This window comes from Crinia signifera, chromosome 3 (genome assembly GCF_055691185.1).
Source record: "Crinia signifera chromosome 3, ASM5569118v1, whole genome shotgun sequence".
NCBI classification, from domain to species: domain Eukaryota; kingdom Metazoa; phylum Chordata; class Amphibia; order Anura; family Myobatrachidae; genus Crinia; species Crinia signifera.
The window spans coordinates 153,798,147-153,942,325 of NC_139219.1; the positions used below are offsets into that span (position 1 = coordinate 153,798,147).

Genomic DNA, 144,179 nt, shown 5'->3' on the forward strand with positions numbered 1-144,179 from the left:
ATAAAGCTTAAAATTATTTATATTTTACAAGTGTCGTTTGATAACCATGGCACCTGGATTCCCAACATATAATGCAGTAGGCAGAGTTGGTTGAGACACGGTGCATGGAAAAACTGTTCTTTGTTTGACCACCTCTGCAATCATGTGACTAGCTCTGAATCAGAATTCAGTTTAAGCCCCATAAACAATAGAGGATATTGTAAAAGCTATCGCTCAAAAAGGGCCTACCTAGTGTTCTACTGCACATCGTTAATGACCATTGATGTCTGCTGAACAAGCAGATCAATTTGGCTACATATCCAAATGACCTGCATATTCTGAAGGTCCCGTAACGTCATTGTACAACATCATTTACGGATATCATTTAGTGCAGGCATGTCCAATTGGCCGGGGGCCAATTGCGGCCCGTGCTGTCATTTCAAGCGGCCTGCAGCCTCCAGCTGAAAGCGGGCAGAGCATCAGATGTGGGAAGCACAAGACACTAAAGGTGGGGCCCCGGCAAGCACGCCTTTACCTTGCTGTCTGCTGCAGTGAGGAGGTGCCGGCCGCCACAGCCAGATGTGTTTGGCGTTCTACCCCTGCTGCCGCAATCGTATATCACCCTACTCCACAATCACAGTGACAACAGTGTTTGGGGAGGGGGACAGCAAGGGGGAAGCTTGCTCCCGTAACATGCAGAGCAGTGGAGGGCAGCAGTGGGAGCCCAAGAATCTTCTGTCCTTGCAGTGTCTGCTTTGCCTCTCCTTCCTCTGGCTCACACAAGGGGCTGGGAAACATACAGAGAAGGGAGGGGGCAGAGTGGGGGACATACAGTGAAGGAGGGTCAGGCTGGGGGACATACAGTGAATGGAGGCAGTGATGGCCATTCAGAGAAGGGGGCAGGGGCAGGCTGGGGGACATACAGTGAATGGGGTAAATCGTGAATGGGGATCATACAGTGAAGGAGGGTCAGGCTTGGAGACATACAATGAATGGAGGCACTGATGGACATTAAGAGAAGGGGGCAGGCTGGGGGACAGAGTGAATGGGTGCAGAGTGGGGAACATACAGTGAATGGGGGACATACAGTGAATGGGGGCAGGCTAGGGGAAATACAGGGAAGGTGCAGGCTGGGGGACATAGAGTAAATGGGGGCAGAGTGGGAGTCCATTTTGATGTGATTAATGATTCAAAGAATGTCAGGCTGAATGGTCGGCCCCCACACATTTACACTTCACCAAATCTGGACCTCGTCGCAAAAAGTTTGGACACCCCTGATTTAGTGTGTACACTCAATATCAGCCACCGACGGCCAATTTCAACCATATTGGCTGCAGCCACCTTTTCCAAGTGTGCATGGGGCTTTACACTCTAGTCATGAATGAACTTAAATAAAAAAAATTAAATGTACTCCTAGTAGACCAATTTTTACTTAAATTATCATCCATGTCGCTCTCCAGCACAGATGGAATTATAGATGGAAAGCCTTAAAGGTATATAAAGGTTTATACCTTTTCCCTTCCACTAAATCAGTTTTAGGGGGGTATGCAATCCCGGATCACGGCTATTGATCCCTCCTGACAGCCATGATCCTGGCCCGTTTGCGGTTTGTCCGACAGCAAATCTGCAGGTTCGGAACAATACACGGCCATTATCGGCAGAACGGGCTCGACATTTCTAAAGATGGGCTCATTCTGCCGTCACCCCTCTTCAATGCTGTCGGTAAAGACAGCATTGAAAAGGGCCCGACCACTATTTCCCCAGTCGAGAATAGCGGCAAAGGATTGCATACCCCCATTTATCTTTTCTTTCAAAAAGTATACCCATATAATTAGTGTTAAGTGGTTACAAAATTGACCTTACTGGACTGACACGGTATATACTACAAAGTATATAAATACAAATTAACGACACAGTATAATATAAAAAGGTTTATTAATGGTTACCCTGCCCATCTGTTTATTCAAATTACAAGTCACTTTATCTGTATGTTTAGCATTTACTAAAAGGTTACATTAATCTTGTGACAAGGAGGCATGTTAATCTTCACCTACCGCTAACATGTATCATGCCTATTCAAACTTCTATATCAAACAGAGAAACTGGAACCTTCTGGGCACTGCCATACATAACTAACAGGAAAACAAGTGATTCAAGAAATAAGGCACTAAAGTATATTTAAACAAGTATGCAATAATTGTGTATATGCATATATATCAATATATACTGTACACACACCTATCCATAAACATACGCTGATAAAGCACCAAATGGAAGCCTATGGAACCAATGTTTATCTTCATCTAGAAGCCATGTTTAAGTTATGTGCAATTAAAAATTATTTTTTAAAGTGCAGCTTGTACATTATCATTAAATAAGTTACATTAAAATGATGGTAAGTGTAATGCCAAACATAAATAGAATAAAATTACAGTACAAGAGACAAAGCCACCCATTTCCCACAAAATGTTGAAATAGAAATGAGTATTACAGTTTGGGTTAGACAGAAACTTGAAATTAACCAAATTAAACACAATGTATTTGTTGGTACCAGAGCTAAAGTGATGAAACCAAACACGTCTGAAAAGTTCTATAAAAGAAGGAAATACATCCACAGAAATGGGCTAAAACAGTAGCGCTACACATTTTAAATCTTGCAAAACAGAAATAACTATCATTGAATTCTATGGGAATGAAAATTACATTTCAAGAGTTTACAGCATAAAATAAAGAAATAAAAGATATTTCCATGTAATAAGGAAATCAAAGCACACACACACATCAAATCAGTTCATGTGATAATAAAAAATATGATACCTTTATTCAACAATTGTTTTTGTGTTTTCTTTATGTCGGGAACATATTTTAAATTACCTGAACTGAAAGGGCTCGTTCACATCAATGTGTTTTAAAACACATGATATATGGATTGAACATGCACTTACAGTATATGTGATTTTACTACTAAATGTGCACTATAGGGATCCTCTCAACATGGGAGTCTCTGCCCACCTTATAACATGTATAGAATGCCAAGTCCACTCTTTTCATGCTGCTGCCTATAATATTGTCTAGATTTTAGTGTTACCACTCCAAGACTTGTGTGTGCATTATTAGAATACACACACACACACCTAAATGCACATATACATGCATACCTAAATGCACATGTATATATATGTATATATATATATATATATATATATATATATACATACATACACATATATACACACACACATACATACATATACATATATATATCTATACACACATACACACACATACATACACACACACACTTGCAGCGGTGCGGGTCCTTGGACATAATACAGTCATGACCTAAATGCACGCGCACGCACGCACACACACACACACATATATTTATAAAAGTGTGTGATGTGTGTTAATCAAACCATTGGTATGAACGAGCTATTGAAATAGAAATGTAATGAAACATTTAAAATGTGTTTGTGTGATAAATTATTATTTGGCGCTATGTCAAATCCATCAACAAATTCAAATTCATTAAATTTTCCTTCTTGACAAAAAAAAAAAATTGTGGCAGGACATAAAAATTATAATCAGCAGTCAACTAGATCAGTGCAGTGCATTGTAATGTAATGTACTGAGAGTATTACCTCCTAATACAACTGTTCATATACATGTGAACACTAAACTTCACAAGGCTGTAGAAAAGCAAAAAGGCAATATATACATTATGGCCCCAAATTGAATTAATATTTAATAAACTTTTAAAAATTTCCATCAAGGTATTTTATTTCAGCATAGCACGATCATTTCATTAGTACTCAGTGTTTATGGCTTCCAATTCTGAGACAACAAATAGGGCACTAAGCCAACCTGAACATCCTTAAAGGCAAACGTTAGTAAAACAACAATACATTGACCACTTATTTTTGGCAAAATAACATTGACATGGCATCTTCAACACAAGAAACTCTTTAGGGATAGCCATATTTTCATTGGGAGTTTTATTGCATGTTTTTTCTTTTCCTAAACAGCTTTATTTTGCACTGATGAAAATAAATATTAGGAAAAAATAAAAAGGTAAAAAGATTATGGCATTTTAGCTCTGTTCATTTGGAGAAGCCGGATTGGTTATACCTAGCTAGAGAACGTTAAAACACATGAAAATTTTGTGCATCTCTTACGGCAACAAATAGTCAGTAGGAGCCAAGCGGCATGGTCATATTTCATGTAAGATATGTAGGAGTGTGACAGGGGCCTGACACCACCACTGTTCTACTGACTACCCAGCTCTTAAGCTGCATAATGCTCCAAATGCGGCTTCGAGTTTACTTCCTTACCCCTTTCACACAATGCCATTGCTGTCCAATATGCCACTGGCCTCATTATCATAAGTTATTAATGGCTTATTATGGCATATTAATATACACTGACATACAAATATAAAATTATAATCTTGTTATCATTCTGTTGAAAAGGTTTTCTTTTTGGGGCCACTCAGTCATCCAATATCACAGTGTCTTTTATACAAAGCCATTAAAAATTAAGATTTAATATGTTTGTTATATGAAAATACAATTTTTGGCTATCTTGTCTCCTTTTATGCCTACACTCTCTTTGTTGGTTCTTTACATTATGCATTATTTATGTTTGGGAGTTATAGGAGATCACAATCACTTAAATTACCCAACCCCAACTTGGATTAGATTGTGAGATTCCATATTGAGGTGATCTCCATGTATTCTGTGTGAGGGGCAATGACCCAGGTCACAGAGGAGGTGTGAAAGGGTATGTCTTAATCCCTGGCTCCGACCAATGTTTAGTATCCTGGGTTGGACCCAAGATTTCAATGTAAAAGGGGTAATATATAAAAACAAGGAGACTCTCTAGACAGTATTCATTGCTCTAAATAGAACTATACTAAAGATGATGAAAGACTTGCCTGTTTGAACACTGCTGTATAGCATAAAAAAAAGCAATAGGTGTTCATCATATCATACAATACATAAGAACCAATAGAGTGCGGTGTGTGGCTAGTTGCAGTGGCAACCACTCAACAAAAAAAAAAAGCAAAGTATTTCCGCATAATTGTGGAACAGCACGGCACATTGTTCCAACATGTATAACACATTAGAATGTATAGTGACAATTCCATACATCTAGGAACTGGAAGCATAGGATTGTCTTGGGTTTAGTAAATCGCTGTAATGCTCAATTACTAGAAATTAAGTAAAAGCAAAGCCATACTGTATCTATAGCTATACTGTATACTATAAACTGTATGTAGAACTTCATTAATTAGGATATAATCACATGGAAAATTCAGAATACATAAATAAAAATTAAAAATGATGGCCTATGTAAAATGAGGTTGTCAAATAGAAAACTATTGGCTGAAAAAGTAATGTTAAATATGTATATATGACGTGGTACTGGCCCTTTATATTAATAAGATATTCTAAATTGAGAATACAAGGGATGCAATGTTAGCATGTCAGATACATCATGGTTCTGTACATGTCTGTTTTGTGGGGTACTCAACCAGATAGAACACATCCTATAATCAGTGCAGAGTAACCGGGGTGCAGCTGAAGTGGGGTTGGGGGGTTGCTCAAGGCAAATTTTATTTATTTAAATAAAATGTATTTATTGACCAGAGATTTCTTTTCAGGATGTTAAAGATATGCACATACAGTAATAAGTAGGTGTTAAACAAGTGGAATTGGCAAAAAAAAAAAAATCTACAGCTACAACTAGCTCATTTTGGCATTACCATTATTGGCAACCTATATAGCTTTGCTCTAAACTATACATGGCACAAAACATTTGTAAGCAATGTCTGCTAGTCATGACCCAGTTTTCTGAGGAATTGGTTGTTTTAATAGTAATTTAGTATGTCAGTTCTACGTTCAAAGCCATCGTGTACGCTAAACTAATAGGAAGAAGTTTGCAGTATATCAATTCATATAAATCATACCCCAAAAAGTTCACCCTGTTCCTAATGGCTTCCTAGGCTAAATATCACACAATGTTTACTGCAGCATCACTCATTTACTCCCACCACCATAGGGGTACGCAACAAATGGAGTGATGTCAAGAAATGTAAAATACTGACGATATGCACAACCACTCATAACCCTATTCTGCTCCCAACTGAATAGGCTGCTTACAGCAGCTACACAGCATACAGACAAGGCCCTGTGCTCATAGACAACACAATGTACATTTGTTTTTTTACTTACAATGAAATGCACATGCAAGGTGGCTTCTTGTAAAGACCTATTTGTTGCTGAGGAGGGTGTGAAGCTTCACATTGTTTTAGTAGTAGACTGATTTTTATGAACATATACCAGCACACAAATCAGAGTGCATGCCATTTTATGCCACCTCAATTCTTTATAAAAGTGTTGGGTTGTGATAAGAGAAGGCATTTGCCAGATCCAGAAGTAAAAAAAAAAACAGCACAGCACTGTCTGCAAAGGTCTGTTCTGTTTTCCCCAATAAATAGCTAATAGGAAAAAAAATGCTGTCCTAACCTGAGTTGGGTGATTCACCAATGAAGTTAGGAGCCATACTAGGAAAAAAAGTGGTGCTATGGGTTTCATCACGTAATAATTAAATAACTTGCTTACTCATGGACCTCAAATGCAGTCATATGACACAAAATCAAGCTGCTACACAACCAATTACCATTTTATAGTGAAGGTCTGAAATTACTGTTAAGTAACTATTTAGCTGTGTTCATACAGTGTGTAAAATTAGAGTTACCAATCGATGTGCACTTAATTGCAGAGTCTGTTAACCAAATTTGTTCTGTATTGACTTAATAAAAAACAAAACAAAAAAAAAAAAAAACATATTTTCAATAACTAGCATTAGTTTTCCTTAAATAGGCCAGTTCTGTGACGAAGGCTTTAAGAGGAGGCACAGACTAGTCAAGCCTTTAAGCTCCAAGCGGAGTAATTTTGATTGTCTAACAAATGGGTATCTATTCTACAGGAAATGGCAATTCAAATAATGTTCCAAAATAAAAAATACAAATATCACAAATAAAAAATAAGCAGCAATTCTGGGCATATCCAGCTGGGAGTGCACCGCAAACAGGTGGCATTGTGGTCTGCCTTTGGGGGCTGTTCGAAAAGCAGAGCATTGAAGATATTGTATTCTACTGTCCTTGTTCCAAAGTCACGTGAATAAAAGATAATAATGCTCTCGGTACACATCGTATTGCCCCCGCAGGACTTTTTCAAGCTTCAGGAGGTCCCCCATTTTACCATGGCATACCTGTCCGTGTCCTTTTCCGTTGCTTTTTGCAAAGGCAATAGACAGGCAGTCCAAATAACCCTTAAACAAAAATATTCATATTAGAATACAAATCAATCAAATAAATACACATTATAATTGTAGGTGGTTGATCAATGCTGCACAGAACCAATTTAATTGCATTACAATACAGGAAAGAATATAGAGAGTGTATTTCTCTATATGTTAAGGGCCCCATAAATCAGCAAATAATTGTGACAATCCTGAGATCTGGAAATGATTGCCACAATTAATTTTAAATGTGTGGGCTCCCCCTTTTGGCAATCCCAATCAAAAATTAATAGCTATCGCCAATCGATTGCTTAATCAGATTTTTAAACATGCTTAATAATCTGGTATTATCTGCGGATCTTTTTTACATGTGTGGGCATTCCCAATTCGTCTTCTTCATCTATTTACATTATGAACAGCTGAAATGACAATCGATTGGGCAGTTTCCAGATATGAAGATGCAATCTTTAGATAAAATCTGCCGATCACTGAAATAAATCTGTATAAATAGATTGTAGAATCCATTTATCTGGCCAAAAAATCCCTGGATCTGGAAATCCATTCATTGTGGTTGCTGATGTATGGGGCCCATTAGTTAACATATGGATGTGTACTGTGTAAGTGTCCTTGTTCACCTATCCTTTTTTGACTCTGTTCACTTTTTCTTCTTTACATAGTATCACAGATTCTGTGTATTAACAGAACATGCAATGGGCATAAAAATGTGCTGTAATAGAATAGCTTAAAGCAAAAAGTGTGAAAAGCTGGAGGCCACCCCATTAACTGAATTCCCCCACAGCACTGCAGGGTCACTTAGAATAATCATTTTCCTTATTACCGTGTATAGTGTGTACATTTGTGTATTACTTATCATTATAGTCTCTTACAGTATACTAGTTCTTTACGATTAGTGTTTTGGTGCGGTTAAGTTGCAAAGACCGCAGCCTGTTAAACGGGGCTATTTGGAGTGATGTGAGAATAGGCGTATGTGGATACATCTGCCGGTTATACTGCACAGAACATCTTATTACTATAATTCAGAGATTTAACAATATTTTCTTCTCTACACGACACAATCGTAACCGGGTATTTTTGGAGTCGACTTGAACGAAGTTTGTTGGTACTTGTTTAGTTTCTTCCGGGTTCGGCGCACGGCAAACTTTCTAAAATAAAGTCCATGCCAACGTGAATAGTTCATAACCCCACTATCCACGTTGGCATGGAGTTTATTTTAGATAGCGTGGTGAGCGTAGCGAGCCACTGAGCCCGTGGCGTGGACGAGCGAAGCGAGCCCCGCAAGGGGACACAGACGCTGCTGCGACTAAGACGCTGCCGCCGTGAAACTAAACAAGTACCAGTTTGTCTCATAAGGGAGGGATTTCTATTTTGTTCTGGTTTCATTTTAAAAGTATCCATGAAAAGCCTGACTCCCAATACATGCCAAGCTTTTTTGAGCTGGTCCTCAGAGTTCACTTTTTCGGGACACAGAAAGAAGCTCATCCGGTATTGGTAGTATATGTTAACACACTTACCTGGAACTTGTATCAACAGACTAGTCCATTCCTGATACTGAATGGATCAGATGAAGATACTAATCTAGCCCAATGACCTTTAGCTGATAAGGTGAATTATGAATTTATTATAAAATATCTATCTAGATTATATATATAAAGAAACCGGCACTCCCCGCTTGTACTTGCCAAACTTACTCCGGTGCCTTCTTAGGGTGTAAACATCCAAAAAATGTCCTGGAGCTCAAAGCAAAGGCGTCACTCTGAGATTTTTCAAACTCAAATGAAGGCTTTATTCACCAACAGGCAATCCGACAATTGTTTTGAGCGTTACTGCTCGTCCCTCAGGGAGATATATATATATATATATATATATTATATATATATTATATATATACATATATACACATATATACACACACACACACCTATGTGTAGTCCTAGATGTGATCGATGGACAGATAAGCTCTCCATTCTAAACTGAAATGTAGGTTTTGATTTGCATGCATGAAATGTAGGTTTTGATTTGCATGCATGAAATGTAGGTTTTGATTTGCAGCAATTTCCTGCTATCTGTCTCACATTAAATGGTTCCAAGTCATTGTGATTCTAGACTACAAGTATTAGGATCTGCTGTGATCTCCTACCAAAAGTTTTTTTGGGCTAAGGCACAAGTTTTCAAAGTCGGTCCTCATGACCCCACACATTGTATATTTTCCAGGTCTCCTCACAGAATCAAGTGAAATAATTAGCACCACCTGTCAATCTTTTAAAATGTGTCAGTCAGTAATGAGTGCACCTGTCCGGTGACCTGGAAAACATGAACTGTGTGGGGACAGAGTTTGATAACCACTGCTCTAAGGGGTAATACGTTTTGCCTCAACATATGGTACGTGTGAATCCTACTAAGCTTAGGGTGAAAACGGCTTTCATATTGCTCTACATTTTTAGTTTCAGATTACGGTGACATTTACTAAGATGTGAAATACACTTCACAGGTCATATTGCTATGGGCAACCAATCACATCCTGTCTACTATCTTCTAGAGGGCGATAAATAAATAAGTAGCTTCTGATTGGCTGCCTATAGCCACATGACCTGTGAAGTGTATTTCACAGCTTAGTAAATTTCACCCTACATTTCTAGGGAAACCTATCGGATTTGACTACTGAGCAGCCAATAATTATCAGGGCGTGCACTTTATTATTATATATGTATTTATGTTTTATTTTTGTATATAGAAAGCTGCATGTGTTTAGTAGAGAAATAAATTAGAAACAATGATTAATAAGCAAACATTTTACACAACAGAATAGGAATATAATTACTCATTGCATTGCTAACTTGGAGAAATGATTGGGTAGAAATATTTGCATCACCTATTCAAATAAAATTGAACTCTGATCAAATTAACTTATATACAGTATATGCTCACCAACTGGTTTACAACTTAAGTTTATTAATAAATGTACATAATGGATGGAAAGCACAGCATACATAATTCATTCTTACCTACTACAACTGCAATGGCTCCCAATGCCAAACCTATGACTAGGAGCAAGGGTGTAATAAGTAGCTTCCCAGCTGAAAAACAAAAAGTATAATCATTATATTTAACCCATCCAGAACTGCTTAGAAAAGTCAGACCTGGATAATAATAATTTTTAAGAAGGTTGCATCTTAAAAGTATTCCTTTAGCTAATCACTACTAATATGTAATAACCATGGATAACTTGACTGCCATCCAAGTTTAAAATGTTGAGCATCAAATATATCTTTATTTACTATATGAGCCTAGTGCAGCACAGAAAAGGGTATGGAATTGGGATTTTGACTGCCGGTGCTCCGACAGGGGTGCGAATGCAAAGAAGCCCCTTGCGAGCCCGGTGGCTCACTTCACTTGCCACAGGTTCTATTCTCCCCGTATGGGGGTTGTGGACCCACAAAAGGGAGAATAGCCAGTGAGTCAGGATCCCCACTGTCGGAGCGTCATCCGGCACCCCACAGAAATATGACTGGATGAAAGAATGTATTCAGAAAACATGTGCTGCAAATCGCATGCAAGTATTTAAAAATACCTTGAAATTGCTAGTAGCATTGAATATACAGAAAGGGGGATGTAATGCACTGTTAGGTGGATGATATAGTTGATTGGCATCAGAGCTAAATCAGGGTAATTCTTAAATGGTTGCAGAGCAGAACACTTTGAAAACTGGACTTGCAAAGTTTGGAAGCAGTACATTACAACATAAAAAATGGATGCACTGGCTCTGGGTGCGGATGTTTGCATACTGACTGTTAAAAGCCCGGCAGTCTAAGTCCCTACTTACAGAAGCTATTCTCCCTCGTGGGGGTGTCCAAGACTCCCATAGAGGGAGAATATAACCTGTGGCGAGCACAGCGAGACACCAAGCTTGCAAGCGGCTTCTTTGTGCTTGCCCCTCTGTCGGAGTACCAGCAGCCGAGATTCCGACGTCTAATGCGTGCCACCCCCGCATACCACACCCCTCCATCTAGTTCTAGTTAAGGTCACCTGTTGAAATCGAATAAATAGTTTCCATCCCAGAAAAACGTAATATTAATTTAACATTAAAAGACGTTATACATTGTCAAACTTAAGCAATGAGCTGCCATGCAAATAAAATGCCCAGCTGTACATGCACTCACCACAAACAGAGCCTCGCACTAATCTCCTTACATGCGGTCTCTCTGGGAGGTAGCGATATTTGCATCCAAATATACTGAGGTTTGATGTGTGATCACCAAAGAAGCGCAGCTGACGATATCTCTCCCCACAGCGGTAGCAGAAATTAGTGTTACATTGAGAACAGGTCATATGATCGCAACCTTCTGTTCTTTGAATGTGGACCTGTGAAAGATTACAAAATTAGTGAGTATTACTCCAAAGAAGCAAGTTTATTGTATTAAAGAAAAAACAAATATTATAAATGCTTCCTAGCACTCGAGGTGACCACCAGCCCTGTTTCCAGTGGTGGGAGAGATGACTGGGAGCCCAGGAGATTCCCATCCAGGTGAGCATTATTATGATTTACTTGTCAATAGATGAAAACTCTGTGGCCATTTAAAAGAAAAAAAAGATACAGTGGGTATTCGAAGTATGCATAAACCAACGCTGATCCAAAATTGAGCACTAGGCACACAATGTTTTTTATCCTTGCTAAACTTCGCTCCAAAGTGAACCTGCCCCTTCAATTTAAGAAAATTTGTCAAGTATTAGATGTATCCAAATGTAAATTTTTGGTCTCAATCTAATGTCAGTTATAAGCATCACTAAATGAATATGGAAGAATACTATGCATACATGATAAAAGTGGCAGGAACACTGGGACAGATGTATTAAGCCTGGTAAAGTGATAAAGTGGAAGGTAATAACGCACCAGCCAATCAGCTGCATTTGAAAAATGACAGATAGGAGTTGATTGGCTGGTGCGTGATCACATTCTACTTCATCAGGCTTAACCCTTTGAGTGCCTCGTGAATTTGTAAAATTATGTGTGAAATTGTTGAACAAACTTTTATTCATCATAATGACCTGTAAGGTCTAGGTTATCATTTTTTACAAATCATCTTTTATTTGAATTTATATAACAAATGTGAGCTCTGCTGGTATTTCTAGCAGATATTTTCCACTTCTTTTACAGAGATGTTGGCACTCAAAGTGTTAATACACCTGCCCCACTGTTTTCAACTGAAAAGGTCAAAATTAATATAACAATATTTTCAATTATGCATTTAAGGAGCAGATTCAATTACCTGTGATGTTTAATTCCCAGTCCTATTCAATTTGTTGTCAATTTCCGCATGCTGTAAACTCACAAATGCACTTTTGGGTCTATGTACTAAGACTCCACTTACTGCAGAGAGAAATGCTCCTGCTTAGACTACTACCCTTGAAAAGAAGGATCTGGTTACCACAAATGTTACTAAAAGTGGACAAGCTGAGGGGAGTGAACTTTAAGTTACTGTCAGTGGTAACAGCTAAGACACCCATGGGTCCTGACAGCCCTGTCCGCTCCTCCTGTGTGTGTACCACTCACTCATACTCCCGATATTCAGCTGCAACAGTTACCGCCACCCCCAACAAACAGGTGATGAATCTGCTGCTGGAGAGTGACCTCTCCAGTCAGTAACACATTGGATACTTACTGTGGCCTTAGGCACCGAAAGCTGCATAAGTGACCCAGGTGCAGGGAGATTCTAGCCTGCACTTTGCGCTAGCTGGCAGAGAAAGTCTCTTTAGTACATTTTAAGAAGTGGTATTATAAAGGGATTGTATCTGCATTTATCATTTTGTCCTATTGTCTCCTTTTAATAATTAGCTCTCTTCAACGCACAGATTTCGAATTAAGTGCAGGAATCTATGGGTTACCCCATGGGTGAGGTCTCACAGAGTGCACTTAGAAGATTTTTCCTAGCAGCCTGTCGAGGAAAAATCTGCACTGATTGCAATTCTGGAGCTTAATGTACTGGGCAGTGACCCTTAACTGAGAAAAAGGGGATATACAGCGCTGGGTTTGACTGAATAAAGAAGTATACCATTAAATCAGAAAAGTACATTTATTATACAATAGAAAAAGACATGAATAATATTAGCAATCGAGAATTCTCATGGTGGCCCAAAAATAGAGTAAAATAGGGAATGTCTAAAAAACTATCTGGATGGGTAATGCTCCAGTGAATATAGGCAAAGTGGCAGTTCAATGCACCAATGTGATTGGATAGTTACCAGATGGAGGTTGAATGCTCCGTCTCCTATATCAAGGGAGAATTTATAGTGGTCCTGGAAGATTGCCCAGCATTATGGATCCGGATTAACTCAGTGAATAAATAGGGTATTTCAAGTTGATGGTGTCAATGTAACCAAATGCATCTTTCTGTCCAGAACTGAGACTGTGGAATCCTTGTAGAATTTTCAAGCCGGTCCGGGTGGTCTGGTAGTTGGTGCAATAGGGCTGCAAAACGATGACTGTACTTGTGGTTCTATAGTCTCTATTTAGTGACCCTTAACTGACAATGTTCTGCAGGGATTTTAATCTTCCCCTAAAAGTTAATGCTAGCCTGGTACCCAAGGTGAGCACAAGTAGATGTAATCAAACCAGTGAAATGTATTAATATGCCTGGGGCACCACAACTCAGAGGGGTGCAGTGGGCAGGGGATCTACTCCATACGGCCATTTACACAGGTAGCTGCACTACTTTGTAACTGCTAAAGGCCCTACATCGCTGTGTGTGTAGGGGCACTAGTGATAGCGATGCGCAGCCCCACATGCTGGATATTAATCGGTCAGGGCCAGTGTTCTCAAGGGAGCACACTGGCCCTGACTGATCGCTAAGCACACAATTCTGACCCATTGCTGTGTGCTGAGCGATCTTGCTGAGCGGTCTGAGCAATCTGTGTGATCTAGCATAGCTCAGAACGCTCAGCAAATATCTACGTGCTTGTAGCTCACCAAATCCTGCAGGTGCAGCTCACACTTGCAGCAGCCAATCACACAAAGGCAGAGTAGTGGGCTCCTCCTCTCTTGCAGTAACCACCATTAGATCTACAGGAACTTGATTGATGGCGAATGTAAGGATGTCTGAGAATGGAGCATATAAAAGTACATAGGGGGTGGGTGGACTGTTGGATATATAAATATAATGTGGGGAGTCCTAAGCATGTAAGGAGATCTAAAGACGTGTTGGAATTATAGGGAATAGATTGGCATGTGGGAAGTTGAGGATTTTAGGATATATCTGATGGGCACAGGAAATGCATGTGAGGAGGCCTGAGGGCACAGTTGAGTTTAGGGACCTATTCAATCGTACATATTTTCCACTCTTCATGCCTTTCTTTCCTCCTCTATTGCTTCATGTGATCATCAAATCCAGTACTAATGGCTGCCCATCAGACACAACGTGTCCACCACTACCTAAATAAACCTAAGGACAGCAGATTCTCACAAATTTATTATCTATGTTTTGGGCTAGGGGTGACATGAAAAAATTGCCAAGATTCCAGGATGCAGTGATCCGAGAAAGTATGGAAACCATTGTATTCATGTTGGCATGCATAGAGATCCTTTCTAGAAATTACAAAAGCCAATAGCCAAAAAACTTCAGGGGATTATAACTCCAAAATAAGTTCCTATAATGCAATTATTGTTTATCCCAGCTGAAGAATACTATATAGTGGGGGATATTGAACACTCTCCAATAAATATCATCAGAAGACTTATGTAGGTAGTAATCCAACTCAAGTGCTTTATTCCTTAGATATATAGGTCTCCATTTTACGCTCCGACGTTTCGGTCCAACATACGGACCTTTATCAAGGAGCTATGGTCATCAATAAAGTATTTAATGAGCGTAGTATGCGCCCAGCAGTGGGGTAGATCTATTAAAAACAATTAAAATATAAGCCTTATGGGAAAAAAGCAGTATAATGTTGTCCAGCTGATCTCAGTATCAGTTCCATGTTTGTCACAGTAATCTCATACAAGTAGTTCTAGAATATCTTTCTTCCACTGCTTCTTGAAGGCTAGAGCAGAGCTCTTGAAAAGTTTCTGATTGCTGTAGAAACTAAACGCAACTACGTCACTTCCACCACACGTTTGCACTTCTGGATTCTATCCATCAGCTGGTTGCCGCCTGGTCTCCTTCCCACATGAGCTGCCCCACTCGGCAGAGATCTGCACGCTCACTACTGCAAACAGTTAGAGGTAGCCACCTGGCTGCCGCTTATCCATCACTGGCGCTACTCCCGGGACCATGACTACTGCTTCTTGAGCTGCAATCCTTGAGATGCAATCCTTGCAACAGATGCATCTGTTGCAAGTACGTGATCCTGATGACGATGGTAATAAACATCGAAAACGTTTGATCACACTTCTCTGCAGTATCACTCGTATGTATGAGACTCCGGGTGCCGCCTACAAACCGTACTATCTTGTGGGACCACAAATCCCTCTTTGGAAGGACACCTTATTCCAAACTAGTGGGAGTGCTGCTCACTAACCCCCTTGTATATATTATATATATATATATATATAGAATTATTTTTATTTATTTATTAACTTTGGCTTCCGATCACTAATTTTTATTAATACTATAGTATCTCACTGGCTTCCTAGCTTATGATAGTTTTTGGGGTGCCACACCCTGCACCTAGATATAGCGCTAGGGACCCCCAATATACAGAGAAGCCTTGACGTGGCTTGGGGGCATATCATACACCTGCGCAAGTATATGTAACCAATACCTCTGAATTATATTATCATGTAGCGTTCAAGATTGGTTACTTATACCATTCAGTGTGCTGAGGGAACCAATGTCTTGCTTTACTTGTTTACACCCATGTCAACATAAGCCTGGTACTTTCCAAAGTAGATTGTGACAAAACATTTGCATGGCACAAAAAAAATCTAATGCTGGGTACACACCAGGACGACAAGGGTCCGATCCCATCAATTTAGATCCAATTCAGACCGATTGGATGTAGATTGTGTGGTGATTGGGCCCTTTTCTGTCCTGGTGTGGTCTGATACCGATCCGATGCGCGGTCCCAGCAGGTAGGATCTGGAAACGACCATACTCCCGGGTGCGGGTAGCCATCGGATCAGACCCGCTCACAGTGCACATAGTGAGCGGGTCGGAAGAAACAGTGACGACCCGCTCACGATGCACACCTTATAAGACTTAAAATATAGAAAATCTTATACATTATAAGTTCATTTAAATGTCCTGCTTGCAGGAAAACTATTCTGTAGTAGAACCCTAGCCACTGCAAAAAATATATAACTTTGTAGTTGATTAACTTAATTGTACACTGAACAAACCATTCCGTAAAAATATGTAAAATAGACTATTCAGCTGTTGTATAGAACAAAGACTAATATACACAAGAAAGCCAGCAGAGGGTGCCTATGTTCCAATTATGCCAATAACTGGTTTGTCTACAACATTGAGATCTATACACACTACATAAACACACTAATCTAGAGCTCAGACCTTTTTAATCATTTTATTAGGTGTCAGTTTATTGGGGTTCAGGTGCAAAACAGCTCTTAAACAGCCCATACACGCTGCGATGCGGGCTGTGCTTTGAGGTGCGCGCTCCCGCGGCACATCATCGCACAGTACAAAAAGTATGTGCTTGCACATACTTTTTGTACTTTGTTTTCATCGCATTGCATGCACAAGGCATGCACAGGCAATGCAATGCGATCCGTGCTTGTTAAGCACGGAACGCACGCCCGTATAGGGGCGTGTATGGGCAGCATTAGAATTTATAGTTTAGTATGGAATAAAATAATGAATTTGAACTACTTTACAGTTGGCTAAACATCATTATTATAACTTTTAGATCACAAAACACATTATGTAGTGTATTACATTAGACCATAATGTCCCAGTGGACCTTAAGGTCTCTAGCACACTGACAGACATTTGGCTTTATTTTTGGTGCAAGGTAAAATGAGCAATGTCGTGGTTGCCATGTGCTGCCACTACAGGTTGTGCGATGACACATTGCTTGTAACTGAATTATTACCTATAATTAAAGTAGAAGAGCAAAGACCTGTATAGGCGAAGTAAAGAATAATCTCTAGATTCAGAATTAAAGAAAGAAAAAATAGGGAGAGCAACAAACCATCGGGATTCATTTCTTAGGGAAGAGAAGCCAAGTTACTAGCAGTGTGGCAACCTACATCAGGTAGGTAAAGTCGGTTCTTCATTTTACTTCAGGAATGATCAGTTGTGTTTTAGTCCTGACACCATGCACTTAATAGCTAAAGTGTGTGAACGCTTAAATCGTTTTTTCACCCTCATATTTATAAACCTGTATAGAAAGGTTATTAGAAATTCTTCAAACTGTTCAAACTCACTTAATGTAGCACAATATTCATACTCAGTAAATAAAAAACTATTACAGGCGGTGATCAATTTATGTTCCTGGTGCTAGTGGTATCGATAAACTGCTGTAAACTGATGACCATCACTGTCTCCACAGTGATAGAAGCTGCTGGCACCAAACTTAGGGAACAAATGTTGAAAAACAGTTTTCACAGCTACTCTAAAATGTTACTTTAGAGCAAAATACCAATGTAGAAGGGGAGTCCAGCTGGTAATGGACACAGATATGGTTGCCAGGAGGAGTTATAAGATTTAAGCAATAACTAGTTTATGACCAGTTCATGTCAACAAACTTGCTCTCTCCTTACTGGTGGCTGTGCAAATACACACTTACATCTTTTACATAGGAAATTAATATCTGCAGGGCATTACCAAATATTTCAGGTAAATGCATGTTATTTTTCTGTAGTTACATCACGTCAGCGTATCACAAATAAAATAAAAAATAAGATTATTGAATTTTGCCAAAAACGTAGAAGTTTTCGGTACTTATATTTTAGTTGGGTGCCCACTAAGCTACTTACTTAGTTTTACGCGTCCCCTTGTGGGGCTCGCCACGCTTCGGGCTCAGTGGCTCACTACACTATGTAAAATCAACTCCATGCCGACATGGATAGAGGGGGTACTTACTATATTGGGCACCCTACTAACATATAAGTACCACGTTTTCTAATACAAGCTTTGAGTTGAATAAGATAGTTAGTGATTTCAGGGGAGATGTGTTAAACTTGATGAAATGATAAAGTGTCATATGATAACACACCAGCCAGTCACCAGTCAGCACCTAACTGTCATTTTCCAGTCCCCGTCTGTAACTGGAGAGTCTGGAGACTGGTGTGCTATCCCCTTGCACTTTTGTCACTTCACTAGGCTTAATAAATCTGCCCCCTATCTCTAAATCATTTTGTAATCTTGTTAATTTGGGATTCCCAGGATTGGAATATTTATCTGCATTCTATAACCCCTCCTGTCCTTCATGCTACTCCTCACCCATATATTGTTCTTGGAGGGAACAAAGCAACAAGAACAGAAGCAGCAACACACTGCCCCCTAATCCAGGCCAAAGTGTGTATTTGGGATCCTGTAAAAAACTTCTAGTGATCTGTGGATTAGAATCCTTCATATTAGATCCTTGATGACAAACCAATTATCAATGCAACTTCAGAAACAGCTTTATTGGCAAGGTATACTTGCGTATACTAGGAATTAGATTTGGATTGCTGTGCAACAGCAAGGGTGGGAACAAGTAAACAGTACAGATATATATCACACATACAGATATGCACGAGACATATACTGATGAGAGACAAAGACATTGGGAACATATTTACTGAGCTGTACAGCACCCAGGCACCAATTGGTCATTGCAACAGCCAGATAGGTAGCAAGTAAAAATCCAGTACAGATATAGAACACTACAGGGGTGACAGGGGATACATATTACATATCTGGGCTGTGTTCCACACCGCTGCCCCTGCTAATGTAGCCATACCCCCTCTCTTGAGGGGCCGCCGCTGTGTTTCACCTGGGGTTGGAGTATCAGGTGGGGGCAGACGGGCTCCTGCAGTCTGCTGTAGGACAGTGGCTGGGGCCTGTGGGCCAGAAATCCCACACTGTCACAGCTGGGTGACACAACTGAGTGTCGATGGAGGTCGCCACCTCTGGTGGTAATGCCGGGGTCTGCCAGTCCCGGCCAGGGGTTCTGTGCTGGGTCCTCCTCTGCACTCCCGTCCGCCTCCTCAGTCACGCTTCTCCATCTCCGGAGGCTGAGGATGGGAGCTCGGAGATTGTTGCGGAGCACCACATGCATGTGACATGGAAGTATGCCACTGGAACCTCTGCTAATACACACTACATTAACACCATGTTAGGTCACATGTAACATGTCTACTGTGTTTTGGATTTTAAGAACTATTTCATGCAAGAGACGAAAAATGCTGTATGTATCTCATGATTTATAAAATATATAAAGATTTCATTATTATTATTCATTAATTTTATATAAAAAAATAAAATGTACTCAGATATGACACAATGTTTAATCATCCACTACAGATGATATTTGATCTGATCGGTCTCCAACTGTTCCGCAACAAAGGGTATTCCATTATCAAACTTCTTATACCACCACCCGCTGCTGTAATCCTTTTACTAATCTGGATTACACTCGTGAAGGTGACAGAGAAAACTGACTGGCACAATATGAAGTGGCCCTCCCATAATGAACATACTGGTTTCAGTGTCCCCATTTACAAAAGGAAGAATCCTTATCAGAACAGATTTAAAAAAGGAAAGAATCTGTAAAAAGCGACAAGCAGATTTAGGAGTTATTTGTTCCTATTTGAACATGAAGGACATCCAAAAACGATAGTGTGTCTGAAGAATCAGTGACATAGCTGAATTACACTGACTGCTATTCAGGAAACCTTATTAATTGTCATGACACATTGACTTCTATTGAATTTAATGGATGGGCTTTCAGAATTGCTGATACAGGCTTCAAAATGGACTTTTCACTCAACAAATGAATGTGACAAAGAAATAAAACATATTTACTAACTGCCATAATTAGCAGGTCAGGACCAACTGCTACAGTAGTTACACACTTCTATTTCTCTCCAAGGCTGTACATCCTGTATATTCTCCCCATGTTGTGTGGGTTTCCTCCTAGTACTTCGATTTTCTCCCAGAATCCAAAAATATATTAATAGCTTAATTTATCTTCAGACAAAATGAATCCTAGTGTGAATATGTGTGTATACATGTGGAAAATATAGATTATAAGATCCCCTGGGGTAGGAACTGATGTGAATGGGCAAAAAAGATCTGGAATGCACTGTGGAACACGTGTGCACTATATACATAACTGGTAATAAAATGATTAACAAACTCCACACCTACTCAATCATCTTCCCTCGATCAGACTGGTTTTGCAAACGCATACATCACATATTAATTCTGTCTTCTATTTACACAACACTTATGTTGTGTACACAGTTGTGTAACACTAATATAATGGCTTCTGTCAAACTAAAATGGTTTGGTTTTTAGTTGACCGACATCAAAACTCCAGATTATACAATTTGTTAAGTGGAAACAGATATTTCTAGAAACTTCACAACCAATGGGATAAGGAATAAATATTGATCTAAAGTAGTGTACACACAATGTGATTCATGTTCTATTAAATCCTGATTTCATCCAGATCGAATCACACGGCACAGTGTACACATTCGATTTAGTCTAATATACAGTACAGATCTGTACTATATAGTCTATTTTTCTATTTTATTTGGGGTCATGCATGGAGTCGCATGCGGCTAAAGACCTAATCGGACCATGTGTACGCCATATAACATTTATCACTTGATGGTTCAATAAAAACAAAGTGATTATCCTCTCCTTGCCAATTTTAAAAAGAAAAACAGGTCCAATCACACAAACAACAAAGCATGATTAGGCTAATGCTTATCTACAGTCTGTTAAGGATTGTGTGAGACTCCCCAGCTGCTCTGATCACATGCCCATCAGGCACTTTTTACCTTTGGAAATGTGATCCTGTAAACATATTTTACTTCTGTAAATGAAAAGGTGTTGCTTTAACAAAAGCTTTGACCCTACAATCCTAGGTTGGTGTTTGTCCTGCCCTTCCAAAACAAACAGACCACATATGGAAAGCACAGGGCTGTAAGACAAAACCACAGCAGACAGCGCTGTATAAATTGCAATTACAATAGACAGGCAAACTACATTATCTCACTTTTGTGACCAGGTGGGAAGTGTTTTCCAATAATAATGGACTATAGAAAAAGGAGAAGTTGTCGATTCAGTATAAGATCGTTCCAGTTAAATAAACTCTGGTTACAAAGCAGGCCTTTGCTGCAACGGATGTAAATTATTAATGTCTTAAGGTGCCCATACACGTTACAATTGTTGGGTGCGATGAGATGTGCGCTCCCGCACACATCTCATCACACAGCTCAAAAAGTATGTGCTGCACATACTTTTAGTACTAGATTGCATCTCATTGCATTATGAAATGTGATCTAGTCTAAATTGCATACAATAATTGTGCATTTATTTTAATACATTACATTAACACTGAAGGGAAATAGCGAAAAATAATTATATTTAAACAACTAGTTTATTCACAGCAAACCGGTTGTGGGCTATTTGTGGTTCTAATGCTGGGTACACACCAGCACGCTGCAGCTCGTGAGCGGGTCATTACAGGAACATATGACCCGCTCACGAGTTGACAGAGCAGACGACCCACTCTGAAAATGCACCTGATGTGATCGTGATCCAATTGCGACCCGCACCCACTTCAATGGTCATTTCTCAGATCCTACCTGCTGCAGGTAGGATCTCAGAAAAGACCTAAAGACCCGAGGGGCCGCACACCGGATCGGGATCGCATTAGAACGGTAGTTAAATGTCCCAAAACATGGCCAATTTACCTACAATCGGTCGAGATTGTATCTAAATTGGCTCATTTTGGGCAAAATCGTCCTGGTGTGTACCCCATATTAGCCTAGATACATGAAATCTAATCTTAAGAAATACTGAAGTCACTTCCTAGTATAAGGTTCTTGTAGACATGACTTTTGCAAGTGAAGAAAATTTGTATTTTCTCCATATCTGGAAGCGTTGAATGTGCCTACTTAATGTCTGCCTAGGCATGATTCAGCCCCAAACACAGTCCAGCTGCGGCTGCAACTGACCAATGTTTCCAGGACTGCGCATGCCACAGATGTGCAGGCATTTTGGGGCATTGATAGGAATCATTCCAGAAAAAGGGTCAGGTCGAGTTTTCTAGGCATGTCCAAGCCAGTGGCTGCGTACTCTGATGCAGTTCCACTGGCCACAGCAGAAGGTGTTGCCTGATTTTCTGCGGCTTTTGCATAATTTTGCAACGTGTCCTCCTCTGAAACATGCCCTAAGAACAAAGCTATAGCCCTCCCAAATAGTGCAGGCAATGTCAAAATTGACTGAGCATAAACAAAGTGCTCACCAGTTAGTGTGTATGTACAGGTAAATTTACTTGCATATGCTTTTGTACCATCAATGCTGAAAAATGCTAAGCATTTTAATGTCTATGTACACAAGCCCTGCAAAATCATTGGACAATGGTTTTACTTCTATAGTTGTGTTGACAGATTACATATGAGATCACCACAAAACAAAGTTTCTACATAGACAAATTATCAATTTGAAAGATTTTTATATAGTTATTTAGGTTCCATCAAAGTCTGTAACTCAGCTCCCATAACCACCAGGTTGAATAAGAAAGTTTATCAGCATAAATGTGTGCACCCAGAATTAGCAGGAGACACAGATACCTTCATGTGGGGAACCCATATCTACTTTCCTGATACTCCAGTTCTAGTAGTAATAACTGTACTTACAATACTTTCTGCTATACTTCTTGTCATGCAAGCCGGGCCAATAGGGATTTGCTAGTTCATCATGAGTAATAGCAAGTAAACATTCACTTTCAGTAGGCCCACGGTGCAGGTGGTTTGGCATTTTGTTAATGCTGAATAAAGTATGCGTGTAGCATTCATACCTTTTGAGTAATGCTGTCAAATGGATTTGACTTTCCATTGAAATATAAGGCTATACTGGAATTTTTAGTTTTGCATTCAACATAATAGGTTATATCCTGTATATTGGAAGTCCTTTTTTATGTGTTTGTTCTGTGGGCTATGCTGGTGCTATATACATAAAATGTTAATGCACTATATATTAAAATTAAAATGTAGTGGTTCAAACACATCAAGCTTCAGAAAGTGCTTGGAGTGGAGAGAGAAACTACCAATCAGCTCCCAACTATTTTTTTTTTTAAACCCAGCCTGTAATATGACAGGAGATGACTGGCTGATACGTTATCAATCTCCACTTTATCACTTTATGAAGCTTGGTGTATCTGGCCCAGTGTCATCAACATGAGAAAGGTACAACTTTTCCGTAATGTAAACAGAACTCACCTTGCATCTTGGACATTTCTGGGCATTTCTTTGTCCATGTTCAATCTCATTGGCCCAGTGACGTAGAAGCTTGTCTCCTCTTTTGTACTCTCTACAGTTAACTCCTTCATGCCAGGGAGAATGGCACTTAAAACACCAAACAAATTGGCAAGATGGGCACTGAATCTACCAGCAGCAAAAACAGAAAAAAACAAATAAAACAAATTTTGGTGTCATTTTAATTTGAGTGCAAATGAGCACCAGATAGAATAGGTTAAGGAAATAAAAATAGTTATCTTGCAAATACTGATCATTTATTTATTTATAGATTCTTATATAGCGCAGCATATTCCGTTGTGCTTTAAAATTGGAAACAGTGATTAAACAAACTGGGTAAATAATAGCATGGTTTGACAATAACGAACCCTTTGCCTCTCTGCAGGGCTTCAGTAGAATATAGTTAAGATACAGTAGCTGACCACATGTGTATAATTGGGCAGACACTTTATATTAAAAATGGGTGCAAGGTGGTGGTAAGCAGCACAAATAGATTAAGATGAAGTTGATAACCTCTACAAAGGCAGTCAGGCCAATGTTGATTTTCCTTTCTAACGTCAACTGGAACTGAGCAATCTTTTGGGCCAGCAACTCATCTTAGTTGCCCGCCATATGGTCAAATGCTTAAAGAATATAATAAACTGTTCTAAGACTACTTGTTCAAGCACAACTTTCCCCTAAATGGGCAGGTATACGGACATTAGGTTGACAAGCATTGGGTTGAAACCATTAGGTCGACATGGGTTTAGGTCCCATTGGGTCTAGGTCAACACAAGCATTATGTTAACAGTCAAAAGGTCGACATGGGGTTTCCCACAATTTTTTTGAACAGACATGTGCAGACAGGCGGGATGGTGGGAGATTAAATAGTGTGCCAAGCATAGCGAGGCACCGTGCCCGAAGCATGGTGAGTGCAGCCAGCCATGCGAGGAGACGCGGTGCTACATTTCGGTGTCCATGTCGACATTGGGGTAAAAAAAACTGTAAAAAACCCTGTCGACCTTTTGACTGTCGAACTTGCCCGTGTGGACCAAGACCCATGTCGACCTAATGTGTCAACCCAATGATTGTCGACCATCTTCTTGTAGACTTAATGATCCATATCAAGTGCAGTGGGCGTTAGAAACATCAATATTTTAATAACTGGAAAAAAGTATGTATCGATGGCCATGTTGCTGCCAATGTCTTTCACAGAGACTTGTTCCTTTCTTGCCCAAGAAGTAGAAACCCCTGGTAGAGTGCGCCTTTAACTTCTACGGAACTTCACGCCCATTTTTCTCATAGACAAAATACATTAATTCCTTAATACATCGGAGATGGTAACTTTAGATGGTTGTGCAACTTGCTTGCTCCTGAATGCAGAATTAAACAGATGTTTAGTCTTGTGTATATCCTTTAATCTTTCCAGATGGATAGAAATTGCTCTACGAACATCTAGTTTATAACGCGTGTTCAGGATCAAATTTAGATTCCATGGTGCCAGAGGTGTTCTGATCCTTGGATGCGCTCTCTTAATTGGATGACAGAACATTCTTATCAGGCTGTCCTCTGACAATCTTCCATCAAGCAAGACACACAGGGCCTTAATCTAGTTCACTCTGTCTGACAAAATCCTTCTTAGCTGGACAAAACCATGTGCACTGCAGGTGGGGCAGATGTTACTTGTGCAGAGAGAATTAGATTTGGGTGGGGTTTTACTACAAAAGTGAGATCTATATTGCAGTGTAAAAATAAAGCAGCCAGTATATACCCTGCACAGAAACAAAATAACTCACCCAAATCAAATTTTCTCTGCACATGTTATATCTGCCCCCCCTGGAGTGCACATTGTTTTGTCCATCTAAGAAGGATTTTGTCAGAAAGAGTGAACTAGAATAAGGCCCTTAGTGCTGATATTTAAACTTTTAAGGGATGAAACTGGCAGTTCTAACCCTCCATACAGGAATTGCAGGATACAGGGGTATCCACTACCTCCAATGATGCTTCACACACATATACTATTGCTTTAATCATTATACTGAGATTTTTTTTCATTGAAATCGTTCGCCATGGTAGATCCCCACAGCCTTAGTGCTCTAGATGTGTATGCCATCGCCACTCCTGCGATCGATTCTTTTGAAATTCGTAAACCTCTTATCCATTCTCTGCCACTGTGTTATCAAACCTTTACAAGGACTTTATGCACTGGGAAAGATCTATTTTCTTTGATCTATCTTCCAATAAAGGGTCTTGACTATCAAACTGACTCAACCTCTTTATATTATCCACAATATCCAGGTTAAATGACCTCTCACTTTCTAGAATGTCACCAGATTCTGAACTTGAATCATCCTGCACGTCAACAACCAACAACACTGGAGAATCTGAACTATACTTCACATCAAAACTGGTCTGAGACCTGGATCTTTTTGATCCCTGTACATCTCTCAGCTCTTCCTTGGTGGCAAAGGATTTTTTTTTCATCCACTCCATTGATTTGACCACATTTCACAATTTTTTGACAAGTGGCTTTGGGGAAGAATGACCTCCATCCGGATTTATCTTAGCAGCCCTGTTTTCATGTTGCAAACTCTCCTCTCCTCAAGGCTATCAGCGGTGTGCAGCACCATTTTTTAAGTTTGGCCCCAGAGGGGGCTGATGCATGTGCAGACTGCCTAGCAGGATGCAGTCGCGTCACTTCCACAACCTGGTCCGCACTTCCGGCCTGTCTCAGGAGCTGCAAACGGCTGTACAATAGCTGATGGCCAGATAGGCTGTCTGACACAGCATGCCACCCTGCCGCTACTTCATCCTCCAGCAGCCAGGCATGATCCTCTCCCCCAGAAACCACACCTTCCAGTGGCGGCTACACAGAGGCACATAAGCTGGGCAATAATGAGGTATACCTTTACTGACAAAATAACAAAACTATATTACATAGTCTAACTGGAGACAGGAAAAATACTGAGGAGGTGAAGGGAAGGGAGGTATATGTACCCAAGATGGGCAGAGTTAAGGAAAAAACTGTCTAAAGTTGGGGGATGGCATAAATATCCCAGAGTAATGGCTGCCATGGAGTGTGTAGAAGAAATTAGTTTAGGAAGCTTCTTTTGTAGGACATTCTTGAATGAACTTTATTTGGACAGTCTCTTTGTAATGGGACAAGAAGTTTTAGTCTAGCACGGTTGCTAATGGTTTCAATCAAGTAAAAAATCAAGTAAAAAATATTAAAAGCAGAGTGAGAGCTGCAGTAAGTTGTAGCAGTGTGAGAAGCAGTGAATTGTAGCAGCATATGAGTGGCAATGAGTTGTTGCAATAAAGTTTTGCTACTTACAGCTTCACTTTTCTCCCCTTCAGTAACAAAATTTGATTTGCCACAAAACATGTATTATATATCTAGTGTGTGTAAACTACTGCAGGGGAGGAGGGATGTTAGGGTTAGGCTGCTGGAAGGGAGGGTTAGGTACTTACCTGACCCCTGTTGAGATTCCCTCCTTCAGTGTGGCGATAGGATTTTGACCACTGGCATCCTGACTGCTGGTCATTCATGTGTTTTACCAAATTAATTAGCAAAGTCTCCTTGTGCATCCTAGTCTCATTGTGTTGCAACGAAGATGCACTTTTAGCAAAGAAAAGGCCTGGCACTTGAAGATTTTCACGTTCCGTGGCTGTATGGTGTTACTGCACCAAAAATGTATGAGGATAGATCTGTACATCACTTACTGGTCACAAAATAGTTCCCAAATGAATCTCTCCACTCCTCTCATCCACTCATTACCTGTTCCAATTTCAAGACCCTTAGGATACTGCTGCAGGCTGCCCGACACACCCCGCTTTGTATTGAAAGCAATCCATGCCGCTGACTACTGCACATGAGATTTCTCTTATGTGCAGCTCGTCCAACTTCAGACTCCGATGCGTACGGAACCGTGCACCGGATGTCATACACTTGTGTTTTGGGATGATTCCACTCGATTTTTCAGCCCAATCCGCTGGAATTGGGTGAAATCAGGGTCAAACAGTTTAGTGTATAGGGGCCTTTAAAAATTTGCAGAATGTCTATATTCTGCTTGCAACCGCTGCTGTATATACTATATTGCAGTTTCCTAGAAACACACAGCAGTGTAGCATTTCGTATGCAGATACAGCTGTGACACACAATGTGGTGTATTCAATGCGGCCGGCGAGGGGGTTAAATGGAGGGGATCACCAAAAACAAGCGATCCTCACCGTTTAACCCCCGGCCGCTCACCCTGTTTAACTGTCACAGGACGATGAGGATTCCCCCAAATAACGAGGCTCACGGCTAATGCAGGGAACCCGCTGTATTTAGCCACGAATCTCGCTGTTCTAGTGGCCGAATAGGCCATTTCCCCCTCGCTCCAAATTGGAGTGAAGGGGAAACCGCGTATACAGGGGGTCAGTTGAATACTGACCTTGTGAGCTGTGACCGCTCACCCCCTGCATTGAATACTGCCCAATATAGGCATGCTGCATATAATTTTAATCAGCATAAATTGCGTGTGCATCCTATCAGCATTGCTTTGTGACGAAGACTCAGGCCAGTATTCAATGAGAAAAATTTGCCTTGTTTTATGGCGAGTTTGTGCTGTTTTCGCGTTGGAAGGAGCATTTTGCTCTCCAAAAGTGAACCACCCTATTCAATGTGATATTTTCGCCGTCTTTTTAAATGATTTTCGCCGTGTCTCTCCGTGTAGCAATTCTCCATCTTTTCATGGAGAACTGGAATGTGAACTTTTAAACTAAAAGGTTTTTTTTTTTTTTTTTTTTGGTGTAAAAAAAAAATCAGGATTTTTTTTCTGTGAAGGGGCATGTTATTTTTATTCATGTGCTTATAGCACATGAATATATATTTAATAAAAAAAAATATTCATATATTCACTGCATCCGATCATTACATATGCACAATCGGGTGCAGTGAATACTGGGTCCCCCGCTGGCTATAGGGGGGGCAGCTTGTGCTGCCTGGGTCCCGGGGAGCCCACCTCCCCTCCACATATGTTCTGGGGCAGCCAGGGAGACTTTAATCTCCCTGGCTGCCACCGTCCCCCGGCTCCCTGCCAGCTCCCTGCCGCGGACGCTCGTCCGCTGCAGGGGTTAAGACTCGCCGCGAGTGGCGGCGAGTCTTAACCACATTGAATAATGGGAGCAGGAGTGGCAGTGAGCCCTCCGGAACAGGGAGAGTGCATGGCGAGAGAAAAAATCTCTCGCCATGCACGGAGAATTTTTCACGTTGAATACTGCCCTCAGTTTAAATGGAAGTTACACAAAAAGACACCCGGAGCCAATGAGTAACTCCATGGCATTGTGTGACTATACACCGTTAAGCATGCAAGGCGGCTCTACGTATGTAGACACATTTCTATATCTACAGAACTTCTCACATAAGGCACTTAGGTTTCCAGAGCAATAGATCTTCAAATTTTGGTTACTTGTAGCAACTGCAGTAGTATCCAAATTAAAAGTATCATTCACACCTCTAAAAATAGAGAAGTCTGCTAAATGTATTCATAGCGGCAGTACAGATGATGTAATGGTTATCATTACTGCCTCACAGCACTAAGGTCATGGGTTCGATTCCCACCATGGCTCTAACTATGCAGAGTTTGTATATTCTCCCCATACTTGCGTTGGTTTACTCTGGGTACTCCGGTTTCCTCCCACATTCCAAAAATATACTGGTAGGTTAATTGGTTCCCAACAAAATTAACCCTAGAGTGAATGTGTGTGCGTGTACATGTGGCAGGGAATATAGATTGTAAGCTCCACTGGGGCAGGGACTGATGTGAATGTTCAACTATACTCTGTAAAGCGCTGCAGAATATTTATGCGCTATATAAGAAACTGTTATTAATAATAATAATAATAATAATAATAATAATAATAATAGCTACACAGTAATAATAAGAAATGGTGAGTTAAAACAATTCTGTGCGTTTACTAATGAACTCTGAGTTACACTATGTTATGTAACTGCTCCAGTTATTTAAACCTTTTAACATGCTACAGTAGGTCAATAGATTGGTATGCTAAAAATTAATGTGATCCCGTGGTAATCCTGATTGGAATGTTGTCATTTGTGTTCAATATTGGACGAAAATGTAAAATCAGACCTTTTTATCCTCAATACCAATATGATCAAGCCCAGTGTAGCCATACAACTATCAAAGCCTGCTCACACATCATGTAAATACACATTTTTATATCATTTCTAGGGCACTTTCACTGAAATTAAATGGCTGTTAATGCCTCAGTAATCCTTGCCCTACTTTTGGGATCACTAATCTGAATCATTGGCTCATTGTCATGCTCACTTTAAACTTGTTCTCGGATTTGGATGGGGTTGGAATGTGGCTCTTCCTCTTAAAGGCTGTAAAGTGCTTGCACTGTGGGCAGGGCTTGGTGCTGGAGTCCATGCGGCTAAGATCCAGGAAGTACTTGTACTTGATGATGTCATCATGTGGCAGGCTGTACAAGATGGTGGACTCTTCCAGGTGTTTATTGCACTCAGTTATTGGGCATTTGATCTCCACTTGTCCAAGCTGCACCTGTAAGTAAAGTAACATATAAGCTGAAAGCACTACATTAAAAAACAAAAAATCTATAGGATGCCAAAACATGCAGGTGTGTGTTGTACACAGTAAAGGAGACCCATTCACTTATTCAGCGGCTCCCTGACCCAAGTGCCAATTCCCCATATTAGTTTCTTTGAAGATCAGCAAACCCAACATGTTAAATAGTGCATTTATGAATAAATCAATGTTCTTGAACAGGCAAGTCAGATTTCTAATATGTTGGAATTTACAGATTGTCAGATAAATGGAGATTTCTAGAAATGGATTGAGGGAATCACCAATTGTGATTATATTTGGGTCAGAATTGCGAAATCAAGGATTTCAAACATTTTGCGGATTAGACAGAATTAACTGCAGGATTTTGCTAATAGATTGATGTATGAGCCCCTAAAAGACAGTTTGTGGAGAGCACATCCCAGGATTTATAAATAAACAATAAAATACTGAACAGATTGCCCCAGCAAAAAAATAATCTTCTGTTTAATTTGCCACCGGGTCTTGACAAAACAATTATACAAACTTAAAGATAATGCATTTATTTTAACTACAGTAAAACATAAACATCCCATGTAGATGCTCGTTTAACACAGAGCAGAATAGATACACAGACAGCCAACATATTGTTATGCGGCTATTGGTTTACAGGTAAATCTACTATTAAAAAAATCTCGTGATATTCTCAGCTAGGCGCGGTTCACAATGCACACGGGTGCAGCATCTTGTATGCCGACGCTAGGAGATGATGCCATCAACAAGTGGCGGGAAATCTGACTGTCGGGACACCCTGTGGTGCCTATGTCATGCTGGGGGCAAGCACAGCACTTCGTAAATCTGCTTCCAGCCTCCGATTGCCTTGGCACCACTGTTGCGGCCACCTTTGCACCTGCGTCACTGCTGCCTGCATAGCAGGGCAGGCCGCAGCATAGTAGGTGTGGGGGGCCCTGTCCTAACCGCCGGACTGACAACAGGACGCTGTGATCAGGAGGTATTGATGTAAACATGTCCCGGGTCTAATGACATGGGTCACCTATTTACACTGCTCCTGAAAACGGACCTTTCCCATGTTCAACCCGCAGCATTTCTCAAGCTGGATTGCCAGGTCTTTGGACCCAGGTTATTTTTAAGGGGGTCATTTGCACAGAAGCCCGACCCGGCAATAACCCAGGAAATTGCTATGGTGTAAAAGGGGTATTCGTACAACTGATCCAGAGTGCCGTCAAATTTCTGCTCTCTCTACATTACACTTGGCACCAGGAAATGGTTTAGAATTCTGCAAGAGTGCTGGTTTTACATCATACATATTTTGGCACATCATAAGAAAATATTTGCACATGTCCAATAATGTATAGGAGGCTGACTTTCACAGAATCCAAAAAAAATCACGGCGCTTAATTCACCTTAAAAGGAGAGTGGTGATTTTGCATGACAACTCCTGGTAAACACTGCTGTGGCCTAGACCCAGACAGGTCACATTTAACCCACGGTCATCTAGTTCATTCACATTACCGGTTATGTAGTCACAATGAGTATGCCTGGCAATTGCAACTTGAAATATTGCCCTCTGTACAACATAACACAGAACAGCAGAGGTTTAAAAGCTTAGTCATTCTTAATTACATCAGATGCAAATGCTGAAATAAAAGGGATTACCACTGGTTAGAGTAGCATACACAAAGTCTGATGCAATGACTGCTCAATAAGGATCTTATTATAAAAAGGCAGGGTATGGAAAAACCCAAAGCTTACATATAATTACAGAATTAATTTATGGTTCAACTCTGAGTCTTCTACATAGGTAAGTTGTACCCCAGGTAAGCGTTTAACATCAAATGCTAATTTTCCTGATTGTGTAGGAGTAATAAGAAAGGATTTATACAGAAAATTACTATTGAGGTAGCACTCATGAAGTTAAAATGTAGCTTTTATTGAGCTATTGATGGAGCACTTAAGTACAGCTTTTTAAAACCTATATTGTAGTGTACACCCGCATACATTCTGGTTTACAACAATTTATTTAAACAATAACTGAACATTGCACGTAATCATTAAAATACCCAATGGCTTTGTTCACTATAGTCATGATGTAAAGTCTCCCTTTCGAGAGAATCCACCTTCAATCTGTCAAAAACGGCAGTGTTGAATAGACGGTGACTGCTATTTGCCCAGGCAGCAATAGCGGCCAAGATGGAATACCCCCTTGGTCACTAATAAGACTTCATCGAGGGTACCTTATTAAAAAAAGATGGTACTTGTGTAATAGCACGGCGCCCGGCTACGCTACGTTTTCAGCATATGCTAAGCTATACGTATCCCCCCTTGACCTGTTCATACCCCACTATCCACGTTGGTGTGGAGTTGATCTTCTAAAGCAGGGGTGTCAAACTCAAATTCATCGGGGGCCGCATCAGTAGTTTGGTCACCCTCAAAGGGCCGGTTGTATCTGTAGGTCCCCCTGTATAATTATAATGCCATGACACCACAGGCTGCTCCCCCTGTATAATATAAAATAAATGCCATGACACCACAGGCTGCTCCTCCTGTATAATAATAATGCCATGACACCACAGACTGCTCCCCCTGTATAATATAATAAAAGTAATGCCATGACACATAAATGATTATACAGGAGGAGCAGCCTGTGGTGTCATGGCATTATTATTATACACGGGGATACCTCAGGAAACAGCAGATATATATATATTTTTTTTATTGTGAGTGTGATCCTCATCCTCACTTACTGTTTCTCCGTCTGTCCTGCAGCTGCTGCGGCTTCCAGCTTTTCTTCACTGCTTGCTGCGGCCACACTGTCCCCGACTCCCGGTCCAGCTTCCCTGCCTGCTCCTACTTCTCTACAGACGCATGGGCGGGCGGCGTCATCGTCATGACGTCCCCACCCAGTGTCTGTCACTGCCGGGCATCAGAGGGAACAGGCGGCCGGGCCCTCCTCCACGTAGCTGTGTAGGCCGGCAGCCATGTTTCTGTAGCCGCATACATATGTGCCTACAGGAACATGGCCGCCGACAGTGGAGGAACAGGTAAGGTGGCCGCGGACGTGGACGCGGCCCGCAGCACTCCTGTTTTAGACACACTGCCCCTACGTGCTATCTCCTCGCGCAGGCCACATGACAAGGTCTGGCGGGCCGGATTTGGCCCGCGGGCCTTGTGTTTGACACCCGTGTTCTAAAGGGTGGCGAGCGCAGCGAGCCCCACGAGGGACGCGGATTACTTGTATACATGTATTCGCTCGCCACACTTTATAAAACAACTCCACGCCGACGTGGATAATGGGGGTATGAACAGGTCGGGGGGACACGTAACGCGTCCACTCGCCATGCTTCGGGCTTCCATGGTTAGTGGGGGTGTCTGACAGGGACGCTGACTACGCTGGCCGCGGGAACAATACGCTACTGCTAACAGGGCCGCTACACTACTACGTAACGGGCACCGTGCTATTACACAAGTACCAAAAAATATACATATTAAAAACATACAATAAGCGGGTGTATTAACAGTAAATTACAATATTGGTTGCGGTGACAGAGTCTCAAGGGGTGAGAAGTAGTTTTAATAGCATGCCAACAAATCAGGTCAGATTTTACCATGTATAATTAGAAGACAATTCAATTTACATATATCTCTTGTACATCTCAGGTGGCATTTCCAGATGGAAGAGAAAACTTAAGGGACATACACACATTGAGATGTGTGCTGCGCGTTTTTGCAAAGCTATTTAAAAGGTAGGCATTATCTGGTGTCTATTTCGCCCATAGAAAGCCCACACACAAAAAAAAAGACAAGGTAGCGGTTCAGGATGACTTAGATCGAGATCGATATTGCTCATCCTGTACACACACAGCCATTTGCAGTCACTTGTTAAGCAATTTAATTACATTTTGACCGCATGCACTGACTTAACTAGCGGGAAATAGCGACGTGCAGGAGTGCGCATCACCATCGCTCTGCAGCATGCACACACAGAGCGATCCATGCTTATTTTCTAAGTGATCTAGTCAGACCGCTTAGAAAAGAGCACAAAATCGCTCCGTGTGTATGCCCTTTAGACATTTTGAGCTTAATGGCCAATTATAGTTTACCATAAATAAGGAAATTGTCAATTTCAAACCTTAAGTTCTGCACCCTGTAAACTTTCTGTGCTGCATGCCTTTATACCCAGTGCTATGGCCCTGCATAGACTATGTGCTGTTCCCCTAAGTATCTGTATACACAGTACTGTGCCCCTATGTAACCAACGTATACTCTGTGCCATATGTACAGTTGTGCTCTGCCCTTATTTACCCTGTGCCTCTATATAGCCCGTGCACAGGCCCCATATGTGCCTGCAGTACTGTACAACATGACGCCAATATTCTGTAGGTCGCCTTGCCATGTATATCTGCATGGTACTAGCATACAGTAACACCACAGACCGTGCAGATAATGTAATTTAGTATTATTCATCAGTCAGCACTCCACACAGCCTGCCTCTAACCGCCTCCTTGCCCACTCAGTACTGCCACAGCTGCTCTGCACCCTAATCCCCTCCCTATCCTTAGAACGGCCTGCACCTAACCCTCTGCTTGTCCCCCCCTACCCAGTACTGACCCAGCTGCTGTCTACTCTAATCCCCTACCTAACCTCAGAAATACCTGCATCTAACCCAAATTCACTCTGAAATATTGGTACTTTGTTCAAGTCACAAGGTGCAGTTCCTATATGGTTCCGGTTGAAAGGTCTATTGTGTCCAGGTCGACCACTATTGGTCGACAGACAATAGGTCTATATAGTGGAAAGGTAAATATGCACTAGGTCGACATGCGTTTTTATTCTAATTCCCATTTCAGACATACTACCCAGGATTTCACTCCCGGGTTTGATCCGGGATTTTATTGACCCATGTCGATTGCATGTGCAAGAAGACCCTTTCAGACATACACTAGTCCTGGATAGATGCCGTTGATGAGTGAGGAAACAAGGGGAGGGTATATGCTGGGGGTCCATGGCAACCGATGTCGACAGATACCACAATTACGAGAATATATGTGACAACCTCTTCCAATGTCAAACCATTTCCATGTGGACTTTTGTCTATGTCGACCGAATGACTTCGACCAGCAGTAGTTGACCCAAACCAAGCATGTCTATTAATCCAAGCTTGTTCCTATTATCTCAGTGATCAGAGTGCACCAGAGCAGAAGTACAGTCGCTATGTGATTTCATACCGTACACTTTTACTTGATGTGTGAGAGACACAAGAAAGGCTAAATATGGATGTGTTAAATGTAAATGAGAACAAGAAATAAAAGGTACTTGTTTCCTAGCACGGCCACAATCGCGGGCATCGCGGGTAATTTTTAATGGTCCACGATGCGACCGACGCGATGCCCGCGATTTCCCATTGAAATACATTGAAAAAGTCAAAATCACGTCGGTCGCATCGTATGCGGCCAAAAAAAGCATAAGATGGTACCGACGTGATGCCCGCGATTTCCCATAGGGAACAATGTAAAATGCCTCAATTTAACCCAATCAACATAGGGAACAATGTTAAATGGGCCAGAGAACCCCAAAAAAACCCCTGACCAGAGAAATGGCCCCCCAAAAATAGTTAACGCCACCCAACGATCAACGTCAACCCGAAGCGTGGCGAGCGCAGCGAGCCCGCGAGGGGCGGCGGTACGCGTCCTCCGACCTTTTCATACCCCCACTATCCACGTCGACGTGGAGAATAGATTAGTGTGGCGAGCGCAGCCCGCATGCGATGCGACCGACGCAATTTTTTAACCTGCGATGCCCCAGATCAAGATCGTTGTGGCCGTGCTAGGAAACAAGTACCGAAATAAATAAGTGTGACACATGGAAAAATAAGCCAGGACTACATACTAAACAAGCTATAGCTATTACTTCTTAATAAACAAGCATGAAAGAACTCCATTTAATAATATCCAAGTCTCATACATTCACTAACAAACCAATATTTAATGTATACAAAGTGAACTATAAATATTCCATTTTACTTTTCTTAAATGTAATGCTTTCCATGTTTGCTAGAAGTGACAACAGGAGTTTCAAGTAGTCCCGGAAGTCCCATGAAATAATAATTAGGAGAGCTTTTGTTACTAGTTGGACATTTCATATGCACTTCAGGAAACAAGAGCCTTGCTTGAAAACAAGGTATTACAAGCATTCAATCTGTTTGAGCATGGTAGTGACAGCCAAGCCTGTGTAGACAGGTGGGTTTAATGATACAGATCATTAATTACGGTTATGAAATATCTTGGCATGAGCACATTACATTGTGGAATTGTGGCTTCTGTCTATACATTGCAATGCGACATGCTAAATAGCACAAAACAGATTGGCTTCTTCTGTGGCTGTAATTAAAGGTAATGGGGCACAGAACCCAAAAACTATGTTCTTCCTGCAAGTCAAACTCGTAAAGATAGTCACCCACCTACACCCCAGTATACAAAGGCAAATCAGGGCCATCTTGTGGTTATTAACCCTTTTAATGCAAACATCTGTGAGAGATGTGCAAAATATCTGCTAAAAATGCCAGTGTCGCTCGCATTTGTTATATAAAATCTAATAAAAATTGTTGTGTAAAAAAAAGATTGCTACTTGTGGATTATCACGGCTCCCATCGCATGCCATATATAGTGGCATGCGATGGGATGCGATTTTTGCCGTTTTTACCGTTTTTTTTTTACACAGAATCGCATGCGGTTTTTAACAGAAAAGCATCCAAATGCATTGAAATTAGTATCAAACATGTTCATTGGCCCCCAAATGTCATTTTTGAGGCTGTACCACCCCCACTATCAACGCGAACCCGAAGCGTGGCGAGCCCGCGAGGGGCGGCGGTACGCGTCCTACGACCTTTTCATACCCCCACTATCCACGTCGGCGTGGAGTTGAGAATAGAAAGTGTGGCGAGCGCAGCAAGGAGACACGGATACCTGTAAAGGTATCTGTGTCCGCTCGCCATGCTTCGGGCTCGGTGGCTCGCCACACTTTCTATTCTCAACTCCATGCCGACGTGGCTAGTGGGGGTAATGAAAAGGTCGTAGGACGCGTACCGCCGCCGCTCGCCACGCTTCGGGTTCGCGTTGATAGTGGGGGTGGTACAGCCTCAAAAATGACATTTGGGGGCCATTGAACATGTTTGATACTAATTTCAATGCATTTGGATGCTTTTCTGTTAAAAATCGCATGCGATGCGATCCCATGCAATTTTTTCTCGTGCGATGGCCATCGTGGGAGCCGTGATACTCCACAAGTACCAAAAGATTATATTTCCTATATTAGGTAAACATTACAGGCCATTATGATAAATAAAAATGTTTGCTTGCCAATTCCCTCACTTTTGTTAACAAATTCTCAAATTAACCCATTTGGCACTCAACGGTTTAAACATAGGAGAACTGCGTTTTTCATAATGGCTCTTCTCTGCATTCTGCATCCGAAGGCTTCTACTGCCGCACCACCCCCCCCCCCCCAGATATTTTTTTTTACATTTTTAAAACTCCATTTTAAGAATGTTTACCCGAAAATACTATTTAGTCCAGCTAGAAAAGTATCTGCTCTCAACAAATACGTAAAGGTTAAGGTGCCCATACACTTGTCCGTTTGGCCGAGAAATTGGATGTGTTTGACACCTCATCCGACCCGATGCCTGGTCCAGTGCACCCTCGGACCCTTCAGATTGAACTTGCTGAAGGTTCTGATCAGACCCATCAGTGGCACATCGCGGGTGCTTTTTAGCACCCACGATGTATTGATCCGATCGATAGGTGTGTGCCAGCGGTGAAGACCTATGTGCAGCAGGGATCTGGGCAGCGGTAGCTGGGAGCTTGTACCGCTATTTGCTGGGTGGTGGGGTGGTAATCGCTACTGAATTTGAAAACATTTTGAAAAGACTGGCCGGACTCTGATTGGCTGAATCTCTCAGCCAATCAGCGTCCGACCAGTCTTTTCAAAATGTTTTCAAATTCAGCAGCGCTTTCCTATCAGCCGGCCGGCACAGGTCAGTCACAAAAAAACTGGTTTCTGTCCTATTTAATGGTAGCTAAAATTTGTTAGATGGCTAGTTTTACAATAGAGACCGAGCACAATAGAGCAATAGAGAGCACATAACCGACGAAACTACGTTGGTCAAAAATTTTCTCAAGGTGACTCACTGAATAGTAACAACAAAACTACAGCTTGAACTGCATTCTCACATCACTGTTTGCCGATGTTCTGTTTGAAGCATAAATAAAAACTTGTTCAGACATAGCAATGAGAAAATAAAGTATATTTATGAAGATTTTGTGTCCATATGGATCTTACTCTCGGAGTAATACCAATATTCAGGATATTCTACTTAACATAAAAAGTGAATTAACACTTAAAGAAATATGTATTTTTTAGAGCAGGCATGTCCAAACTATGGCCCTCCAGCTGTTGTGAAACTACACATCCCAGCATGCCTTGCATAGTTTTAGCATTCCGTAATAGCAAAACTGTGGCAAGACATGATGGGACATGTAGTTTCCCAACAGCTGGAGGGCCATAGTTTGGACATGCCTGGTTTAGAGTAAGGGGTGTTCAACATGAAGGTCAATTACAGAAAAAAACACAGCTTTGAGATGACAGAATAAAATGGAAAAACCTACAAAGCATAAAACAAATCTTGAATAACACTGACAGTGACATATCAGTAAAATAGTAAATCAAATAAAAGTATAACAAAACTTGCAACTCATCTGCATAAAACCTTTTCTTAAAAGGGATTCCAATGTGTTGGGCAATTCACCAACTAATGATTACAATCCCATACATATAATAACAACAACAATATAACCATATGGCTGTGTACACCACACTCTGGTGCCAGTGTTGCAGAATCCTCTGTTGTCTTACCCTTAAACTAGAGCTAGGCTGTTTTAGCAGGGCACCGTGCCCTGCCCCATTTTTAAAGGGCAACACACGCCCTGCCCATTTTGCAACGCCCTGCTAAGACAACACAGGCCGTCCGTCCCCACTGCGGGCTTCTGGAGCTCTAGGGAGAAGCCCAGCACCCACGTAGGTGCTGGGCACGCCTCCAACATAGACTTCGGCGGGCCCGCCCACATTGGTAGCGTTGGCGTACTGGCCTGCCCACACTGGTGAAGTCGTCAGACGGGCCCGTCACATTCAAAGTGACCCTTGTCCATTAGCACACTGCCCTCCTGCGATGCTGGAGAGAACACTATAGATAGAACAATAACAATTTGTGTACTGTATGTACCACCCCTTGCAGAGGCACAAGTCCTAAAGACAGGCACAAATTGCTTTGACTAGAACACTTCACAAGAAAGAAGCAGGAGTTCTAGAAGTTTGTCACAAAATGTGGGAGTCCCACGGATATTCACAGGGATTAGCAAGTTACTATGCCTACATATTAAGTGGAAGTAAATAAAGCAAAAAAAGATTATTATAAGAATGATATACATCCCTAATACCCCTTATCCATGCCTTGAAAACCTGGGGTTCTGCACATAAATATGAATCAATCTGGGTTTTTGCTCAGTCCCACAGGCAGTCGGGAGGTTGGGGGATACAGCACACCCTGTCAGTGTTGCTGTCTGCCCTGCTATGCGGCCGGGTAAAAGTGTGGGCCGGAGACACACCCAGTGCTGGGTGTGCCAGTGGACAACTTTCATAGAGGGGCCTTGCCTAATGAGACTGAGGCCATGTGCCAGGAGTCCCACTCTGCCAGTTTTCCTTGTGCTGGCCAAAAAAACACTGCAGTGTAAACCGTGCCAACCAGTTTGTGATAAGATGGAATGGTAAATGAATATCACTTGTCTCTTGGAAGCTTTGTGTTCTTTAGAGTTGCATGTGAAAGGAAATATACACCATTATAATTATCTGTATGGATTACAATGTACTTTGCACCAAAAGTAAATAAAATAAAGATAAGGCATTAACACAATATATTATCTTGGGTACTCTAGTATTATTTTCTGTTGTAACAAAACACTATCAGCTTTGCAGTCAAAAAGGTTTTCTTATTTTTTTCCATTGAACAAAAATGTAAACAATGTCCTTTACTCCAAAGTGCAGTAAACTACGCCTACCTACACATCACATACAGACTGTTATAAATACACCCAGGTTATGATGTGAAAGGTGAATGATATTCTAAAGTTTAAAAGTGGTTCTGCTACATTCTTCTAGAGCGAACATACCAGTTTTGCAAAAGCCACATGCTGTAAAAAAAAAAAAAAACTATCAAAAAGATTCAACTAAAAGGTGATCATGATTCCCAACGATAAACCCTCTGTATCTGCTGGAAAACTTTTAAATGGTCTCACTCAGACTTCCAATAGTACCTTAAATTAATTGCACACTCTAATATACACTAAGGTCCATAAACATTGGGACATTGACACAATTCTATTTTGGGCTCTATACACCGCCACAATGGATTTGAAAGGAATCAAACAAGTTCAGATGTGATTTAATTGCAGACTTTCAGCTTTAGTTTGAGGGTATTTACATCCAAATCAGTTGGATCAAAAGTAACGGAACAATCGAGTCAAAGATCATTTCCTGGACAGGTGTAGGTTATTCCCTCGTTATGTCATCATCAATTAAGCAGGTAAAAGGTCTGGAGTTGATCCCAGGTGTGACATTTTCATTTAGAATCTGTTGCTGTCGAAATCCAAAGAGCTGTCACTATCAGTGAAGCAAGCCATCATTAGACAGAAAAATCAAATTAAACCCATCAGAGAGAAAGCAAAAACATTAGGTGTGGCCAAATCAACTGTTTGGAACATTCTTAAAAAGAAAGAATGCGCCGGTTCAGAGCTCAGCAACACCAAAAGACCCGGATGACCACGGAATACAACTACGGTGGATGACAGAAAATCTGTGAAGAAAAACCCCATTCGCAACAGTTGGCCAGGCGCATATTTGTCAAAGTCAACAATCAAGACAAGACTTCACAAGAGTGAATATATAGGGTTCATCACAAGATGTAAACAATTGGTGAGCCTCAAAAACAGGAAGACCAGATTAGAGTTTTCCAAACAACTTCTAAAAAAGCCTTTACAGCTCTGGAACAACATCCTATGGAGAGATGAGACAAAGATCAACTTGTACCAGAGGGATGGGAAGAGAAGAGTATGGAGAAGGAAACTAAACTGCTCATGATCAAAAACATACCACCTCATCAGTTAAGCATGGTGGTGGTAGTGTCATGGCATGGGCATGTATGGCTGCCAATGGAACTGGTTTCCTTGTATGTATTGATAATGTGACTGCTGATAAAAGCAGCAGGATGAATTCTGAAGTGTTTCGGGCAATACTATCTGCTCACATTCAGTCAAATGCTTCAGAACTCATTGGACAGCGCTTCACAGTGCAGCTGGACAATGACCCGAAGCAATGACTGCAAAAGCAACCAAAGAGTTTTTTTAAGGCAAATAAGTGGAATCTTATGCAATGGCCAAGTCAATCACATGACCTGAACTGGATTGAGCATGCCCCAAGAACAGGCAGGATCTGAAGACATTACAGGCAATAGAGGCCAGGCTGTAATTGACTCCAAAGGATTTGCAACAAAGTAGTACAAAGTAAAAGTTTGATTTAGGATTGTTTAGTTTGTCCCATTATTTTGGACCCTTAAAAAGTGGGAGGCACATATAGAAACCATTATAATTCCTACACCGATCACTTGATTTCAATGTAAATACACTAAAATTAAATCTAAAACTCTGCAGCTAAAGCACATCACGTCTGGGTTCATTTAAAATCCATTGTGGTGGTGTATACAGCCCAAAAATATGAGAATTGTGTCAATGTCACAATATGGACCAGACTGCAGCATATTATAATTTTATCCCCACGCTCTTCCAAAATATGCACATCATTGCGGTCTGTGCACAACTTTCACAGCACATCAAAGATCATTGTTTATTCTGTGTCAATTAATTTTTGTGGTTTGTTACATTTGAAACTAGGTTGTGCTTCAAACAAACTGGTTGCATTTTCCTTTGGAAGCAAATAGTTTCTGACTACAAGGTGATGGGTTCTTCCTTACTACTGCAAATACATTTCAAACAAAGATTGTTCCAAACATACACCGAATGAACCAATCTAATATTTTCTTTACTTTAAGGTTCAGCCAGGCTGATGATTTGTTGTTCAGCGAAAAAAAATTTTTTAAACTTTGTTGAAAACACTATTTCGTGATGCTCAATCTGATATGCATATATTTTACATGGAAACATGACACGTAATATTAGTAGCTGTTTGAAATAATTTAATATGGACTTTGGTGGTTCTCAATGCCTAAATGGTTACAAACGTTACTGCATTTCTGCAGAGCAAATCATACTAGGAAGATTGCATATTTTTCTGCAAAATACAGTACAACCAGAAATCTGGACTCTGCAAAGATATTAATTCCTCATCTATTCTTTTACATACTGTTTTGGGTTTACATTCCGGTCACTGTCAGTCACAGCTAAACACAGTGGATTTACAAGTTGTGCACTGAATATTGAACTGTGACAGTATGTTTCACTTTGCCACAATAAACATTACATGCCAAACGGAATACAAACAAATTAAAAGTACACTGAAGAAAGAATGCACTTTTCCACTCTAATAGCGGTAACCGTATTTTCCCCAAACCATTATTATTATAATTTTATTTATATAGGCGCCACAAGTGTTTCGCAGCGCCATACAAAGGAACAGTAACATTGAATAAATAACAAAAATAGAGTACCACAGTTCAATACACACACACTATATATATATATATATATATATATATATATATATATATATATATATATATAATAAAACAAACAATGTGGTCAGGAATTGCGCTTAGAGTGAGTCTTTCGACCAGCTGCACCTCTGGAACGACTCTCCTGTTAGTGAGAGACAGAAGATAGAATGCAAAAAAGGGGGGGGGTTGTCCAGAGTGCGCTCTAATGGTACCACCTAGCCAGAAAGGGTAAATAGTCCCAAATTGGTGTGATCCTGCGGTCACTTATATTCAGACGGAGTGTTCGTATACTTCAAAATAATACCGAAGACTTCTAATATGAAAAGCAGTTCTTTATTTGAACCCCAACGCGTTTCGTCTACACGACTTCATCAGGGGCAAAGGCAAGGCCAGATACGGCCAGAAATCTAGACAAAGGCAAAAATGGACAGTGTTCCTTTACACGTACAGTTAAAATCAGTGTGGGTGGGTACGGAAGCTTAACGTCAAGGATAAAAATTCAAATATAACTCCTTCAGAGGACAAGAAGGTGTATATAACCAAGGGAGTGTGTGTGTTTAACCCACAGACTAGAGGGAAAGGGCTTCCTTTCTCACACTCAGCAAATAAAATCAGATATAATAGAATCCGCAGTAGGCGAATATGGATGCTTACTCCACTGCAAACCAGGATAGACTTATATATATCAATCACACACATACATACATATATATCTCAATCAAAAACCATAGTTTGGCATTACATGTTTCACTCATTGTTCAAAGCTTAGAACAAATGTAATGGATGATACAATTACGTGAACAAGGGTTCAACCATAGAAGTGAACATAACATTTTAATGTCTGTTTACAAACTTTTCTCTCACTCTTATTAAACTTAGGCATATATCCAATTACCAGTGATCATTAATTACATATATCAGGTTCACCAGGGGCCCACCCTGGTTTCCCCGTTAAATTGCTTGTGGCTGTGTTAAGGTCCATACACACTGGGCAATTATGCCCAGCATGTATTGACAGTGATGATTGCCATCATTGCTGGGGGTGAAAGCTGCTCAGTGCATACAAACTGAGTCGACTTCACCCCTGCCCCGAAAGTAGGGGGGAGTGCGGCTCTGCATAGCGCAGTGCTATGCAAAGCTGTCCTCAAAGCCGCTCATCTGCTGGTATTACCAGTAGATGAGCGGCTTTCCCGGCGATGATGCAGGAGCGTGCATCGCCGGGGCATACAAACTGGGCGGCATTGAGCTGATAGCGGTTTAAGCTTGCTGTTTTGACATCCCAGGCAGTAAAGAGGAACTGTACTTGTTTCCCCCGCCCCCACATTTATTTATAAGTCACGCTTTGCTTCATTTGTGCGAAAAAAAAAAAAAAACTTTCCCCACACTCCAAATAGGTCGATCTTTTTATCCTTGCATTTTGAATATAAATATTTTCCATTTTCACATTAGTTCTACCGCTTGTAACAGCACAAAGACAAATTACATTTTTCCTAATTATGCCATGATCAAACTGTATGTTACTAAGCTTAATATGAACATTGTTCTGAAGGAAATGGTCCTTCAACTCAACCCAAGAAACATAATAAAATTATATTTTAGAAATGAAAGTCAACCAATAAACATGTTAAAGGTATTGTATATAAAGTTACGGTTCTATGTATTGTTGCCTTTGATGAGGTATTTCTTCATGAATCATAACTTCTACATCTGCAGAATGTAGTCACAAAAGTAATGCAAACTAGACCCTCCCTCCACAGGTACCTTTAGCACAGGTAAGATCTACCAGACAAAGAATATTAATCCTCATGTTAGCGTAACAGTGATACATAAAACCACACTATTCTACCAAGGGTTGTTGAGAGATTTACAACCAAGAGAAACCCAAGGAGGACAAAAAAAAAAAAACAGTAAAAAATAAACACTCAGCACTGGATCATGTCTAGCCACTTCATTGCATAGCAAAGTCAAGCTGATGTAAAAATTAGACATCTCTGGCATGTTTGTTAGCAGATTCACTTTTAGTACAGGTTAGTTTTCCCAGATAAAGACTATGGGCAAGATATAATTTTTACCCTACAAAAATACCCTATAAAATTGGTGTATAAATCAGTGTAAATAAACATATACATTATATATATATATATATATATATATATTTTTATTTTTTTTTATTTTTTTTTTGTATTGGAAAAATGATTAAATTATACAAAATATAAATGCCTTTTTAAAAAGGATGGAATTCAATTGTTTATCGCACCCGATCTCCTGTCTACAGTGGACCACTAGGACTAATTTTGTGAACATTGTAATCAAGTTGACAAAATGTACCAACCACAAAAACACAGTATGTATGAATACATGGCCATTGCACAATTAGTATTATATATTGCTTCTTTCATTATAATATCTGTCCATGCCATAATAAAAAATTCTGTATTTTAAAGGGTAGGTTCCGCAGACTGGTAGTGCTATGCATACAACATTTCTAGATTAGACACACTAATAGGTTTGCTTAGTGAGTTGTAAGAGTCCTGGTGAGATTTTCTCATAGCTGTAACAATCACCATCCTACTACAGATGCCAAGTTTTATTACAGAGAATTAGACTGGTAATGATGGTACACACAGCTGTTATGTACACACAAACATTGAAAACTGTTCATCCCCTTTGGCACTTTCCACATTCACCAACATCACAGAAAAAAATCTCGCCTAATTGAATTGAACCCTTTGTGTTGCTTACCATATAGCAACACAAAGGGTTCAATTCAATTAGGCAAGAGCTGGGTATTCACGGAGAACTCACAATACAAATTACATGTGCAGTTCAATTCCAAACTCACATTGCTTTCAGACGAAATTGGCATATTTTTGTGCAAACCACCCCCGACAAGGTCAAAAGGTGGGGTATTATATTATTATAAGTAGAAAGGTAGAGGCATGCAGTGCAGAACCCCTCCGTATGAATAATCATGATCTTGAAGTGGTTTAAGTTAGGGATGTGCACCGAACACTTTTCAGTTTATGGGTATTATCCAATGCTGCAGTGAGTGCAGGGGCAGCGTACGCTGTCTTGCTTACAACTGCGCTTGCTGTGCTTATGCCATCCTCCCTGTCCGCCGCCAGCTCTCCCCTCTCACCCTAATTCAACTTGTCAGGGGCCCGCCGCCCTGACGGCGAAACTTGGGTAATCCGGCGAACACAGCCGCAGTATGGCGGTGGCAGGGAGAGGGAGCAACCGGCGCAGGATCCAGCAGCTGAGCTTCCCACAGATCTCTGGCTCCCGCTCCCCTGACAATGCACGTAACCCCCTGGCAGAGAGCTGCCACAGCCGCCAGCATCCCTGATACTGGCCGCCTGTGAGCTGACATCCTAGACAAAAGTGGGTGGCACAAACACGTGGCACTATAGTTCAGACAAAATGGCAATTTTAAAAAATGGGTACTCTTTACCTAGAACGGCGCCCGTCGCGGGCATCGCGGGTACATTTATGTGTACCCGCGACGCGACCGACGCGATGACCGCGATTTCCCATTGAAACCCATGTTAAACATGGAAATCGTGTCGGTCGCGTCGCGGCCGGCCATAAATGTACCCGCGATGCCCACGACGCGATGCTCCCGATTTCCCATAGGAATCAATGTTAAAAGGCGCGATGGACCCGATTTTACTGTTAAATGGCTCAATGGACCCGATTTGGCCATAGGAATCAATGTTAAATGGGCCACAGAGCCCATTAACCCTTACATGTCCCCCCCAATTTTTAACGCCACCCCACGATCCACGTGAACCCGAAGCGTGGCGAGCGCAGCGAGCCCGCGAGGGGCGGCGGTACGCGTCCTCCGACCTTTTCATGCCCTACTATCCACTAGGGCGTGGAGTGAGAATATAATAGTGTGGCGAGCGCAGCGAGCCACCGAGCCCCGCGAGGGGACGCGGATACCTTCACAGTTATACGCGTCCCCTCGCGGGCTTCACAGGTGTCCGTGGCGACGCCGACACCTGTGAAGCCCGCGAGGGGACGCGTCTACCTGTGAAGGTATCCGCGTCCCCTCGCGGGGCTCGCTGCGCTCGCCACGCTTCGGGCTCGGTGGCTCGCTGCGAAGAGCTCCTGAAGAAAAAGTACTGGGAGGTGGTGGACAAGCAAAAGAGCTGAAAAGGCTGCTGCCCCAGGTGAAGAACACAGATGAAGATGCGGCCATGCAAAACAGCTTAGGGGGCCACCACCCCCAGGTGAAGACACCGCAGAAGCCCTGGGGAGGCTGGGCAACTCCTGGGTGAAGAATGAAGAACCAGTTTAATAAAATTATTTAAAAAACAATGTTTGTATTTTAAATATTTTGTTTACAGGGGGGATATAGGTACCGATGGGCCTTTAATGTCCCACATGCTGGTACCTGTGGTTCTCCCAAGTACCAGCATGTGGGGCAGGCTTGCTGGGACCTGTAGTCCTACTGTAAAGAATAATATTACTGTTGAAACAAGCTATAAAACCTGCACCCACCGCCCAGGTGATGGCCCTGGGCTTCAGCCCATGGCCAGGGGTGCCCTGAACTGCCCGCCTGGGCTGACTAGTTCTGGAGAGTAATGCTTTGGCCACGGGATCCCGTCAAGCGTGTCCCCTGGCTATGGCATTACACCCCCTGCTAGTGGAGCCTGGTGCTGGGTCCACAAAGTACGGGGGACCTCTACACATTTTTTCCCCTGGTATTTGAGAAACCAGGACTGGCTCAGAGAGCCAGGGGGTTGGTCATGCTCATGGTGGGAACCCCATGTAATTTTACATTATTTTTCGGTACTTATGTAGTAACTGGGCTGCCGATTTTTTGATTGTATGCCTTAAGTTAAGGCATACAATCAGATGCGATGCGATGCGATATCGCATCGCATCGCATCCGATATCGCATCCGATATCGGATGCGATGACCCGATTTTTCCATAGGAATCAATGTTAAAATGATTCCTATGGAAAAATGGGTCCTTTTCATACCCCTACTATCCAAGTGGGCATGGAGTTGGATATAAACCTGTGGCGAGCGTAGCGAGCCACCGAGCCCGAAGCGTGGCGAGCGAAGCGAGCCCCGCGAGGGGACGGTATTCGTCCCCTCGCGGGGCTCGCTTTGCTCGCCACGCTTCGGGCTCGGTGGCTCGCTACGCTCGCCACAGGTTTATATCCAACTCCATGCCCACTTGGATAGTAGGGGTATGAAAAGGACCCATTTTTCCCATTGAATTCCATGTTAAAATGGACTCAGTCCATTTTAACATTGATTCCTATGGAAAAATCGGGTCATCGCATCGCATCGCATCGCATCGAATCGCATGGTCGCATGCGATGCGATGCGATCTCCCGATCCGACCCGATTTAGAAATCGGCAGCCCAGTTACTACATAAGTACCTATTTTTCTAATATAGACAAAGAAGATGACACTCCCCAGGCTTTATTCCAACCCATTATTTAAATGTGAAGACTTTTTTTGGTACTTGTTTCCTAGCACGGCGCCCGTCGGGGTTAATTGCATACCTTAAGTTAAGGTACTTAAGGTATGCGATCAACGCAATGGACGCAATTTTCTGTCAATTACCAGCCTTTATTGCCGGCAAAGACAAAATCGAGTTGATCGCGTCCATCGCATGCCATTATAATGGCATGTGATGTGATCGACACGATTTTACATAGGGTACAATGTTAAATGGCCCAAAGACCCCATTTTTCATTGTATGCCCCCCCATTGTTAAAGCCACCCCACTATTGACGCCAACCCGAAGCGTGGCGAGCGCAGCGGCAGTACGCGTCCTCCGACCTTTTCATACCCCCACTATCCACGTCGGCGTGGAGTTGATTTTATATAGTGTGGCGAACGCAGCGAGCCCCGCGAGGGGACGCGTAATACCTGTGAAGTAATGCTCGCCACGATTCGGGCTCAGTGGCTCGCTGCGCTCGCCACACTATATAACATCACTCCACGCCGACGTGGATAGTGGGGGTATGAAAAGGTCGGAGGACGTGTACCGCCTGCGCTCGCCATGCTTCGGGTTGGCGTTCATCGTGGGGTGGCGTTAGGAATGGGGGACCATTTCACCCATAAAGGGGGGGGGGGGTATGCAATTAAAATTGGCGTTTCGCGGGCTTTTAACATTGGGCCCAATGGTCTCAGGGACCATTGATTCCAATGTAAAAATCGCGTTGATCGCATCGCATGTGATTTGGTTGCATGCGATTGACACAATTTTTTTGGTCCCGATGCTTAAGATAAAAATTGCTGGTGCCGTGCTAGGAAACAAGTACCATTTTTTTTTATTCCCTTGAAGTCGCCGAACACATTCTGTGAGAGATTTGAAATCTCTCATGCTGAATCTCCCATATGAATCTCTGGCACAAATCTCTGTGTGTGTGGACCCATTATCTGAGAGATATTGTTTAAGGGAAATTTCTCATGCTGAATCTCCCATTATTAATCTCTGGCACAAATCTCTCTGTGTAGGGCCCTTAAGAATTGATTGTTAAGCAATCTTTGCCAACTCATTTGCTATTTACATACAATTCCTATTATCTACATTATTATTATTAGAATTTTATGAGGCGCCACAAGTCTTTCGCAGCGCAGTACAAAGGAACAATACAGGGAAACAAAACTTGGCAGTTTAGTCTGCACTATATAGTCATTGTCTATTTGGCTTTTCTATTTCAGCAGAACGGGAGTACTCATTGGCATTGAATCAGGTTAGAAAGCTTAAAAACATGTTCTATCTCCATTCGATCATAACTACTGTATATAGTCAAAATCGAATGTCAATTTGTACCGTGTGTACACAGCATTATACGGCAGCACCACTGGACTTATATGGCAGCACCGCTGTATTTAAACGGCAGAGTCACAGGCGAATTTGTACAGAATATTTTAAGATATATGTTGTACTTCCTCCAATTACATCAGTATATGCCGGTACTCGCGACCAACCCACGAGTACCGGAATTCTTGGATTTAACGCGCTGATTAGGATAGCTCTGGGGAGCTCCCTCCTAGTTCTATTCACAGTACTGAGAATGGAATCTTTCCAAAAATGTAATACTTAAAGCTGGATACAAACTATGTCATTAGTGGACAATATAGTGGATACACACTGAACAATATCATTAATGATAACGTTCAATGACTTCAACCGGCCCCTCCCAAAATTGCAGTTGCAGACAATGTAGTCAAATTTGGGTGGGGGATCATTAATGACCTGCGGGGCATGTATCTTTAACAATAAAGTAGGTACACACTAGACAATATATATTGTTATTGTGCATATAGTTTGCACGTATAACATATAGGGCCTAATTCAGACAGGGTTGCAGTTATGTATATTCTCGCAAAACTATAGGCCCATAGTATGTACCAAGCTTTAGGCAATAGAGAATTCGCAAAAAAACACTATTTCGCGTATTTTAGGGCCCAGGGACTCACTTTTACAAAAGGAGTGTGTCTCCTGGGATGTGTGTGCTGCAGCCTAGCCAGGGAGCAGGAGAGCCCGGCAGCTGATGTGGGTTACAGGAGACGCAGTGCTCCTCACCACCTCTTGCTGCAGCCTAGCCTGGGAGCAGGAGAGCCCGGCAGCTGATGTGGGTTACAGGGGACGCAGTGCTCCTCACCACCTCTTGCTGCAGCCTAGCCTGGGAGCAGGAGAGCCCGGCTGCTGGAGTGGGTCATAGGGGACACAGTGCACCTCACCATCTCTCACTACAGCCTAGCTTCGGAGCAGGACAGCACAGTGGAGTGTTGGTCCTCAGAGATGTGCTCTGCTTCCGCCTAGCTAGCTGGGGAGCAGGAAAACAGTGATAATGCCGACTAGAATGAGACATGCCCTCCCCCCCCCCCCCCCTCCTCCTCTCTCCCTGACTCGAAAACCCCTCCCTCTTTTGCTATTCCCCATCTCTGACACCCTACCTTTCACCCCACTATCTCTCTCTCAATCCTTCTTTTTCCATAGGGCTTTCTCTCTCCCTGACAACCCCTCTTCTCTCCCTCTTTTTCCCTCCACTCCCTCTTTCTTGCTCCAAAACTTAATTTACAGTGTATACTGCTGATCCATGGCAAGAACTCCTGCTAAACCCATGTGAGTCCAAGATACAACAAAATAAAACACCTGCGGATAGATCCTAGTTAAAGTAGATGTACTGTTTTTTTGTTTTATTAGTCTCTTTTTCTCCCCTAGATCTGTCCCATCTCACTTAGGGCAGGTTAACAATGCATGTGCATCATTTATACAGATTTCTGTGACAAGAAATTACTGCATGTCATAAGTTATTCATTTTGTCATGCGAAAGTCACTACAGATCTTCTATATACTGTAGCAAAAATAAAAAAAAGGCATTGAAGTGATCTGGGTGCAATAATTATGTAGTAGCCAATAGTTTTGACCATGTAGTAGCATTAACCATTATACTTACTGTAAGTATTTTTAGAAGGCTCAGCAGCTTTTGTTATAGTTTGTGTTTAACAGGTTTCTCACTACTTCAGATTCAATCAGTAACAGAGGGCACCCACAAGACTGCCAATTAGATAGCAGATTCCAAAACGTTCTTTGTTTTCTATACTTTACTTGCTAGTAAACACTTAAGCATGAATTAAATAACCTGTTCCCATTCTAAATAATTAGCAATACTTCAGATTCTAGCCTTGATTTCTGCCCTGCAAATCACATCTTGGAAATGGGGGACACTTTCAACTAAACAAACAAGATATAGAACTGGAGTCTGGCAAATATTTCTAGAATAAAAGTTCTTTAGACTTTTACTAAGGTTCTGTATTAAGCCATATTTTCAATTAAAAGTAAAGCAATGGGGATAAAAACAGACCTTATTGCATGGCTGCGAATTAGCAGGCCTGGGGATAAACAATAGACTGTGTATGCGTATGGTTTCTAGATTCCTGTGATAAAATCGCTGGCCCTTAGCAAGTTGATGGACGGTTACCACACCGCAAACGCCGTATTTATGTCAATTTTCTGGGAGTGTCAGGAAAAACTCAGGTGTGCCATGGTGTTTAAAGGGAAGGTGTGTCATTTCAGGCCCCAACAGCCTCGATCCCACCCGCCAAGTCCTAGACAATGCACAGACTGCACACAGAGTAAAAATCATTAGAGGGTGAGCGAGTTATTAATGGACTTATAGCTAATCGCAGACCTGCTAAGTTTTCACAGGCTTATCGCAACCTTGCACAGGACAGGATTTCACTCTGGCTGGTTGGCGAATACCTGAATGCACAGTAGCTGCCATGCATACCTCCCAACTTCTGTCCGGAGCCGCGCGAGTGCCCGAAAAGGGGGCGGGGCGTATGCAAATGAGGGCGTGGCTTATGCTAATTAGCCGCAACCTCATTTTCATACGAGAATAGACGCTGTGCGCATGCGCACAGCGTCTATTCTACTAGATTGGGGGTCTCCCAACTGCCACCCCCCGCAGCGGGACAATGCCTGCCGCGGGTGGGACAGGACCCGAAAATCGGGACTGTCCCTCTAAAATCGTGACAGTTGGGAGGTATGTGTGATGCGGTCTTAATAACTCCCAATGTCTCTATCACTTTTACTGTCAAGTGTGTTCTAATACATTGATGTTCTTATCTGCTATACACCTTAAAAAAATGTAATAACCACTAATAATTCAATTGACAAAAGTATATAAATACAATGCATCCATCTTTAGACAGGTAAATAGAGAATACGTACAAGTATATTGGCAGCTAACAAAGTACTAGCCTGGTATTGAAAGGGTCCATGAGGGGAATGAGTTTGGGAGCCCTTGCAGGCATTTTAAAGCTGCTGTAGTAAGTTGCACCCGTTGCAGGGAAAAGGAGTGTTTCCTAGTAAGCTGATGCTGATTTTAGTCCTACCAGCTATACCCCAATTTATGCTGTATTTTATCAACACACCCTGTACGTTACCTTGTAATTTGTTTTTTTGTTTGCTATGTACGGCGCTGCCGACACTTTGTGGCGCCTTATAAATAAATGTACTGCTACTAGTAATTTACTGATGACAACAAAGCTATACAGACTAGTCAAGTGAATATGTGATAATGGCCTCTAAAGTACAAGCAGATACAAAGCTTAGTTTTTAAGAAAATAGTCAACTTCTTGTAAAAAAATGTTGTCTAATTTTGGGTATTACCTCTGGAGTAGCACCTTGGTCCATGTTAAGTCAATAGATGTTTGGATGTAATTTATGTAACACCTTTTTAAAGTAGACCTATGGACCTGAATAAAAAACAAATTATCTGTAAGTGCATTTCTCCTAACCAAAATACTCAAACTGGGGACAGAGGCATGTAAACATAGAAACTGCCTATGTACATGTATCCCACTTATTTCTCCAATATGATTTTGGGCACCTATGTGTCAGAATTAAATCATTAGCAATATTGGTTTTAAAATCTCCTAGGGAAAATACAACACACTATAGTTCCATGCTCATCACATGGGTCATATAGTATGTCCCATATTATTCATTATTGTGTTTAAATAGTAAGGGAAGCACTCAGTCTTGATTTCGACTGTCGGAAACATTTCTGACAGTTGGAATATCGCCCATTTCCACCATCAATTGAACAGTTGGAATTCAATTTCCCACAGTTGAACCACCATGGACTGTGAAAACTGCAGTGGATTCGACAATCCAGCGGACATTTTCAAAAATGCAGTTTCGACTTTAGTAATATTTGCATGCCTTTAATGCAGCCAGAAATGGCCGCACTGAATAGATGTGTGCTGATATTTCCGACTGTCTGAAATAGAGGCACCATTCAATTGATCCCCATAATATTAATGCTATAGTTATGACCATGGATTATTTTGCTCCACTTGGATAGGGATAGGTTACACCTAATACAATTAAGTGAAAAATTTAATATAAAGCCAACATAAGCAAGATTATTAAAGGTGAAAATAACTAAGAAAATAGTCTAATAAAATGATTCATATTAGTATAAAAACAAGAAAGAAAGAAAAGACATGAGTAGCATTTAGGTAAAGATTGCGAAGATTTTTGATTTTAATTTTATGACCTGATTTTAACGTTATTTTTAGACATGATAAAAAAAAAACAACACACAGCCGTCTAGACAAAACTTAATGGAGATTTCTTTTAACAGTGCTGATGTGATTTTATTTGGCCGCTGTAAACAAAACAAACTAAAATAGTAAAAAGGAACCAGGGCACTGGAACTTTATTCAGTGCAACTTTTCCCATGTAACAATGTGCTCAATATGCTTTAAAACAGATTATATTCTGGTCACTAGCACAGAATGGAAAATATTGAGGGCATTGAAAAGAGTACAGTACTGTACCGTTCACCTTTTGTTCTAATGAAAGCGGTTTCTGGGGCTGCTGCAAAGAATCTCTTTGTCAAAGCACACGACCAAATAATCACAGCCTGATAAAATGCTCACAAGGCCAGTATAGAATAGTTACACTTTGCCAGGATCATCGAGGGTCACCAATCTACCCTGGAATGTAACTGGCCTGTTATTACAGTGGAATTAATTTGTGTTCAGAATAAAACCTCAGTAAAGTAATGTCACTCTTTTGAACGAATGGTTTATACACGTGGGTTTTGTACTCAGAGTTCAGTGCAATCAATTAAAGTATGGTAAAGGCCCTTCAGCCTATTTGGTCAGAAATAATGTAAGGGAAGTTGTTCATAGTAAATCACATAAAAATATAAAAAAACAAGGACTTGAAGATCAATCAGATTTTTCCTTCCTAAAATGAATGAGGCATTAGGGCCAAGTGGATCTTATTTGCAAACAAATTCTATGATGGGGTGGGGGGGTGGATTCAATTGTTGTCCCACACGGCTGCCACTAGCTGCTCTGTTTGGATGTGAATAACTTGTGGAGGGGGTATGCAGGTTGCAGCCTGCTGAGATGCAAACTGAAACCTGCAATAAATCACAGATGCGCACGTGGCATTTGCAGCCATTTTATTTTAGTTGCAATTCTCACAAAAAACCTTGATGTACTGTACGGTGTCATGGTTAGCATTACTGCCTCACAGCACTGAGGTGATGTGATCGATTCCCAGCCTGGCCCTAACTGTGCGGAGTTTGTATATTCTCCCCGTGCTTGCTTGGGTTTCCTCCAGGTACTCCGGTTTCTTCCCACAATCTAAAAATATACTGGTCGGTTAATTGGCTCCCAAAAAAAATAAAAATTTACTCCAGAATGTCTGTGTGTGCGTTTGTAACGGATTTAGATTTTAAGCTCCACTGGTGCAGGGACTGATAGGAATGTTCTACAGGTTGAGTATCCCTTATCCAAAATGCTCGGGACCAGGAGAATTTTGGATAACGGATTATTCCGTATTTCGGAATATTTTAATATTTCAATGATGTATTTTGAAGTATCTTGCATTTATGCTGTATAAACACATAGGGGGATATTCAATCTCCGTCGAGCATCTCCCGTGGGGGAGATGCTCGACGGGCCCTATTCAATGCGGTCTTCCCCGACAGCATTGAACAGGGTTTTCTCCCAGAACGAGCCCGACATCTCTAGCTGTCGGGCTCGTTCTGCCGAGAACAGCCGGGAAGTGACGAGATGCCGGCTGCATCTCGTCACTTCCCGGCCGCAACTCGCGGCCACGCCCCCTTCTCGACCCGCTGCAGGCGGGACATTGAATCCCGCCTGCGTGTTCTCGGTCGAGCTGACCGAGAACGGGACTGGCTCACGGCAGGCGAGCAAGCTCGCCTGCCGTGATCGGAACATTGAATATCCCCCAAAATATACACACAAATATATTTTATTACCACATAAAATACACACAAATATATTTTAATTGTTCAAAAAACAAGGTTTCAAAACGTGAAACAAAATGTGTGTACTATCTCAGCACTGAATTTGAATGCCAAGCAATCATTTTCTTGTACATATATAGTGCCAGTTACATATCATGTCCTCAGTAGTGCGGTTACAAATGTCCCCAGTGAGTTTTTAGCAAAAAAAAAAAAAAATTTTCACTTTCTGGAATGTCCGTATTTCGGAATAAAGGGATTTTTGTAAGAACTTACCGTTCGAATCCCTTTCTCTGATATGGTCCTGGTGACACAGCTCAACACTGGGATGTAGGAGGGTCCGAAGGAGCCAGGCACCTATCCTAAAGCTTTAGAGGGTAGGCTCCTCCCCTACTGCATCCCTGGACTCTTCAGTTCAATCTTTCAAAGCCACTGGAATACATTAACTCAGTACAAACGCCTGCACATATTATATGCACATTTTATAACAGAAACTGTTAACTTTAACCATTTTAACATGAACATCATGAAACTTCTGGCATACTTACTGAGCGTAAGGGAGGGATCGCTGTGTCACCAGGACCATATCAGAGAAAGGGATTCGAACGGTAAGTTCTTACAAAAATCCCTTTTTCTCTTTCAATGGTCCTGGTGACACAGCTCAACACTGGGACGTTCCAGAGCCGGTCCTTTGGGAGGGTACGCTCAGGTCTGCAGCTCTCAGCACTGCTCGCCCGAATGATGCGTCCTCCGACGCGAACTCATGGAATCTATAGAATTTGGCAAATGTGTGAACAGATGACCAAGTGGCAGCTCTGCAAACCTGCTCAGCTGTGGCCCCATGTCGAACCGCCCAAGAGGTGGCAACTGACCTGGTGGTATGCGCATTAATTCTGGCCGGCACAGGCCTACCCACTTTGGTGTATGCAAAAGCTATCACAGATCGCAACCACCTAGCAATAGTCTGCTTAGAAGCAGGCCAACCAATTTTGTGTACGTCATACAGTACCAATAATGTGTCAGTCTTTCTGACACTCTTCACTCTGTCCACATATATGCGTAAAGCACGCACAACATCCAAAGTTTTCAACTTGTCCCTTTTCTTAGAACCCTCTGGGGGTTGAAACACAGGTAGAACTATCTCCTGATTTAAATGGAAGGCAGAGACTACCTTCGGTAAAAACTGAGGTACTGTTCTCAGAACAGCCCTGTCATCATGAAAAATTAAGAAGGGAGATTTGCATGACAAGGCTCCCAACTCTGACACTCTTTTAGCTGATGCTACTGCTAACAAAAACACTAGTTTCCACGTGAGAAACTTAAAGTCAGCCGACCTTAAAGGTTCAAAAGGTGCCTTCTGAAGGCAATCCAAAACCAGTGACAGATCCCAAGGCGCTACTGGTTGCTTGTAAGGGGGTTTTAGTCTGGATACCCCTTGTAAAAAAGTTTGAATTTTCGGCAAAATGGCTACTCTTTTTTGGAAATAGATGGATAAGGCCGAAATCTGCACCTTCAATGATTGAAGGCTTAGGCCCGATGAAAACCCATCTTGTAAGAATTCCAACATTCTTGCTAACTTGAAGTGAGATGTGTGAACCTTTCTCCTCTCACACCATCTAATGTAAGTCTTCCAGACTCTATAATAATTCGCCGAGGAAACAGCTTTCCTGGCTTTTATCATAGTCTGCACTACTGCGTCAGAAAGCCCTTTCCTTTTCAAAATGGCGGCTTCAATAGCCATGCCGTCAAAATCAATCGATCGGAATCCAGGTGACTGAATGGGCCTTGTCTTAGTAGATCTGGTCTCGGAGGTAGACGCCATGAGTCCACAGACAACCTCTGAAGCCTTGAGTACCAGGACCTCCTTGGCCAATCTGGGGCCACAAGAATCACCGGAACCTTCTGGTCCTGTATCCTTTTCAAAAGTCTCGCTAACATTGGAACCGGAGGGAATGCATAAAGAAGATCTCCCTGCCACTGAGTAGTCATGGCATCCACTGCCTCTGCTAGCGGATCTCTCGTTCTGGCATAAAACCTGGGCACCTGATGGTTGAACCTGGATGCCATCAGGTCCACATCCGGAGTTCCCCACATCACAGTGATCTGGTGAAACACCTGAGGGTGTAAGCTCCATTCTCCTTCCTTGAGCTCCTCCCTGCTCAGGAAGTCTGCTTCTATATTCTCCACTCCTGGAATGAATATAGCCGATACCGCAGGAACATTCTGTTCCGCCCATAGGAAGATTCTGGACACCTCCCACATGGCCAATCTGCTGCGTGTACCTCCCTGGTGATTCAGATACGCCACAGCTGTGGCATTGTCGGTCTGAATCCTCAAAGGGAGGTTCCGTAACCTGTCTCCCGCCAAGGAAATCACTTTCCAGACAGCCCTCAGCTCCAAGATGTTGATTGGTAATGCTGATTCCTCTGCCGTCCACAGGCCCTGCAGCCTGAGATCCAGGACTACTGCCCCCCAGCCCCTGAGACTGGCGTCGGTAGTTACTACCAACCCGTCCCAGGTCTGTAATGACCGACCCCACTGAAGGGAATCTACTTCTGTCCACCATTTCAAGGAGTCTTGAGTGTCCGAAGACAGCACTATCCTCTCCACCTTCATGGTCAGAGTGTTTCCTGACCAAGCTGACAAAATGTTCCATTGGAACACCCGAGAGTGGAACCTGGCAAATTGAAGCGTCTCGAATGACGCCACCATTTTCCCCAGGAGCTTGAGGCACCTCCATACTGACAAGCTCGGAGCTCTGAGAATCTCCTGCACTAGAGTGACCAGATCCCTGGCCTTTACCTCTGGGAGAAAAACCCGATGGAGATGGGTATCCAGTATGACTCCCAAGAATTGAAGCCTCTGTGATGGTACCAACTGAGATTTTTGTAAATATTAAAATCCAGCCGTGAGCCTGCAAAAAACTGATGGCCTCTGCCAAGTGACTCTGAAGCATGGCTGCTGACCCTGCTTTGAACAGGAGATCGTCCAAATAAGGTATTACTGTGATTCCTCTGAGCCTCAGCACCGCCGCCATCACTGACATTATCTTTGTGAATACCCTTGGCGCGGTCGCTAGCCCAAAGGGTAACGCCCGGAATTGTAAATGCAGGTTTCCTATAGCAAACCTCAACAGGGTCTGATGTTCCGGGTGGATGGGAACGTGCAGATATGCGTCCTGGACATCCATGGACGCCAAAAATTCTCCCTGGTCCAGACTCAGGAGTACTGACCTTAAAGACTTCATTTTGAAATGGTCTACCCATAGATGGACATTTAAGGATTTCAAGTTTAGTATTGGTCTGAAAGACCCGTCTGGTTTGGGCACCAGGAACAGCGTGGAGTAAAAGCCTTTCTTCCACTCTGCCCTGGGAACCGGAATAACCACCCCTTTTTCCAAAAGGGAATGAGCCGCTCTCATAAGAGCTGTGCGAAGGAGCGCCTGTTTCGGCACGGGTGTGGGTATGAACCTCTTCGGAGGCAACCCTCTGAAAGGGATTTTGTAACCCTGGGTAATAATCTCTAAGACCCAGGAATCCTGGTCTAGAGAAGCCCATGCGTCCCTGAAATGTGTGAGACGCCCCCCCACCTTTATCACTTTATCCCCTGACAGTCATGCGGAGGGTTTGTCCTCTCCTTTGGAGGCAGGCTTCTTATGGAAGGAGCCAAACTTGGACTTTTGAGTTTTGCCCCTAGAGGCCTGAAACTTTCCCCTGAAGGACTGTCCTCGAAAGGACGCACCACCTCTAGGGGAGGGCCGAAAGGACGGCCTAAAAGCAGAAAATCTGGACGTCTGCTTTGCTGAGGAGGCCGGCAGAAATGTACTTTTGCCGCCCGTGGCCTGTTTTATAATCTCCTCTAATTCAGTACCAAAGAGTACCTTTCCTTTGAAGGCTAATGTTTCCAGAGACTTCTTGGACTCATTGTCTGCTTCCCAGGCTTTAAGCCAAAGCACTCTCCTGGCATTAATGGAGACTATGGACACTCTGGTCGCCATTTTAATAGCTTCCTCCTCTGCTTCCACTGCATATTCTGCAGCAGCCTTAATCTTTTCTGCAAGCAGCAACGCACCAGGATCAGCCTGCAGCATGGTGCATAAATCACCAGCCCACTCTATCATGGCCTTAGAGACCCAGGCTGAAGCAATAAGGGGCCGTAAGGTAAACCCCACCCCTTCAAAGATAGCCTTGAGGTTACCCTCCAGCTTTTTATCCACAGAATCTTTGAAAGCTGCACCGCCCTGTACTGGTAACACAGTAGCCTTGGACAAACGTGCCGCTGAAGCGTCCACAACTGGGACCTTTTCCCAGAGCTCCGCATGAGACTCTGGCATGGGGTACAGACTTAGGAATCGCTTAGGCATCTGTAGCCTCTTATCAGGAGTTTTCCAAGCCCCTTCTAACAATTCCTGTAACCCCTCATCTGAAGGAAAAGTAACAGCCTCCTTCCGCTGTCGCTTAAAAACACCTTTCACAGGAGTCATATCCTCCACAGACAGCTTTAAAGCCTGCTTCACAGCTACAATGAGATCCTCTATACCAGCAGCAGAGGTCTCTTCCAAATCATCACCCTGATCCCAGGGGATGTCAGTATATTCTCCCTCCTCCTCATCTACCACAGTAGGCATAGCATAAGACCTTCTAGGGGTCCCTGCAACATCATCCATTCTGTCCAGCATTTCACTGAACCTGTTAATCCCTTTAGCAGTATCCTGCATCACCTGAATCAGCGCAGGATCTGCCTGGGTAAGAGGTAAGGAGCCAGACGACTGCTGAGATGATGGCATAGGTCTCTGTGATTCTACCAGCCCATCACTCTGCCTGTCCAGAAGCTGCACCAAAGCGTTAACTGACCTGCCTAGGGCCCTGGCCCACGCAGGTTCCATCTGCTCTGCCCTATGGGGTTCACTGCCCATGGGTCTCACATCAGCGCAAGTAATACATAAGCCCCCCTTGGCCATCTGCTCAGGGACAAACTTTTGTGTGCAAACATTGCACGCGCTCAGTGCACTAAGGGCTCCCTCCCCCAAAACCACAGCCTGATGCTCAGACATGATGCAAGTGATAAATGTATATCTATCAGTATACACAGTGCAAACAATGTACAAGCGTTTATACAGAGGTAATGCACCCAGTCACTTAGCTGTCTGTTGGTTTCAACTGCGGGGAAGCGATGCCCAGGAAATCCAAGTCACTCTGCCAGGATCAGTAAGCCAGCTCAGCTCCACTGCAAGCGTTCTGAAAGGCGCCAAAGTCAGAGTGAAGGAAGAGACCACAAGTCCCTGCTGCTGCGGGGTCCGTGACCTCTTGGCGCCAACCACCCCCAGCCAGCCGCTCCTTAGGTAGGATTTCCTAGTTCCAGTGTCTCCCCCTCGACTGGGGATCACTTGGAACATGCCTGTCACAACGCTGCTGTCCTCTCATATAGGAGCTCAGCGTGTAAGCTCCGCATAAAATGGCCGCCGCCATCACGGAGCGCCTGTCCCCCATGATCCCCACCTAAATGTGGAGCCGGTTTCAGGATACTCCGGAGCCCAGGCAGCCTCTTAGAAGAGGCTGTAAGCGCTGCACAGGGAGACCAGACAGCGTCTCCCCTGTTCACAGTGAGCTGACAGGACGCGCTTCTGTCAGCTCCTGCTGCGCTAGCAGTGTGAGGATTCACTATGAGAATCCTCACACTGTGCCTACCTAGCTAGGGTAAAAGTTAATAAAACAATAAAAATTCCCTAACTACTCTAATTCTTCGGCTGCTCCTGCAGCCCTTTAGAATAGCACCCACTCCAGTGGGCACCTAACACGAACTGGAGAGTCCAGGGATGCAGTAGGGGAGGAGCCTACCCTCTAAAGCTTTAGGATAGGTGCCTGGCTCCTTCGGACCCTCCTACATCCCAGTGTTGAGCTGTGTCACCAGGACCATTGAAAGAGAAAATTCGGATAACGGATATTCGGATACGGGATACTCAACCTGTACTACTCTCTGTAAAGCGCGGCAGAATATGTGTGCGCTATATAGGAAACTATCAATAAATAAATACTGTGCCTGATAATTGCACCAGTTATCCATATTGCACTCGTGGGTAACTGCCCTAAATGTACATTTCAGATATATTATATTGCTATATATATTTTGCATATTAAATGCATCATCAAAAGAAATTATCTTTGAGAGCTTAAAATAAGAATATAGCAGAAAAAAAAAAGGAGTAATAAAGCCACTTTATAGGTCATTGGTACGGCCTCATCTGAAATACTGTGTCCAGTTCTGGAGACCATATCTTCAGAAGGATATAAATACATAAGTGAGTGTACAAAGAAGGGCAACTAAAATGGTGCATGGCCTACATCACAAAACTTACCTGGAAAGACTAAAAGATCTTAACATGTATAGTTTGGAGCAGAGAAGGGAAAGGGGGGACGTGATCGAAATCTTCAAATATACCAAGGGTTTTAACATAGTACAGGAGGGAAATTTTCTTCAAAGGAAAAGTAATAGAACACAAGGACATGCACTAAAACTGGAGGGAGGTAGGTTCAGGGGAAATGTTAGAAAGAATTACTTCACAGAAAGGGTAGTGGGTAAGTGGAATAGCCTCCAATCAGAGATGGTAGAGGCTTAATACATTAGGCAGACTTGTCCTAAGGACAAGTCGGAGCCAATTGTCCTCCGAGCCGACCGGCAGCTCCCCGGGAGGCTCACATACAATTTAGGACTTGATGTGCCATTTTTTTACATGTGATAAATTGCATGTTATAAACAACACCACAACAACAACACATACCGCACAGTCAAATGAATAACTACTCATAAGGTCCATACACACTGTGCGATTTTGGCCAGCGTACTGCATGGACAATGATGATGGGGAAAATAGCTGGAAAGCTGTCCACCCTGTTGCTCATCTGCTGTTATTACCAGCAGATGAGCGGCAACCGCCGGCAATGATGCGGGAGCATGCATCAGCGCTCACCGCTGCCCCATACACACTCTGCGGCTTTTGAGCTAAAAGTAACTCAAACGACAAAACGGAACTGCTTTCAGCTTAAAATCACCCAGTGTGTATGGACCTTAAGGGTTATTACATGCAATCGCTTTGTCAATGCCCAGTACCAGGTCCAGCCCCAAAACACCTCATTTAATATTAATAGTAAGACATTTTTTTCTTATAGTATATCGATAGGAGTACAATTCATATGTCCTTCAACAGAAATTAATAGTACAATACTTTTAATAGCAAAATACCCTTTCACACCCTGGGGTGGTGAGGAGAAATGTGGGAAGTTAACTGTTTGGGCACCCAAACGGCAGCACTGTTCACATGACACCCATTAGTTAAAATGGGTTTAGTTAGTGACCAGTGCTATTAGAAGCTGAGCATGCCTATACCATCACCCTGCCTTTCACTGTGTTTTACAGGTGTTGGGATCGTTGTCGACCATAACTAGGTCGACAAGCATTGGGTTGACTGCACAAGATCGACATGCAGCAAGGTCGACATGGGTCTAGGTCGACATGACATTAGGTCAACACTAGCGTTAGGTCGACATGGACACAGTTCGAAGTGCAACGCATCCCCTCACCATGCTTCAGGCACGGTGCCTCGCTACACTCGGCACAATACTTTGTTCTCCCTCCACGCCCTATTAGATGGTAGGGCATGAAATACCACCTGTCGGCACATGTCGGCTTAAAAAGCAGTGAATAACCCGATGTCGACCTTTTTGACTGTCAACCTTGCCCATTTCCACATAACGCTAGTTACTTTAGACCTAATGACCGTATCCCATTTTACAGATAATGTACTGAGCCATACCAAGCCTTCTCTCTATTTTTTTTCTTCCCACCATTCTGGTACAGGTTGATCTTCATTTCCTCTGTCCAAAAAATGCAGTTGGTTTAAGTTTTTTTTAGATGTTTTTGGCAAAATGACTAATATGACCTTTCTATTCTTGAGATATATTAATGGTTTGCACTTTGATGAACCGTCTGTATTTGCTTTTGTGAAGTATGTGCTTTATGGTAGACTTGGGTAATGATACATCTACCTCCTGGAGTTTGTGCTTCACATGAATTAAGTGAATGTTTTTTCCCCTTTACCATGGAAAGGATCCTGTGATTATTCCCCACGGTTGTCTTCTATGAATATACAGTTTGGTTGGGTCAGACCATAATGAGAGTAATCAGTGCAAAAAAAAAAACATCAACTTAATATCACCTTGCAATCTACTGTCACTTTAGACATAAGATCAATTGAATATGGCCCAGTGAATCAACTTCAACTTTTGTGTGCAGCGAGGTCCTGTACATATCTGCTAACTTTTTTTTTTTTTTTTTTAATGCATCTTGGTCGAAAAGCAAGTGAGTAGGACACACAGGCAGTCTGTGCTGTCTAATTTGATTTATGTATAGTGTGTGTGACTGAGGTGTAGGTGTAGTTTAGTTGTCAAATGTGAGTATGTGTGTTTCTACAGGATGTTTTAAGGGTCTGCCCGTCCGATTGGACGACGAAGCAAACTATTGCATGCAATGAAAACGGCTGCCCCGACAATGCAGACAGTTTTGAGGACAGCAACCTTAGAAAATGGTCTGCTGTATGGGTGTCACTTTTTATTAGCAGCTGTAGTGTGGAGAGCCAGGGACCCGACAGATCTGCATGTCTGGGTTAAGAGGTGGCGGCAGCGGCAACAGGGAAAGAAGAGGGGAGAGTGTAAACTTTTCGGGGGGGGGGGGGGGGGGGTGCAGGAACCGAGACCTGACAGAAGCACCGGCAGGCGGACGGCAGCAGGTACCTATAACCCCGCAGACCCCCCGGGCGCCCAAACCTTCTTAGCACCTCACCGCCACCGCGGGGGTTATGCCACTGCTGGCCATGCACAATATTTCATGTGGTTGTGCAATATAATGTTCAGTGCATACTTGGTGGCCCATGTCTCATTACACTGGCTGCCCTGTCAGCTGGGTATGTACCCACTTTAAGTGTGGTTCCACCAACTACATCAGCAAAGTATTCCTGTGACCATGTCAATGACTATACACTGGTGACCAAGCTAGTCAAAGGGCAGCTTGTTCAGTGTGTTACTCTGACAAACGCGAGACGGTCTATTTAAGCCTCCACCCCAAAGCACCAGTTATTATTCACACTCATATGGTACATACAGTATGTTTAATTGTGCTGTGTGTATAGGGATATTTGGAGAATGAACCTGGTCCGGGTGTGGATGAATAGGTCTAAAGTGTCTAGGTCGACAGGAGTTTTTTTAAATGTTTTTTTAGGTTAGTTGACACCTTTCGACATAGATCCCCAATTAGTGTAACCAACGCATGGTGCGTTGCTCTGCTACCACTGCGATCGGCAGACATTAACAGCTATATGGACTGCGATTGGGAATGGCAAAGTATGAAGGAAATAAAAGGAAAAGAACATTTTTTTGAAAAACTCAGGTTTAAACTTTTTCTCGTCTTTAACTAGTTAGAAGTCTCCCAGAGAGGCGTTATTTAGACTCTTTCACATTATTGACTATAAGCCACACTTGCTATTTCACTTCTGTTATGTCATCAACTTATTTGTATCATGAGCCCTTCATTGTACAGTGTAATGCAACATGATGGTGCTTTATAAATTAAGGATTTTATTATACTAAATTGTGAAATGTACAGTTTTGTCTATCAGCCTGTTTCTGTACAAAATTATTTGGTTAACCTCTATCCCACATCAATTATTTGCTCTGAAAGAAACTATGTAGGTTACAACAGCTTTGTTTAATCTCATCTATGTATTTATTAGAACAAAGCATTTAAATTACCACAGCACTGTCTGTGCTCACACCATACACAAAACAATGTAAGTGTGTTCTTAAGATAGACAAGCTTATGCAGTCCTTTAAGAAAACAGGTTTTGCTTTGTGATACACCCAGACGGAGGATGGGCATTTTAGCAACACAATGACAGGTTAAAGCAGTTTAACTTGCTTGCATCCTCCCATAACAGATAAAAAGCAAGGTCATGCCCAGAAGTAGAACCCACATAGGAACTCAAGCTTCCTGGTCACCTCATGCTTTACCTCTGTTCAGGGAATTAAATTCTCATGGAGTTATAGTTCACGGGTTATTTCATTGACTTCATAGTGCCTGACACTTAATCCAGATGAAGCCCCTTATCGTAATTAATGCACATAGCTTCGTTTGAATAAACTACATCTTCCAGAAACAGTGCCGCAACTCGGGAACATGTAAGCAGAAACCAGCAAGGCTACATCCACGCAATGAGAATTGAATTCCCCTCTGGTTTTTCAGACAATAGGCAGCTTTTATCGATAGAAAGCAGGCCAGTAACAGACCTGTGTAGATTGCGCTGAATTGATGGCAGAACAAGGTATATGTTTAAAAGTAATACAGGTCGAGTATCCCGTATCCGAGTATCCGTTATCCGAATTATTCCGAAATACGGACATTCCAGAAAGTGAAAAAAAATTTTTTTTTTGCTAAAAACTCACTGGGGACATTTGTAACAGCATCACTGGGGACATGATATGTAACTGGCACTATATATGTGCAAGACAATGATTGCTTGGCATTCAAATTCAGTGCTGAGATAGTACACACATTTTGTTTCACGTTTTGAAACCTTGTTTTTTGAACAATTAAAATATATTTGTGTGTATTTTATGTGGTAATAAAATATATTTGTGTGTATATTATGTGTTTATACAGCATACATGCAAGATACTTCAAAATACATCATTGAAATATTAAAATATTCCAAAATACGGAATAATCCGTTATCCAAAATTCTCCTGGTCCCGAGCATTTTGGATACGGGATACTCAACCTGTAATAACAACAATTTATTGGGCATATATAACACACTAAAATAGGTGCAGTTGCAATATAGTAGATATAAATAAAAATAGGAAATTTTAAAGGCTGCGTCCAGTTATTGTAATGATATCACCTTAAGGTGCCCACAGACGCTACAATTGTACTGTGCTATGCATTTTTGTCTGTACAATGGTTCTATACAATTTTTCTTCCAGCTTGCTATGAGATGTGCACTTGGTTGCATGCGATGCGATGTGATGAACCCATGTTTGTAATGTTAAATTTCAGATGTAGTCTAAAAAGTACGTGCAGCACGTACTTTTTTAGACATACAATATCGGGCTCCCCGGAACGCGCATCGCACAAGCCCATAAACACCATCCAATAATTGTACATAAGATGCAATTTGTGCTTAAAAAGTACAAAACGCATACTATAATTGATGTGTCTGTGGGCACCATTAGTCCACAAGTGGATAGGGGGAGGGAGAATGGACGGTGGAAATGTCGGTACTTCTTTACTTTCACGGCACCACTAGAAATCGCGGGCATCGCGGCCATTGAATGCACTAAAAATCGGGTGCGACGCGACCGACGCGATGCCCGCGATTTCCCATAGGGAACAATGTTAAATTTCTCAATTGACCCGATTTTACTGTTCAATGCCTCAATTGACACGATTTTTCCATAGGAATCAATGTTAAATGGCCCACAGAGGCCAAATAGGCACCCTCAAGTGTGAAATGGCCCCCACAATTGTTAACGCCACCCCACGATCAACGTGAACCCGAAGCGTGGCGAGCGCAGCGAGCCCGCGAGGGGCGGCGGTACGCGTCCTACGACCCCCACTATCCACGTCGGCGTGGAGTTGAGAATAGAATAGTGTGGCGAGCGCAGCGAGCCACCGAGCCCGAAGCGTGGCGAGCGCAGCGAGCCCCGCGAGGGGACGTGGATACCTTCACAGGTAAACGCGTCCCTTCGCGGGCTTCACAGGTATCCTCGTCCGCTCGCCACGCTTCGGGCTCGGTGGCTCGCTGCGCTCGCCACACTATTCTATTCTCAACTCCACGCCGACGTGGATAGTGGGGGTATGAAAAGGTCGTAGGACGCGTACCGCCGCCGCTCGCCACGCTTCGGGTTCACGTTGATCGTGGGGTGGCGTTAACAATTGTGGGGGCCATTTCACACTTGAGGGTGCCTATTTGGCCTCTGTGGGCCATTTAACATTGATTCCTATGGAAAAATCGTGTCAATTGAGGCATTGAACAGAAAAATCGGGTCAATTGAGAAATTTAACATTGGTCCCTATGGGAAATCGCGGGCATCGCGTCGCACCCGATTTTTTAGTGCATTCAATGCCTGCGATATCCTATCTGTCCTATCTAGTGGTGCCGTGAAAGTACAGAAGTACCCACATGTCCTCCAGACAATGGAACGTGGTTACCCCTGTGTTGCTTCCTCCAATACAGATTAAGGGGGTGATGTTCCTCCCAGTTGGAATATCTGAAGCCGTGAGGGGTCCACTCAGTGGCTTGAAAAAGCTGCGCCCAGCAGCGAAACGCGTTGGAAAGGCAACCAGCCACCCACCCCCCCCCCCCCCCCCCACACACACACACACTACTTGCTGCTGTTCCAGACATCAGGCTTCCCTCCTGGAACCATTTCCATCCGAGAACATCAGTGGAGAACCAGACCAGGACTGACCATTTACCACCTACTCGACTATGGTACCAACCATCCGAAGGAAAACCAACCTATATAAGGTACCTATCGTCAGCCACTGAGTGGACCCCCTCACGGCTTCAGATATTCCAACTGGTAGGAACATCACCCCCTTAATCTGTTTTGGAGGAAGCAACACAGGGGTATCCACGTTCCATTGTCTGGAGGACATTTCCACCGTCCATTCTCCCTCCCCCTATCCACTTGTGAACTAAGGTGATATCATTACAATAACTGGACGCAGCCTTTAAAATTTCCTATTTTTATTTATATCTACTATATTGCAACTGCACCTATTTTAGTGTGTTATATGTACCCATTAAATTGTTGTTATTATTACTTTTAAACATATACCTTATTCTGCCATCAATTCAGTGCAATCTACACCCACACAATTATATTTCTTCTATAGGGACTGACAATCCCTTTTTCAGATTGCTGCTGGCCTTACAACTCACACAGGCGCCCCAACAGCTACTCCGGTACCGGTTTTTTCTCAGTAACAGACCATTACAGCTATTTGGGGATCTGGGTATTGGGCAAATTTGCCATTCTTCTAGTCTCCTAATTCAGAACAGTTATCATTATTATACAGGTTTAGTGAACTTACATTCATCTTCTAACCATAGACTCTGCTTCAAGTTCAGTAAACATAAGAGTGTTTAACAGTCTTGTTTCTTTACAGGAAGCCCTTTTGTCACTTAAAGGGGTGACCAAGCTGTTTGCAACCGCCACTAAATTAATTTGGTGCAAGTGGGTGCAAATCAACTGTTGCTCTGATCAGGTGCAAACGCCCACAGGAGCACAAATTTTTGATTGCTGCCTCCCGAGGTAACTGGCAGAAATGTGCAATAAGTCTGCACTTGGGAGCCCAAATGAGAGTTTAGTGGCCCAAATCAGTACTTGAGATGGGTTTAGATGCTTTGCGCAACTACACCTAATACTTTTGAGGTAAACCATTGAAGTCGTTTCCATCAGCATTCCCAATCAAGTGGTTTCTAAGAAAAAAAATTAGCTGATCATGAATCATAGTATTTTAAACCAGGACACTAATGAATTACACAGGTTCTGTGGCTGCCTTACATGAAGCCTACATTTCACTTGGTTTTAATCAGTCACAGAACCTGTGTACTCCTTAAGCGCAGTGGTCAGGGAAATCTGTCCTCATTACCCCACGCAGTGCATGTTTTGCAGGTCTCCTCACAGAATCACAAGTGAAATAATAAACTCCACCTGCGGACCTTGTAAAATGTGTCTGAGTAATTAGTACACCTGGGTTACCAGCAAAACATGAACTGTGTGGGGTAATGAGGACCGAGTTCCCTGACCACTGGTCTAAATGGATGGTATGGATAGCCCAGGAGTGTGCAGGAAATCCAAGCCTATGGGCTAGTAGCAATGTTGCCACATGAGGTAACATCATCACATCGAACACTACATTTAAAGCTCCACATGGAGCATTGCTAGTCAAAAATCCCGAAACATGTCCTATAAGAGTAATAACACATTTTCCTACAGTAGTCTTGCTAGGAAACATGAAAAAAGATAAGGGGGAATAGGAGAAGCTAAAGAAATGGTTGGTCCCTTTGGAAAAACTTCCTTTCTAAACCTAGAATGAGGTACTCACAAAGGGGGAGATTCTCTAAACTAAAAATGTGGTAAAAACCCTGTTATCAGGATTTTACCGCATTTTGGGATGCTCCAAGCATCCCCCGCCGGGTTATCGCGACGGGGGGCATTGCCAGAAAAATCTGGCGATACCCCATAGAAGCCTATGGGCTTCTAACGTGACCCACCGCCGCCCGTACCGACCCCCCCTCACCAGTATCCGGGCAGCACAGAGCTGTGCTGCCGAGACCTGTGACCTCCTCCTCCCTACACTATGATCCTCTCACGGGTGCAGGGAGGAGGAGAGCCCAGCGCAGCAGCGCCGGGTAAGGGAGGGAGCCGCCGGGACCCCCGACTCTCACCGCAAAGGACAGCTCTTAACGCAAGAGCTGTCCTTTGCCATAATTATCGCATATGCGATAATTATGAATGTGATGTGCAGAGAAGGGGGCGGAGCTGGGGTGCGGATGTTAGAACATCCCCCTCCCTAGAGTAATGGCGGCCATGGAAACAAGCTTAAAGTAACCAATAATTAGTCACAGGAAACTGCATTGTTCCCAGTACTTCGGTCTGGAGATGCAGTTAGTAGAATATCTACAGGGACTGAACCAGAAAGTGTTGTCAGAGTTCCAAAACCATGAAATTCCCATTTAAAAGAATGAGATATTTACAAGGCAGGACACAGTCTGTTTCAGGCAGGCAAAATGTGTGGTCAATCATTAGCAACAGAGAAGTATTGGGAAAACTACTGTATTCAGAATCCCCATTCTATGAAAATTAGATGACCATAAATTCAACCAAAAAAAAAAAAAAACTTAAGCTTCTTTAATTATACTGCACACTGCATTCAATAGCTGTAAACTAAGTAAGTCTCACAGAGATTAACTACAAAAAGGGTAAACGCTATATCTAAAAATACTATTATCAGGTTTAAAACTGTAACGACTTAAAAAGGTAACTGAAAGTTTGGTGTGTGGCCTTGACTGTCACAATCAAGTAGACTGGATAGGCTTCAAAAATCTGGCTGATCATCCTCAGTGATAGGCCGAAATGTGCTATATTTGACAACACATAACCTGGAGTTAAATAAAGAAGTTTGAAAATATACAATGGATTCCAGAAAAAGGGGGTATATATACAATGGATTCCAGAAAAAGGGGGTATTCAATGCTGGTCGATATTTGCAGTACTTTTAAATATCGGCCAGCACATATTCAATCCCGGCCGGGAATGGCCGTTGCAGATTTGGCTCTTTGAAAAACTGAATCTGCATTCGCAGAAAACTGCTGCTAGATTTAAGAAATAGAAGCTGTTTCCTCGGAAAAAGACATTTATTCGCCAATCCGCATCTTTTCCACCTTTCAGAATGTTTCCAAAAGCCGGGGAAAAAAGAACTAGAAAGGGACAACATGCCAGTAGAATATAGTTGAATTCACTTCAGAAAAGAGCATGTGTGAACAGACATTGTAAGTGAAATTTGCATAGTTAAGGCCCCCATACACTATCTGATTTGGGCACAACTTCACCTGATTCGGATGAATCGGGCCATGAAATCGGCCCAAATCGCATGTTTTGACATCCCCTCTGATCAGATGCGCGGTCCCGTGTGCATCGGACCGGAGTCGGGCAGTCGGACCGGCTGCACATAAGATTTCCTAAATTTTATGCGCAGGCTCCGGGCGGGGGACGCTAGAGCCGGGCAAGGGGAGAGCCGGGCAGACTCAGCGGCGGCAGATGCTGGGGAGCTGCAGGGGGGGAGCTGTGCATGGTAAGATGTCAAATAGGCAGCGGGCAGTGGGGGCGTTGGAAGAGCTGGGCAGGGGACACAGAGGCAGCGCGTGGGGGGACGCCGGTGAACCGATGGGGGAGCTGGGCAGGAGGATGGATGACTCACTCTGCAAGGGAAAAAGAGAGCTCTCAGCCAATCAGCAATTGCTGCCCATTCATTTGTAATGTTTTTTTTTCCTTGCAGAGTGAGTCCCCGATCCTCCTGCCCAGCTCCCTCGTCGGTTCACCGGCGTCCCCGCGTGCGCTGCCTCTGTGACCCCTGCCTGGGTCTCCAGCGCCTCCCCGCCTGCTGCCTATTTGACAGCTTATCATGCCCAGCTCCCCAATGTCCCTCGCCCGTTGATTCTGCCCGGCTCTCCCCCTGCCCCTCCTTGGGAGTTTCATATGATAAATCACATGGCGATTTATCATATGTAAAACTTGGCACATAAAAAGTCTAATCATGTGTGACCCCTCCCGGGGAGCTGCCGGGGAAATCACACGCGCTTGCCACACTATATAAAATCAAGTCCATGCCGACGTGGATAGTGGGGGTATGAAAAGGTCGGAGGATGTGTTTTGCCACCGCCGCTCACCACGCTTCGGGGTGACGTGGAGAGTGGTGCTGTTTTTGAACTACTAAGATCGCATCTCACATCTCATGCGATGTGCGATACGATTTCACTCAGAGTGCAGTGAATAAATTAACTAAATTAACTACTGATATCGCATCACACACATCACAAGGCTCAAGAAGCCATGCGATGCGATTTCACTAGGCAGAATAGCCCACTAAGCAAATAGCTTAGTGGGCGCCCTGCTAGGAAACAAGTACCACATAAGCAAACTTTAAAAACCAGCTGACTGCTGTATGCTCCCAACACACACTTTGAAACAGTTGTTGGAAGGTCTGGGAATGTGTAAGGGATATACAGTACTCAGATCCATCTGTTCAGGTGTCATGTAGTACAACGAATAGAGTGGCTCACTTTAAACACAGCTTATGTCATATGCAGGAAGTAAATTTTTAAACCAAACAAAATCATACCAAGATACATGGTAAATACCACCTTGGGCAAGTCGCTCCCTGTTGAATTGCCCAAAGCTGTTCAATTACTCCTACTAGAAATCTGGAGTTTCGATCAGAGATGTACAGTAATGGTTGTAAGAGGAGTGTACCTCTCATACTTTAGAGGTTTGGCTCTAAAAATGAATATAATACAATATATATTTAGAATATCTTTGTATTTTTTTTATATATAATTTTTAGGGGGAAATGTAAACGTAAGTCCACCGGCAGCAAGCAGATGGTGCCTAATAGAGCTATTCAATTGTAGCGCCTATTGGGAGCGATCGGCTGCTGATGCAGGCATTTCACCTAGCACCCCCTGCAGGTGGCAAGCTGAGATATGCTGAAAGTGACATTTGCATGTTGATAACTAAGGAATAATAGTAAAACCGATAACCTCAAACTTGCCTCCAACATGACAACACCCTGAAGCAATAAAGGGTACTTGTTTCCTAGCACGGCGCCACCGATTTTGATTGTATCCATTGGGTCGGAAAAATTGCGTCGATCGCATCGCATCGCCAACCAAATAGCGATCGACCCGATTTTTACATTGGAATCAATGTAAAATGGTCCCTGAGACCCAATATTACATTGATTTCAATGTAAAAAGCCCCAAATCCCCCCTTTTTAATAAACCCCCCTCATGTTTCAAATGCCCCTCCCCCATTGTAAACACCACCCCACTTGACGCCAACCCGAAGCGTGGCGAGCGGTACGCGTCCTCCGACCTTTTCATACCCCTACTATCCACGTCGGCGTGGAGTTGATTTTATATAGTGTGGCGAGCGCGGCGAGCCCCGCTGATACCTTCACAGGTATCCGCGTCCCCTCGCAGGCTTCACAAGTATCCGCGTCCCCTTGCGGGGCTCGCCACACTATATAAAATCAACTCCACACCGACGTGGATAGTAGGGTTATGAAAAGGTCAGAGGACGCGTACCGCCGCCGCTCGCCACGCTTCGGGTTGGCGTCAATAGTGGGGTGGCGTTAACAATGGGGGGGGGGCATTAAACATACCTTTTAACCATATTCAATGTGAAATTGGGCATTTCACATTATAACCTATGTAAAATCGGGTTGATCGCATCACAGGCTATTATAATGGCCCGCGACCGACGCGATCAACCCGATTTTCACTTTAAAAATAATTTAACATTGTTCCCTATGGGAAAATCGGGTTGATTGCGTCGGTCGCATCCGCGATCAACCCGATTTTGTCTTTCACCGGCAATTTAGTTGGTGATTGACAGAAAATCGGGTCCATCGCGTTGATTGTATACCTTAAGTGCCTTAAAGTTAAGGCATACAATTAACGAGATGGGCGCCGTGCTAGGAAACAGGTACCCAAAAAAGATTCTAAAAATACATACTTAAGCTTAAACATTATTTAAAAAGCAAATCAAGAAAATACCATGTAATATAGGTGAAAATACATTTCTAGGAAGAGAACATAGTAATCCTTTTTGGACCCATACCAAAAGGTAGTTCAGGAACACCCACTGGGCATCATCATTCCTCTATATTACTTTTAATTACATGAAATGGAGGGCCGACAGTTACTGACAGCTAGCAACCAAGACTATGAACCCTAGAGTGAACACACACATTGGCTGAGAAAATAAATGCCCACATCCTCTCTCTCCCCTTATCTCAGACCCTGCTGTGTGACTTGGACAGGTTGTTTTCTTAGCTCCGAGTGAAGATAAAGCAACCAGGCACACAGGAAGTGAGTGACCCTGTTCCCAAAGCAGAGGGGAGGAAGGGGGTCCTAAAGATCACAGTGTTACCAAAGTACTCTATTTAGCACATTAGGTATTATGTGCTAAATTGAGTACTTTAGTAACATTGTGCAGGTGTACTGCATTTACAACTTTTTCTGTGTGACTTGGAAGGATTGCAGTGCTGACCTGAAATCTATTGGTACCATTATTTATTTATTTATTAACAGTTTCTTATAAAGCGCACATATTCCGCAGCTCTTTACAGAACATATTTGAACATTCACATCAGTCCCTGCCCCAGTGGAGCTTACAATCTATATTCCCTACCACATGTACAGGTACACACAGGCTATGGTTACTTTTTGTTGGGAGCAAATTAGCCTACAAGTATGTTTTTGGCTTGTGGGAGGAAACCGGAGTACCCGAAGGAAACCCACGCAAGTACGGGGAGAATATACAAACTCTGCACAATTAGCTCCATGGCGGGAATTGAACCCATGACCTCAGTGCTGTGAGGCAGTAATGCTAACCATTACATCGCCCGTACTGCCAAACAGATCTAAGTGCATGACAGCGTCTTTCCCAGTATTGTGACTGCTCTGTGTGTCATTTAAAATCTGCACAGACATTCAGAATAAGGACGCCGTATGAGCACAGTGGCTGCCCTTGCAGTGACATTGCAGACCCATTTGGGCTGATTGACCACAACTATGATAGAAACCCCAGACAGGAGCCCCGGGCACCCAGGCTGCGTGCTACCTTCCAGCACCGGACTCCTGCCTGCAGCAAGGGGCCGCCGGGACGTACCTGGGAGCTGAGGTACCGCTTCAGGCACTCCTCGCACACCGCCTTCTTGCAGCACAGCAGCGGCTTCAGCGACTTGTTCTCCAGGCACACACGGCAGCTCATCACCACCTTATGGCTGCCCGCATCGGCCAGGCTGCTGATCAGGAAGGGGGACAGCTCCAGACTGGCCGGGCTGAGGGGGAGCTCGCCCGTCCCCCACTGGGAGCTCCGGGAGCCGGTGTCAGACAGCCTGCGCTGCTCCGCCGGGTACAAGGGGGGCAGCTCGCCAGTCAGTTCGCTCTCCACGCAGTACACAGTGCACAACACGCTGCACCTCTTCTTGGGCTTGTGCCCCCCGGAGCTGCCCGTCACCGAGTACCTCCAGGGCCCCGTCTCTTCGCTCTCTGTTGCCCTGTCTGTGGGGGTGGGCCCCCGCGGCACCCGGTCTGTGCTCTCCTCGGGACGCTGCTCCGAGCAGCCCACTGTCTGGGAGTCCGGCACCCCGGTCATACCGCGCAGGCACAGGGGCTTCGGCTGTAGCGCCCCCCCGTTCTTGCCCCCGCTACCGTCCTCTTCCTCCTCCCCCCCGTCCTGGTCCTCCTCGCTGCCGGCTGAGTGCACGTCCTGCGTGTGTTGTTGCTGGTCCCCCATCCCCGGCGCCCGCACACAGCAGCACTAACGGCCGCCACTCGCTGTTGTGCTTCCGGGTCCGGCGTGCAGCGGCCTGTGGTGCCCCAGCTGTGGGTGTTAGGTGTGGGGGGGCTGGTGTTGCGCTTGCTCGGGCAGAAGTGTCTACTGCCCCTAACTGCTTCCTCCGGGGCAGCCGCGCTCCTCCTCACCCCCGTGCAGCGCAGAACGGCCCCGGGATTGCATAGCAGCAGCGGCCAACACAGGGGGCGGGGACAGCGGCGGCTTCCCTGCTCTGACACCGCTTCAGCTGTTACCGTATTCATCTTAGTACGCTTCCCCTGCCCCGCTCTGAGCTTCGTCTGTGCCATCGTGTGCGCCTGTCTTGTTACCGTAATCACCGGAGATCCATGGGAGGGAGGTACTGAACTGGTCCCAGCACGAGAGTGCTCTGAATACCCCATACAGAGTACAATGTGGAGAACTAAAAGTGTGGCAGCAGTGCCAGTATTGCTATGATGTAGGCACCTGCCCTGCCTCCTTACTGTATGTGAATAAAAGTTATATATAGATTTCTGTTTGTATGATTACTGTATGTACTGTACCTACCTATGTCAGGGAATACATGTAGCTACATAGACTATGCATATTTTTGTTGACCTCCAAGGTACAATCCCTCATTAAACACAAAACTGATATAATATTTTAAGGAAATTTTATTAGAAGATCTAAATTTTTTAGTGGTTATTTCAAACGTATTCAACAGTTTTATTAATATAGTGATCATAGGCGAATCTAGAATTATCGTAATGGGTGGTCCCAGATCCAGACATAATAGCAGGGGGACCTTTGCTCGGCGTAGCCGTGCGCCAAAAAGGGTGTGTGGCCTTATGGGAAGGAGCCGTGGCATCACAAAAAGGGATGTGGTATTACACTTTAGACCAGAGGTTCCCAAACTTTTTGAATCATGGCACCCTAAAGTATCAGAATATTTTATTACGGCACCCCTAGGCCAAAAGTTGGTTACTAATTTCAGGAAAAATATAAAAAAAGTTGTGACTTAAATGTTTTCTTTAGGTCCACGTATGTGGTGAGAAACATGATTCACTTCTGTTTACCCACATATTCTTAATTGGAAGCCACACGCACTGATTTTGCCTTTTTCATTGGCCATAAATAACTTGAATTGATTCTGGACCACCAACCTGAGGCACCCCTGCAAGTGCTCCAAGGCACCCCAGGGAGCCTAGGCACACAGTTTGGGAACCACTGCTTTAGACCATACACAGTAATGCCCATTACACATTTTAGCAAACTCTGTAATACCCATTACACATAAAGCCACACGCCGTAATGCCAATTACACATAAGGCCACACACCATAATGCCCATTAAACATTGTGCCACACATCATGATGCCCATTACATACTATATAACAAACCGTAATGCCAGGGGTTAAAGTGGGCCGGAACGGGGCGGAACTGAGTTCCGGCAGTTGTAATTGAAGCCGGAACTCAGTTCCGCCTCCTTCCACCCACCGTGCATGGCCACAATTATATTTAAATTTCCTCCAGCAGGCTGGCTCATATTAGACCTCAGCCTCCGGAGCACGCCTATCATCCCCCTGCCTCCGCAGCAGCCTAGCACACTGTGTACGGCTACCCTACCAGCCGCCATCCGTACACAGTGTAGCAGTAGCACCTCCGCCTGCTTTCTCCCTGTGACTGGGCACTGCAGCCGTCAGTCAATAAGAGCTTGTGGACTGGCTGCTGATTGGCTGCCAGATCCCGAGCCAATCAGAGCTCGCGGGCCGGCAGCCAATTAGGAGCCAGCCCGCAAGGGATGATTTGGCGGCTGATGGCAAGGGGAAGAAGAGACGGGTTATGCGCTCCCCTCCGAAGGGAAGCAGCAGTGGAGGACGAGGAGCCAGCCAGCACTCGAGGATGACACGGACTCTCCTCTCCCCAACAGCAGCAGCAACAACGGTGAGTTGTGCTGCTGCTGGGATATTCTTTTACATATTGTTGGAATATGTGTTTATTGCACTGTAGGGGCATACCAGGCTGGCACTGTGTGGGAATATATGGCACTATGGGGGCATATCTGTGTCTGGCACTGTGGGGGCATATATGTGTCTAGCTCTGTGGGGGCATATCTGGCACTGGTGGCATATCGGACACTGTGGAGGCATATGTGGCACTATGGGTGCAGATCTGTGTCTGGCACTGTGGGGGCATAACTGGCACTGTGGGGGCATATATGTGTCTGGCACTCTGGGGGAATATATATGTGTCTGGCACTATGGGGGCATATCTGGCACTGTGGGGGCATATCTGGCACTGTGGAGGCATATCTGGCACTATGGGTGCAGATCTGTTTCTGGCACTGTGGGGGCATAAATGTGTCTGGCACTCTGGGGGCATGTATGTATCTGGCACTGTGGGGGCATATCTGGCACTGTGGTGGCATATCTGACACTGTGGTGGCATATCTGACACTGTGGAGGCATATCTGGCACTATGGGTGCAGATCTGTTTCTGGCACTGTGGGGGCATAAATGTGTCTGGCACTCTGGGGGCATGTATGTGTCTGGCACTATGGGGGCATATCTGGCACTGTGGGGGTATGACTGGCACTGTGGGGGCATGCCTGCCACTGTGGGGACATATGTATTTGGCACTGTGGGGTCATATGTGTAATGGGCATCATGCTGTGCGGCATAATGGGCATCATGGTGTTTGTAGTAATGTGGAATGGGCATTACGGTGTGGGGTGTAATTGGCATCACAATGTGCGGCATAATGTGTAATTGGCATTACAGATAGATAGTATATAATGATTTCAGTATCCTGTCATTGTTTGGGCTTGATTTGTGAGGCGTACTAGGTAACTGTGTGGGCCTTTATGTTTTTATGATGCCCCCTGCTGAATATCTGCCCCCCGCCCACCACTGAATACCCTTGCTACCATGTAAGGGTGGCATTAGGGGCGTGGCTTATTCCAGGTGGGAGGTGCTATGGGTGTGGCCCGAAAGGGTGGGTGTAGAGGGTTGAGTTCCACCACCTCCCTTGGACCACTTTAAGCACTGCGTAATGCCCATTACATATTTGCCACATAAGTGCTGCTTACCTACGTGCACATTGCTAGGGGGTTCTTGCTTGATGGCACCATAGTACCCATTACACATGATGCCGCAGGTGTGTGGAGGGTGAGGTATTGATAACTCCCAGTCAGACCCTTTCCATCGGTCCCACCCGTTGTTTTCCCTCTCAATCCGGATGAGGAGGATACACTGAGCTTTTTACCCCTCACTCTATTTTTATTTGTATTCTTTATTGAAATATATTTGATATTACATTTTTTAAATAAATTTACCATCGTTTGGAGGACTTGGTGTCCGGAGTCGACAATCCATTTGTTTGCTGTCTGGCGTGGCAAAGAAACCTTGATGGGAACATTGGGCATTGTTCCCAGGTCAGTACTATCATAATTATTGTGTGGTTGACACGAAAATAGAAGTCAAAGATACCTTGATGTGCACATAGGGACCAGGTCCAGGTCAGTCAGAGTAGTTGGTTACTCACCCTGGATAAAGACATAAGAATTTTGGGGAGCACAACGGTTAAATAAACCTTGTTTTGAACATAGTGACCAACACCAAGGTCAGTGTGGTCCCATGAGTCCCCCAGCTTAGGAACCTGTTATTGCACTTTTTTAACGGTTGTTGCACTTTTTGTTGTGATATCCTCTGGTCCTGACGAAGGGTTAAATACCCGAAACTGCGTAGACCGTGTAAGGAATAAACTTCACTTGATTGCTACACGTAAAGCCCCGGAGTGACGCCTGTTTTTTGGAGAAAATATTTGTGGACACTGCACCATTGGGAAGGCACCCGGGCAGCAGCATTGCTTGTTAAGAGCGGGGAGTGCCGGACACCCACACAAAATATATATATATATATATATATATATATATATATATATATATATATATATATATATATATATATATACACATACAGGGGTGCCAACAGCAGTGTAGACCCCTGGGCAGAGCAATGTATTGGGGCCCCTACCGATCCTCCAGCGGTAGGGGTGGGGGAAGCTTTGATGTCCTGCGGGTGGTAGGGGGTATGATATCAACCGCTCAGCATGTAGGGCCTGGATCAGTAATTTCCACTAATCACCCCTTTACTGCACAGATGGTGGGAGAAGGGGGCATTGGGCTGAATGAAAGGGCCCTGATACATAAGTTCCAGGGTGGTAGAGGATGTTTAATACGCAGAGGAGGGGTGTATAGTGGAGTGGGCTTATTATTCATAATTTTCAGGTGGGAGGACAGATTGGTTGACTGCAGATATCTCCAGTTTCCAGATATAGCTTTCTTAGATTTTAATGGAATTAAAAACTAGATAATCCCACCTACCAAATGGTACTGGGGACTAGGGATCAGATTTCAGGAGGCAGAGCAATCTGCCAATGAGAATATAAAAATACATACCAGGTGTGTGAGCTGGAGCAGTAACCAGCTGCTGGGAGGCTGATATCTCTGTTCCTGGCAACAGTAGAGACAAGCTACTAGTGTCTATCAAAGGGGGAGAGTCTCAGCTTTTGGAATATACCCTCAGAAAAACTCTTAAATCAGAAAGAACCTGAAATATCTGACTGGGAATAGCAATTAACAGGCTTGGATGGGGACCACTGATTTGAAGTAAGATATCTCCGGTTCCCAAGGGCCGATTTTTAAAATTCTTGCACCCATGGAAATAGGGGACCCTCAGCTTTTAGGCTAGCGCCCTTAGACTACAAAGGGGGTTTCTGGGTACTCAGAAACCCCCCTGCATGCACCAATTGAAGTAATGCCACACACGACTTGTTAGAGCATACTTGCCTACTTTTGAAAGCTAGTTTCAGGGAAATTATAGTTGGTAGTAGAATTTTGCAAAGCGCCCCATATAGGGTGTGTGTCATGCTCCACCCAAAGGGAGTGTCTAGTTCCATATATGGAGAGATTGTGAAAATAGATTGTGAACATGGCACCTAGAAGTGTGGGTGTGTACTGCTACATCTGAGAGGATTCTTTCTCGGCTCCTGATTGGCCGCTAGGCGGCCAATAGAATCATTTGGATGAGAGGCGTGGAAGATGAAACATCTCTGCGCCTCTCAAAGTCCGATGGGTACCGGCGGCTGACTACAGCAGAGACGGAGAAGAAGGAGAAGATGAGGGGATCTTCACCAGAGGACCTGGGTGAGTAGGATTTCCTTCCACAGGTCCCCCATGGATTTCTTCGGATCCAGGACCCCGGACTCTTCAGCCCTGGAGCCCCGGACCAGCCCTGGAACCAAGGCACCGGAACCAAGGCACCGGACCGGACCCAGGGACCTACCGACGGGCTCAAGGTAAGTAACAGTATGTATGGGCTTTGGATGTATTAAAGTTTTATTTTCAGTGTGTGTCAGTGTGTTTATTTGACTTTTTTTTTTTCTGTGGACCTACGGTTCTCCAAGTCCCAGCATGCGGGGGAGGCTTGCTGGGACTCATAGTTCCACAGTAAAAGACAATAGTTTTTATTCTATTTTTTTCACACTTTAATCAGCCCGGTGACCACCACACAGAGTCACCGGGGACAGCACCAGGCTTCAGCCTGGTCAGGAAAGTCCTGGAGGGGGGGGACCCCTTTATTGGGGTTGGTCCCCACTTCCCCAGGACCCCTGGCCAGGCTGACTGGTCAGAGGGCTGAATGCTTTGGCCTGGGGGACTTGTATAAAAACTCTCCCCCCGGCTGTGGCATTACCCTGCTGGCTGGTTTGGCCTGGGGCTGGTTCTTAAACCTAGTCATTTTGGGCAGGTTTTAAAAAATCAGCGAAGCCCTATTTGTCGGGCATCCTGATTTTTTAATACCAGCCGGGTGCTGGTTACAGCCGTGGGGGGGGGGGACCCCATGTCGTGCTTTTTTAACGGGTAAAAGGGTAAAAGGGTAAAAGGGTGACTAAAATGTAGACGCATAACCCATCTACAGTATATAGAAGTTTAGTCACCCTGCCGGCTTCTTAAAATTTAGACGCATACCCGTCTTTGTGCCGTGGGAGAGATGATGCAGCTATGGAACGCCCACATGGGCGTTCCAGCTTTGGCAGTATAGTCGCAGGATGGCCAGCATATTGATCGAACGTGCGTACACACCACTTTTGTTCCGATATGGGGCCGTCCCGTTGGATGAAAATTAAACAGCAAAGAACCTTCGACCGACCGAGTATGGACGGACAAGACCGTTTTTTGCCGTTTATCGCTCGTACGGGACAGCGTACACACCTATACAATTGAACGACCGTCCGACCCAGAACGGAAGAACGGCCCGACGATTGTATATATGTATACCCAGCTTTATTATACACAAATGTAAATGAGCCCCAAATCAATTAGTAAAAGCTACTTGCTAAAGAAAAGTCAATGATACGTATCAGGGTTTGTTCCATATATATATAGCCACAAGAAATGCATGTAGCCTTCATTGTGGGATCGTGTTTTATCGCCAATGCTGGGAAATGGTGCTAATTATTCCATATAAATGTATCTATCTCTCATTTTGTTTTTCCCCCAAAATGTAACAGATACATTATGTGGGCAAGGTGGACGGGGGCAATAGTGGCTAGGGTGCATGGGAACACCCAGCATTTCATGGTCGTTCCCATGCAAACGCTGGGTGTTCCCATGTAGTGGTGGCATGATGCGGGGTGGCAGGTGCCTTACGTCACATGATGTCACCTGTCTTCGGCCAGGCCCACACCAATATAAGTCAGTCTCCACTGACTTATATTTGCGTGGCCTGAAGAAATCATTTGATGGTTGCCAACCATCGAACGATTTCTCCACCATTGGGACATGCGAGGGGATGTCTTAAACACACATACCCTCGTATGGTTGTGAGGGGATACGGCGGTGGGAGGCGTGGCGGGGTGTGCCCTCTGGGACTTGGTAAACTGTGAGCTTCAATTAGAATAGCTAATTATTTGGATTTATTATTGAATGTATATTATTAAAATCACAAAGATAACAATGCCCATATCTTCGAGGACAATACAATGCATACAATAGTACCCTGCTTATTCCTATATGTCTGACTGGACTATCCCAGTAGTATTATCAATGTTATATGACTCCTGCAGTATGCAACTCAGTCCAAGAAAATGTTTAGATCACCACTGGATGATTTGATAAGTGAATCCTTGGAAGGCAAATCGTCCTCACTAGATTGCCGGGAGAGTCTTGTGGGCACGGCTGCCCTCGCCACCTATTTTATTCTCCCTCTATGGGGGTCGTGGACCCCCACGAGGGAGCAGTCGGGATTCTGATGTCGGAGTATTGACTGTCGGAATCCCGACTGTCGGGGAGCCGTCCGGCACCCGATTTGAGTATCCAATTGTAAATGAGCTCCAAAGATGTTCCAAAGTAATTCCAAGGAGGTCCTGATCTGGTCCAAGCAGAGTTGAAAGAGTCCTCTTTGAAGGTGAGTAACTAACACGTTTTGTTGTGGTCTGTATAACTTTTTCAAAGGTAATGCACTGTGCTCTCAGTTCAGGTATAAATACCTGTCTAACAGGAAGATCGCACCTGTGTCTACATTTTAATGATGTTAAGCGTTTCCTGAAAGCAAAAATGGTGGAGGATCTCCATTAGGCATGGAGGACAGGAGGTGGCAATACAATACCTGTCCACGACATGTAACATACCTGTAGTAACATAGTAACATAGTTTGTGAGGTTGAAAAAAGACACTAGTCCATCAGGTTCAATCAATAACTGATCTCCTGCAGATGAATCATGCCTTGTCTTTGCTGGCGATCCGCCAGCAGCATGCTGCTGGCGGATCGCCAGCAACACGGCGCCGCTATCTGACTGTGACGCGCGTGCGTCCCCCACGCATGCGCGTCACAGTATCCGGGCGACGGGGCGGCGAGGCGGACGCATTACTGTCCGCCTCCTGCTCGAGGGGCAGGGGGGGACCCAAGGAGGCTATGGGGGGGTGCGGTCGCCCGGTGTGGGCACCGGGCGACCGAGGGCAGCACCGTCGGAAGGGGACGTGCGCGCACCTCGTGCACGCGCGTCCCCTTCCGGCATTTGCAGGGGAAGCCATCGCCATCCCCTGCAAAGATGAATCCCGCTACATCTGTATAAGGATACTGTCTATCCAAACTGGCTGTCCAATCTTAGTCCATTATAATACATTAAGTAATGTATTAACTAAGTGGAAGTGGGATTTCACTTTGTATGTTGCACTGAGCTGCATCTGGTTCATTCTTGCGCACCTACTCTGAGAAATTTTTGTATCTATTATAATACATTATAAATAAGGATTATACCCTGGACAATATTTTCTGCTATAAATTTGTCTAACACATTTTTAAATGTATTAATTTAATCTCTGCCACCACAACCTTCTCTGGAACAGTATTCCATATCTTAACTGTTCTTACTATAAATAAACTTTTCCTACACTGGTGGAAAATTTCTTCTCTAACCTTAGGGAGTGACTGTGGGCCTTATTCTGGTTCGGTCGGTGCAACGTACGTACGGTCCGTTTCACCGTACATTTCCCGTAGGCGGACGGTGAGCGTAAGTCCGCCCACAAAACATCCGCATACGGACGGTCACAAACACCGACAATGGGGAGTGGCGTACACTTGAGTGTACGCCACCGTATACGGACGGGTCTCGTCCGTTTTCACACCGACATCTTCCGTATATCTGAGCGTACGCCACAGTGCATGGAAGGGTCTCGTCTTTTTTCAATGGAAAACTCAGCGTGTGTCACCGATCTTGAGAGTGAGCGTATGTCCGTGCACGGTGGCATACCCTTCACATATATGGCACTGAAAATCTTGCCTTTCAACTATAATTAAGACAATTAATTATTCTAACTGTTATTCAATAATTGTTTTCTATTTACTCAATTGTGTACCTTAATAAACACCCTAATAAAACAACATTTTAACCCTCATTACATGTATATTTATTATGTTCTAATGTTGCATTTTAATCACAATCTATGTGTCCCCACATTGGTTTTACTTTTAAATAAAGTTAAGTTGGTGTTACAGTAAAAAAGTTGACACATGTCGACTTCTGTGAATTGAGTGTCCTGCTTTTTAAAGTTTACAAAAACACTTCCTGAATGGGTGTAGATGGTTATAAAATAACTACCTTGACATATGTAAGCAGGTCTTAGAATGAATCTTACCTAAAATTGAAACAACCTTTACATGTAGAGAAGTGTAGAAAGATATGCTTCCAATGTGTTTGAGGTCTGTGTGTGGCTTGCAGGTAGTGAAATCATGGTTTTCACTTAATAGGCTGCAGCATTGCTTATTACATTCAGGTGTAGTAATCAGCGTTAATTAGCAGACCCAGGCGTCCACTCTCATGCGGTATCTCTAGGGTTGGTCTGGAGCTATCTTTGGCGTCCACCTGTTTTTGGCCCAAAATGCACAGTGCGTTCGCCGATCGAGCGGTTGTAGCACCATACATTTTTGGTGCACACCCCCGTGTACGCCCATGTTTACGCCCAGTTTTCCTCATTATTCCGGCCCCTCCCCTAAAAACACCCCCATGCCGCCCACAATGACCGTACTCTTGCGTTTTGCTGTTCCATCGATGGAGGGAAACCATCTGGTTCTTCCCCATTGATGGCAAAAATATTCAACATCGGCCATGAACCATCGATGATTTTGAATAATTGATGGTTGATGGCCATCCCTATTCATTATTTGCCTTTGCTGCTGCTCCTTGACCTAAACATTTAGTCCTATATGAAAATGTTCCATTTACGGCATTTCTCTGTCCCTTATTCTCCATTCAGTTTTTCTCCGAAGTACAAATGATGATACCCAGTCTCATATCCCAAATTTTGTAAATCAACCTCATGTGAAGCACTGTAGCAAAGACCTTAGAGTAACTAGGTAGACCACATCTACTGTGTTGCCCTGGTCTACGTTTTCATTCACCAACTCATAGAAGCTAATTAAATTAATTTGGCATGACCTATGCCTCACAAATCCATGCTGGTTCCCACTGTTAATGTAATTGTATGTCAAGTACTCCTGAATGCTGACCATTAAACTACCCTTCAGTAATTTCACCACTAAAGATGTCAGACTTATGGGTCTATAATTTACTGGGCGTGTTTTACTTCCCTTTTTATGTATTGGCACTACATCTGCTATTCGCCAGTCCCTTGGTACCTGGCCAGATGAAATAAAATTTCTGAAAATTAAGTATAATGTGTTAGGAGAAGGGGACCCCTGCCGGACCCTAACTCCGTTGCCTCAGACAGGAGTCGGCAGCTGTGTGCAGAGCTAGGCTTCGCCTGGGCCCGTCTCGGCTGGGGAGCGAGTTAGGCCCGCTCCGCTCCGCTACAGGCAGGTCTTAAGGGTGGACAACACCTGCTGCCGAGGCCAGGAGAGCGCAAGGGGATAACCTAACTAACCCTGAGATGGCAAAGGACCCTAATCCCACGGAGAACAATGTCTCAACTACGGGCGTAACAATACGCAAAGGTGTACCATAAATCCAAAGCAAGTGTAACAATACACAGAGGTGTCTCAGTATAACCAAAAGCACAGTAAAGGAGGTTTGGGGGAATACCCCACTTATCTGTGCGCAGCAGGACAGGTCAGCTGGAACCAAGGAGGGACAGGAGACTGCACACCGACACCGGAATGGCTGGATACTGGATACAGACACTGGGAACAAACTGGAAGCTGCTCATGGACACAAGGACGGGCTGGACACTGGATGCGGACTCAGGAACAAGCTGGAAGCTGCACACGGACACACAGATGGGCTAGATACTGGATGCGGACACTTGGAACAAACTGGAAGCTGCACATGGACACACAGATGGGCTAGATACTGGATGCGGACACTTGGAACAAACTGGAAGCTGCACATGGAAACGAGGATAGGCTGGATACTGGACACGGACTCAGGAACAGGATGGGAGCACAGGAACACTTCTAGCAAAGACTGAAGCTATAATTGGCAGGAAGTAATAGATGAGGAAGGTTTATATAGTGAACACCAGGAAGTGATCAACACACATAGCCTGCAGGTGAGCATAGCAAGCTAGCAGTTGATGAGAACACCTGAGCCCTAATCACACACCCACACAGACAGAGTGAGCTGCAATGGCCCAGGCTGGCCACCGGAGGTCACCAACGAGCAAATACCAACACAGACAGGAAAATACACAGGGAGCCAACACACAGGGGAATGCGTGAATCTGTGCATAACACCGATCCGCTGGAGGCGGATCGTAACATAATGGCGTTTCTATTTCTGATCTCAACTCCATAAAAACCATAGGCTATAAGTCATCTGGTCCTGGAGATTTATATATCTTGATTTTACATAGTTGCTTACTGATTTTTATGAAAGGAAGCTAAAGAATATGATTCCACCAAAAATCCGCCCAAGAACAAATATTGAGGATACAGACCATCCTCCACCCAAGTCCGACGTGATGAGTAATCAAATTTGTCCTGTTGATCTGTACCATCATGTTTCAGTTTAAACTTAGTGTTAGGGTTTTTAGGACCGTGCCCAGAAAATACTGTGTCACCACCCCTGCTAAGGTCTGTCCCTGTCTGACTACAGTTTACGAACTCACGCATGTGAAGATTGCTAAAAATAGCAATGAACGTTTTTCAGCCATCTGCAGGTCTTGCTGAATTAGCCCCAATGTTAAGATTTTTGTTTTTCCATTACAGGGGATTCCTTCTTTCCAGCCATCAAATAGTACTGAAACAGATGTCGGCAAGGCTGGTGAGTACAAAAAATGGATGTAATTATAGTAGGTGCAAGGGGTGCCATTGCCATGGGCTCCAAAGGATTATGGGGAGCCTGATGCCAGGTTATTTAGTTTGCATACACATTTTCTGATTTGTGTGTGATGCATTGGGCAGGCAGAATTATGTGAGAAGTGGGTGTATTTGTTGGTATTTTGGGATTCAGTGTGTGGGCTAATGCAGTGCATGCTGCTGAATAGAATCCCAACAGGAGCTGGGGAAGTATTCCTACCCTTTCCCCCTTCCCGTCTACTGATGTTGGGATTCTGGTGCCGGTGTTGTGGCCACCGGTTGGGATCCTGCGCCTGCATTTCAACAGTCGGTATTGTACCCGCATCCTATACATTGGTAAGGGGACCATGTAATGTGGAGAAATGGAGGATGTGGACCTGCTCATTGTAATGTGGAGGAGTTTTTAATGTTACATAATTAGATTTAGGGTAGTTTATTGGGTTTAATACTGAAAATAACTAGGATACAATTATGGTGTAGAAAATTACTTACCGCAGTGGAGACTTGTCTGTCAAGTTGCAAACTTCCCATTAAAAAATAACTTAAAAACCATACATTGTGGAATAATCAATATATTAATGATCTAATTATTGAAACCGTCTGTGCCCAACCCATGCATCGAGATCTGCATGTCATGTATTTTGTTAGGAAGGACAATTTTATTATTTACAAAGTATACAAATTGAATATTTTTTTCCGAATTTGCATGCTCTTTTCAATCCTACAAGATTGGTGGTGGTGGTTGAGGGGCTTTCAGTGGATCATGAAATTATACTCATCCCAGTTGACCCTCTGTCATTGGTCAGGACACCACACCAGCCATGGACAATGGCCCTTATTCTGGTTCATTTGCAATAGAAAACTCCTTATCAAATGGCCAAATAATAAAACTAAGGCAGAGCATGCTGGGATATGTAGTACAACAACAGCTGGAGTGCCAAGGTTAGCCATTACTGGCTTAGTTGGTGGGCAGCTTCTGGAAGCATCAACTCCGATATATGGTCACACAGGTGCAGCAACTGATCAATATCAGCAGCCTGCTGGGTAAAACTGAAAACTGTGTCCAGAGTGGGTTATGCTGCTTTCACATTGCAAAATGAAGGTTCGCACCGGGACGGTGTCAGTCCCAGTGCGAACCTTCATTTTGGGATGTTCACATCCCCAAAGCGAACCGGCAATAATGCCGGTGGGCACGGCGGGGAGTCGGCGCGCCATCAGGGGCAGGGGAGGAGGTAGCGCTTAGAACTGGTGCTGCTCCAAGCACTGCCTCCTCCATAGTGTGAACGGGAAATGAGTCGCTCGACCCGTTTAACCCGTTCACACTGCCAAGCAACACGACAATGAACTGGTAAGAACGCGGTTCATATTGCCATGTTGCTACCCATTTAAGGGACACGGTAACCCCTTTCACATTGCACTAATAACCGGGTCAAGACGGTTTGTACCTGGTATTTAGTTGTGATGTGAAAGGGATATTAGAGTATACAAGCTCTCATCATCTACAGTATAAGATATCTATGAGGCTGCTTGATATAAGCCAAGCAATTTGGGCCCAAACAGAAGCCCTTATTATCCTCACAAGGCATCTTGATCCACCCACCAAAGGGGATCTAGGTGCAGTGTACACACATATGGTTGAGTTGCTAAAAGGACAGGTTGGAGTAGAGGTGGCTCTGACCAACAAATAACTGTGGTTTTTATTTTTTTATTTTATTCATTTCGATTTCTCTCTGCTGAAGTACCATATTTGCTTGCTTTGTCTCTGCTTTTCTGATGAAGAAAACACATTTCATGTGAATGTACAGCATTTTCCTTGGTGCATCCAGGAAAACACTGGGCGTCCCCATGCAAACAGGGATGCAGGGCCGGCGCTACCCACTCAGCAGCTCCTGCGGTGCAGGGAGGCGCCGGACTGAAGAGGCGCTTAAGCCTATCCCTGCACTATCACTCTGCTTCTGCTGGGACACAGTGCCTCCTGTACAGCGCCTGTCATACAGACAGCGGTGCCAGAAGCACAGCAACAACGCAGAGCTGACTACCGCATCGTCTATAGCTTAATTGGGTCATCCCCAATTACCGGTATTTTCAGCAATAGCCTGGACACCGCTGGGGCAGCTGCAATGTTGCTGTGCTTTGTGCTGCCTGTGTGACATGCGCGGGACACACCTTGAGCTGCAGCTACAACATAGACAGCCCTGCAATCTCTCTCCCTGCCTGATGTAGGTGTACTGGGCTGGCTGCCACCAACCCCAAAACTGCTGGGAAAGGGGGGAGGGGTAGGTTGTCTGGTAATAAACACTTGCTGATTGCTTTCACCCTAGACCACCAGGGAAAGCAGAGTTATAATAGATAAACAGCTTATTTTAAAAGCAATTAAATATGCTTATCTAAAACCACACAAATTAAATGTAAGACTTAATTTTATATATATATATATATATATATATATATATATATATATATATATTTATATTCCGTGGCAACAAGCATGAAACCCCTAGTAAGGAGCATGTAACCCCTGGGTACTTGTTTCCTAGAACGGCCACAACGATTTAGATCGTTGTGGTCGTAAGATAAAAAATCGGATCGATCGCATCGCATGCGATTTGGTCGCATACAATGCGACCGATCCGATCGACCGATTTTTCACCCGATTTTTTTTTTTTTACACCAGATTTGTTTAAATTGCCCCCCCAAATGTTAATAAGTGTGCTAGACCCCACGATAGACGTGAACCCGAAGCGTGGCGAGCGCAGCGAGCCCGCAAGGGGCGGCGGTGCGCGTCCTCCGACCTTTTCATTCCCCTACTATCCACTAGGGCGTGGAGTGAGAATATAATAGTGTGGCGAGCGCAGCGAGCCACCGAGCCCGAAGCGTGGCGAGCGCAGCGAGCCCCGCGAGGGGACGCGTCTAACTTCACAGGTATACGCGTCCCCTCGCGGGGCTCGCTGCGCTCGCCACGCTTCGGGCTCGGTGGCTCGCTGCGCTCGCCACACTATTATATTCTCACTCCACGCCCTAGTGGATAGTAGGGGAATGAAAAGGTCGGAGGACGCGCACCGCCGCCCCTCGCGGGCTCGCTGCGCTCGCCACGCTTCGGGTTCACGTCTATCGTGGGGTCATGGCGGGCACATAAAAAATGTGAAATGGGTCATATTGGCCCATTTCACCTTTTTTATCATTTTTCCCTATGTGAGATGGACTTAATCAAGTCCATCTCATCTTGTGCCATTATAATGGCACAAGACCGACCGATTTCAATGTTAAAAGATTTTTTAACATTGAAGTCTATGGAAAAATCGGGTCAATCGGTCGGTCGCATCGCGGCCGATTTTAATTGGTCGCGACCGACCGATTGACCCGATTTCTGTCAATCAAAGTGAAAAATTTGTAAAAAATCGGCCACATCGTGAGGATCGTGTCCCTTAATTAAGAGCCACGATCACTCACGATTGTGGCCGTTCTAGGAAACAAGTACCAACCCCTGTATTTGAGCTAGAAACCCCTGGCAACGAGCATGTAACTCCTGGCAATGAGCATGTAGGTAAACGCCACTTATGTGGCATAATACATAACCGGCATTACGGTGTGTTGTATAATAAGTAATAGGCATTACGGTTGTGGCATAATGTGTAATAGGCATTACAGTGGGTTATAACATGTAATAGGAATTATGGTGTGTGACAATGTGTTATGGGCACTACGGTGTGTGGCAATCATGTGTACTAGGATTCACGGTGTAAATTTTGCCGGCACGCACTATCACTGGTTTTGGTGTCTGTGTGTGTGTGTGTGTGGAGGGGGGGGGTGTTTTTCATCGTGCGTCTTCAGCAGGCATTGAGGGCGCCCTAGCACTGCAAGGATGGCTTCCTTCCTTACGTGGACGGGCACCTGACATAGCCGGGTGTCAGCTGCCCGCCCTGTTCTATGTCGAGTGGGGGTGGGGGTTGGGGGGGTTGGTGGGCATTAGTGTGGGCGGTGTTAGCTTACTTGCAAAGCAGCAAAATACCGCTGCTTTGCGAGTGAACCAGAATCAGGGCCACTGTGCCTCTTGGTTGGTTCCTGGCCAGGTAGCCGGAAAGGTTGACAGGGTCATAAGGTTGACAGGGTCTAAAAGTCGACAGTTAATATGTCAAAAGGGTCAATAGGTTGACAGTCAAAAGGTCGACATTCATTTTGATACAAAATTTTGAGCCGACGTGCAGACAGGTGGTGTTTCATGCCCTACCGTCCACTATTGCATGGAAGGAGAATATCATAGTGTGCTGAGCGCAGTGAGGCACTGAGCCCAAAGCATGGCGAGGGCAGCGGTACACTTAGACAGTGTCCATGTCGACCTATGTAGACACAGACACACAAAAAACATGAAAAACTGATGTCGACCTTTTCCCTGTCTCCTTTTGACCATATCACCTTTTCACTGTCGACCTTTTCACCCTGTCAACCTTCAGACTGTCCTCTTTTGGACCATGTCAACCGTTTCACTGTCAACCTTTGGACCCTGACTAAAATTCAATGTCGGCCATTGGACCCTGACGACCTTTTGACTGTGGACCATTAGTGGTCGACTATATACTGTAGACCTAGACATTGTAGATCTAATATACCATAACCCCTGGCCAACAGTGTTTTTTGACATGGCTTTTTCTCCTTCAACATAAGCATCCTTTTACAGCCTGATTTTCTTTAAAGTATCTGTGACATTTTTCCTGCTCTTCCTCAGGGTACCATAATTATAGGGTGAGATTTAATAGGATGAGAGATTCAGAAAGTGAGAGATTTTGTGAGAAATCTCCAGTTTTTTAAAGCGGCAATCATTTACACGGCAAAATCAGTTTGATTTTGCCGTGTAAATGATTGCCGCTTCAAAAAAAAACTGGATATTTCTCACAAAATCTTTCACTTTCTGAATCTCTCATCCTATTAAATCTCACCCGCAGTATTAGTTCAATAGTCTATCGAACAGTTGAGAAGGCATAAATATAGTCCTTTGAGAGACATAGGGGTACATTTACTAGGGGGTTTTAATGTTCATTCCGACTGTCCAAATATTTCCAACAGTTGGTATTTTGTCGGTTTCCATCATCAATTCAATGTTCTGACTGTCGGAAATGTTCTAACAGTCGAAATATACATCGATTGTACAATCCACGTGGATTTTTTGGAAAAACGGAACCGAACTGTAGAAAGTGTGATTCCAAAATTTTGCTATCGTGCAAAATACGAGTTACACTCCTGACTTTATTAACCGTTTAAATTAGGATTTATTTGTTAGATAGTATTGTTGACATTTGTTTGACTGACCTTTACAATGTCGACATGTTGAACATGTCGACATTTACCGTGTAGTGTGGTTGTCAGTTTTGTATACCACAACTGTCGAGTGAACTTGTTAATGCTCACCTCTCTCCAAGTGCAGCTGGAAAGTGCAATATTTTAAAAAGAAAGAGCAAGCCATGTAACGCTGCGAATGCCGCTCCCCCCCCCCAACGAATATCCCCGCCACACTACTAGTGGATGTTTAGGTTAGCGTGCGGACTCAAAATCATTCGCTGGTCACCGAGCAGCGAATGATTTCTACAGTGTTCCTGGTGCCCGTCTGCATTCTCATTGGAGACGCCCAGTGTATTTCTTGGTACACCCAGGAGAACGCAAATGCCTTCTGCCTGCTTCCAACCCCCCCCCCCCCCCGCACAAATGCCATGGAGTCTATGCAAGCCTCCGAAGTCGCCCGCACAGAATCCCTGCACAAGTGAATATGCGCATGCACAGTGATTCAAGATTGGTCTCCCATGCGAGCTGAGCTGATCAGAATGAGGGCCTAAGTGTACATGTGAATTTTCACATTTTTCATGTGTACACAGGGCCACCATTAAGGGGGTGTGGGGGGGGGGGGGCAGTTGTCCCGGGACCAGCACTCACAGAGAGGGAAGGGCCTGGCCGCTCATTCTGCTCACCATCCGCCTCCAGTCTCCCTCTGGCATTTGCCTATGGGTGCTGCCCAGCCCCCCCCCCCACACCCCCATTGATCTGGGTAGTGGAAGTTGCGGCTGTGGGTAGCACCCCCCTCACCCGTGAGTAGCAATCCCCCCTCTGCAATAGCGCATGCAGGGGGGGTTTCTGAGTACCCAGAAACCCCCCCAGGAATCTGAGGGCCCTAGTCTGAAAGCTGAGGGTCCCCTCTTTCCCAGGGAAGCCGAGAGGTATGCCGGGCCCCGGTAAAATTTGGGGGTGTGGCCTAATTACTGGAGGTGTGGCCACCCTCGCGATTAGGCCTAGCCCCCAAAACATTTAGGGGGGTGAAAACACACTTTAAAGTCGACGGACAGAAGTGGGGGGTGTTATTGTTGCCCCCCTCAGCAGCAGCAGCACACACGTACAGCATGTGCTGTGCTGATAGCAGGCTCAGCATGAGCTCTCATGCTGTCAGTGAGACACTCATGCTGAGCCTGCTGTCAACAAAGCACATGCTGTATGTGTGTGCTGCTGCTGCTCGAGAGAGAGAGACGGAGGGGGGGGGAGGGTCGGACCAGGGCCCCTGCCGGGCCCCTCCAGCAAGCCTGGGCCCGGGTAATTAGTACCTGCTCCCCTCCCCTCTCGGCTGCCCTGCTCTTTCCATGGGTACAAGAATTTTAAAAATCGGCCCTGGGGAACCGGAGATATCTGACTTCAAATCAGTGGTCCCCATCCAAGCCTGTTAATTGCTCTCCCCAGTCAGATATTTCAGGTTCTGTCTGACAATGGGCGAGATGTACTAAAGGGAAAATGCGGTTAAACCCCCGTTTTACCGCATTTTCCTATCTACTAAAACCCGTTCGCAGCGATATCGCAGGGCAGGGTATCGCCACCTTTACCCTATAGAAGCCTATGGGCTTCTTTTCGCCGCCCGCCGCGTCGCTGCAACCCCGCCGCCTCGCCGACCCCCCCTTTCTCCCCTCCCTTGGGCTTACCTTCTTGCAGGTCCTCCTGGACCCCGGAAGGTAAGCCCTTCCTCCCCCTAGCAACGCAGCCGGACGTCCTTCCGGCGACAGGGGGGAGGAGGAAGCGCCAGGGACAGCTTGCTTAGCTGTTCCCGGCGTGAAAGCAGCAGAAGCAGGCTGGGAGGTGACGGAGACCCCCCGCAGACCACAGTACAGGTATCGCGGGGGGCTCCGTCACCGCATCGTGATGCCAGCCGCATATGTTAGTACATATGCGGCGGCATCGCGGCGGGGGGGGGGGGGGGCACGAAGGGCGGCGATGTATTTTAATACATCCCGCCCATAGAGTTTTTATGAGGGTATATTCCAAAAGCTGTAACTCTCCCTCTTTGATGTACACTAGAAGCTTGTCTCTACTGTGCCCAGAACCAGAGATATCAGCCTTCCAGCAGCTGGTTACTGCTCCAGCTCCACACACCAGTGACGTGCGGTGAGGTCAGTGGTTGGTGAGGCACTGGCAGTAGCATGACTTGGTACAGCTCACAGTCATACCATTATACGCAGTACGCAACAGTAATACACCTTATACACAGAATGCCACACTGTGGTGATTTTTATACATTTGTAGTGTGTAATTTGTGAGGGAGCAGTAAGAGCAGGTGTAGGGATTAATGAAAGTGAGTGCAGGGAGAAGTAAGAGCAGGTGTAGGGATTATTGAAAGTGAGTGCAGGGAGAAGTAAGAGCAGGTGTAGGGAGTAGTGAGGGCAAGTGTAGGGAGCAGTAATTTTAGGGACTAGTAGGACTGGTTATAGGGGGCAGTAGAGACAAATGTAGGGAATAGGGAGAGTGAGTGAGTGTAGGGAGCAGTGATGGTAGGTGTATGAAGCAGTGAATGTATGGAACAGTAAGGGGGATTGGTGTGGAGCACAGATTTTAGGTGCCCTTCCGCACCCCTACGTTACTCACCAGACCACTGCCTTACTGCCACAGTCCTCTATGGCTCCAGCCTCTTCCTCAAGAAGACCATCCGCTTTTCAGCCAGCAGTTGGGTAGAGGAGTATGGAGAGATGCCCACTCTGCAGCTGGAGAGAAGGGTGCAGAGGTCCGCCCTGGTGTGGGGAGAGGAAAGCAGAGGGTCGCCTGCCCTGTAGCAGGCATCTAAGGATAGGGGCGTGGAGGTCCGCCTGCTCTGCAGTTGGTGCGTGGGTAGAAGGGCGATCTGCTGTGCAGCTGCCAGGTATGTGTATTTAGGGGGGTTGCGGAGATGCACTCGCCAGGGGAGGGGGGTGAATCCCCACTGTCAGACTCCTGAACATGAATATCCCAGGGATGGTTAGGGTTAGGTAATAGGAGAGGTAGGGTGGAGGATAGGGTGGAGGATAGGATTAGGCAGGAAAAGGGAGGGAAGGAAAGGTTAGGGTTAGTCACTAAGAAGGGAAGGCCATGTGGTGTGATTAGGAACTAGGGGGGTGTTAGGGTTAGGCTGCTTGTGGGGGTTGTTAGATTTAGGCTGCAGGTAGGGAGGGTTGGGGTTAGGAGGGTGGGGAGGTGTCAGTATTGTGCGCCTCGGGATACTGGCAGTTTTCTGACCACTGGCATTCCAAGCTCCAGGATCATGTACCCAACCCATAGGTTAGAGCCTCATATGTATGTGTGTGTGTGTGTGTGTGTGTGTGTGTGTGTGTGTGTGTGTGTGTGTGTGTGTGTGTGTGTGTGTAGGGAACTATGGTACTGCTGGTACTGTGACAATAGTGGTGTATGTGTGTGTGTGTGTGTATTTTTAATTATACACACACACCAGCATTATCACAGTTACAGAGACACACACATACCAGCATTACCACAGTTACAGACTTACTCACACACACACACACACACACACACACACACACACACAATATACACATACACACACCCACCATTACAAGTTAGCTCCCCCAGGTCTGTTACTGTATGTCACTGACCAACACACCGCAGTCATCTCCGACAAATCATCTCAGCTATATCTAAAAATGCTGTAGGGCAGGCCAGGAACTGTGAGAACCCGCTGCGCGACCAGCAAAGAGGGTGCAGCGGGTCTTTAGTGGATGGCAGGGACGGCTCTGCATGCACCCGCCGGGTAGTGAAAGGGGTGCGGAGGTCTGTTCCCCGTGCAGCCTTCAGTCATGGAGGCGGGCTGGGGTGCGGAGGTCTGTTCCCCTTGCAGCCTTCAGTCATGGAGGCGGGCTGGGGTGCGGAGGTCTGTTCCCCTTGCAGCCTTCAGGCATGGAGGTGGGCTAGGGTGCGGAGGTCTGTTCCCCTTGCAGCCTTCAAGCATGGAGGCGGGCTGGGGTGCGGAGGTCTGTTCCCCTTGCAGCCTTCAGGCATGGAGGTGGGCTGGGGTGCGGAGGTCTGTTCCCCTAGCAGCCTTCAGGCATGGAGGCGGGCTGGGGTGCGGAGGTCTGTTCCCCTTGCAGCCTTCAGGCATGGAGGCGGGCTGGGGTGCGGAGGTCTGTTCCCCTTGCAGCCTTCAGGCATGGAGGTGGGCTGGGGTGCGGAGGTCTGTGACTGTCACTGAGGCACTTCTATAGTGCCGCTTATGCAGTTTTTTTTTAATGGTCTTTTGCAGCTTGCTGCTTCACTCCACCCACCGTCCGCCCCATGATTCCATCCTTTAACATTGTCAGCCGGAGGCACCGCTCTTGGTGCCTCCATGATGTAGTAAAAATGATTAGACTAATATAAAGCATATATTTATGACACATAATATGTGTCATAAGTATTTTCTTTGTATTTTATCTTATGTCCATCATTGATGACAGGGGAGACACTGCCTCCCCTGCCTCCCCTGACTGCACGTCCCTGCCACACACCTGGTATGTAGTTTTATATTCTCATTGGCGGTTTGCTCTGCCTCCTGAAGTCTGATCCCCTAGTGGCCAATAGCATTTGGTAGGTGGGATTTTCTAGTTTTTAATTCCATTAAAAGCTAAGAAATCTATTTCCGGGAACTGGAGATATCTGCAGTCAAGCAAGCTGTCCTCCCACCAGAAAATTATGAATAATAAGCCCACTCCAATATACACCCCTCCCCTGCATATTAAACATCCTCTACCACCCTGGAAGTTATGTATTGGGACCCCTTCATTCAGCCCAATGCCCCCTTCTCCCACCTCATCTTCCACCATCTGTGCAGTAAAGAGGTAATTAGTGGAAATTACTGATCCAGGCCCTACATGCTGAGCGGTTGATATAATACCCCCTACCACCCTCGGGACATCAAAGCTTCCGCTCATAGCACCCCCCCCCCCACCCCTACCGCTGGAGGATAAGTAGGGGCCCCAATACATTGATATGCCCAGGGGTCTACACTGCTGTTATGCATATATATATATATATATTTATATTATTATTATTATTATTTATATACATTTGGTCTATCTATAATACTTTAACTGACACGGCATATACTGAGTCACCTAAGTGTCCATCTCCGTGCTTTGCTCCGCCCCTCTGGAAACCCCCTTCTGAAAATCCTGCGTTTGCCCCTGCTCTGTGGGTGGAGCATGTTATTGGCCCGTGAAGGGGGCTGCAGGCTTACAGGCTTAAACGCATTGATCAATATATGAACTAATCTTCACAGTTTATTAAAAGTAGTTAATTTAGTGAGTGCAGAGCCCCTGCAATATAGTGCCAATAAAGGAGCACTGAAACGTTGAATACAAGACACTGTACTGTCCTTTCTGATATTGTAAGTGCTGAGTGCCGCACCTCTGTTCCTGTATATATATATATATATATATATATATATATATATATATATATATATATATATATGTATATATATATATATATATATATATATATATATATATATATATATATATATATACAAGAAAAAATGCAGACACTCACCGGACTTGCTTGTAGCTTTTTACTAAATCACCTTAATTAGTGCATAACAGTGGGTAACAGTTACACACTGGAGAAGGCAGGAAAGGGGGTCTTGAAAAAGGTCCAGCATAGGACCGAAACGTCCACCTGTACCCACTATTATGCACTAATTAAGGTGATTTCTAAAAAGCTACAAGCAAGTCCGGTGAGTGTCTGCATTTTTTCTTGTGGATATGGAAGTACCTGGAGTGTGGTAGCTTTCTGGCATTGGCACCCTGGCTGTTGGCATATGAAAGTGGAGAGTGCTATCCTCACAACTTGGATATATATATATATATATATATATATATATATATATATATATATATATATAGAGAGAGAGAGAGATAGAAAGGTTCAGAGTGCGCTATAGATCAGTACACAATTTAAAACACTAGAATTTAATAAAATATTGTCTTATAAGATTACACAACATGACTAATAAAACAGAACAGTTCTTTAAATAGATCCAATGAAGTTGCAGGCCCAACGCGTTTCGTCAACGAATTGACTTCATCAGGGGCTTTGGAAATATTGATTGGCAAGACAATTTTGCACATCTTGATGGAAATATTTTCCAACTGTTTGAAACAGCAAAAAACTGAGTTTCCCAGTGGTAGACCGTATACAAAAATATACATACATATATCGCCGATACAGCACGATAAATTGGCAATGGGGTCTAAGACCGCCAAAAATAATTCACAACTTTTAAAGTCAGGCAGTAGGTATTTTCAAGCCAGAAATCCAAGTATCATCAGAAAATCTATTTGTAGAACCGGATGTAGACTCATGAAGATTATTGGATGATTCCATACATCGTTTTGTGGCGGCTCCGGGTAAGGTAACCAAGAATCTGTCTGTAGATGAGTCTTCGGCCCTCAAACAGCTGTGCAGTTATGAGGACATCACCATTCGGCCCGCCGACAAAGGCGGGGCCATCGTGATACAAAATATCGAAGATTATCGGAAAGAAATCTACTCACAATTAGCAGATTCTGCTGTATACCGGAAGCTCCCTGGGAATCCTACCCAAAAATACCAGAAAGAACTCTCTACCATTCTCGCCACGGCAGTATCTGAGGGTCTATTACCTGCTAAAGTCCGTGATCGGATCTTGACGGCGTCCCCGGTGGTTCCTGTGCTGTATACATTGCCCAAATTACATAAGGATGCCAGGAATCCACCGGGCCGTCCTATTATTGCTGCTCGAAATTCCCTCTATCAGCCAGTATCGCAGCTTCTGGATTATATTCTCCAACCATTATTAGGCTCCAAACCATCGTTCTTAAAGGACACTACAAGCTTTTTAAATCTGTTACTGGACATTTCTGAAGTACCACCAGGCACCTTGATGTGTTGCTTAGATGTATCTTCCCTGTATACATCCATACCCCATGTCGGGGGTCTGGAAGCAGTACAACTTTTCCTGAATCAACAGCTGGATACCGCGATCTTTGACCACCAGTTGTTTCTCAGGCTATTGCAACTTACTCTAGAGAGGAACTTCTTCTTGTTTGATGGTAGTTACTACCTACAGCTGCGGGGGTGTGCCATGGGATCGGCGGTGGCACCCTCGTATGCTAACATCTATATGTTCCGTGAAGAAGATCGTTTGTTTTTGCTTAGACCTGAGGTGAACAAACACTTGCTCCTGTACACCCGTTACATAGATGACATCTTTGTCCTATGGACGGGTGGACGGGAGCTGTTTGAGTCACTTGTTGCTGAGGTTAACTCCAGTGAATCAGCGATTAAGTTTACATTTTCGTGTAATGACAGCTGTGCTCAATTTCTAGATGTAGCAGTCTCATTAATTGACAACAAAATTACCACTGATGTGTATTATAAGGATGTGGGTAGAAATACCTTTCTGTTGGCATCGAGCCATCATCCCCCTGCCCTCAAAAGGGGATTGCCCCGCTCCCAGATGATGAGGTTGGCGAGGCTCATCAGTGATCCATCTTTGTTGTCTAATAGATTAGATCACCTCATTGGTAAATTTATTAATAGAGGTTATGATCCTGTTACTTTGAGCCAGCAGAAATTGCAGGTGATGTCAATCCCGCGTGCAGATCTGTTGAAACCCAGGAAACCTGATGCTGGTAATGTACTGCCTTGGACCAGCACGTATTCAGTGGCAAGTCCCATACTGCAATATGCATCTAAGGCCTTGTGGCCTATGGTTAAACATGATCCCGATCTCCCTGGGTTTAAAACCATTCGTCCGCTAGCAGCCTTTAAAAGAGGTCGCAATTTACGCGACAGGTTGGTGCGCACTGACATTACGGGTCTTAATATACCTAGGCCCCCTAATGTCTACACCAAACCCCCGGGCTGTTATAGCTGCTACAATTGCACTACTTGCAAGTATTTGATGCCATGTAAAAACTTTAAGCAGCATCCCCATACTGATAAACAGTTCGAGATCCGTCATGTGCTCACCTGTAGAACAGAGTACGTTGTGTACATTTTAGTGTGCCCGTGTGGCCTGTATTATGTGGGCCAGACCACTCAGTCCTTCCGTACTAGAATGGCGTTACACAGGTCGGCCATCGATCTTGCCCAGTCTGGCAGGTCGGTGGATCAGCCTGTGGCACGCCATTTTAAAGCTATGGGGCATCCGCTCTCTTCTTTAAAATATTTTATGATTGATCACATCAAGGATTCCATGCGTGGCGGTGATAGGGCAAAACGCCTGTTAATCACCGAGTCTCGCTGGATCTTTCGATTGAATACCATCGCCCCTAAGAGGCTGAACGATAAGATCAGTTGGAATGCGCTAACTTGATTCTATTTCTCTGCTATGTGTTATTTGTATGTTTGTTCTGTGTGTCCCGTTTCTGTGATTATATTAGATTATATTTCATTGTATTGTAATATGTATATGACTCCTACCACTGTAATACGTTTTTATTATGCTTTGTTTAATATGTCTCCCCCCAGGTGGGCGTTCGTCAGGGCGGCAGCAGGGGCCTGAGTACCGGCTGTGAGGAATGGAGTCTAGAGTGCAACGCAAGCGGCTGGCGTTGCTTAGCAACGTCTCCGCTTCCTGGATCTGGATACATGACGTCATCAGCCTGAGTCCCGGCTTCTGCAGCGTGCACCTGGGGAATGGACGCCACGGGGCGGGAGATCTGCTGAACCAAGGTATTTATGTCAGTTTTGTACTGTGTTTCTGTGCTGTAGTCGTGTTCTGAGGAAGGGGGTCAAACCCCGAAAGCTTAACAATACACGCTGTTTTGATTCAGTTGACTTCGTTGTTTCCTGAGTGCCTTATTTCATTGGAGTTGTTATATATATATATATATATATATATATACATATATATACCGGCACTTCTTCTACTGTACCAAAGATGTTGTGCAGCGACCTGCTGACCGTACAGGATGCTGCTCTGGGATCCCATTAGCGCTACTGCCAGACACCTGCCGGGTGCCCACTTGTGGGAACACCCTGCTCTCATCCCCACTGCTGCAGGGTCCATGCCAAGCGGCTGTCATTCTTGGTGCCACAAGACACCTGCGGTTATCATCCACGCTGCATGCTGCTGTTGGAGCCCCATCTGATGACCATGTGGGGTGTGTCTGGCTCTCATTTCCGCAGCCACAGGAGCCTCACCACTGCTGGAAAACCTGTAAACCACTGCTGGACCCCAGATATGTTGGGAAACGGTCATCTGTCAGATCAGACTTAGGTTGACAGTCATTAGGTCGACCCCGGAAGGTCGACTGGCCCCAAGGTCGACAGGGTTAAAGGTCAACATGGGTCAAGGTCGACATGACTTAAGTCATTAGGTCGACATGAGTTTTCGACATGTGCCGACAGGCGGTATTTCATGCCCTACCATCCACTAGGGCATGGTGGGAGAACAAAATAATGTGCCCGAAGCATTGCGAGCTATGCGAGGGGCTGCGGTTCAACTCCAACTGTGTCCATGTAGACTGTGTCGACACTTGGGTAAAAAAACAGTGAAAACCGCATGCCGACCTAATGACTGTCAACCTAAACACGTGTCGACCTTAAGTCACGTCGACCTTGACCCATGTCGACCGTTAACCCTGTCGGCCTTGGGGCCAGTCGACCTTCTGGGGTCGACCTAATGACTGTAGACCTAAGTCTGTTCTGACAGATGTACCGCTACCGGTAGGTTCACTGTCACTGCATTCCCACTGTCCCTGCGTCCCCATTGTCATTGTCCCTGCATCACCCCACTGTCTATGTCCCTGCATCATCCTGCCATCTCTGCCCCTCCCCCGCCGCCCCTGCATTGCCCTGCTGTCTCTGTCCCTGCATCCCCCCCGTCTTCTCTGTCCCTGCGTCCCCCCGTCATCTCTGTCACACCCTGTCGACTCTGTCCCTGCAGCCCCCCCGCTGTCTCTGTCCCTTATCCCCTCTAAACGGGATGCGGTCATTCGTCAGACTGCATTTAGGTCTACAGTCATTAGGTCGACCCCACTAGGTCGACTGGCAGGAAGGTCGACCTGACTTAAGGTCGACATGGGCCAAGGTCGACATGACTTAAGGTCGAATTTGCATAAAGGTCGACATGAGGAAGGTTGACTGGTCATAAGGTCGACATGGGTTTTTCACTGTTTTTTGAGCCGACATGTGCCGACAGGCGGTATTTCATGCCCTACCATCCACTAGGGCGTGGTGGGAGAATAAAATAGTGTGCCGAGCGCAGCGAGGCACCGTGCCCGAAGCATCGCGAGCGAAGCGAGCGATGCGAGGGTCCGATTCTCATTGCCAACTGTGTCCATGTCGACTGTGTCGACATTCGGATCAAAAAACAGTGAAAAACCCATGTCGACCTTATGACCAGTCGACCTTCCTCATGTCGACCTTTATGCAAATTCGACCTTAAGTCATGTCGACCTTGCCCCATGTCGACCTTAAGTCAGGTCGACCTTCCTGCCAGTCGACCTAGTGGGGTCGACCTAATGACTGTAGACCTAAATGCAGTCTGACGAATGATCCCATTCCCTTTAAACGTGCACATTCCTGGACCCAAAAGAACTTGGTAGCATGCTTAATTTTTATTTTAGAGGGGAAGGGGGGTTCCTGTCTCTTTGGTCAGTCCTGGACCCCACAATTTCTAGTGTCATCCCCGTGTGTGCATCATATTTTGATTTGGATGGATCTTTGCTGTATCTGTTTTTCCATGAAATGGGCTTTTTGCCAGGAACTGGGCAGCCAGTGACAGTATGAACACATGGAAGTGTTCTGTCTTGTTAAGTGTCATCATGGGAGTGTTGTGGGCATGTAGCAAAAGTTCTGTGCTTTCCTGAGTCCTGCATTTGGAGGACAGAAGCCTGTTTTACTAGATCCGTGCACCTAGCATATCCCCATGCTGCAAGTGCCAATACTAAAGATGAAAGGTCGCTGCTGTTGGCATAGAAACATTGGGCAGTTAAGCTTTCTACTTGCAGACACATTGATCCTAAGATCTCAGTTACTGCAAAAATGTAGTATATTTCTGAAGTGAAAATGGCTTTGTGCCTTTTTTGTAGAGCAATATAATCCCATAAAACTGTGTCCTTTCAATACCTTTTTAAAATTTCAGTGATTGTCAAAATTAAATGTTTTTGCACAGCTTTGCAAACTTGCCAAGGACCCTTCCATGTTCTTAGCAAGCCACCCAACCCCTTCCTTGGGGAAAGGTGAGTACCTTGTGGTGCCTCCCTCATCTTGCTAGATGGAGGAAACGTACTATGGGGCTGATTCAGACCCGTTCGTACAGGTCCAAACCAGGCCCCGTTTTCGATGTTGGTGGGTCTGCACATGTGTAGATCCCCTGTGGGACGCCTTTGGCGAGTATCACACTCGGTGGGGTGTTCGCATGGGCAGGGATGGGAGGGGGCGGGCAGATAGATGGCGTCATGGGATCAGACTGACTTTTATTTCCGAAGGGAGAAAAATCATTCAATGGTCGGTGACCATAAAATTATTTTTTCCCCTTTCGGCCACTTGCAGAGGATGTGTTCTCGTACCTGTCTTCTCGCATGCTAGGTGCAGGGTGGGACGGGAAGGTCGGTAGGGGGGTCTGACCTTTTCTCTAGGTTGCGAGTATACGTATAAATTATTTTATCTGCCACACTCTGTAAATGAATAGCTCCAATTAAATGTAAAATGTGTTGTATTAGAAAGGGAAGAGCGCTATAATAAATGAAAATAAACATTCCAGTTCTCGTGTACAATGGGATATGGCAGTCGGAGGTAGCCCTAATCTTAGTGGTGGCAGCAGCAATGTCTAGCGGCTTCAGTTGTTTTGTCCAGCCAGCCGCGGCTTCTGGTTTCCAGCTCCCGTGTGCGGCGGGGTAGATGTAATAGTCGTCGTCGCTCCAATGAAAGCTCTCAGAGTATGTGGGGTCCGTAAGTCGCTCCAACTTTTTCAAAGATGTGGAAACAGTGAGAATATACGCAGCCTAGCGAACAGGTCTGAATCAGGCCCTATGTTAATTAGAGAGGGAATCAGGCAAGTTTTCTTAAATTTACACAAATTTATCATGGTAAGATTTCATATGAACACAGAATTTCATGATAGTCTGGTGTCTAAAACATTTGATTGAATTTCTGTAGACAGCAGCAGGGGCAACCAAATGTTTTTAGGTTGGAGGTGGTCAAAATATATTTTCTGTTTGGTGCCTCTAAATCACTAACGCTCGCTTTTCTTAATATTATGCTTCATAGCAAAATAAGCAACCGGCCATAGGACAGTGTGCATTCAGTCACCAATTCCTGCTGCTCCTTATGGGACCTTATTCTGGTTCAAATGCAAATTCCTTCTCAAATGTACAGAACCATGTGCACTGCAGGTGGGACAGATGTAACATGTGCAGAGAGAATTAGATTTGGGTGCGGTTTTACTTCAAAGTGAGATCTATATTGCAGTTCAAAAATAAAGCAGTCTGTATTTTCCCTGCACAGCAACAAAATAATAACTCACCCAAATCTTACACTCTCTGCACAAGTTACATCCGCCCCCCTGCAGTGCACATGGTTTTGTCCATTCGAGAAGGAATTTGCCTTTGCAAATGAACCAGGTTAAGGGCCATAGTGCCAGATTCTCTAAGCTTCAAAAGTAATAAAATGGAGAGTGATAACCAGCCAGCCAATCAGCTCCTGTCTGACATTTTTCAAACACAGTCTGTGACATGGCAGGTAGGAGCTGATTGGCTCTCTGTTTATCACAATCCATTTTATCACTTTTGAAGCTTAGAGAATCTAGCCCATAGTCTTAAGACCCCACTGAGGAGCAAGAGACTGAAGGGTCCTGACTGTCAGTGATACCCCTTTTACACCAAAAACCCTGGTCGGACCCTGGTCTTTGAATGCTGGAGTATCCAGGGTCTGACCCTGCTTTATACCCCATTTACACAGCACTTTGACCTGGGTCGGACCTGGGTCTGCACCATTTACACTGAACCTGGGTCAGCCCTGCCTTAAATAATATTTTATATATATATTTATAGAAAAATATATATATATATATATATATAGAAATATATATATATATATATATATATATATATATATATATATAGAAATATATAATATATAGAAATATAATATATATATATATATATCAGGGCTGACCCAGGTTAAGTGTTTTTTTTTTTTTTTTTTTTTAAGGTGCTGGGGGTGCCGGAGGGTACCTGTCCTGCCTGCTGTGCTTGGTGTACCTGGGGGTACCGGGGTGCTGGGGGGTGCAAGGGGTGCTGAAGGTACCTGTCCTGTCTGCGGTCGGATCTCAGCGGAGAAGATGATGTGCGCCGTTGCTGTACCACCCCCCCCCCCCTCCCCGGCAGACGGTCCCTGCGGCGTGCGGCGTATGGAGTGTCAGTGGCGGGGGTCCCTCTGGCGCATGGGAACTAGTACTAGTTCCTATGCGCTGGAGGGACCGCCGATACTGACACTCCATACGCCGCAGGGACCGGCTGCCCGTACCCCCAGCACAGCAGGCTGACAGGTACCCCCCTCTCCTCAGCAGCCGCAGGGACCCCCCTCCTCCCGCAGCAGCTGGGAACATCTTCCCCAGCGCTGCACGCTGTGGACCCGCTGCGGGTGCCTGCACCCGCAGCGGGACCATTTACACCGACATTTACACGGGTCCTATCCGTGTTCTACCCAGGTCAGGACCTGGGTAGAGGACCCGTGTAAATGGAAACGGATACCCCCCATTTACACCGCCGCGGATCCGGGTCTGACCCGCCGCTGACCCGGATTTTTCGGCGGTGTAAAAGGGGTACGAGGGGCTGCTGCTGAGAGAGAGACATAAAGTACCAACCAACCAGCTCCTAATTGTAAATTTTCAAGCACATCCCGTAAAGTGACAGGCGTTGATTGGCTGTTACTTTATCCCTCTCCACTTTATAACTCTTTAATTGCTGAATGTGAGAAATACCTGAATTTTATTTTCCACCACATACCTTTAGATTGCGCTTAACCTGTCTATAACACATTTATTCAGTAGAACGCTGTATTTGCTTTGTAGTTTTCCTCTTTTATAGGTATTGAAGACATAACTAAAACAGATAAGGCTGACAACGAAGGAGCTTCTATTATTATGATACTGCTATGACTACAGACCATCTGTCATATGGCATATGAATATAGATATATTATTAATATATAGCCGTGGGATGTAAGTGTCTCAGACTCAGAGAGCACATTTTGTGGAAGTCAGTTGTTAAATCCATGCTACATTTAATTCACTATTTTAATCTATGTCCATGGCCTTTAACAATTACTATTTAGTTTTGCTTAAGAACTACAACCAATTCTACCAGTTCTAATTATTACCAGTCTTATATAGTACACACATATTCCGCAGCGCTTTACAGAACATATTTGAACATTCACATCAGTCCCTGCCCCAGTGGAGCTTACAATCTATATTCCCGACCACATGTACACGCACACACAGACATTCTAGGGTTAATTTGTTGGGAGCCAATAACCTACCAGTATATTTTTGGATTGTGAGAGGAAACTGGAGTACCCGGAGGAAACCCACTCAAGTATGGGGAGAATATACAAACTCTGCACAATTAGGGCCATGGTGGCATTCAAACCCATGACCTCAGTGCTGTGAGGCAATAATGCTAACCATTACACCATATGTACTGCCCCAATTCTAATCATTTGTGTTCTTTGATCATTAACGTCTGGAATGCTACCATGGACTACAGTTCTACAGGTATATGTCTGATAAAGTTCTATTAATTCGCTATGTAACATGATAGAACCAGGATAGAATACCATAAGAACATTGGCCCTTATTCTGATCGGTGCGGCCGGATCCAAATATGCGGCCAGCACCGTGCGTCCTAAACCCCGCCTTCCATACGGATCGCCAACTCCGTCCGTACGCGGTAAGAAGCTGTCCGAACGGACCGCACGTGTATTTCTCATGAATACACCTCCTCCATCTCAGGGAACCTCCCCCATCATTCGATGGTCGCAGACCATCGAATGCAGGACCGAGTGGCCAGGCAGCTCCCGCAACCTCAGACCACACGGGCATTTCTCCGTGCAAAAGCAGGGATCTGGGCGGGCAGCTGACATCCGGCAATGTCATATGTCCGCCCCCTACACGTGCGTCACGGCCGCATTACCATACGTACGCCCAGCGTTTGCATGGGAACGCCCATGAAACGCGGGGTGTAAACATATGGTAATGAGCCCAAACAGCCCTTCACACCCCTCGCCACCCCCTGTTCATAGTGTACACATTTCATGCGGGACGCTCGCACATGCGCAGAGACGCCTCTGCACATGCGCAGACACAAAACATCGGCGGCACGAACGCACGCGGATATTACCGCACCAACCAGAATAAGGGCCATTATATTGTGATTACAATACAACTCAACAACATGTCTGCTGTATATTCACCTTCATCTAGCAGGGTACACTGGAAGCAATTTACAGTGGGTATACAATGGTAATCCCTGGGAGCTGGCACTTTAATAAATTGAGTGTCACTGCTCCTCCCCTCTATACCCCTTTCCCAAGCCAGTCTTAGATATGTGCTGGTCACTTTTTTGGTCTCTTCCTGAGAGGAAGTTAGTTTAGTTAGGGATTTCTTTCTTTCAGCATCTGAGAAAGACAGGCAGCGCTGCCTCCCATGCTAAGGGACTTCTGGGGAGTCCCCACTGCCAATACGGTCTAGCCAAACTGTTCCTCCTTTGGTGGCTGGACTCCACCCAGCTGTTGCAGGGTCGGAGATTCGGTGTTTACAGTTGGACACTTCTCACCACCAATGCCAGTCTACGGGGGTGGGGAGCATTAACATCCGACTCACGCTTCAAGGTACCTGGAATCCGCTTCCGCTGTATTATTCCTGGGCTCAGACCTGGAAGCTCTGCAGGTTGATGCTCTGGTGGTTCCCTCGGCGTTTCAGTTTGCCTAACACTTTCCTCCATTTCCTTTACACCGACCTTCGTCGCCTGCTCATAGACGAGCCATGGCCTGTTCCTCTACAAAACAACCTATTGCTTTATCGGCCTCTAGACTTTCCAGACTTACGGCAACTTCGCTTATAGGCGTGGTTGTTGATTTGGAAGGCCTACATTCCCTGGTGCAAATGTATGGGTTCTCTCCTCTCACATTTAAGACATCTCATCTTTTGCTTTTTTGCAGGCAGGGTTGATGGCAGATCTCCGTCTTGCTTCCTTGAAGGTCCAAGTGTCTGCATTGTCCATTTTCTTTGCCAAGAAACTGGCTGTCACGATCCGAGCTCTCAGACAGACTTTCTTACCGGCTAAGTGCCTCCGCAGGTTCAGCTTGCGGTCCAGACGTCACCCCTGCCGGCGTCCTGTCTGCCGTGCGCCATCACCGCTGCCATCCTCCAGTCTGCTCAGCGCTGCTGAGTCCGCGGCTGCGCGGCGCACCGCTCTCCTTGTCCCCAGTGACAGTACCCAGTGCACGGCAATCCACCTGTCCGCCGCCATTGCTCCCAGTATCCAGCATGGCGTGCACAAACGTACTTTCCCGCCATAGCCTGACATGGGGGCTGCCATGTTTTCCCAGTCACATGTCATTCCCATCCAATCCTGTGTGATCTGATCTCCCAGTCATACCTGCCCGGCCAATCCTGGCCACCCAGTGGGTATAAGTATGCTGGGAGCTCTCAGATCATTGCTAGTGCTTCAGTTGTCTCCTGTATATGGTCAGCTGTCCTTGTCTCCGTGCAAGTGTGTTTTATCCGCTGGTGTTGTCTTCCATGCTGCAGGGTATTCCAGGTTATTCCATCTCCTGTTGATATCCAGGTTATTCCATCACCTGTGAGCCTGCCTCGTCAGCCCAGCGATCCAGCCTAGCTCCAGGACTCTGGTCCTCCGATGCTCCAGCATCATCTGCCTCCGATGTTCTACCATCGATAGTCCGACATTCCGGACCCACAGTCAAGCTCCTACCTTCCGTCCGTCATTCCGGACCCACAGTCTCCATCATCCGTCTCCGATGTTTCACCATCGATAGTCCGACACTCCGGACCCACAGTCAAGCTTCCATCCATCATTCCGGACTCACAGTCAAGCTCCTTCCTGCCGTCCGTCATTCCGGACCTACAGTCTCCATATTCGATATCCATCCGATGTTCCACCATCGATACTCCATTCATCATCCCTGTAAAGTATTGCAATCCGTATGAACTGTCATTTCTCCTGCATACTTTACTGCCTGTATCATTACAACCTTCTGCATAATAAATCTGGTTGTACTTTTACCTCTGACTGCTTATTGGCTCTGGGTGCACTGTCGCGCAGTTCATGCGCAGGGGTCCTCTCCAACCTCCCCGGTTCAGGTACCGGTCCAGGTCCCCACCAGAGGTCTCAGTCTTGTCGACTGAGTCCCCTGGTGTGACAGTAAGCACTAGCCAAATGGATCCAGCCGCAAACCAAGCTTCTCCACCCAGCCCTGTACAGCAACTGGCTGTTCGCTTGGATCAGCAAGAGGCTGCGCAGAGCCAAGTGATTCATTGCCTGCAAGATCTGTCTTCCCGGCTGGATAAGTTACAGACCACTCTCAGTGGCCCTGAGCCTGTCAGAGAACTTCCAAGTCCCGTTCATCCTCCTGTAATGGCTGCTGCACCTCGCCTTCATCTGTCTGTCCCTACCAAGTATGATGGGAACCCCAAGACCTGTCGAGGCTTTCTCAATCAGTGTGAGATTCACTTCGAGCTGCAACCCAGCAACTTCCCTACTGAAAGGGTCAAGATCGCCTACATCATCTCCCTCCTGTGTGGAGCGGCACTAGAGTGGGCGTCTCCCTTATGGGAAAGATCTGATGCCATCCTGTCCAATTACAAGGACTTCGTGTCAACATTCCGGCGTATCTTCGATGAGCCTGGGCGATCAGCATCTGCCTCCACTGAACTCCTCCGTCTCAGACAGGGATCCCGCTCCGTCGGGCAATATCTGGTCCAGTTCCAGATTCTGGCGTCAGAACTCTCCTGGTGTGATGGGGCCTTATACGCAGCTTTCTGGCATGGCCTATCCGATCGTATCAAGGATGAACTTGCTACAAGAGACTTACCCTCAGGTCTAAGTGACCTTATTTCATTGTGTGTTAAAGTAGACCTACGCTTCCGAGAAAGGGCTATAGAACGTCACAAGAGCGCTCCAGTTAAAGTGCCAACTCCTCCGCCTTCTTTACCCACTGCTCCTGCGGTCCATTCCAAAGAAGAACCAATGGAGATAAACCGCTTCCGTTTGTCTCCAGGAGAACGTCGACGTCGACGGTTGGCACAGCTCTGCCTGTATTGTGCCGATCCTGCACATCAAATTTCTGCATGCCCAAAGCGTCAGGAAAACTCCTCCTCCTAGCCCGTCAAGGAGAGGGTAGGCTAGGAGTAATTAAGTCCTCTCCATCAGCAACCGATTGTGTCCTTCCAGTTTCCCTACAAGTTGGTCAGCATTTCAAGACTGTCTCCGCGCTTCTTGATTCCGGTGCCGCTGGCAACTTTGTTACTGCAGAACTGGTCCGCAAGTGGGGGTTGCCCACTGAAAGTCTTTCCAAGACTGTCTTCCTTACTGCTGTGGATGGCAGTAGGATTCCTGATGCGACAGTCTCCCGCAGAACTTTGCCACTTACAGTGAAAGTGGGAGTCCTGCACACTGAACTCTTGTCCTTCCTGGTTTTACCCCGAGCCACTCATGCTCTGGTTCTGGGTTTACCCTGGCTCCGTCTTCACAATCCCCGTCTTGATTGGAAGACATCCGAAATCCTTTCCTGGGATCCTTCCTGCTCTGGTACCTGTCTCCAAAAGGTACTTCCAGCTCGTCATTCTTCAGCCGATGCAGCAGACCTTCCGCCTCTTCCCTACCAAGAGTACTCAGATGTATTCAGTAAGTCTGGCGCTGATGTCCTACCTCCTCACAGACCGTGGGATTGCCCTATTGAACTCATCCCAGGCAAAGAACCACCCAGAGGTAGAACCTATCCTCTCTCTCTTCCAGAGACTCAAGCCATGACCAGTTACATCAAGGAAAATCTGGCAAAGGGATTCATCCGTCCTTCGACTTCTCCTGCTGGCGCAGGATTCTTCTTCGTCAAAAAGAAGGATGGAGGCCTACGTCCCTGCATTGATTATCGCGGCCTCAATGACATTACAGTAAAGAACCGATATCCGTTGCCTCTCATCACCGAGCTGTTTGACCGTGTCAGCGGTGCAACCATCTTTACAAAACTCGATTTGAGAGGTGCATACAATCTCATCCGCATACGAGAGGGCGACGAGTGGAAGACGGCGTTTAATACCAGAGACGGCCACTATGAGTACCTCGTCATGCCCTTTGGGCTCAGCAATGCCCCAGCCGTGTTCCAGCACTATGTCAATGAGATCTTTCGGGACATTCTTTACAGTCATGTAGTTGTATATCTCGATGACATTTTAATCTACGCCAATAACATCACAGAACATCGTTATTGGGTCAAAGAGGTTCTGTCCCGGCTGCGAGCTAATCATCTCTACTGTAAACTGGAGAAGTGTGTCTTCGAGGTGAAGTCTATACCCTTCCTAGGGTACATTGTCTCCGGTTCCGGTCTTCAAATGGATCCAGGAAAACTGCAGGCCATCCAAGATTGGCCAATTCCCTCTTCGCTGAAAGGTATTCAACGTTTCCTGGGTTTTGCCAATTATTACAGAAAATTCATTCGTAACTTCTCTTCTATTGTGGCTCCCATCACTGCCTTGACAAAAAAGGGGTCTAATCCAGCGAAGTGGCCGGCAGAAGCCATCGAAGCCTTCCATCTGTTGAAACAGAGGTTCACTTCCGCTCCTGTCTTAAGACAACCTGATACCACCTTGCCCTTTATTCTCGAGGTTGATGCCTCCTCCGTGGGTGTTGGGGCAGTCCTCTCGCAGAAAGCGCCCGATGGTCGTCTTCATCCCTGTGGGTTCTACTCCCGTAAGTTCCTGCCTGCAGAGCGTAACTATGCCATCGGTGACCAAGAGCTTCTCGCCATCAAGTTGGCATTAGAAGAGTGGAGATATCTTCTAGAGGGCGCTGTTCATGAGATCACAATTATCACAGACCACAAGAATCTTCTGTATCTCAAGTCTGCTCAATGTTTAAATCCCCGTCAAGCCAGATGGACACTTTTCTTTTCCAGGTTCCGTTTCAAGCTGTCGTTCTGTCCAGGGACACAAAACCGAAAAGCTGATGCCCTTTCCCGCTCATGGGAGCAAGAAAGTGAGTCTAAGTCCACACATCAACACTTTATTATTGATCCAGTGGCATTCTCCGCAACGAGAGTTTCTAATCTCACGCCCCCTACAGGGAAAAGATATGTAAAGCCAGCTCTAAGAAAGAAGTTGCTCTGTTGGGCGCATTCTTCAAAATTCGCTGGCCATGCAGGCATTCAGAAAACTTACGAGTTTATCACCAGGTCCTACTGGTGGCCGTCCCTCAAACAGGATGTACAGGACTTTGTTTCCTCTTGTGCTAAATGTGCTCAGCACAAGACCAGTCGTCAGTCTCCTCCTGGGCAATTGATGCCACTGTCAGTGCCACATCGTCCTTGGACGCATATTTCTATGGACTTTGTAACTGATCTTCCAGAGTCTGACAAGTTCACCACCATCTGGGTGATTGTTGATCGGTTCACCAAGATGGCTCACTTCGTTCCCCTCACCGGTCTTCCGTCAGCTTCCAAGCTGTCCCAGCTCTTCATCAAAGAGATATTCAAGCTTCATGGACTGCCTCTCGAAATCATCTCCGATAGAGGAGTCCAATTCGTAGCCAAATTCTGGCGAAGCCTGTGCTCCCTGCTTCAAATCAAGCTAAAGTTTTCCACAGCCTACCACCCTCAAACCAATGGCCAAACGGAGAGGGTGAATCAGGACCTTGAAGCATTTCTCCGCACATATGTCTCTTCTTCCCAAGATGACTGGGCTCAACTCCTTCCATGGGCAGAGTTCTGCCATAATAACCAATATCATTCTTCATCTAATGTCACTCCATTCCTTGCCAACTATGGGTTTCATCCTCGAGTTCCTGACTTCACTCTGCAACCTGTGTCCTCTGTTCCAGCGGTCGACACGACCATCCGGCAATTCGTCAAATCCTGGAAGCTTATTCGTTCTTCACTCCTGAAAGCTTCAAGCAGGTACAAAAAATTTGCCGACAGGAAACGCAGAGCTGTGCCAGCCCTCCGTCCCGGAGATCGTGTCTGGTTGTCAACCAAGAATCTTCGATTGAGAGTGCCATCGATGAAGTTCGCTCCCCGATATATTGGTCCTTTCCCAGTTGAGCGAGTCGTCAATCCAGTAGCTTACAAGCTTAAATTGCCGCCCTATTTGAAAGTACCAGCTACATTCCACATTTCGCTGCTCAAGCCGCTGGTCTTGAATCGCTTTCATTCCAAGCTCCCCAAGGCTCCTAAGGTTTGCACCCAGCGTGGAACTGAATATGAGGTCAGTAAGATCTTGGACTCTCGCATCCGATATGGTCGTCTGCAATATCTGATCGATTGGAAGGGCTACGGCCCCGAAGAACGATCATGGACCAATGCCATCGATATCCATGCTCCCAGACTCATCCGGGCGTTCCACTCCAAGTTTCCCCGCAAGCCTAAAAGGTGTCCTGGGGCCACCCTTAAAGGGGGGGGTGCTGTCACGATCCGAGCTCTCAGACAGACTTTCTTACCGGCTAAGTGCCTCCGCAGGTTCAGCTTGCGGTCCAGACGTCACCCCTGCCGGCGTCCTGTCTGCCGTGCGCCATCACCGCTGCCATCCTCCAGTCTGCTCAGCGCTGCTGAGTCCGCGGCTGCGCGGCGCACCGCTCTCCTTGTCCCCAGTGACAGTACCCAGTGCACGGCAATCCACCTGTCCGCCGCCATTGCTCCCAGTATCCAGCATGGCGTGCACAAACGTACTTTCCCGCCATAGCCTGACATGGGGGCTGCCATGTTTTCCCAGTCACATGTCATTCCCATCCAATCCTGTGTGATCTGATCTCCCAGTCATACCTGCCCGGCCAATCCTGGCCACCCAGTGGGTATAAGTATGCTGGGAGCTCTCAGATCATTGCTAGTGCTTCAGTTGTCTCCTGTATATGGTCAGCTGTCCTTGTCTCCGTGCAAGTGTGTTTTATCCGCTGGTGTTGTCTTCCATGCTGCAGGGTATTCCAGGTTATTCCATCTCCTGTTGATATCCAGGTTATTCCATCACCTGTGAGCCTGCCTCGTCAGCCCAGCGATCCAGCCTAGCTCCAGGACTCTGGTCCTCCGATGCTCCAGCATCATCTGCCTCCGATGTTCTACCATCGATAGTCCGACATTCCGGACCCACAGTCAAGCTCCTACCTTCCGTCCGTCATTCCGGACCCACAGTCTCCATCATCCGTCTCCGATGTTTCACCATCGATAGTCCGACACTCCGGACCCACAGTCAAGCTTCCATCCGTCATTCCGGACTCACAGTCAAGCTCCTTCCTGCCGTCCGTCATTCCGGACCTACAGTCTCCATATTCGATATCCATCCGATGTTCCACCATCGATACTCCATTCATCATCCCTGTAAAGTATTGCAATCCGTATGAACTGTCATTTCTCCTGCATACTTTACTGCCTGTATCATTACAACCTTCTGCATAATAAATCTGGTTGTACTTTTACCTCTGACTGCTTATTGGCTCTGGGTGCACTGTCGCGCAGTTCATGCGCAGGGGTCCTCTCCAACCTCCCCGGTTCAGGTACCGGTCCAGGTCCCCACCAGAGGTCTCAGTCTTGTCGACTGAGTCCCCTGGTGTGACACTGGCTTTGTTCTCTAATGTACAGACATTTTTTCACAGGGTGGTCAGGTTACAACCACTGTTTGTTACTCCCACTGCTCCATGGGACCTGGACCTTGTACTTTCATTCTTACAGTCTCCTTTGTTTGAACCATTAGAGTCTCTGGAATTGTAGTATCTTTCTGGAAGGGGGTGCTTCTTCTCACTTTGGCTTTTGCGAGAAGAGTATTACAGTTGTGTGCTCTTTCTTGTAGGCCTCCGTATTTGGTGTTTCATTCAGACAGGGCTGAAATTCGCATAAAGATGTATTTTCTTCCAAGTTTCCTTCTTCCACATGAACCAGTCAATAGGGGTTCCTGTTCTCTCTGAGTATTTGCCTTCCTCCAAGTTTCTGGATGTCATTAGGGCGCTCAGAATTTATGTGGACCAGACGGCTGCCATACAGAAGCCAGATTCACTTTTTGTACTGTACGATGTGGCCTGACTGGGTTGGCTAGCGTCTAAACAGACACTTGGATTTGGCTTACTATTCAACAGGCTTATATGGCATCTTCTAAGGTTCCTCTGCATTCCATTGCTGTGTATTGCACTCTTCCTGTGGGTCCCTTATGGGCGACTGCTCGGAGCATCTCTATCAGCTGTAAAGGGTGGCTACTGCGTCGCTCCGCCATACTTTTCTTTGTCATTACAGGTTTGACACCTTTGCGGCCCATGCTTCCCAGTTTGGACATGTGGTACTACAAGGTTTTCAGCACTCTCCCATCCAGGTTGGGGTTCTGGGATGTCCCCACTGTAAGTTGCTTCCAGTGTGGAGAAAACTGGATTTTGGTACTTACCGGTAAATCAGATTCCACAGGGGACACTGACCCAGTGCTGTTCTTGCTGTCTTGGTGTTTGGTTAGATTATGTTTGTGTTTCCTTAATGTGTTGACTTCATGTGTGTTTTCACTCTTCCTGATCATGTTTTCTTCTACTCTCGTGCACAGTTACTAAGACTGGTTTGTGGAGGGGTAGAAAGGAGGAGCAGTCACACTATTTAAATTGATTAAAGTGCTAGCTCCTGGTGACCATTCTATACCCACTGTAAGTTGCTTCCAGTGTCCCTTGTGGAATCAGAGTAAAGAAAGTACCAAAATCCAGTTTTCATATTTTAAATATAAACACAAGTGAATTTGTTTGGTAATTGCATAAGTCCATAAGATCCTCATATTTTGGACGAAATACAGTTCCTAAATAAGCTGATTAGAATGCTTGTGCTGAAAAGTTAGGGGGGAGCAAACACCACGTAAAACAGCAAATGAACATGTGCAGTGTGCACTGTATGGGGGAGATTTACTAATGTCGGCCATATACGTCCTATCCCCACACGGATGGATATGAATGGGATCAGCTCTATACAGGCCGAAAATATGAATGGAGAATACAGCAAATTTACGGAGCTGCCATATTCTCCAAATTCGTATTTTCTGATGCCATTTGTAGATGTCTGTATGTCCCCCAAATACATACAATGCGGGCCTATGGAAAATTACATTTAAAACACATTGTGGAGTCCTCCTGCCCGGCTATAACCATCCCTGGGCTCATTGAACCAGTGCTGGTTGTATTGAACCAGTCCTGGTTGTATAAATTCAAGGGGACAAAAAAATGGGGTTCCCCCATATTTCTATAACCAGCACCAGGCTAATGGGCTGGTCCTGATTACCAAAATACAGGGCATATAATGAATAGGGGTCCCCCATATTTTGACAACCAGCATAAGGCCCAAACAGACAGAAGGCTAATACCACAGCCGGGGGAAACTTTTTATATAAGGTACCCTGGCTAAATCAGTAACCCCTGACTGGAGCCCGGAGTTGTCCCCAGTTCCCCTGGGCGGTGGGCACCGGGCTGATATCCAAAATGTGTAAAAATTAGATGAATCAACTATTGGTTAAGCTGCGGAACTACAAGTTCCAACAAACCTCACCCACATGCAGGGACTTGGCGACCCACATGTCCCAGCATGCAAGGAATTAAAGGCCCCACTGGTACTTGTAGTTCTACAACTTAACCAATAGTCAAATAATACACACAGAAACCAAAGAAAAATAAAAATGATAAAAATAAAAATATTGAATGCATACTACATTCAATCATAGATACTTACCTGCAATGTAGGCCAGTCCCCTTCTCCTGTAGAATCCATAGGGTACCTGCTGAAATAAATTATACTCAAATCTGGTGTAATTGGCGTCCTCTTCGGTCCATGTAGCATCCAGGAGAAAAAGAAAAACACGCTGTCACAATACCATTACAAACTGGAGAAGCTGCAAGTGTGTTTAAACTTGGGGCTTTTCCCCCGAACTTGAAGATTTGGCGGTGACGTCAGATACTGGGTCCTCCAGGGGAGCTCCACGGCTGATTGGCTCTTTGCGGCTCTATAGAAGCCCATTTTAAACTTGAATATGGGCTTCTATGGAACTGCAAAGAGCCAATTAGCCGTGGATCTCCCCCAGAGCCCGCTGCTGATTGTTTGGAGGAAAACCAGGTATCTCGAAGGTCACACCACCCCATATTTTTCATCATTTACATATACAAAATTTTGGGCGGTAGTTTGGTTAGTATTGCCTTACAATAGTTAAAAGGAAAATGATAAGACTGTTGGGCAGGATGGCCACAGCCGGGCAGCTGTCCTTTCCAGTGGTGACATCCGGCTGCAACCGGGCGGCCGGGCCGTGACCATCCCGTGTGAATGGACACACTCCTGTCCATTATTATATACTATGTACTGCACGGCACGGCTAATGTCCGTGCAGTGTTTCACTGCCTGGTGTCAGCCTGAGCATGTGAAACTGCCCTTAGGGGCATATTTCTAAAAGTTGTTTCTGATCACAACAGCTATAGGTTTATGTAGGTAGTATATATATATATATATATATATATATATGTCTGAGTCCCCTTGCGGGGCTTGCTTCGCTCGCCCACGCTGCGGGCTCGCCACGCTATCTAAAATCAACTCCATGGCAACGTGGATAGTGGGGCTATGAACTATCCACGTTGGCATGGAGTTAAGTTACTTTTTTTTTTAGATAGTTTGGCGAGCGTACCCAACCCGGAAGTAGCACCATGCTGGCGCCGTGAAACTACACAAGAACTATATATATATATATATATATATATATATATATATATATATATATATATATATATATATATATATATATATATATACAGAACAAAAATATATGTTCTTTTGTACCGCAGCTCCCAGATGTTATGTCTTCAGCTCACCCTTTGTATCTGGTTCATCCCTGGCAACTTGCTTGTCCCTTGCTCCCCCAATGACATGTTGTTGATACTGCACTGTGGTGATGGTTTTCATAGCAACCCCCCGCAGGTTGCGTAACACACGGGCCCGGCCGGCCGATGACATCATCAGCGGGCGACGCTGACAAACACCGGCGTCGGCCTGTAGCTCCTCTTCACACTGGGTGATATGTCTATATAGGTAAGTGATTGTTATGTGCACTTTTATAACTTGAAAACAGTTTTTGAATAAACTAAAACATTGTTCAGCAGCACCGTTTGCCTACCATTTATTGATGATTATACATTGCCTGTGTGCCGCACCTATACCCTTTATATTACTCATACTGTGGGGGCACCGGGCAAAGTTTCTCTATTTCATTGAGAGCGCCGGACCTTCCGCATATATATATATATATATATATATATATATATATATATATATATATATATATAGAAAGAAGACCTTCGTTTGCGCTATTGTAAGCAGCTACTCTATAAGACCTCCCTGTTAGTGGAGGACAGTATCGATGGATAAAAAACAAGAAATGTATATAGAGAGCGCTGAATAAGAACCTCCACCTTAGTGTGTTATACAACAGTGGGCACAAATTTTTACAACTTGTAAATGATTTTATTAAAACATATTGTGGTCAATGTCAGACAGTATTGATGGTACATTTATGGTACATGAATAACAGATGAGTCGGGACCCAACGCGTTTCGTCGCTGTACGACTTCCTCAGGGGTAATTGACTCTATGGCAATAAAATATATATATATATACACATATATAGAAAGCCCTTTAAATGTTTGTCTTCATTTCTAGTAATTAGTGGTATGGATAATGATTTATACATACCGATTTTATTTGAACTTTGGAAGGTATATGTAGAGTTTTTAGAAAAACTTTTGTTTGACGCTATGGTGACGTCTAGAAAATTTAAAAACATAAATAATTATTATAAACGGTCGATGAGGAGTGAGCATGTAATGGGGAAATACAAATAAGTGGGGAAGATGCACTATTGGTCTCTTTATGGGTACATACCCTTGGATGCCGGAAATAAAGATCCTGCAGAAAGGCTGATTTGCTGTCCAAAAAACGTAATGTGTACCTAAAGAATAGTATGCCTTGTTAGTCCTAGGTGGGGGGGGGGGGGGGATCTGCTTAAGTTATGCTTTAAATTTTTAATAGAGAATATGCCCCGTTTTTAGATCTTAATCCTCTTCAATGGTGGTGTTTAAATACAATTCATTTGTTGTGAGCTAGATATTATTTTCTTGTGTGACATTAATTTACCTAAACTGGTTAAACATCATGAATATCTCCTGTGGCTACACCTCAGCCTTTCAGGTTTAGATATATACAGGTTATTTAAGATACTTTGTGTTTTTTATTTTTTATGTATATATATATATATATATAAGGTGTAAGTTTTAAAATTATTTTGGAACCGGTGGTGGAAGCCCATCAGTCACATTTGCATATATAGTCCCAGTATGGGTATGGGAAACACATTTAAGGGTCATTATTACGGTCATTCAACATGAAACATTATTCATTTAAAAAAATAACATCCAAAGTATAAATATGACAAACTACTCAGGTGGAGCATAATCAAATGTCTTAATGAAATAAGGTCTTACCGGAGGTGTACCTCTAGATCCTATCCTGTGTCTGACTGCAGACTGCTGTAGCGTCTGTGCCTCCTATATAGGGCTACAGGCGTGTGACATCACTTCCGGTAATTACATCGTGTTTTAATGTTTAAACGGATTTATAATGGGGATATGACTGATTAGTGTGGCGTCCGTTTGCCTGTCTTTTCTATCAGTTAAGCGCCGTGATTAATGTGGGGTGTTTGGATGGAGCATATCGCTCCGTGGTGAACATGCGTTCCAAATGCGTTCCACTGCGGGCGCAGCTGTCATTTCCTCCTTCCGGATTATATAATATATATAAATTACGAACGCTGCAACTGCATGCAACATTATGCAACTCTGAATCAGATTCTATTAGTTGGGATCCGCCCCCTCTTCACAGGCTCCACCCCCTCAGCAGACCCTGTCCCCAGGGGCCCTGTAATTTTCACCTTTTTTTATTGAATCCGCTGCCGCGCAATGAAAGTGCGCCTCAAAGTCTTTCCCCATCTGCAGCACATGACTAAGGTGCCGCTGTGCACCGAAACGGCCATCGCGTAATGGTCTATGGTGGAGGAGGACTGGCTGTATTCAACTTATGCCTTCATTGCTAAGTATTTAAATATGCTTTTTTGCTGGGGGGCGCCAGACACCCTAGCTCCGGCCCTGGTGGGGACACTGGGTAGCTTAATTTTTCCTGTATAAATCCCATTTATAAATCCATTGCCATTCAGTGGATTTTTTCTTAGTAAGTATACCCTTAACAATAAAACAATATGTTGTCAATTAGAATATAAACATGAATTGTAATGTAAACATGAATATGTCAATTATAAGATATGAACTGGAAATGTGAAAATCCCAGCAAAATAAATAATATAAAATGCATTGAAATGTTTTTCCATTAATTATATGCATTTTGTTCTTTCAAGCCCTTCAGTGGTGGGTTTAAGGTGCATACACATTAGGCCATTTTCCCCAGGCCCAGTGATTTCCACAGGTGGTGACCCACTCATTGCCTTGCCATACTCAAAGTAGCAGGAAATCTGAGCTACTTTGAGATTAAAATTGCCTAGTGTGCCTTTTATTTAAACATACCTCCCAATGGTGTTTAAATGAGTGGGCAGGGCCGGCGCTACCCACTCAGCAGCTCCTGCAAAGCAGGGATGCGCCATGCTGAAAAGGCGCGGTCTCCCTCCCTGCTCTGCTAAAGCTGCCTCAGCCATCACTGTCACTGCCTGCTGCATGCCGCACGCAGCGCCGGTCTAACAGCGGGCGGCAGTATGGAGAGGCTGAGCAGCTCCCTGCACATCGCACACACTGTCCTCCTCCTGCGACATGCCCCCTCTTCCTCACGGACACTTGCGCTGAGGCATGTAGCGCTGTCTGTGAATGCCTGGATGACATGTCATGTCAGGATCCGCCCCCTACCCATTGCCTCCCCTTCCTTCCCTCTTTTCAGTGTGCTGCGCCAGTGCCGTTGCCAGTCCTCAACACTCCGCCCCCTCTTCTTCCATCTCCTCCTTCTCTCCCCTCCTTTCTCCCTTAGTCACGAGTGCTGCATTCGAATCGCATCGCACACACATTGCATGCATGCCGTGCGATGTGATGCGATGCAATCTAGCCCATAACGTATACGATTCTCGCAGCATGTATGGGCACATTTAGTGCCTGCAACATTTTGCGGACACAGCACTGAGATGGTGTATGCATCCATGTACATGCACCCGAGATCCTCCATAGGATCGCATGTTGCATACACTCCCACAATCGGGCTGCAGCTTATTGCAATGGCAATGTGAAAGGGCGCAAAATTTATGGTTTGTAGGAGGGCGCCGGACACCCTAGCACCGGCCCTATGAGTGGGGATGGGGGGATACGCTATCTCCCTCAAAGATGCCCGGGGATTGCCAATGCTGATTTCTGCCCGCTTAGCTGTGCAAGGTAATCAGCATAAACCATTAAACAGTTAAGCCCGTCCCTAGCCAATAGGAGTCTGGGGGATTTGCTTAACACTAATGGTTTATGCTGGTTCCCAAGCAACGTGCAAATATTTCCAGGCATACCACTTAAAGGGTTAATGTTATTTTAACCATTTTCCTTTCAAATTAACAATCCATTAACATTATTTTATGATGTCTTAAAATTGTCTGTGCTTTTAAATTTAAATACCTTTTATTTTAGAATTTATGCTTGTGCATAATACATCTGCCTATATTGTTGTGTTTATCACCACTGTCATTTCAGCAACCTCTTGAATAACTAACAGAATCTTGTAGTTCTGCTGACGTTATGCACGTGTCACAGTTACCCAGTGACAGGAACCCACCAGAGCTTTCCCTTCTGAATGACAGGCAAGTAGGGAAGTAAGCTCTTGCAAGCAAACATGAACAGCTGTTGCCTAGAAGAAAGAAAAGAGCAAGCTTATGAGAATCCATCAGAAATAGCATACGTGGAGGAGGAGGTGGATGGTAGAAGAGGCAGCAGCCACATAGCAAATATGCCGTTTGTTACTTCTGTAGGTATAAATAGACATTTTAAAGTTCTTGCATAAACATTTTATTTATACATACATATATGGCTATATATTAACACTAGTGCTCTAGAATTTTTTTTTATTGACATTGGCTTTCATTTTTTTAATTTGACTACACAAATTAGTTTTGTACACAAATTATCATATACATTTAACAATACAGTCTCATCTTGGATCGGAACCATCTCTATAAATGGACAAACAGGTTTAAAAAAGGATGGCATGTTATCTGTATCTTACTGTGATGGATTCTAATTAATGGGGTGAAGTAAAAAAAACGTCAGTGACAATGTTGACAGTGATAATATTGCCATTATTCTCACTGTCAAAAGGAGGAATGTCGACATTCTTATATACCACAACTCTGATGGATAAATACAAATGTCTGACTTAAATGCAATGATCTTAAAGTTGCCCACAAGGAAACACACACAAGGCCCTCATTCTGGTTTGATCGGTCTCCAGCACATTCACACGGAGGACGGATGTTTTTGGCCTGCTCATAATTAGTTATGCATAGGTCCAGGCCATATTTATGAGTGCCCTCGTCGGCCTGCACTGTTGGCATGGGGCTTGCACAGTGGGGGGGGGGGGGGGGGGGTAGTGGGACAAGGGCGTTCCCATGCAAATGAGGCATGACGTGGGTGCCGGTGACACGTGGCATGTTTGCGAGTCTTTGAGAAATCATTCATTGGGCAGTGACCTGGGCACATGCGAGGGGAAGCATCTTCGTGACACATCCCCTCGCATGGTGGCATGGGGATACCGCGGCGGGGGGGCAGTGATGTGACTCGATGTGCCCTCTGGGACTTGGTAACCTGCGAGCTTCGCAGCTTACCGAGTCAACCAGAATGAGGGCCTATGTTCACTTTTTTGGAATGAGTAATTATCATGAATAATATAAGCTTCTGTCATCTTTTATTAACCAGTACAAACAACCATCACTCTCAATATGAAGGTGAAGATTAAAATAAACTTTTAGTTTTCAAATTCACCTGGACACTGTTAATCTTTTATACAGGTTGGCATACTTATCTGCCAATTATGTACCCCATCTGTGGTGGGTGAGTAACATAATGACTCACACATTTTTCAGTTTATTTAAACCACAAACAAAGTTGCATTGCTATTAATAGCATATTCTTGAATCAATCCTTAGTGCCTCCAAACGGTGAGAGTAGTAACAGCCTATAATTACAGGGCCCGGCAAATAGTCCTACTTCTGCATGATATGTCTGTCCTGTTGAATGCATGACCAGTGGGAGACAGGACAGATAGCACACTTAGAAGAGGAACTTAAGCTCTGTACACACGGGGGCGATAGGGGCTGAAATCGCTGGAAATATTGTCGCAGGCGACCATATTGCCAGTGATGGGTGTGTGCCCCGGCGATAAATCACCAGGTGCGCGCTCCCGTTTTCAGCCCCATTCTAATCGCTGCTCCTGCAACCAGCTGATTACCTCTGCGGCTCCCCCAGCAGAGGTTTGTTTTCATCAGCGACCATATCTGGTCGCTGATGAAAAGGAAACACTGGGCAATATATTGCTCAGCAATGTATTGCTAGCAATATGTTGCTGAGCAATATATCTCCCCCGTGTGTACAGGGCTATAGTAAGTACGAGTATAGGAGATGTCAGGAGGGATAAAGTGGAGTGGGTGGATTTTGGATGGAGTGGAGAAGAGCACATGTGTGTGTGTGTTGGATATCAGTCACAATGGGACTATAGATGATGCATCTTAAGATGAACAATTAATAACAGAATTAGGCAGGAGGTGTCTATTTACAGAAGACTTTTAGCATTTTTCCACCTGGTTGTTGCAAAATACACAACAGAGATGTGAACCGCATTCATATTATAATCAGACCCAGAGAGCCATTCTTAGGTTGGGTGTGACATGGTGCTCTGACAGGGGGGATCCCAACAGTCAGTATCCCGACATCGGAATTCTGACTGCCGGTGCTCTGACAGGGGGGCGAGCGCAAAGAAGCCCCTTGCGGGCTCGCTGCGCTCGCCATGCTTCAGGCTCGGGAGGTCCCCCCTGTCGGAGCACCGGTAGTCGGGATACCGAGGTCGGGATACTGACTGTTGAAATCCCCCCTGTCAATGCGTCATCCGGGACCCCTTAGGTCTTCCCGGGAAATCTCTGCACACTAGGTTATTTTGTCTGGACATGCTTTCTGAAGTAGTTTAGCGAGGGGAGCTGCCCGAGATTCAAAGCCCTTGATAAAGCAGCAGTATAACCCTACCTGGCTAGGAAAAGTCCTTAATAGAGTCTTACTCTCTGGCCTTGGCAGTTCTTTATGGCTTCCACTTTGTCTACTTGGGGCTTTACCCACAAACATCTAACTAAATATCTCAATTATTTTTACCTCTTACATGGCCGAAGAATACCTCTCAGGATTGGCAGCAAGGCCATATGTCCTTTTATATGCCAAGACTGCATCTAAAGGGCCTTACTGACGGAGCATTTAACTGAATCACTCAGAAAATGCCTTAAAACGCATGTAAATCGCTGTGTATGTAGACCACACAGCAATTTAAATGTGCGGCCCTTCCGGTCTGATTCCAGCAGCGATTAACAACCTGCATGCAGGTTAATAAATCGGTCGAGGCCAGTGTTATCAATGGAGAACACTGACCCTGACCTCGCTTAGCACACAGCACTCTGCAGCGCTGTGTGCCGAGAGGGACCGGGCGTTCTGAGTGAAGCAGCTTTGCTCACTGGCCCGTATGTAGGGCCCTTAAGGTGGGATGGTGTGATTTCTTAATATGAAAAGATTGCTCACAACCCTGGGAATTTCAAAATGCTGTATATATGATCACAAACACATGATACAGTATACTTAATGATGCAACAGATAATAATGATAAGAAGACTCCAATCAATGACTCCAATCAATACTAACACTATTTTCGGTACTTATGTAGTATCTGGGCGTCCGATTTAGAAATCGGATCGGATCGCATCGCATCGCATGCGACCAAATCGTATGCGATGCGATGGTCAAGATTTTTCCATAGGATTCAATGTTAAAAATGGTCTGAGTCCATTTTAACATAGAATTCAATGGGAAAAAGGGGTCCTTTTCCTTTCCCCACTATCCAAGTGGGCATGGAGTTGGATATAAACCTGTGGCGAGCCCGAAGCGTGGCGAGCGTAGCGAGCCCCGCGAGGGGACACAGAATACTTTTTAAGAAATATGCGTCCGCTCGCCACGCTTCGGGCTCGGTGCGCTCGCCACACTATATAAAATCAACTCTATGCCCACTTGGATAGTGGGGAAATGAACAGGACCTTCTTAACATTGAATCCTATGCAAAATCACATCGAATCGCATCGCATCTGATTGTATGCCTTAAGGTAAGGCATACAATCACAAAATCGGCAGCCCAGATACTACATAAGTACCCTATTTTCAATAGAGATAGAATGTTACTAGGCAATATAGTAAACAATATCACTCAGAAAGGCCCTTCTGAGTGATATATTCTTCTATATCACCTAGTGTGTACACTGTACATCATTAACAATACATGCCCCGTGCATCGTTAACAACCCCTCATCTTGCATGTTCAGACCAGGGAGGTCCTTGTTAATGACGCCATGCTGCAGCTGCCATACCTGAGTGTGGAGGAAGGTATACACAAGTGAACAAACAAACATTAATTAAAAAGAAATACAATATTTTTTTAGGCTGCTTAGCTTAGCGTTATAATATTTAGTGTTTTCTCGGTATACTGTCACTAGGTCGACATGCATCAAGTTCAACACACCTGAAGGTCGACATGGGCTTAGGTTGACAGGTCACTAGGTCCACACCTACATTAGAACGACAGGGGCTAGGTCCACAGTCAAAAGGTCGAAATGGGGTATTTCACTTTTTTTAGCCGACATGTGGTATTACATGATCTACCATCCACTAGGGCAGTGGTAGCCAACCCTAGCCCTCGAGAGCTACCAACAGTTCACATTTTCCAGACAACCTAGCTGCTGCACAGCTGCACTCATTAATCACTGACACATTTTAAAAGATCCACAGATGGAGCTAATTAGCTCACTTGTGGTTCTGTGAGGAGACCTGCAAAACATGCACTGTTGGTAGCTCTCGAGGACTAGGGATGGCTACCCCAGCACTAGGGCATGACAGGAGAATAGAAAAGTGCCCATAGCATGGCAAGCGCAGCGACCATGCGAGGGGATGCGGTGCACTTTTTTAGTGTTCATGTCACCTATGTTGTCATTCGGGATAAAAAAAAACATGGAAAACCCCATGTTGACCTTTAGACTGTTGACCTAGCCGATGTCGACCTAATGCAGATGTCAACCTAGTGCCTGTCGGCCTATGCCGACTTTCAGGTGTGTCAACCCTATGAGCCATACCAGTTTTCTCTTATGTCCCATTCACACGGGATGTCAGAGGCTCCATGCTGAGTGAAGTACACATCGCTGCCACACATGCGATGCACCATCGATGTGTGCTAAGCACTCTGTCACAGCCAGTGTTCTCTGGTGAGAAGAACACTGGCGATGACTAGATTTATACTGCATGCAGTATTAATATAGTCCGGCGATGGTGACATGCGGGAACGCGCATCGCCGTCGCTGGGGGCATACACACGGAGCGATCCATGATGAATTTCTAAGCAATCTAGTCAGACCGTTTAGAAATAGGGCTACGATCCCCCTGTGTGTATGCCACATTACAGTTAGCAAGGTCCAGTGTCAATCCAGAGATTGTTACAGGTAGAGGTAAGTATATGCCACATGGGTGAATGACCTATTGTGTTTCGTCTTTTATGCTTCCTCAGCAGTATCACACCACAATTCTAAACAGCATCATGTACAGAGGATACTTTTCTCCTAGTCTGTACCTGTTTCAGCCTACATTATCTACACATAGAACTATTATGTCACAACAAGGCCATTTTATAAGATAGATACCACTCCTGGGTGTGCTGTCATGCTTTGATTTATGCATGCCTTGGCAATCAATCTTCTGCGGCTGTGTGACTCAGAATCAGCCACCTGTTGATTGGTACTGTAGTTCAAGTATTTACCAAATACATACCTCCCAACTGTCACGATTTTAGAGGGACAGTCCCGATTTTCGGGTCCTGTCCCTCCGTCCCACCCGCGGCAGGCATTGTCCCGCTGCGGGGGGGTGGCAGTTGGGAGACCCCCCAATCTAGTAGAATAGACGCTGTGCGCATGCGCACAGCGTCTATTCTCGTATGAAAATGAGGTCGCGGCTAATTAGCATAAGCCGCGCCCTCATTTGCATACGTCCCGCCCCCTTCGCCGCGCGAGTGTCCCTATTTCTTCGGATCAAAAGTTGGGAGGTATGCAAATATATCAAGAGACAACCTGTGAATGTATCAGTTATAGGCATTTCTGGGATTTGATTGCTGGTAAGTCACATCATAATGATATGTCAATATTTGATCTAACTATAACAAGCAATACATCCAATAGTTTATTTCCTAATGTTACAGCAGTAAATATAGAGCAGAACATAAGGTCAGAATCTTATCAGTGTTATGTTTATACCACTTGGCGAGAATGGTAGAGAGTGCAGGAGCTGAAACGCCGTCCCCTGGATTCCTAGTTTATGCTTTCTGTTGTGAAGCAGTGTGAAGCATAGCTACAGTATGTATTAAATACAAGGAAGGACAGATAAAGGAGAAACCGGTAGTTACAAGTTCACAGCAGCATTGCTCTTGGTTTTGTATCGGGTTTGTTACCAGTTGTTGTCTACATCGTTTTTCTGTTTTGTGTATTTGTGCTAGATTGTTTCCAAAACACCTCTGGTGACTTTATTATGTATTTCCCACATATTTGCAGTGCAGTGTGTTTTCTGATAATACTGTGTTTTTCATCTTTACTAGGCAGAAATTAACACAAGGAATGGTGTGTACACACGGGGGCGATATGCCGTGCGATGCGCACGGCATGCATGGAGGGGCACAATATAGAATATATAGTGCAGTTAGACCGCACCCCGAATATGCACTGCAGTTCTGGGCCCCGCACTATAAAAAGGACATCATAGAATTAAAAAAAATCCAAAGAAGAGCAACAATGCTTATTAGGGGAATGGAGAATTTAAGCTATGAGGAAAGATTAAACAATTTGGGACTATTTATACTAGAGAAGAGACATTTAAGGGGGACATGCTCAACATGTATACATATATTAGGGGCCAATATAAGGAACTGTCAAACACCCTTTTTTCTACTAGAAAGTAATCTAGGACGCGAGAGCACTAGTTTAGATTAGAAGAAAAAAGATTTTGTTCATCTAGAACAGGGCTGGGCAATTGCGGCCCTCCAGATGTTAATGAACTACACATCCCAGGATTCTTTGCATTAGTTTTGCTATGTGGCCATGCTGAAACTGATGCAAGGCATGCTGGGATGTGTAGTTCATCAACATCTGCAGGGCCGCAATTGCCCAGCCCTGATCTAGAAGAAAACATTTCTTTACAGTCAGAGCAGTCAAACTTTGGAACTCTCTTCCTGGAGAGGTGGTGTCGGCAGACACTATAAATACGTTTAAAATAAGGTTAGATAAACATTTATTGGTTAAAAACATCCATGGGTACGAATAAGTAACATAATCTGTCTTTAAAATATCAGAACATACTATGCAACAAGGGATAAGCTACTATAAACATAGGTTGAACTAGATGGACGCAAGTCTTTATTCAGCCTCACCTACTATGTACAGTAACTATGTAAAATCTGCACTATATAGTCTTGCCTGCCCTCTCTATTTGGCTTCCGATGTTAACTATATCGGCAACATTGAAAGCCATATCTTACTGTGTGTACACACCAGAAGTTTTACATTGACAAAAAAAATATATTTGATTTTGATATAAAAATGTAAATGGAAATTCCCATACACTAGTGCGACTTCTGGGAGGCTTGAAGTTGCACGCAATTTCCCCTGAACTTCCCGGCAGCTTCCTGTGTGACAGGATAGCATATGATACACCGTATGCATTATTTTTGCATATGCTGTATCGTATGCAATCCCAGTAATAGTTACAGGATTATTTATTACCAGTTTCTTATATAGCACACACATATTCCGCAGCGCTTTACAGAATATATTTGAACATTCACATCAGTCCCTGCCCCAGTGTAGCTTACAATCTATTTTCCCTACCACATGCACACACACATTCATTCTAGGGATCATTTTTGTTGGGAGCCAAGCGGGACTGTTGCTAGGGTGTCCGGCGCCCTCCTGCAAACCATACATTTAGTGCCTTTTCACATTGCCATTGTAACAAGCTGCAGCCCGATTGTGGGAGCGTATGCAACATGCGATCCTATGGAGGGTCTCTGGTGCATGTACATGTATGCATACACCATCTCAGGGCTGTGTCCGCAAAATGTTGCAGTCACTAAAGGTGCCCATACACGCTGCGAGAATTGCATACGTTATGGGCTAGATCGCATCGCACGGCATGCATGCAATGTGTGTGCAATGCGATCCAAAAGCAGTACAAAAAGTATGTTCAGCACATACTTTTGTACTGTGCGATGCCCGCAGGGCAGCGTGTATGGCCACTTTTACTTACATAACCCAGCCCATTATTTAAAAAGTGTCTAAATTAATATTAAAAAACTACAATTATTAAAAAATGTGTTATAAACATGTATAATAAAAGACTCACGGTTCTTCAGGCTGTTTAACTCTTGTGCAGTCCCTCATCTTCTATCTGAGGACGCCATTACAACCCTCTCATGAATGAGAAGGAAAAGAGGGGAGAGAAGGAGGAGATGGAAGAAGAGGGGAGGAGATAGAGGGGGCGGAGTGGTGAGGACTTGCAGTTGCACTGGCACAGCACACTGAGAAGAGGGAAGGAAGGGCGGTGCTGCTGCCTGTTCATCATTTGATTGACAGCTGACAGGCGCAGGGGGCGGATCCGGACATGTGTAAACACCTGAAGAGGGTTACCTTGTTGGATGCGGTGGGGTCGTGCTTCCCCGATCTCACGGATTCCAGTCGGGAGTCTTCTCGTGATACAGGATGATGACACAGAGCAATCGACAACAGAATTAGTTCGACCTTTTATTCTAAAAAGGCCACTTAAAGCATCAACCTCTTTTACATAATGGGAAAGAAAAAAGGGGGTGGAGTGTCCCTAGGGGCACTTAAGAGCGCTGGAAACACTATAATTGGTGATGTGGATCACAATCAAAATAGATAATAAACAATTAACAGATGAGACTGCTGCCGCTTTTATAAGAGGATGTGTGGCCTCTTAAAAATACCAGGAAAAAAATGGGGGGGGGGGATGTGATTTTGTCCCAAAAGATGGGACGCTGTCACTTTAAGAAGCGCAGTCTAACCTGAATGAATTTTAAACACAGACTTTATAGTAAAATACTTTAGTATATTTATTATACAAAGTGAAGCATATAAACATATGAGTGAAGTGCACTTCACCATATGATTACAGAATAAAAATTACATACACAAAATAATGACAAACAACATATAACATAGATAGCTGGCTGTTTAGTTTTGAGGCAAATTTTAAGCAGGCTTGGAAATGATGAGGCTTATTGTAAATTCCTCAATGGTATTTTGTAATCCATTTATATTTACCAGTCCTTCGACAGTGATTGCAGGTGGATGCGCCTCCTTATGCAGGTAAACTTCTGTGGGTGACACTTTTTCCTCCTCCTTTACCAGTATTGTACCTGGATAGAATATTGTCCACTGTGAAATGTACCCGGCCGGTATTTTGCCTGAAGGAACTGGTGTCTGGTTCAGCTCAAAAACGCGTTTCTCCGCCTCGTGTGCTTATCGGCGGCTTCCTCAGTTTGAGCACTTCACTCATATATCTTTTACATAATGATGTCACAGTAATTTCACGATATCACAATACAATAATAGCAATATAACTTATGCTAAGCAAAAACAGCATTAACACATTCAATAACACACGAACCGCAGTGACATACCATAAAAGGACTATGGAGTTACCGGTAACTCTGAATCACTCCGTACCCGGCCTATCACTGTAATATGAGGAACCAATACTAATCTCCATTGGACCGGCAAGTGGGCCCACTGTTTACAGCTGAATAGTGATAGTACCGAATGCGAGTGAACCTTACCACAAACTGTTATATTAACGAATAGCTTCAGCAAATTACCATCAGATAAATACACGACCTACTCTGAGTACCCGGGTACACTCTCTATCACCTAAGACCGGTCAGTCCCGTTGAAGGGCCTATGCATAGGGCTTAAAGTAGTTGGTTGCTTTTCCTGTGTTTTCTATAGGAGGTCGCAATTTGGTTTTTGAACCACTGGGTGGCAGTATTATTCCAAGAAAAGTCCTTCTCTTTCACTGATCAGTAGTTAGTTAGCAAGATGGCAAGGAGGCCTTCTGGCCCTTATAGTATCTTATGTTTCCTTACCAGGGCAGAAGGATAAGTGAGGCCTTAATAGGGATGCTTCCCTAACAACGGCGTAGGCTGTCCCAGCCAGAGTTTAACAACAGGGTAATTACCACTAGGTAGAGTTGAGGGGCTGGAAAGCCTGACAGGATGTACAGTCAATACTGCTGGGAGCGGTCTCTTTACACTAATTTTCCCTTCTCTATAACAGGGACCACGGTACTGGATGCTCCACGGGCAGACTCAAGGTTTTTGGGATGATCACCATACACCCTCCTGGGACCCGGCATGTGATTGGTGGTGTCTGCTGCAGGTCAGGCTGTCACCCTGCAACAAGCTGAGGTTGGTGCAGCTATCTGGGATGTGTTGGTGCTCTCTCCCTCTGTCTCGCTGGGATGCGTGCTGGGGCTCTCTCCCTTTGCCTCACTATGGTGCGTGCTCGGCCCGGCTGGAGGTCGACGGGGGTCACGCCCCTCTGATGTGCCGCGTCTCGGTTCTCCTCTTATGGCTGGAGGTTGACGGGGGTCACGCGCTTCTATGCACCGCGTATAGTCTCCGGCGCGGCTGGAGGTCAGCGGGGGTCACTCTGACGTCAGCCGCTCCTCCGCTCCAGTCTCTCCCCGACTCGCTGTATCACATTTCCTTGCGCCGCCGGTCTCCCGCTTCTCACTGCTTCCTCTTGCCTCACGATGCCGCCGCACTCACGTGAGTTCTTCTCAATCCTCCTCTTACACTCATCAGCCTGCTCCTTCCTCCTCCTCTCCTCCAATCACATTCGCCTCTCCTCCTGTCAGTCACGCAGCGCTGGACCAGGGTGAATTAACCCCACATGCGCTGGGGTGTGCCTGCTGGGTCTCCATTAACCCCTTCCTCTCCTGGGGCTTACACATGACATGTCATCCAGGCATTCACAGATAGCGCTACATGCCTCGGCGCAAGTGTCCGAGAGGAAGAGGGGGCAGGTCACGGGAGAAGGACAGTGTGTGCGCGGTGCAGGGAGCTGCTCAGCCTCTCCATACTGTGGCCTGCTGTCAGGCAGGCACTGTGGGCGGCATGCAGGCTATGTGCACTCGCGGTGCAGGGAGCAGCTCTTTATACTGCTGTCCGCCCGCTGTCAGACAGGTGCTGCGGGCGGCGTGCAGGAGGCAGTGACAGTGAGGGCTGGGCAGGTTTAGCAGAGCAGAGAGGGAGACAGCGCCATTTCAGCATTGCACCTCCCTGCTTTGCTGGAGCTTCTGAGTTGGTAGCACCGTCCCTGGAGCCAATTAACCTACCAGTATATTTTTGGGTATTCAATATATCTTTGTGGTAGCCATGGTGATCTCCGGGTCAGATTGGAATTGGAGGTGAAACACATAGGATTTGACAGTTTTCACTTGATTACTCTGCCCAATGCATCGAATATCAGGTGAAAAGGGCCCAAACTACACTATGGCCACCTTAAGAATCTATGGCTTGTAGCAGGGGCGTAACTAGATATTTGTGTGCCCCATAGCAAAAGTTTCTAAGGGCCCCCTATTTAGCAACTGATGATGATAAATGTATGTAAAACATGTTACTTAGACAGTAAAGATGGGCCCCTTCAGCTCTGGGCCTTATAGCAGTTGCACCCCTTGCACTTATGGTAGTTACATCCAGGGCCGGCGGCAGGGGGGTCAAGGGGAACAAGTGTGACGGGCCCTAGCGATCTGAAGGGCCTCAGAGCTTCCATGCCACTGCACAGCCACCAACTATACTAGCTGGTCTGTCATTGATCTTCGCGGCCCGGCCGTCTACTGTGCACCAGCTGTGAGTGGCTGAGTCTGACTGACTCACTGTGTGCCACTGCTGTCTACTGTGTGTGTGTGCCCTCCTGCTCGGCACTCAGAGATGTCTACTCTGTGTGTACGCACGACCTGGGGCCGCAGACGCACAGCCTTACCTACCACTTGCGTTGTGGCCTCAGTCTCTGGCTCCTGTACTTTTATTGTGCATGCGCAGATCGCCTGTTCCGCACTTTGTGAATGACCTGCCCTGCTTGCTCGGAGTGCTCTGCGTTCTTTTGTGAAAGTGACAGGTCAGCAGGAAGCTGCTGCCAGGAGCCAGGCCAGAAGGACTGAGAACAAGAGAAGTCTGCACTTGAAAACAGGATCTAGAGCAACGAAAGTTCAAATGAGGCTTATGCAGAAGAGGGTTGTGTGGATTTGGGATTAGGTGGGGGAGCCCCAGAGATATCATTGTACAGGGCCCCAAGGTTTCTGTTGCCGACCCTGGTTACACCCTTGCCTTGTAGATTTTACATGCCAGTACCGAAGCGGCCTGTATGTTACAATAGGATCTTCAGATGAATGCCAAGGTCTTCCCTAATAGGTAGGATTAGGACAAATATATATGTTTACCATGGATGCAAGTTAAAAAAAGAGGTCATTACAAATGTGGCAACCTAAATATACATCATTCACTGTCTGGCAGTGTGAAATGCAGATAGGTGCTTATTTATTAAATGATATTGGGGGAGGCCTGCAAATATTAAGAATCTCCATGTACTATAATGGGATTGCAGAAGATATCTCCGATTACTAAGGCAGTAACTCCATTTCCTACAGCAGTCAAAGAGCCCAGTTTCTAAGGGTGCTGCAAAGCTTTTGCTTTACCATGCTAGCCCCAATTGGATAACATTGTATGATATCCAGATGATGTTACCTTACAGTAGCCTATGAGTTACTAATTTACTTTTAAGCTATTTTATTTTATCACATCCACATTATGCTCCACAGGGCCCCCACACAGAAAGACTCCACACAAGGTCAGTCTGACCTATCATGAGACAAGTCACATCTGTGACTCTGAAGAGGGGGCTCAGGAGCTGCTCTGTGCTGTATATATAGTGCATGTAGGATACGGGATGCAGTTTAAATCCCGGCGGTCGGGATCCCGACACTTTCTCCCTCCGTGGGTGTCCACGACACCCCTGGAGGGAGAATAAATTAGCGTTCCGAGCGTAGCGAGGCACCGGGCCCGCTGCGTGGCGAGCGCAGCGGGCCCGCAAGGGGGGGCGATCTACGTCCCCCCTTGTCGGGATTTCAGCGGACGGGATTCCGGTGTCGGGATTTTGAACGCCGGGATCCCGACCGCCGGGATTTCATACTGAATCCGTAGGATACACAGAGCTGTGAGAATGCCCCAGGAGGTGTGTAGTCGAAGGGCCAATGGTGGGGGTGGCTGCATGATATAGTGGGGGTACTGTGACCATGTACCTCTTTATTAAAGGGGGTCCCTACAATTTAGTTGCCCCTGAGCCCCCACAATCCATAATATGGCCCTGGGAGAAACACTATCCATGAATCATCTTTCCAGTAGGAGCAGATCTGAATTAAGTGACGTTAGGGTTAGGGAACGTCCTGTGTATATAGAATGGCCCGTTATTAATTGTGAAGTTGAATAGACATATTTACACTTCTTTAACTCATGTGCTGTGTCCTAGTGGCTCAATTATATCTGTCCTGACATTAGTAAAGTAAAAACTGTGGCCTGAAGAACTGGCACAATAAGGAACCACTAGGGGGTATATATAATGCCCAACCTGCACAGCCTTAACCTCAATACTGCTCTTGTTTTGTTTTTAAACAAGTACAAATCAATTTAAACTAGTGTCTTTATTTCATAATATGATCATTTAGTAATTTAATTTAGTTGGTGAATCCTACCTTGCCATGTTGACATGTGTCTGTCAACATCTATTTGTTATCTTGTCAGACCCTGACATTACACACATGCACTAGTTGCCAAAGAATTTAACATCTGCACACTGACAGATAAATAATAAATGCCTTACGTTGCTTGTCAGCTCAAAGGTGCTTCAGTGGCCACTAGATGGCACCCAACAGACAAGTTGGGCTGGGAAGTAGTAGAAAATATTTGACATAAAGGGGTTGATGCAGATTGAGTAATATGCCAGTTTGTGTAGCATACATTGCATGATTTTGCTGACCATATGCCCTGAACATGTCCTTATTACAGATTGGCTGGATTTTGCTTACTATAGTCTGTTTTCTGAACAGGCGAGATAGGACTATTCCCCTAGTGTTCCCTCTAAGCTTCTTTTGCAGGGTGCTGCACCCTGTCCGTTTTTAAAACCTCAAAATGCACCCTGCCATTTTTCTGTGTGGCACTGGGAGCCATTACACTGCCCCCCCCCCCCCCCGCTCTGACATGCCGCTGAGAACTGTATCCCATCATGTATAATGGGCATTAAAGTGTGTGAAGTAATCTGTAAGAGGCATTACAGTGCATGCCACAATGTAATGGGCATAGCAGAGTATGACAATGTGTGATGGGTGTAAACCTATATGTAATGGGTGATATATATATATATATATATATATATATATATATATATATATAGCGGAGAACACCCACCAGCTGCTCCAACCTGGAGGACAGTGAGATTAACAGGCGGCACTCCACGGACTTGGTAGAAAAAAGTTTTAAATTAAATACAGTGCATAACACAACATAGGGGTAGACGACGTTTTAAGATCACACAGGGTCTTTTCATCAGGTCCAATGTGAAAAACGGTTACATAAATGCAAGAGAAGCAAAGACGTCTTTGCTTCTTTTGCATTTATGTAACCTTTTTTCACATTGGACCTGATGAAATTACCCTGTGGGTTCTTAAAACGTCGTCTACCCCTATGTTGTGTTATGCACTGTATTTAATTTAAAACTTTTTTCTACCAAGTCCATGGAGTGCCGCCTGTTAATCCCACTGTCCTCCAGGTTGGAGCTGCTGGTGGGTGTTCTCCGCTATAATATCCTTTTGGAAGGCACCGCGGCATACACTTCTAAGTGTCCAGAGTGCCGAACCTAACAAACAAGACTATATGGGTGACATTCTATGGGATGAGATAAATGCGCATGTTTTTTTAGCGCACCACATCGCCGCTATTCGCCCTTTTTCAAATCGCACTTTTCAGTCATAATTCGCATATTTAATGTGATGCGCTTTGGAGGCTGAAAAGTGCGAAGAGGTGCGATTTGCGGCGAAGTGGTGCGATTTTAAGTAACAAAAATGTGCGAGTTCTTCCGCCGGTCATGTGCGAATTTTGGACCAACCGGAGTGCGATTTACAAAACTGTCTCCGCATGAGTAAGAACCCCCCAACCTATTGGCCCATCTCTGTCCCCTCCATTATGCATCACACCCCCTATATAAAGGGGCATTGGCGCCATTTCACTCTTTGATAGGAAGTAAGGAGCATGGAGAGGAGCAGTGGCAGTGTGATTAGAGGAAGAGGTGTTGGTGGCAGAGTGAGGAGTGGCAGAGGGAGCAGTGGCAGAGTGAGGAGTGGCAGAGGAAGCAGTGGCAGAGGGAGCAATGGCAGAGGAAGCAGTGGCAGAGGGAGCAGTGGCAGCAGCCAGCCAAGTGGGAGAGCCAGCAGTGTGGCAGGCAGCATGGCCACAGCAAGGCCAGCCCCAGACCAGGCCCTGGGCATCCAGCCCCAGCAGGAGGAGGTGGAGGATCCGCTGGCATTCCCATCCTATAGCCAAGACCTTGACCATACCCCAAAGCAGCTGCAGGAGGGCCACATGTCAGAGGTGGAGGAAGATGGTGGTGAGGAGGAGGAAGACACTGGCATGGAGGAGGAGGGGTACATGGCTGGAGTAGAAAATGAGAAGGAGGAGGTGGAAGCTGGCCGCACCAAAAGTGGCCGGAAGGTCCGATTTTCATATGAGGAAAATGCAGCACTTGTCCGGGCTATCCTGCCAGTGTTAGACCGTTTGCTTGGCAAATCTCACCACAAGACCACTGCACAGCACCAAAGGGCTATGTGGAAGGACATCACCCAGGCGGTGAACGCTGTCAGTCAGCACAAGCGCCTGGTCCGCAATGTAAAAAAGAGATTCAACAACATCAAAAGGCAGTTGAAAAGTAAAATGGCCATGGAGTTGGAGGAGGCCACCAAGACTGGAGGAGGAAGCCCCACCACTGTGTGCTACACTTCGTATGAGGTGAAGCTGAAGCGCATCATACCCCCTGAGGTCCTGCCTGGCATGCACGTGGCGGATACCAATAGGCCGCAAACGCCATCCAGAGCTGGTAAGTGTGACCCCATGCAAACTTAAACATACATGCCAATGTTTTATAACTATAATGTTCACTTGTATTGTTATGCTAAGTAAAGTGCTGCTGTGGAACTACATAGCCCAGCAAGGTCATGCACAAGAAATTGCATGCTCCTACTTTCAAATTGCTCATAATGCTGGGCCCTGTAGTTCCACAACTGCTCATATTGATCAACACTGTAACATTCTTTCTAGCAGCCTAACATGTATGTGGCCAAAAACACAGAGGTGTACTGGTGGTTTAGCTGCCATGACTACATACCACCGATTATCCAATAGTTGTCATGTGGCCACTAATTTAATAATAATTTTACCAAATAATATTGTGAAAAAAATAAATAAAATGTGGTGAAGAAATAATGCAGTCCTTATCCAAAGGAAGTATTGTCCATTATAGTCATTTCGATGCATGGGTTTTGTAAATGCTTATCCATTGTAAGGTCCATATTGGCTGCCCATCTTTCCTTGTACAGATTGTCGATCCCGAAGTGCTGCGGCATCCAAGAACAGAAGGCTTGTTGCTGCAGAATCTGCGGAAGCAGGTAAATGAACAAAAAACACGCCATTACACATACAGTACACACACCCATGTCACATCAACAATATCTCACACAACATTCATCTCCTGCTGCTACATTGCAACGGAAATGAATGTCATCTGAGCTAGGCATGTGACATATTATTAATGTCAATGTTACATGTGTAAGTACATAACACCCCTAGGTATGTGCGTCCAGCATCTCAAGCCCTATGTAAAACAGTATAGATGACAGTGTGGCCTATATATGCATCAGTACTTACCTCTTCATCTGTATCCACAGGTGCTATACAACTAGGGACCAACCAAACAGATTCTTCAATAATGGTGTTAGAGGAAATGGACATCATTCTTGAACCGGTCGAGACCTTTGCGGCAGAAGAAGAAATACAGACCTCATCACAGAGTGATCTTCCCCCAAGTGGGGTGTCTCCCAACCCACCCCTACCTACAAACACACCCCATACAGCAGCTTCTGCTTCCCAAGTAGCTAACTCCTTGGTCAATTTCAAGGACAAACAGATAGAATTCATGGCCTCCCAAAGCCTGCAAATAGGTAACATCCAGGGGTACATGCGTGACACCTTTCTTCAATTACGCAAAATTGCACGTAGTGTACGGGTAGGTGTAGGCACTCATGTGCGCATTGCTAACAGCATTGACACCCGTTTTGCTGAACAAACTTCTGCTATAAGGGAACAGAATAGGCATATTGGCAGCCTTGCGCAAAGTATAGCTGCACTAAGCCAATCATGCACTGCGCAGACCGATGCCTTAATAGGTATGCAGGCCCAAATACAGCAGCTGGAAGCCAATGCGGGAGATGGCGCAGCATCAACCCTCAGCAGTGTATCCAGCACCCCAATAAGTGGCTCCCCCACTTCCCCACCCCGGCGGAGTGTTAGGACCCGTGGTGGGCTTGGTGCAGGTTCTAGAAGTGGTGTAGGGGTGCCTGATGCTGGGAGAATGTAGCTCATATATATGTTTGATAATTTTTTTAAATCCAAAACATCTTGTAACATGCCCCCACAGTTGTTATGTTTCACCTACAAAAATGCAGATTGCGCCTGACAAAGTAGGCAGCAGTAAAAATGTCTAACCGCATACCATTGTGTTTGTGTATTTTTTTAAAAACCAAATATTGTGTGAATTCTAACATATTGTAATGGGATATGACAATGGGATTGCACTAAAGTAGTGTGGGGTAACTCCTTGGCCGGCAAAGGTTGTGGATCTACATATTCCAGCAGGCTCTGACACTCATGGTTTGGACTGTAATGGTTGTAGTGTGTCAGGGCATGCTGGCACATGTAGTTCCACAACACCAGTGAGCCATGTTTGACTGCAACCTTCATTCATACATGTATCAAATGTACTTACAAGCTAGATACCAGCAAGGGATAGGTCAGCACCACCATCTGCATCCATTGAGCACTGTGTATTAGGCTAAATGTGGGTGGAAACAGATGGTATTGGTCAATAATTTGTTAATGAGTACACTTACAGCACAGGTACATTTTGGAGTACAGGGCACATGTGCTTACCAGAAAAGTAACGGCTGATGATGTATGTCCGCCACAACTTCTTTAAAGCAAGTAATACTTGAGTAAAATGCTTAGAGAAAGTGGCCTGTGATACCCCCAAGGCCCATGAGGTCACAAACTGAGTGGAGCCTGTGGCCAAATAGTAGAGGGCACACATTAATTTGTGCAGGCCAGACACTGCATAGTTGGCTCACCCAAAAGGGTCCAAATCATCTCTCAACTGCTCATATAAGTCCAACAGGTTAATGGGGTTCAGCCTAACCATCCCCACAACCTGTTGATCCGAGAGGGAGTCCAGGTACAGCCGAGCACGATACATACGTGGGGTACGCAGTAGTCGGGGGGCTACCAGGATCTGGTGCGCAGCTTCCTCCCTCCAGCGCAGCTCCTCCAAATGGGCCACATCACAGATAAGCAACTCCAAACCACTCTGCAAAATCTCCATGGGCGGTATTCAATGAGAATACCTGCGAGGTGCAGCGAATCCTTTTTAGGATTCGCTGCACATTCGCCACGTTCCGGAGCCGGCGGGCTCCGGTATTCATCGTGTCAGGGGCTCGCTGCCCCTGACTGGCGAATATGAGCTCCTGCGGCGATTGCCGCAGGGAGCCTGAGGACGGTGGCAGGCAGAGAGATGGAAGTCTCTCTGCCTGCCCCAGAACTTTGTGGGGGGTAGGTGGGCTCCCCGGGTGCCAGGCAGCACAGGCTGCCCCCTGGGGGTGCCAGCAGGGGACCGTATATTCACTATACCCGATCGTAACGATCGGGTGCAGTGAATATATGAATATGTAATGAGCGGCTCGGCTCCGGCGCCCCCTGCTGGCTGCTGTGTAAAAAAATAATAAAAAAAAAAAAATATTTTTTTAAAAATTAAATATATATTCATGTGCTTACAGCACATGAATAAAAATAGCATGCCCCTCCTCAGAATAAAATTCCTGATTTTTTGACACCAAATGTAAAAAACAAAACACTTTATTTTAAAAGTTCACATTCCACTTCACCATAAAAAGATAGCGATTGCTACTCGGTGAATCATGGTGAAAAAAACCTTGAAATGTATTCGCCATGTGGTCATTGAATAGGGCGATTCACCGTTTTAGTCAGAAATTCGCCAAACAGCACAAATTCGCCATAAAAACATGGCGAATCAGGCTCATTGAATACCGCCCCATGTCTCAAACCCTCACAGGTGTCCTTAATGATGTTGGGGTTTATGTAGGGGTGTTTGTGAGTGAAAATGAGGGCACCTGTGCTGAAATTAACCATGTGTGCACTTGACCAAAATGAGTTCTGGGCCAAATCGCCAAACAGAACCTGGTCTGAAATAAGTGCGATTATTAGACACATAAAAAGTGCGATTTACGAAAGCGCATTGCATTAAATAAGCGAGTTGTATACTTTTCTATACGAAAACATCTGGATGCGATAAAAATGCAAATTAATTTCGCACTTTTGGTCCGCATGCGTTAACGCACATAATATGGGATTTCAGTCCCTTAGCGCACCCTATTAAATAGGCGAATTGACGGAAAAATGCGATGTTGCCATTTTGTTGACTAATTAACGCCAAAAAACGCAAATCTCATCCCATAGAATGTCACCATATATATATATATATATATATATATATATATATATATATATATATTGTTTCTAATGTAAATTTCTAATATAAAATGTACCCTCCTGATTGAAAAAAGTGACCTGTGCGGTGATCAGCACTCTGCCTGGTGTGGAGTATGAGCTTGTTTGGGCAATCCAAAACAGTTGCAGACCTGGGCAGCACAATGTTCATAGAGGTTACTGCTACACAGACCTGAGCTCATGAAATACATTTTGTAATTGTGTGACGTTTTTACCTACAAGCTGTATCTTCCTTAAAAGCTTATCAGTAGCTCACTTTGGGTTCTTTCCCCAATTAGTGAACTAAGTGCCTGGTCATCTTCCGGGGCAAGGAGGGCATAACCATATGGTTTCTTAAAACATCTCATCTTTTTTTTATCAGAGCTGTTCTAAATGCCAATTGTCCAAAATTGTAAACCTCTCAGCATTCGTTAAGTGCCCAATGAGAGGTATATAGTTTATTTTGGAAGCATTCTGCCCACCAAATGCACCCTGGCCATCTGCAGGTCACTGTACTCTCCTCTTTTATAGAATGCAGATGTCTTAGTGACCTCCTTCCAACTGCCAGGCTATGGGAGTGGTTACTGCCTCACTGTAGTAGTGAGGGTGAGGCAGCGAACGTTGAATGCTGGACGCCCTATGGGAGCAGGTCAGCGAATGCTCACATTCAAAGGCAGTGTACTTGTGCCGGCCATGGGCAGGAGATGGTGGTATGTCATGCACCATTGGGGTATTCCGACTATGGACAGCACCCAGGAAAGAGACGTGTGAGCGTCTCTGTGAGAAACATTGTCCGAATGTTTATTTTTTACGGTATGTTTCCTCATCTTGTTCTTAGGAATGACTGAGGGAGAATGTTGCTTGCCACAAGGTGGCTCCCTCAGACTGCGAACTGTCCCTGCTCTCCTCTTAGCAGACAGGGACTAACCTTTTCTTTTTTTAATAATTAACTCCTCCTCAGAGTCTTCTATTTGCCTTTTTCTAGGTAGATGATGATAAATAAAGTGTGTCTGTCTCAGAGACAGAGACCTCCATCTTGCAGTGCTGAAGATAAAACTGAGTTAGGGGGTGGGATCCGGCGCGTGACTGGCATGCACACGCATGCCAGGTGCTCCAGACCCGCTTCCTAAAGTCATGGGAAAGGTAAGTGAAAATGTTCACTTCACCTTTCCTGTGCCGTCAGAAGGCTTGACCACCTAACCCACCAGCTGTTGCTAGGTGGCAAGCCTCCCAACGAACAAATATATTGCTAAGGGTAAATGAGGCCAGCGCTGATGTCAAAGACCCATCATTACAATGCCTGGGTACACCTGCATTTTCTTGGGCACACCTAGAATATCCATACTCATTAGCTGTGGCTAATCACCCTCATGAATGCGCAGTCATTCAATACTTGCTCCATTTGTGAATTATCTGATTGCCAGTGGTGTAGCTAGGTGCCACGGTGCCGGGAGCAAGGGCATGTTTTGCACCTGTGGCCGGTATAATAATGTCTGACACTCCAATATGGTTGAGTACAGCATTGTAATAATTGTGCAACAGTTCTCTTCAATATAAATAAACAAATATATAAA

At 44.8% G+C, this 144,179-nt stretch overlaps 1 protein-coding gene across 1 annotated transcript; it reads right to left on the reverse strand.

Moving 5' to 3' along the window:
• Positions 1-1,897: 1,897 nt before the first annotated feature.
• RNF217 (ring finger protein 217) lies at positions 1,898-76,268 on the reverse strand. Its single transcript, XM_083176780.1, has 6 exons — positions 75,362-76,268; positions 30,049-30,282; positions 23,699-23,863; positions 11,463-11,664; positions 10,308-10,379; positions 1,898-7,314 (listed from the first exon to the last, which is right to left on the reverse strand). The coding sequence occupies exons 1-6, from the start codon at positions 75,989-75,991 to the stop codon at positions 7,241-7,243; spliced, it is 1,377 nt and encodes a 458-aa protein (XP_083032906.1). The 5' UTR covers positions 75,992-76,268; the 3' UTR covers positions 1,898-7,240.
• Between the last annotated feature and the right edge of the window lie 67,911 nt (positions 76,269-144,179).

Bases quoted from the DNA above. Each gene is read 5' to 3' on its own strand.
- RNF217 (XM_083176780.1), bottom strand. From the start codon at position 75,991: ATGGGGGACCAGCAACAACACACGCAGGACGTGCACTCAGCCGGCAGC. The intron at 30,283-75,361 runs GTACGTCCCGGC...CTTTACTTACAG, and splicing joins AGCGGTACCTCAGCTCCCAG to GTGCAGCTTGGACAAGTGGA. The intron at 23,864-30,048 runs GTGAGCATGACA...TGCTGCTGGTAG, and splicing joins AATCCGAGAACAAGTTTAAA to ATTCAGTGCCCATCTTGCCA.